Genomic DNA, 121,896 nt, shown 5'->3' with positions numbered 1-121,896 from the left:
AGCCATTCTGTCACTGTGGGAATCACTAAAAACGTAAATCATAAATGTATACCTGTTATCTACATACATTCATAACAATCAAATTAACATCCTGCTTCAGGAAGGTTCCAGGGGAGTGTCAGGCTCAAATGCCTTCCAAATCAATGCGCCATAGAAATCCATTTCAGAGGAGCAGAAACATAGCTCTATAGCCACAAAGTGTTGTAACAATGCAGATCTTTTTATGATACACAAAACAACTGGCAAGTGCACTAGGAACAGTCCTGGTTCGCCAGATTTCACCACAAACAGCCACAAATTAATTGACAACCCACTGGAATTGTTGCCCAACTCTATTCCTTTAGCTGTGAATGAGTGTCATAGTTGTCTGTAAGCAAATCGGGCCTGCCACCACCAAGCACCTTCAGCGATGCACCTGCAGGCTAATAAGCACATCCATAAAATGTGGATTATCTCCATTTTGTCTCATCCATTTGTAGCCACAAATGTTGGTTTCTATTCTTGCTAATGGACCCTGTAATGCAATATTATTGGTTTGGGAGCATTTTTGACCTGACAAGACTCCCTTTAAAGCATACCTCCAATTATAAAACCACTTTTCTTGGTGAACATTACAAAATTTGTAACAAATCTTATTAAAAAAAAAAAATAGTTCTCCTTCTCCATTAGAAGGCATGCACAAGACTGTGTGTGTTGTTGGGCTGTGATTTGGCACATGGATAACATCCGTGTGCCACTTGCGCAGGAATAGGACCTGTCTGAAGTTTTCCTCATGGCCCCATATAAGCACTGTGAAAATACATGGTCATGTGTATGAAGCCATAGAAATGAATGGGTCAGGGTGCGAACCGTGAAAAACAGGGTCATGTGCATGAGGCCTTAGGCTGCTTTCCTCCTATTTCCTTCCACTCAGACTCTTATCTCTATTGCATATATACAGTCTTCATTCTCACACAAAGAAGTAGATGAATATGGGGTGTAAAATGATTTACTGTCTCTGTGCAGTGAAACAGTCTTATATTGAAGGATATAGCAGTGTCAAAATAGCTCTAACATTGTTGCAGAGTATGTCTTTTTACCAGCATCTTTTTAGCCCCCCATAGACTTCAACGTAAAAAGTAACTCAGCCTGATAAGTGCAGTAGAAAACAGTCACCTATATTTTTCATTTAGGCAAAAGTTGTTTTTTTTTTATAATGAAACACTCAATTGTTCCAGAAAATCCTGCTTGAACACAGTCAAGTCCCATAATGTTTTGGCAGCAAGTAATATCCTTGTTAAATTTGTTTAGGGTGAAAATTGAGGCACGCAAGAGAGTTTTTTTTCTCGGTGTTCTGAAAAAGGATTTAAAGAGTTAAAAAACCCATTATTTTTACTCCAGTCAGTTGTCCATTTCCTCCAGCACTTCTGTCCCAGAAGATGTGACCTGTCTGTCACTGTCGCAACTTCCATCTGCTAATTCAGAAAAGTCAATATCAGGTAATGGAGTCCTCCAAAAGTGAAACGAATTGTATTCACGGAATGCTTCATCTTTCTGCAAAAACAATGAAAATAAACAGTATAGTAAGTGATAGAAATACTGCCCTAGAAAACTATTAGAAATCAGCGAATATACTCGATCGAATACCTCAGCCGCATAGTTCTCGATGCACAAGCATTTCCACTTGACAGTTAAGGGTGGGGGCTGTTGGATTTCCCATTGCATATACCATCTGTGGTTGTCATGGGCAACGTGATTTAAAGGGGTGCATGCTAATGTTTCTTTAGCTTAAAATGTGTCTTTCTGTCCATACTAATGTAGAGGAAAGAAGGTTTCCAAGTATTTGTCCACTTTCATAGATGTTATATTGAGTGTGGAAAGTGTGTAGTTGATAGGCTGTGATGGTGGGGTAATCCTGGGACTTGGGCTTATTAGATGCCCCCAGACATGCTTCCCCTGCTGTCCCAGTTGCATTGCAGAGGTGTTGGCATCATATCCTGAGGTGTCATTGTGGACTTGGTGACCCTCCTGAGTCAAATAGTGGTTTCCCCTGAAACAAACATTTTTTCCCCATAGACTATAATGGGATACGATATTCTGTCGAATATTGAGGGGCTACTTGAAATGAATATCGAATATTTCACTGCTCGCTCATCTCTAGTGACCAGTCAATAAGACAAAAAAAATAAATAAATCAAGCACTAGAGTGGTTGGCTATATACTGGTAAGGGTGAATTCACACTGAGTAAACGCTAGCTTATTTTGTAGAGTAAAATTACACTTGTAAATTTTGCTATCCCATTGACTTCAATGACATTTTACAGGCGTATTTTTACAGGCGTATTTTTTACAGGCGTATTTTTTACAGGCGTATTTTTACACTTGTAAAAAAATATCATTGAAGTCAATGAGATAGCAAAATTTACAAGTGTAATTTTACTCTACAAAATAAGCTAGCGTTTACTCAGTGTGAATGCACCCTAACATTGCTAAAATGCTATGAATGACTGGATCCTTAACCCCAGTTCTACATTTTAAAGCATATTATTATTATTATATTATCTATATATCATATATCATATTACAGTATATTATATTATCCAATCATAAAACAACTTTTCAGAAATTAATAGTGGAGGTCAATATAAGAAACCTTGTACTACATATTATTAAGGAAATCTGTTTCAAGATGGCAGCTATCTTGTGATCTATCCTCATGATTGCTTTTCCAGCTGCCATCTCGATTCCTAGGGAAGTGAAGATCACCACTGCTGCCTGTACTTCTATGGGTAGCAGGTTGCCTTGAAATAAGAAGCTAGATTAAAGGAGTTGTTCAGGCAAAAACGAACAACCCTTTTAAAAAGTTTAACCACATGAGGACCGCCGTACGTAAATTTACGGCCTCATGTGCTGGTACCTAAAGACCGGACTATTGTCAAAATACGTCCGGCCTTTAGGTACCTTTCTGGCGGGGGGAGGGGTGCGGGGGGGACAGGGGTTAGGTGTTACTAACACCTAACCCCTTCCTCCATAACGTCCAGTCGGAACTCAGTCCGACTGGACGTGTTAACCCTTTCGATCGCGCCGTGAAACATCACGGCGCGATCGAAAGGGATCCGCCGATAATTTAAAGTGATCGGCACCCCCCGCGGCGAGATCGAGGGGTGCCGATGTCAGTAACAGGTAGTCTGGGGTCTGGCCAGTGACCCCAGACTACCGGAGCCCCCACATACCTGGTGATCCTGCCAGGCGGTGGAGGAAGTGAGCGATGCAGCTCACTTCCTCTGCAGCTTACAGGACACGAGCAGGTTCATGTCCTGCTCGTGTCCTGTCTGCTACTGTGTAGAATCAGTTGATGCTTTCATCAAAGCATCAACTGATTCAAGTGTCCTAAAGGGACACATGAAAAAGTAAAAAAAAAGTTAAAAAAAAAATAATAAAGTGTATGAAAAAAGTAATAAAGTTCTAAAGTCCAAAAATCCCTTTTTTTCTATACAAAATGAATTATATAAAAAAAAAGCACTAAAAATTAAAAAAAGCAATGCATATTTGGTATCGCCGCGTCCGTAACAACCTGTACAATAAAACTGAAATAATATTTAATGTACACGGTGAACGTCGGAAAAAAAAAACGGAAAAAACTCGCCGGAAATAATGATTTTTTGCCATCTCATCCTACAAAATATGCTATAAAAAGTGATCAAAAAGTCATATTCACCCCACAACAGTGCCAATAAAAAGCGCACATTTTCCCGCAAAAAATAAGCCCTCAACCAACACTGTCAACCGAAAAATAAAAATGTTACGTCTCAGAAGATGGCGATGCAAAAAACATTGATTTATGTCCCCATATGTGTTTTTGTTCTGCAGACTTAGTATCGCATAAAAAAATAACATAAATGAGGTATCGCCGTAACCGTACCGACCCGCAGAATAAAGGACACATGTTACTTATGCTGTACGCTGCATGGCGAAAAATTTAAAATGTAAAACTCAATGCAGGATTGATTTTTTTTTTTTTTAATCCAGCAAGAAAGAGTTAATAAAATGTAATCAGTAAGTTGTAGGCACCCAAAGATGGTGTCATTACAAAATGCATCTCATCCTGCAAACAACAAGCCCTTATATGGCCACGTCACCAGAAAAATAAAGAAAATATAGCATCTAGCAATGTCAAGGCAAAACCCCCCAAAAATCGCCAAATTATTAGAACACAACTGGCTGCGGCAGATAGGGAATATATAAGCTGTGCGAGCGAATATCAGGGGACACCCCAGATTTACAGCTTATGAGCGAAAAAACACCAGAAGTGACCCCCAAAGTGACCCCCAGAGTGACTCCCCCAATCATAGGAGCTACTGGGACATAGTAGGGAATTTGGTGTCTGCAATGTTCTCCGCACAGCTTATACATTCCCTCTTCGCCATCCGCTGTGCAGTCACGTCTGGGATACTAATACTCACTACACCCCCTGATAAATTCTTTGAGGGGTGCAGTTTTCAAAATGGGGTCACTCCTTTGGGGAATCCACTTTTCTGGTACCTTACAGGCTCTACAAACATGACATGGCGTCCAGATACCAAACATCAAAATCTGTACTCCAAAAGCCGCATCGCGCTCCATCGCTTCTGCGCCCTGCTGTGCGCCCAAACTGCAGTTTATGACACATGTATGACACTGGTGTACCCAGGATAACGGACGTAATGTCATATGTGGGTATAAACTGATATTAGGGCACAGCTGGACGCAAAAGGGAAGAAGGGTTATTGGGTTTTTGGAGCACAGACGGTTTGGTTTTTGGATGCCATGACACTTTTGTAGATCTGAAACGCCAGTAAAGTGGAATCCCCTGATATGTGACCTTATTTTGGAAACTACACCCCTGAAGGATTTCTCCAGGGGTACAGAGAGCATTTTTAACCCCCAAGTGTTGCTATAACTTATTATCCATAAATGAATACGAAGCTGATTGTGAGAGGTGAAAATGACAATTTTTCCAGGAATACGTCATTTCAGTGCGTAATATGTTGTGCCCGCCTTGTATCAGAGATGAACGCTCTAAAAGCTGTTGTGCCCGGGATACCCGCTTACCAGTTTTTGGAGTGTCTCTGCTGACATAAGTTGGGCACAACATATCGGGCACTAAAATGGCGAATCTCTGGAAATTTTTCATTTTTAACTTCTCATTATCAGCTGTGATTTCATTTCTGGAAACTAAATAAATGCAACACTCAAGGGTTAAAAACGCTCGTTACAACACTTCATAAATCCCATCAGTGGGCTAGTGTCCAAAATGGGGTGACATGTCTGCGGATTCCACTTTATTGGCAATTCAGGGGCTTTGCAAAAGTGGCATGGTGTCCTAAAACCAAACTGTGCTCCAAAAACCAAAATAGCGCTCCTTCCCTTCTGTGCCCGGCTGTGCCCAAACAGCCATTTATACCCACATATGGCATTAAGTCCGTTATCCGGGGTACACCAGTGTCATACATGTGGGCATACACCGCTATTTGGGTACCCAGCAGGGCGCAGATGTGAAGGAGCGATATGTGCTTTTGGAGTGCAGATTTAGATTCTTTGTTTTTGGACACCACGTCACATTTGCAGAGGCCCTAAAATTGTCCCTACAAAATGGGGTCACTTCTTGGTGAATTCCAGTTTACTGTCACCTGTGTAGTTTCTAAAATGGGGTCACAATGGGGGGTTTCCATTGTATTGATACTTTAGGGGCTCAGCTAATGCGACATGACACCTGAGAACTATTCCAGCCACTTCTGCTTTCTAAAAGCCAAATAGCGCTCTTTCCATTCTGAGCCCCACCGTATACCCATACAGCAGATTATGGCCACATATGGGGTATTGCCGTGTTAAGAAGAAATTGTGTAACAAACTCTGGGGGGCTTTTAATTCTTCAGCTACTTGCAAAATTAAAAATATGGCGCTAAATGGACGATTAATTGGAAAAAAAAAGTAATTTTTCATTTTTACGTCCCATTGTTAATAAAATCTGTGAATCAGCTGTGAGGCCAAAATGCTCACCAAACCCCTAGATAAATTCTATGAGGGGTGTAGTTTCCAAAATGGGGTCACTTTTAGGGGGTTTCCACTTTATTGGTACACTAGGGGCTCTGCAAATTCGACATGGCACCTGAAAAATATTCCAGCAAAATCTGCCCTTCAAAAGCCAAATAGCGCTCTTTCCATTCTGAGCCCCACCATGTTCCCATACAGTAGATTATGACCACATATGGGGCATTTCTGTGTTCAGGAGAATTTGTGTAACGAACTTTAGGGAGCTTTTTTTCCTTTATCCTCTTGTGAAAATGAAAAATTTGGGGCTAAATTGACAGTTTGTTGGAAAAAAAGTAAATTTTCATTTTCATGTCCCAATGTTAATAAAATCTGTGAAACAGCTGTAGGGTCAAAATGCTCACTCTACCCTTTGATATGTTTTGTGGGGGGTGTAGTTTCCAAAATGGGGTCACTTTTAGGGGGTTTCCACTGTATTGGTTCTCTAGGGGCTCTGCAAATCAGACATGGCACCTAAAATTATTCCAGCAAAATCTGCCATCCAAAAGCCAAATAGCGCTCCTTCCATTCTGAGCCCCGCCATGTTCCCATACAGCAGAATATGGCCACATATGGGGTATTGCCGTGTTCAGGATAAATTGTTTAACAAACTTTGGGGGGCTTTTACTCCTTTAACCCCTTGTGAAAATGAAAACTTTGGGGATAAAGTGACATTTTAGTAATTTTTCTTTTACACATTCCAATGTTAGTAAAATCTGTGGAACAACTGTAGGGTCAAAATGCTGACTATACCCCTTGATGAATTCTGTGAGGGGTGTAGATTCTAAAATGGGGTCACTTTTGGGGGGGTTTCCATTGTTTTGGTACGCTAAGGGCTCTGCAAATGTGACATGGTGCCTGAAAATTATTCCAGCAAAATATGCTGTTCAAACACCCAGTGTCACTCCTTCCCTTTCGTGCACTGCCGTGTGCCCAAAAATCAGTTTACACCCACATGTGGGGTATTTCTGTGCACGGGAGAAATTGTATAACAAAATGTGAGATGCATTTTCTCCTTTAACCCTTTGTGAATGTGTTAATTTTAGGTCTAAATGAATGTATTAGTGAAAAAAAATGAAATGTCTAAATTTGACCTCCATATTATTTTTATTCTTATGAAATGCTTAAAGGGTTAACAAACATCCCAAATGCTGTTTTGAATAATTTGAGGGGTGTAGTTTTGAAAATGGGGTGATTTATGGGGGTTTCTATTATATAGGCCTTTATAATTCCTTTCAGAACTGAAGTGTTCCCTAAAAAATTAGTTTGAGGAATTTTCTTGTAAATCTGGAAAATCGCTGTTACACTTGTAAGCCTTGTAACGTCCAAAATGAATTAAAAGACGATCAAAAGATGATGCCGATATAAAGCAGAGATATGGGAGATAATATTTATTCATGTATTTGGATGGTATGACTATCTGCCTGAAAAGCAGAGAATTTCACATTTTGAAAATTGCAATTTTTTCCAAATTTCCATCAAATTTGCTAGTTTTTTTATAAATAAATACAAAAATATTGATTAGTGTTTACCACTAACGTGAAGTATAATGTGTTACGAAAAAACAATTTCAAAATCACTTGTGTAAGTTAAAGCGTCTCAAAGTTATTGCCATTTAAAGTGACACATGTCAGTTTTGAAAAAAGAGGCCCGGTCCTTAATGTACTTCTGGGCCTGGTCCTTAACCGGTTAAATAAACTGAGGACAGTGAGGGAAAAAAAAAAGCAGACTCACCTGTCCCTGTTGCTCTGGTGTCCTCCTGCTTCATCTGCTCCAGCAGTGTTTTCCGGCATTGTGGCTGAAGCTGCCGATTGGCTTCAGTGGTCACATGACTGCTGAAGCCACAACGCCAGAAGAAACCTGGGAGAGCAGAGGAAACGGGAGGAAACCAGAGCAACAGAGACAGGTGAGTTTGGTTTGTTTTCATTTTATTTTTAGCACTGCCCCCTGCAGATTAAAACTTTAAAAGGGTTGTCCATTTTTACCTGGACAACCCATGTAAGAAATATGGGGGATTGGTCAGAAGACAGATCTTATACAGAACATACTGTACCAACACCATGGGATGTCCTAAAGCAGTCCCAGAATTCCAACTGTGCTAGAATCAGTGGAGTAAAGCCTGTTAAGAGATGCTAAAAATTGGAGTTGGTGGTGAAGGGCCTTCTTGAAACCAGCCCCAGTATGTTACAGTGCTCAGAGCCATGAGTAAAGTGCTATCATTTGTGTGTAGAATGGCCACTTTGACAAAAATCTGTTTTTTTATTCTTATGCAAATAAGCCGAGTGCATCAGGGGAGTGTTCTGGAGCCACAGACAACTGCAGGAAGATCTTCCTCTTGCTGAGGAGGTGGTGGGGGAAATCTCAGATTACATCAGTGTTACTAGGAGGGGTATGGAGTGAGAGAAAAATCTTGCTGTGATGCTCAGCCACCCCAAAACATGCCCCAGATGTACCCTCAGTTCATTTGCATGGGAATAAAACTTTTTTTTTTTGTCAAAATCAAGCAGCAATTCTACAAACAAATCAGAACTATGCTCACGGCTCTGAACACTATAACGGCGGGTTCACATCTGCGCCCCGGTCTCCGTTTCCTGCCCGAAACTGGACAGGAGACAGAAACCTGCAGTCATTTTTCAAACCCATTCATTTGAATGGGTTTGGAAAGTGTCCAGCCATGAGTGCCGGTGAGCATTTTATGCTCTCCGCGGCGAAACCGTTTATTTTAACCGGACACAAAGTCGGACATGCAGAACTTTGTGTCCGTTTAAAAAAAAAACGGATTCGCTGCGGAGAGCACAAAATACTCACAGGCGCTCACAGCTGGACACTGTCTGCCAGGTTTCCATCTTCAATTGGCCGAAGAAGGAAACCTGAAAACGAGGACTGGGGCACAGGTGTGAACCTGCCCTAAGGTACTAGGAATGGTTTGACCCCTTAATGACCAAAAACATAATAGTATATCCTTGGTTGCATGGGGATGTATGAAGAGAGCTCAGAAACTGAGTTCTCTCCATACACAGTGGATGACATCTAAAGTGCACAGATATCATGGGCACTGCCATCTTTTACCAATCGCCACTCTCCAGAACATCAACAGAGGGTGACGTTCAGTTGCTATGACAGCTGGGAGCCTATTGAAGGCTCCCAGGGTTGTCATTGCCATAGCTCTACTACACACTAACATACGCAATGTGTGACAGAAGTGAAAGGATTTTACTATTATAGAGTAGCATTGCAGTGAATAATATAAGCGATCGAAACCCCTAGAGTTAAAAAAAAAAAAAAAAGTTTTCAAAAGTATTAAAGAAAAAAAAAAAGTTTTAAATCACCCCCTTTCTTTAGATCACATATAAAAGTCAATAACCGAAAATAGACATGTACACTATAGGTGTCCCTGTGCTCAAAATATTAAAATATTTCTCACATAAGCTGATCAGCATATTGCGGGTGTGTGTGGGGGGGGGGGCTTCTAAAAAAAAAAGAATTGAACATAAAGTGATCATACCATGAGATCATATACTTGGAAATATGAAAGTTACAGGTGTCAGAACACAAGAAGTTTTTTTCTATTTTGCAAAGTTTTGCACTTTTTAAAAGTTATCAAAATATTATGTAAATACTATATAAATTTGGTTTTACTATGGTCGTACTAACCCAAATACAGGTAACGTGACATTTTTACGGGTCAGAAAACGCAGTAAAATTTACTCCCATATCCAATCCACCTTACTCTGCTTTTTTTCCAGCTTCCCAGTACATTGTACAGGATATTGAATGGTGCCATTATGAGGTACAATTTGTCCCTCAAACAATAAACCATCATGTAACTGCGTGGCCCAAAAAAAAAAAATACATAATAAAATGACGGTTCTAGGAAGGCGGGGAAGAAAAAACAGATACACAAAAATTGTCTTGGTCTTTACAGGGTTAATTACATCTTTGGTGCTGACTGATTGTCTTCATCTTATATCCTGCAATTGGCCAAGTGGTTTTATATCTGTATTGGAGGTTTACCTGAAATAAGGATACATTGTATAGTATGACAGAACCCATAGTGCACTACTAGTCTATGGTCTTGTCATTAATAAAAGAAGCAGATAGGGGGCAGTACCAGCACCCACAGAGACCTCACCTGGCACTGGAAGTCCGGGGAAGCTTTGGTGCCCTGACTCTCTGCCAGCCTCAGCTTCTTACTCGGAGGGTGCACCTCAGTAGTGGCACATTCACTAGGTGCCTGCAGCCTCTCACACTCAGCGGCGGGAATGACTTCTGGCTCCAGTTTTCTCTTCTTCTTAGGAGACACCTGCACGGTGTGTGGCATACAACGCCTCGGGCAGACGGCCAGCTCGCTCAGCGGCCTCTTACACGGGGGTAGTAAAGCAATAAGCGGCTGCTCGCATTTCCTCTTGGCCATGACCAACGCGTCATCCGCTGTGTACAGCTGCCCGCACACACCTCACGTGGCTCTCGTGTAGTTGTTTACTCTCAGGCCCCTGCACTAGACTGTCCCTTCTTGTACGATAGAGCACAATGTAGTGTACTGTACCGAGCGGCCGTGTGCGCGCTCAGCGCCCTCTAGCGCCTCCGCCGAGCAGAACACGTACATTTGTTGTAAACGATACAGAAGTCTGTGCGCAGATTTGTCTGGCTATTGTTGGGAATCCCTCACAATCACAGGCTGCTCCAGATAGTAAAATAACAACCCCATGAATGTTACATGGCATATATAGAGGATGCTGGGTCCAACCCATTTGTGTCAATTCTATGGTCTTGAGTAGTAAATGATATCAAATACACCACATTTGCACATTATTTTTATGCTAGGATCACACCTGCATTCGGGTTTCTGTTCGGGGGATCTGCTTGGGGGGCCCCCTAGAATGGTAACCACTTAAAAAAAGCGGGTACCCGTGGAAACCCACAGACCCCATAAACTATAATGAGGACCACAAAGTTTCTGCATGAAAAATGTGGAGAATGCTGACTTCAGAACTTTTCTCTCCATTTTTTTTTTTTTTTTTTTTTTAAGCAGAATGGGGAATGGTGTGAACGTAGCCGTAGACTTTTTTTTTTTTTTTTTAGAACTCTGGTTGCGAGCAGAACTAGACCCGGCAGTTATGGCTCTGTGTGTAAGCAGGTGCCATACTGAAATACCCGCCAGAGGGAGTGGGCAGAAAGAGCAAACGCAATCTGATGATTCTGTTAAAAATCTCCTTAAGGCCGCACTAGGCGTCCTACGGCAAATAAAACACTGCCGGAAAATAAAAATGACGGCAACGCAACACGGTTTTTCACGCAGCACTTTAGACAATGTTCACAGAGGTTTCTTCTGCCGACCTTCAGTTTCAATTATACCTATGGAGAAACTGCAGGCATATCGTAGATATAATTGACATGATGCGATTTTCAAAACGCAATGTTTATGCCACTTGGGGGCCCCCAGCCTAAGCCCCATGTTGCAGAATCGCAATATTTTTTTTGCGCCAAAGCCAAGAATGTCTACAAAAGTAATGGGAATTATATAGGAAGCCCTTATACTTCTACCTTCTGATCAATCCACTCCTGGCTTTGGCTGGAAAAAATACAACAGAATCTGCAACAACAACAACAAAAAAGCTGCATTTCCGCAACGTGGGGCTTTAGCCTAAAGCGGTTATTCAGGCCAAAATGGACATCCCGTTTAACTTTTAAATCTGCCAAGGGCAGTGAAAAAAAGAAAAAAAAAAAAAAAATTATACTTGCCTGTCCCCGATGCTCCCGGGTTTCCCGATCCTTCTGCTCAACAGGTCTGTGCCAGAGTTCCACTGAAGCCAATCAGCAAAGGGCATGCAATTTTACTACCTATGACATCAGAAGTCTCTTCCTGAGGCCGATGATTAGCCTCAGCGACAATCAGCGGCCTCAACGGTAGGAATCTGTGAAGTCACATCCAGTGAGCAGTTTCACTTAGAAAAGACGCCGGAGCAGAAAGCCAGGACTGCATCGGGAGGACACAGGAGCATCGGGGACAGGAGAGTATGAATTTAAAAAAAAATTTTCACTACCCTTGGCAGATATAAAAGTTAAAGGGGGATGTCCAATTTTGCCTGGAAAATCCCTTTAAACCTTAAATATTATCATGGTGTCTATCATACACCAGAACCATACACATATCATTATGATAGTAGTTAAGGGCAAATTAATTACTCAGCACTAGACCTATACCTCTTTTGGATAGATCATCAATATGGGTGGTGGTCCGACACCCAGGCTCCACACTGATTTGCTGCTTCATCACAGTGTGGTCTGGCCATGCTCATAATAACTTTAAGCTCCAGCCATCTGCTCCCAGCTGTGTACATTGTACTGCAACAGCAGATCAGACCAATATCATTAATGAGCTATCTTAAATATAGATCATTACTTGTCATTTTGAGGCACCCCTTTAAATTTCCCCCATAGCCTCATTCAAATGGTATACGTTTTTTTTTTGTGGTGTTCCACTACATGCAAACATATATTGCCCAGTGTTTTTCATTGAGTTTTTTCTTCCCCTACTAAATGTATAGGGAAAACAAAATTCCAGCTAAAATTAGCATGCTATGTTTCTGAAAAACGCAGCTTTTTTCGCCCAGTGTATGCATGAGTAACAATGTCATTCAATTTGCTGATACTGTAAAAATACAGCATTTTCTCTGCTATCTACTACATGGGGCCTTAAAGAGGACCTTTCATGTCCTCGGGCATATGTGGTTTTATATACCATAGACTAGTAATGGGGGAAGGGGGAGCGTTACTCACTGTTCAGCGTCATGGCTTGGTGTTAAGGAATGCCCCCTCTGACAGTACATGGCTACAGCCAGTACTGTCAAGAGGGGCGTTCCTCACAGCCCGACTAGACTGTCAGGAACGCTCTTCAGGCGGTGAAGAACTATCGGTAAGGGCACCGATATCTGTTGCCCTGGGGCAAATAACGGGAAAGCCGACAGTGTGCTGAATTCAGTGCACTGTTGGCTTTCTAGCGGTATATAAAACTGCGTGTGCTCAAGGACATGAAAGGTCCTCTTTAAGCTTTAGGCTTTTTCAGGCCACTGCTCACTGCTGTGTGAAATGGCCCTCACATTCACAGGCTACAAGGAAGTACTTAGCTAATCCTACTCTCAAAGAGAAGTGGATTTAATTGTTCATATGCTGTGGGAAAAGAAGCTCAGCCAGAGTCTTAACTTGAAGCTCTAGGGCCCCAGTGTAGAATCTGTAATGAGTAATGCATTTAGGGTGCATTCACATGGAGGAAAATGGCGCTGAATTTGTTGTGGAATCCGCATCAGATTCAGTGCTGAAAAAAAGCCTCCCATTGACTTCAATGAGTTCCTTTTTCTGAATGCACCCTTAGGGTGCATTCACACTGAGTAAACGCTAGCTTATTCTGAACGTAAAACACGTTCAGAATAAGTGGCGTCTAAAGCAGCTCCATTCATTTCTATGGGAGCGGGGATACGAGCGCTCCCCATAGAAATGAATGGGCTGCTTCTTTCACTCCATGCAGTCCCATTGAAGTGAATGGGGAGTGCCGGCGTATACGGCAAGCTCTGCTCATGCTGAGCCGTACACGCCGGCACTCCCCATTCACTTCAATGGGACTGCACGGAGTGAAAGAAGCAGCCCATTCATTTCTATGGGGAGCGCTCGTATCCCCGCTCCCATAGAAATGAATGGAGCTGCTTTAGACGCCACTTATTCTGAACGTGTTTTACGTTCAGAATAAGCTAGCGTTTACTCAGTGTGAATGCACCCTTAAGAGCATTTGTGTTGCATATTTTACTGTGTTTTTTTTGAGCCAAATTCAGGAGTGGATTTAACAGAAGGGAAGTGGCTGATAATGGACATTTGCCTCAGTCTAGCGTTCAGACAGTTTAGCTCACAGAGCATTGCCTAAAATTCATACTAGTTTATAATGAAACTGTTACAGTCACTGAGCTCAAAACAAACATGTGTAAGCATTTTAGAGCATTCACACAGCCAGTCTATGCAGCAGCTGTAAATAATACACAGCAGGTATGGTATTCTTTAAGGCTCGTTCACATTAGGGGCAGTGGGGCAGATTTTGGCACCGAAAGTGACGCAGGGAGCCGTGTCACTCTCGGGTCAAAATCTGCCTGCCACGACCGCCGAGAGGGGGAAGCCACGGTCGCAGCTTTCCCCTCTCGGCTCAAATGAATGGGCCAATTCCAGAGGTTGCTGCCACCAGGCGGAAGCCACGGCTCAGCTCGCTTCTTTTGTATGGAGATGGATTTTAGCGCTGAATCTACGTCATAATCCGCCCACTCACAATAGCGGTCTATGTAGACTGCTAGCTTACTTTTTTCCGTGAGCGTCATGTTGCCGCTCATGGAAAAAAAGAAGCGAGCTGCCCTTTCTTCAGGCGGATTCCACAGCTGATTCAGCCCCAGCGTCCGCCTCGCGGCAGCACCCTCCAGACTAGGCTCATTCATTTGGGCCTACTCTGGAGCGGCCCGCGTCAGAATCAGGACCAAAATCAGCCATTCCGCGCCCCGTGTGAACAGGACCTTAGGGTAACAGTTCAGGAGAACTTGATCATCTACACACCAGAGCTTGTCTGGCACGGCAGCACACAAAATCCTTACAAATGCACAGATCTTATTCTATGCTCTGTATAGATGGTCATGTATGTTAATGTATGCAGTGTGTAAAAATACAAAAAAAAATAAAATAAAAATAAAAGAACCTTATCAATAGGAGAATACATGCCACAGTTCAATTTACAACAGCTTTTGTTTTTTTTGTTTTTTATTATTACAACATAATGGATAGATACTATAGGCTGTGCAACCCTTCTAAAACCACAATAGAAATACAACATATGTATTGTGACCTGTGGCACTGTAAAACTGCCAGACTAAATTCAAAATAAAAGATTTACTAAATCAATATGAAATCTTAAAAAAAACAAAAAAAACAAAGACGACAATATGACATATTGAGGGGACATTTCACACTTACGCCCTATGTCATTTTGCCGGGTTTCCATCCTAAAGCCCAGAGAAACTGAACAGGGGACGACTTCTCGGCGGTCAGCTTTAAAACCCATTCATTTGAATGGGTTTTTAAAGTAAACTGCCAGCGTCCACCTGCAGCCTTTCTGCGGGGAAACCGTTTTTTTTTTTTGTTTGTTTTTTTTTAGGCCTGACAAAAAGTTCTGAATGTCTGACTTTGTGTCCAGCCAAAAAAAAAAAAAAACCTGCAGCAAGGCTGCAGGTGGTCACCGGCGGTTTGCTTTAAAAACCCATTCATTCAAATGAATGGGTTTAAAGCGGACCGCCGGGAAGCCGTCCCCTGTTCAGTTTCTCTGAGGCATAGGACGGAAATCCGGTGGAATGACACAGGGCACAAGTGTGAACGCCCTCTTATAGAGCTAGGGCATCAAGTTGCCACAGTGCAGCAGCTATACTGACTTATAATATGGCTGTGGCATTAGCTGTGCCAGCCCTACCAAATATAAGTTATGGGAACGGCTCAATAAGGGCAGTACCAAATAGCCATTTAAAGGAGAAATTAAAAATAATAAAATATATTGCATCTCTTGTAATTTCCCTTAATCTGTATGGTAACTGAAACAAATAAAATAATCATGACAGGCACTGACATATTCCATTATCCTTCTCATGAATAAGCACACACTAAATCACTAACATGCCATTAGTATGTAAGGGATGTGGTGAAGTGAGATAAAGAAAATACATAATCACAGTATAATAATGAAAAGTTCAGGCGACAAGTGTGTACACATGATATATAACAAACTCATTTAAAAAGTATAATCTGATATATACAAGGAAAGGTGTATTTCTATACTAGCGCTGGCATGACTGGATCGCATTTCGTGGAGGGAGAAAAAAAACAAAAGAAAAACCCATCATCCGTTCTACTCAACTCCTCCTGGTAAAAGGCACCTGTGTGTCAAAAAGTTAATGACCATGAGCTAAGCCCGTTTCAAACCATCAGAATCTTTGAAGGTTGAGGTATTATTCTGGTTTGCGCACAACAAAAAATATACAGTCATAGAAGTATTTCATCATCGATAAATGATTCACAGTATATGTTGTCCTGACAGATTCTTTCTCGGTCTGTAAAGATAAAAGACATTAGTTAGTTATTTGTAGTGAACACTAGGCAAGTGTGTAAAGGATCTGCTTTCTAGATAATGGCAACTATTGGTTTAAGTACCGTATATACTCAAGTATAAGCCAACTTTTTCAGCTCATTTTTCATGCTGAAAAAGCCCCCTCGGCTTTTGATGTGCGGGACACGATGGGGTTAACTGCTATTACTATGAGGCATATGGAGTTACTAAGCTGTAATGCACACGACCAGACTTTTTATCTGCAATAGTGGATTCCCCCCCCCCACACACAGTTTTTTTGTGGTAAAATTAGGGGCCTCAGCTTATATTCGAGTATATACGGTAGTTTTATTTATTTCATCTTTATTTTTTGTTGAATAAGTCCTCTTATTATTCAACAGGGCTAAGAAAAAAAAACTCGGAGTCTGAATCCGACCAAAGTCAACATCTGAAAGGCGTTTACATGGGTTCCCTCTGGTTTTTTCCCCCATACTCCAAAGACATACTGATAGGGGAATGTAGAGTGTGAGACTTATTTGGGACAGATTATGGGGATATTGTCAGTCCTTAGGGAGAGACCACCTTGTAGGTGTTTGGAGTCTTACAAAGCCCTTTTCGCTCCACTGTGGGGGATTATGGGAAGAATATGCAAATATGTTTCCCAAGATGTACATAGGGAAACACTGCCCTCTATGGAAAGCTCCCTTGAACATCATGACCGACTTTCCAACAAGCCTTTATTGCAATGATGCAGGATTTTACCAAGTCAGTATCATACCAGCTGTTGACAGCGCCGTTTCGATCCCTAGGCTGTGCTGATGAGATCCAATCAGATCAAACCGGTGCTGTCCACAGCTGGTATGATACTGACTTGGCAAAAACCAGCATCATTGCAATAAAGGCTTGTTGGAAAGTCAGGCATGCTGTTCAAGGGAGCTTCCCATAGAGGGCAGCATACAGAGGCAGTGTTTACCTATTTACATCTTGGGAAACATATTTGCATATTCTTCTTATATGGGACAGTGATTGAATAAGTCTGTAAAGCGCTGCAAATTATGAGTGCGCTATATAAGAAAGCAAAACATTACATTTTTGTCCATTTTTATGAATTCCTCCATACACTGAACTGTATATGGAGGTTCTGTGAAAACGGATGCCCCATAGGTAAAATATGGCCGTAAAAAATTGATGCTTTATATGGCTGGTTTGAACTTCAGTCATGTGAATTTTAGCTTTAGCAGAAATAAAAGTGGAGCACTGTTTAGTTAGGCTGAGTTCACACAGGGTATTTTGGTCAGGATTTTGAGGCCGTATTTGCGTCAAAATCCTGACCAAAAAGACGGCTCCCATTGAAATCAATGGGAGCCGGTCAGTTCTTTTTTCTGGGAGTTGGTTTGTTCTGGTTCCAGGAAAAACAAAAACAAAACAGAGAGATGCTGATTCTTCAGGCTGTTTCGCCTTGCGATTCGGCCTGAAAACACTCCCTTCTCCCGACTAAGCCTATTCATTGGGCCTAATCTGGAGCGGAGTGCGCGACTGGATGCCGATGCAGTGCACCAGCATTCAGTCGCAGCTACCCGTATTTTGGTCCAGAACCTGAGGCGGCCCGGACCAAAAAGCCCCATGTGAACTTACCCTGCTATGGGTAAAAAGACAGTTTTGATACACTAGGCCCTGTCTTTTCTGACAGTGCAACTGGTGGTAGATCTTGATAAGAATTTTGGAAACATCCTGCAGAATACCTCAATGAGAAATCCATGCTGTATGATAACATTCTTGAGATCCTCATAGCTTACTTCTATAGAAAGTTCATTTGCTAAATTTTCAAAATGATACAACAGTGGTCCTGGAATAAAGAAAAAACAAAAAAAAAAAAACACACCAATTTTAGGATTATAAGTAATTAAATCACCCGGCAAGTCACAACCACTTCTGAGGTTTCACAGATCACACATCTGTTTATACCTTGAGCTTTTAGCCGCTCAGCAGATATCTAGCTTCAGAATCATGTAAAACACCAACAGCCTACTAATATTATAAATGTGACAGTATGTATGTTTGATTGAGCAAGCTAGGAATCAAGAGGTTCTTCGAGCAGCTGAAACACCAGAGCAGGATCATCGACACCAACAACACGCTCATTCTATGGCATCCCAGTGAGCTGCTGAGATGCTGGAACAATCATAGGCACGGCCCGAGGAACAAGTTCAGCGGCAGACCAGCTTGAGAGCTGGCAAAACATCGACGGCGGCAATTTGCTGAATATAGGCGGATGATTGACGCCAACAACATGCAGACGAAGTCACAGGCAGAAGCTAGTTTTCTGTAAATTCTACCCCCAGCTACTGTTAATAATCCACATTTCTACTAAACTGCAGATTCACTGGCTAGTAAGTATGTGCGTAAGAAAATGATGAGACAATGCATAAACAGAATTAAAAGTGCAACCAACTAACCAGAATGGAACATCACTGATGAAATTCAGACAACTGACATCCTGTGGCAGTAGAGATACACAGCACCATATGATCGGCTCCCAAAAAACTGTATCAAGTTTTAGAAGTATGTAGTTCCGAAAGGTATTCCTGAACAAACCCTTGCTCCCGGACCCCCTGGATGCCATGATCGCAATTGATCACAGCATCCAGGGGGTTAATCCACTGGAGTCAGAGTATATGATCCCAGCCCTTGACTGTGTAACCCAGCCGAGAACAGGATGTAATGCCACAGATACAGATTATGTGCCCACAGCATTACAGCGCCGTATTATTACACCTCTGAGCATTAACTTTATATGAAGTAGTATGGCACAGAGTAGGAACGAGATTTTGTTGTGGTTCCTGAGTCAAACACGAAAGGAATGGGGAAATATAAATTAAGCTGCCCAATCCACTCTTGGCTTTGGCTAAAAAAAAAATAAAATGCAGCAAAAAAAAAACAAAAAAACCCCCCAGCTTTTCCACAGTGTGGTGCCTTAGTCTGAAGCCCCACGTTGCGAAAATGCAGTACAGTACCTGAAAAATGAATGAGATTCTGGCTAATCCTATTCACACATTGCGAGAAAAAAAAAAATAAAAAAATATGCATTTGCATTTTTGAAAACCGCAGCATGTCAATTATACCTGTGGAAAAATAGCATTTTCCATATAGGTATAATGGGAGCAGAAAATCCACAGATCACACCATACGCTTATTCTTTGACCTGCAGACTAAAATTCCCATGTCACTTTCTCATTCCTTCATTATGTAAAAGCATAGTTATGCATAGGAGGTGGTGTCAAACAATTTCGCCAACAGAACAGTTATCCCCATTTAAGACTTTAACCTCAGAATCTACGCAGATTGCCCACACGAATTTCTCACTTTCCCTATAGATTACGATACCACATCAGTTAACATAATAAAATTAGCATGGATGACTCATCCTTGACCGCCTCTACTGTTCTAAAATCCACTATTGACTTAAATTTTTGTCTGTGACACGGTATGTGGCTTAAAAAGGACCTTTTATCACTTGGGGCACATGCGGTGTTATATACTGCTAGAAAACTGTCAGTGCGCTGAATTCAGCACACTGTCGGCTTTCACAATCTATGCCCCGGGTGAAGAGCTATCGGCTCCGGTACCGTGGCACTTCACGTCAGAAGGGCGTCTTTTTTTATTATAAATTCTTTATTTATAAACAGACCAGAAACAGGCCAAACAAAACAGATATACAGCAAGGCCGAGGCACACCAGCCCATAACAGCAAAATAGAGTCCATAAGGGCAGACATCACGGACAAAGACAGGGAGAAGTACAAAACCAGTGGAGAGGGAAAAAGGAAATGTGGAGAAGAGGGATTGGCGAACAGCTCCGAGCACCGGCCAGGCAACCAGCAATCACATAAGACACAACCACCAACCAGGTGACTGTAACTAGGGGTACCTTGAAAGGGAATCCCAGGGGTCCAGGCCTCCACGCAGGCCTCTCGTGCAGTTGTCCAGCTATTCTAGGGGAACTCGGGAAGTAGATGAGGGAGTGCGACATTAACAAAGAGGAGCTAACACGAAGCAGCAATGAAAGCCGCATTAAGCCACCAGGTGACAGAGCGATCAGATCAGTACACCGACCCCCTTGAATGTAGAGTCAGGGCAACAGCTATGACACGAATCAAGAGATCTAGAGGACGATAGGACAGGGGCCGAACCTTCCCTAAGATGCGGGTCATTAGAAGGGCGTTTCTGTCAGTCAGGAACGCCCTTCCTCATAGCAGTGTCTATAGCGCTGTACTGTGAGAGCGAGGAGGAACACCCCTTCCCCTCCTGAGAATACTAGTCCATAGACTCGTCCCCAATCTCACAGTACAACGCCATAGGCGCTGCTGTGAGGAAGGGCTCTCCTGACTGACAGTCAGAAACGCCCTTCTGACGGTGAAGAGCTACGGTACCGGCACCGATAACACTTCACCTGGGGCACAGATCGTGAAAGCCGACAGTGCACTGAATTCAGCGCACTGTCGGCTTTCTAGCGGTGTATAAAATATAAAACTGCATGTGCTCCAAGTGATAAAAGGTTCCCTTTAAGCTTATACTCTGGGCATAATTGACTCCTCTGCCCCTTTGAGGCCACAAGATGGAACATTACCCAAGTGCCGATTGCTTCTTTGCAGAAAACCTGAGGCAAACTTGTATTACTGTTTCTGGTTACGTTCACAGACCGAGCAGTTCTGGCGTAGGGTGGAAAACTTTGTGACCACTCATATAATGGAGTCGTTCCCCTTTACCCCCTCATGGCCTCTCCAGGGTTTTATAGATGGTGATGTATACAAGATTGAGAAACACAATATTCACCTTTTACATTTAGTGGCAGCAGCTGGTAGAAAGGAGATTTTACAGATCTGAAGTCAACCTCCAAAGCCCTCACTTTAATTTTGGAAAAAATGTAATATATATTGAAAGTGGACTGGGCAGAAGCGACACATCAGACGGAATTTTTTTTTCTTCCCCAGTCTAACAGGGTTATAGCTCTATATTCCCCCAGCATGTTACAGAAAAACCCAAAAAAATTTGCAAACATGCTTTCAATTTACAACCTGGCATCAAGAGTGGATTCTGGTGGAGGATCCTCCCATGGGATGATGAGGGATGTAATCAGTGTTTTAAAGAAGCTAGGTGGGACTCCTTTCCTTGGTGTTTATGCCTTTAAATAGTTATGAGGGGGGAATGCGGGCGCTGTGATAGGTGGGAGAGGCGTATGCTTTTGTTTTGCATTGGCTCAGTCTACATATGGACTCTTTGGGACTTGTCTTTTAAAACCATCCTTAAGCTTATTATCCCTGTTGCTCTCGACACTGTGCTTGGTATACACGATGGTTAAATTTGATGCATCATGGTTCTTCCTGCAGCACTTTAACCCCTTCCCGCCGATGGCATTTTTTGATTTTCGTTTTTGACTCCCCTCCTGCTAAACCCCATAATTTTTTTAATTCTCCGCTCCAAGAGCCATAGGAGGTCTTAATCTTTGCGGGACAAATTGTTCTTCATGATGCCACCATTAATTATTCTGTATAATGTACTCGGAAGCTGGAAAAAAATTCAGAATGGGGTGGATATGAAGAAAAAATGCATTTCTGCGACTTTCTTACGGGCTTCGGTTTTATGGCGTTCACTGTGCAGCTAAAATGACATGTCCCCTGTATTCTGTGTTTCGGTACAATTCCAGGGATACCAAATTTATATGGTTTTATTTACATTTTAACCCCTTTAAAAAAAAAATCCAAAATTGTGTTAAAAAATGTTTTTTCTAAAAGTCGCCATATTCTGACAGCCGTAACGTTTATCCCTCCGTGTACGGGGATGCATAGGGCGTCTTTTTTTGCAGGGCCGGGTGTACTTTTTAGTTCTACATTTTGGGGAAATGCTTTTGCCTTGATCACTTTTTATTCTAATTTTTATCAGAATCAAAACAGTGAAAAAACGGCGGTCTTGCACTTTTGACTATTTTTTCCCGCTACGGCGTACCTACTGTGTATGTGTTTCACAGTATTTAACTAATTTTATATATGCCCTAGGGAAAGGGGGGTGGGGGGGGGGGAAATGGGTGATTTGAATTTTTAATACTTTAAAAATTTAACTTATTTATTTTACTTTTTTAATTTTTTTTTTTGCATTTATTAGACCCCCTCGGGGTCTTGAACCCCAGGGGGTCTGATCACTAATGCAATGCATTACAATGCTAATGCATTGCAAAAAATCATCATTTCTTTTGCAGGCTGCATAGACCAGCCTGCAAAAGAAAAAGGCTGCAGACCGGCCAGGAGCCTTTACAAAGCTCCGGGCTGTCATGGAAACGTGACGTCAGTCCTGGAGCTTGCTCCAGGCGCTGGTGATCACCGGCAAAATGGTGGCGCCCATGCACCGCCGGGAAAATGGCGCCTACTGCGCATTTGACCGATGCGCCGGAGGGGTTAATGCCGATCGGAGGCATTAGCGCTGGCTGTCTACTGTGTAACATAGTAGACACCCGGCGGCTATGGCGGCCGCCCGACTCCCGGACGGCCTCCATAGTTAAACACCCAACATGCGCCGTACTAGTACGGCGGATGTCGGGAAAGGGTTAAACAAAGTTTTCCTCCGCTGACTTTCTATTACAATTATATCTGTGGGGAAACTGCAATGTTTGGGTAGATATAATTAACATGCTGCGATTTCCAAAATCGCGCCAGTTTTGGAAGTCACACCGTGTCCACACCATTGTTTTTACAGTAAAGTGGGCATGGGATTCGCTCGAATGGATGGGATTCCGTTTAGCGCACGTATGCATTGAAATCAATGGGAAGCTTTTTAACCCATTGATTTCAATGTGTTACGCGCGCTAAACGGAACCCATTGAAGTCAACGGGATTCTGTTTTGCAGCGCTGATTCTGACACGAGTTTACGTGTCAGAATCAACACCACGTTACATCGTGTGAATGCCCCCTAAACCCTGCAAAGGAAAACTTTTTGGACTTTCTGTGAAAAGTGCTTTAGGTTAACCCCCAATGTGCCCAGCATTTTTGAAATTGAAGCATTTCTGCTGCACATTTTTTTCTGCAATGTGTATATGGGATTAGCCAGAATTCCTTCTACTTTACAGGTAATGTAAAATGCAGGGTATTCACGTTCTTAATTGAGAACTTCCATAATCAATCAAAAATAAACTGCTTTCCCAAGTCACTTTAAAGACTTTTATTCAATAGTACTGGTTAGCCTCTTGTGGATTATAATGGGAAAATAAAGTTTGACTCGGGTAGTTTAGGAAAATGATTTTTAAGCCACAGCTAGAACTGAATTCAGCAAGAATTGTGAAATCGGCCACGCTGAATGCCTTCTAGCTATCTAGATCTACTTAAAGAATCATTTCTAGGGCAATTAAAAATTGACAAAGCAAGCTGTAGAAAAAATGTTCTTTGAAGTGTTTAGTAGCTGCCTGTAGGACTGTATATCATTTAAGGGTATGCAATCAGGCTACATTATAATATTAAATACTAGGGATACTGTCAGCCTATGCTTTTATACAGTACTTTGATGAATTTGTTGTTCCTTCTTTTGTAAATCCATGTCCTTAGTGACAATTTGTATTGTGTTTGTTCACAAACCTCTATGAGTGCACTATAACAACCTTAATAAGTAGGTAGATCGGTCTCTCCATCGATGTTACATACTATATGCAAGACACCATGTATAAGGCAATTTTATTCATCAGGATTTGTTTCCATTTATTAATAAACTGCTGGATATCTTACCTAAATTAATCCAAATGCCTCCTGGTTTAAGGATTTTCCAGATTGTCTCAATATAGTCAAGAATATTATGTGCAGTGTCTATAAAGAAGCAGGTGGCTACACAGTCCCAAGCGCCTGTTAAAACGGAAAAGAAAAGATTAACCTGAAGACTCAGGACACACACTAACATGTTCCTGACAACAATTATTTAAATAGGGTTGGTTCACCAGGACAACCCCTGTCCATACGACCTATGAAGACTACCCAGTATTAGCCAGAACTAAAGGCACACTTTAAGATCTCTGTAAAAAAAATATATATATATTGTATCCATGCACTACATGAACATCCATTTATTTGATGGCACAGAATGCTAATGTGACTAAAATAAAATATTCCCCCTACGCCCAAACAGCAGCACAAGATGGGGTATTCCTGCCCCTGTGTACTGTTAGGACAGGTGGAACTTTTAATAAACTAACAAGTTACCCTCCCATAAAAGGTCCAGGAGACCTCCCCCTCCCTGTGTTTTTTTCTGTCCTGTTACCAGGACAGGTGGAGGGAGAGGTTTCCTCCTCTCCCACATATATTTTCTTGGGAGTCTTTTTCTTTTAGCCCTCCCCCCCCCCTTTTCTGGTCTTACCTGGGGGTGTGGGGCTTCTTTCCTGACCTCTGGCGGCGCCCCCCCACCCCCACTCCCCAGCCTGGGTGTACATGCTCCTGCGTCCGGGTGGGGGAGAGTGAGTGCGAGGTGGCAGCTTTCGGTTGTCTTCGGCGCTGCTGCGTCGCGCGCTCCCGGCTCTCCCCCGCCGCCTGGGGGGGAGATGCTCCGGCGGCCGGGGGAGGAACTTGTGCCGCAGGTCTTTGTTTCCGCCGCGGACACTGCTAGGGTGCTCCGCGGACTTCCGCTCTCCCCGCGCATGCGCGGGAATCCTTTTCGCGCATGCGCGGTCCGGCGTCCCCGCGCGGCCAGGTATTGGGAGCGCTTTTCAGCGTTTTGGGGAAATTTTAAGGGGGCAGTGTCCCCCCTCTTCTCCAGCCTTCTTAGCCAGGTTAGGCTAAAGGAAATATGTGCCCCTCAGCCTTGGCTCAGGCAGAGGAGGTGGAAGGGGCGGAGCTAGCATGTCTCCGCCCCCACTTTCGCCCTATTTAGTCCTGGTCTGCCCAGAGTAGGTTGCCTGTCTGCTTAGCTTGCAGGTTCCTACTGTTCCCTGGGCAACCAGAAAGTAGAAAATTCCTAGACACTTCAAGTGCTCTGAATCCTGTTTAAAGGTGATGTATGCCCCCTGGTGGGCGCTGAGGGTAGAAGCTGTAAGGTAAGGAAAATAATGAGTAACATGTTTTTCCTTAGATGTCATCCTCCTCCTCTGTGGCTGATAACCCTAAAAGAAAGGCTTCCAGCAAACGTCGCCACCTAGCCTGTGTTAAGTGCGAGGTGCCCTTACCTGATGGCTACGCCTATCAATGTTGTCGCGGGTGTCGAGGTCCCCCCTCAGAAGACACTTCGGTCCGTGACGTAGTCGGTTGGGTGAGAGAATTTGTCGAGGAGTCGATGAGAGAGATGAAGGTCTCGATCTCTCAGTTATCTAAGAGACCGCGTTTGGATTCGCCTCCTTCTCTTCCACCGATGGAGGGTCTCCAAATCTTGGACGAGGTTTCCTCAGAGGAGGACAACCTGGACCCAACTAAGCCGGTCTTCTCGGTGGATAAGATGCCCAAGCTACTAAAAGTGGTTCGGGCTAAAGAGATAGGGGAGGCTACTGAGGAGACTCCGTCTACCTCTCTCAGAGCCTTCAGAGCCGATCCAGACCTGGTCAAGAGGCTCGAGTCTGAATGGAGGTTCCCTGAACGCCCATTCATTGCTTCTAGACGCTTTAGGTCTCTCTTTCCCCTATCTGAGGCACAATCTAGCTCCTGGGGCCCTCCGCCCAAAGTTGACATTGCCGTCTCCAAATTGTCAAAGCGTACGGTAGTACCAGCGGAGGATGGCTCTAACCTCCAGGATGTGATGGATCGGAGGGCGGAGGGGTCCCTGAGGCGTATTTATGCCTCTTCCTCAGCACAAGCCTCAGTGGGCATCGTGGCTAGCGAGGTAGTCGCTAAACTGCGGTCAGACATCTCAAAACTGGAGAGAGATATTGACTCCGGGGTCCATCGGGACGACTTGCTGTCGGCCATGACAAATATCAGCCTCATGTCTGACTATCTCTCGGAGGCGGCTTTCTACCAGGTCAAGCTGGCAGCAAGATCCATGGCATTGTCCACCGCCGCAAGGCGCCCGCTTTGGCTTAAGCCCTGGAGGGCAGATAACACCTCCAAATTCAATCTATGCGCCTTGCCCTTTGAGCCAGGCAGACTATTTGGGAGTGAACTCGACCGGATAATGGAGGGTCTGGCCGATTCAAAAGGTAAGAACCTTCCCCAGTCTACAGGATCCAGGCAACGATCCTTTCGGGGCTATGCCCCCTCCAGAGGCATGTCTAGAGGCCAATTTCGTAGGCGCCCCTCGGGCCCAAGAGGCGGTCGAGGTTCCTCCCGTGGTGGTGAAAAGAGAGCCACCTTCTGACTGTCACGATCCCCTTGCCTGCAGGGCCAAGGTGGGGGGTCGTCTTTCCTTACATTTAGCCGCCTGGCACCATCATATCCAGGATCCTTGGGTTCTCCAGCTTATACGGGAAGGCTACAAGATAAGCTTCCTTTCCCTTCCTCCAGACAGATGCAGGAGGACCCGCCCTCTTCAGGGCACCAAACAACTTCATCTGCAAAGATCTGTGCTGGAGTATATCGACAAGGCTGCATTGGAACCCGTTCCTCTAGACGAACAAGGGCAAGGCGTCTACTCACCCGTGTTTCTAGTGCCAAAGTCGACCGGAGGGTGGCGCATGATTATCGACCTAAGGTATGTAAATCAATTTATCCGCAAGGTCCGGTTCCGTATGGAGACCATAAGGTCGGTTCTCCCCTTTCTGCAGCCGGGAGATCTATTCGTCACCTTGGATCTGAGGGACGCATACCTCCATATCCCCATCTATCCTCCACACAGAAAGTATTTAAGGATTGCCACAGATCTAAACGGAAGATTACATCACTTCCAGTTTACAGCTCTCCCGTTCGGTATAACTTCAGCCCCCCACACCTTTAAAAAGGTAGTGGCCCCGGTCATAGCCGCCCTGCGCCTCCAGGGGATATTTATTGTTCCATATTTAGACGATTGGCTGATAAAAGCTCAGTCAAGAGAGCTCCTCGCCACACAGTTGAGCATCACAGTGGCATTTATAAGCGAGCTGGGCTGGCTAGTAAACTGGCAAAAGTCAGTAGTGGTTCCATCTACCCGGATTCAATTCCTAGGGTTCAACTTGGATTCTCTCAGTATGATGATCTCCCTGCCCTCTCCTCGAAAGGAGAAGATTGGTCGAGCGGTTCACTACCTATCCCGAACCAGGAAGGTTACAATCAGGACAGCGATGAAGGTCCTAGGTCTCATGTCCGCGACCATCGAGGCAGTTCCCTGGGCTCTATGGCATATGCGCCCTTTACAGCTCGAGATCCTGAGAGTATGGAACCACAGTCCCTTGGGACTTCAGAAGCCTATCCAGCTTTCCATCAGTGCCCGTCGATCACTACAATGGTGGTCCCAACTCAAAGACTGGAGGTCCACGGTCCAGACCTCCTGGACCCTGTTGACCACAGATGCCTCCCTTACAGGCTGGGGAGCGCATCTGGGGGAGACCCTAATACGGGGAACATGGAACCAGCAGGAGAGAACTCGCTCCTCCAATTGGCGAGAGCTTACGGCAGTTTTTCTGGCACTACGGACTCTGACTCCCCATCTCCAAGGGAAGGCTGTCAGAGTAAGGACAGACAATTCTACAGCCGTCCAATATATCAACAAACAAGGAGGCACCAGGTCCCCCTCCTTGATGCGGGTGACCGACCTGATATTTTCATGGGCGGAGAAGAATTTGTCCCAGCTGTCAGCGGTACATATCAAAGGCCACCTCAACGTCCTGGCAGATCAACTAAGCAGGGGACTAGTAACAACAGCCGAATGGTCTCTGTCCCCGGAAATTTTCCAACAGCTCACCAGGATATGGGGTCTCCCCGAGGTGGATCTGATGGCCACCCAACACAACGCCAAGGTGGGACGATTTTGCTCCCTGTACCGGGACGGCAATCCCTTGGCGATCGATGCCCTGTCAATACCCTGGAGCTTCAAACTAGCATATGTTTTCCCTCCGATTCCAATGATTCCCAGGGTGTTGGCGAAACTCAGGCAGGACCAGACATCGGCCATTGTCATCATGCCGTTCTGGCCGAAAAGGGCATGGTTTACCCACCTCATGTTAATGAGTCGAGGGACCTACTGGAGGCTTCCGTGTGTCCAAAACCTGGTAACTCTAAACAGTCAGCTCTGCCAGGATCTGGACAGGTTCAACCTCACTGCCTGGAGGTTGACCGCACCGTACGTGGAGACAGAGGATTGTCCCTGGCCGTCTTAAGAACATTGGCCCACTCTAGAGCGGACTCAACCAATTGTAGTTACCAGAGGATCGCTCAAGTATTTAAGGATTGGGGAGCCAGGAGACAGTGTGATACATCTTCCGTTGAATCAGTCCTGGAGTTCTTACAAGAAGGGTTGGACAAAGGATTGTCCCCAGCCACCTTGAGAGTACATGTCTCGGCTTTGTCCGCTCTATTGGGGACTAGATTGTCTCAGAATCCTCTTATAAGGCAATTCCAGAAAGGGGCCTCCAGGCTCCGACCCCCGGTACGGCCTCCAGCCCCCCAATGGGACTTAGCTGCGGTCCTGCAAGGGCTATGTGGCCCTCCATTTGAACCCCTAACAGAGGTGGACTTCAAGTACCTCTCTTGGAAAGTGACCTTTTTGCTGGCAATCACATCTGCCAAGCGAGTAGGTGAGCTCCAGGCCTTGGCGGCGTCAGAGCCATACACAATCTTTTTTCCAGACAGAGTCCAGCTCAGGTTTGTTCAAGGCTTTCTGCCCAAGGTTCCGTCAGTGGAGAATATAAACCAGACTATAACCTTGCCCACCTTCTTCCCCTCTCTTTCCTCGGAGTGGGAGGAGAAGATGCACAGTTTGGATCTTGTACGAACACTGCAGATATACCTGGACCGGACGGGCCCATTCCGCAAGTCAGAAAACCTACTTATCAATTTTTTTGGTCACAACAGAGGTGTTAAGGCGTCCAAACCTACCCTGTCAAGGTGGATCAGAGAAGCCATCTCAGTGGCCTTGCAGACACAGGGGCTGCAGGTTCCAGAGTTTTTGCGAGCCCACGCTACCAGGTCGGTGGCTGCGTCCTGGGCAGAGAGGCAGTCCCTCTCAGTAGACCAGATCTGTGCAGCTGCATCTTGGTCTTCCCACTTGACTTTCGCCAGGCACTATAGATTGGACTGGCATACCTCCAAGGCGAAGTCCTTTGGTTACTCTATCCTGACCTCTGCTTGTCAGGATCGCCCTCCCTAGAAGGGGTATTACTTGTTAAATCCCCATCTTGTGCTGCTGTTTGGGCGTAGGGGGAATGGAAGATTATATAGATAATCTGTTTTCCCTTAGCCCAAACAGCAGCACAAAGCTCCCTCCCTTTTTTCTTAGTAAAGGATAAGTTAATTATAGTCTGTATGGTACTTGGAGACTAACACAGGGGGGGAGGTCTCCTGGACCTTTTATGGGAGGGTAACTTGTTAGTTTATTAAAAGTTCCACCTGTCTTAACAGTACACAGGGGCAGGAATACCCCATCTTGTGCTGCTGTTTGGGCTAAGGGAAAACAGATTATCTACATAATCTTCCAGTACTAACAAAACAAAAAACCCACAGCCGGGACTCTCCACTTCTGCAGCTGCTTAAAGCCGCAATGGCATACGAGTACGTTCTTGCAGAACAAGAGCGGGACTGCTCGGATGTAAATACTACGTATATTGGCAATCCGGAACTGGTTTTAAAGTAGGACCGATTAGTCATGGGTTGTGTACCAGAAAATTTGGCATATGCAAGCCACACAAGAGTTGCAAAAATTTTACACAAGTGAGTATTGCACAAAAATTGCTAATTTTTTTTTTTTTCGTTTTGAGCTCGGCATGCCACTTTGTTCAAAGGTCAATGACCCATCAAATGCATCCACTACTCACAATAGAGGATGTCATGTCACAGCTTATCTATTCACTGTATCTACACACAGCATGTCTAGAAAACTGTCCCACAGACCTGAATGAATCAACTCCAGGCTATTGCTGCTAATGGCCAACCGTCTACTATAAAGCATATCACAAAATGCTGTAAGGCTGAGGCCCCATGTTGCGGAAATGCTGCATTTTTTATTGCAGATTTTGCTGTTTTATTTGAGCCAAAGCCAGGAGTGGATTGAGCAGGAGGTAGATTTGGTTCCTATGCGTTTCCCATTCCTTCTCTAGCCATTCTTGGCTTTAAAAAAAAAAAAAAAAAAAAAAATGCATTATACTCGCCTGCCTCTGTTCTTGTGTCAAAGACAGTTCTTCACTGAAGTCAGAGGTGTACACCTTGGCTTCAGTATGGCGGTGGTATGGGGCATGCACTTACACAATAAGGGAGCGTTCACACTACCGTCAGTGTCCGACAGGTAGTGTCCGCTCCTAGTGTCCGTTCAAAATCTCTCACGGACATTAGGAGCGGACACTAGCTGTTTCCGTGACACTTGTCATTTATTTAAATGGTGATCGGGTGCGTTCTTTTGCACTCCGTGCCTGTCCTTCACTCTCCGCATGTAAAGATGTCCGACTTTTCAACCGGACAGAAAAACCAGACATGTAGGTTTTTTCTGAACGCACCCGATCGCCATTTAAATAAATGACAAGTGTCACGGACACAGCTAGTGTCCGCTCCTAATGTCCGTGAGAGATTTTGAACGGACACTAGGAGCGGACACTGATGGTAGTGTGAACGCCCCCTAAAGCTGGGGTGTACATCCTTAACTTCACTAAAGAACTGCGCAACAGCTGGGAGCACTAAAGATGAAACAAATGAGGCTCCTCAGACTCATCTGTACGCAAGTATTAAAAGTTATTTATTTTAATTGAGGGAAGAAATGATTGTAAAGCAGGGCTACTTGGAACACCAACCCCCCCCAGTCTATAAGGGTGTTTTAGTCTCCCAAATTGACCTTGACAGGTTTCTTTTAATCAAGCAGAGGAGGAGCTTAGGCAAGATGGCAACCACTTAATCATATACAGAAGGGAAAATCTAGAATTTATTTATTTTTTAATAAAATCAGAAAATAACAGTTTAGAAAAAAAACTTGATATTTCAAAATCTGGTTTTAATAAAAAAAAATAATAATAATAATTGGTGAAATATTCCCTATAAATCCTGTCAGAAATGATTGGGAGTTTTGTTTTTTAGGTGTGGAATAGATGGAGTTTATATTTGGGCGTGTTAGTTGTATGTTGTGATTGGTCACAAATTTGATGCCATTATTCGTCCATGTTTGTTCCTTCTTGCATTGTTCTGCACTGTATTGGTGCTTCCATGTTTTGCACCCGTTTGTATTCACCAGAAAACAATGAAGGTTTCTGTTGAGCATTAGTGAGCAAAGATCAAGTAATGGACATAGACAACATACTGGAACTGTTCAGAATACAATGTGTAACCTGAAATTATTATTTATTTTTGTTTTAATTGTTGCTTGTGATGGAGTAAAATAAGCTATGTAGGACGGAGGTCACTTATTGAAAAGCTATTTACTCACTGTTATCTGTATAAATTTCCTGGAAGTCTCCGGCAGTCATGGAAAAGTTTGGATTGCATGGAAGATCGTGAGGATTGACATCGGGAAAATATACGGGTCTTACTTGATCTACTGATCTCACGTTGTTGCTAAACTGATGGATCCAAGGATAAAGTTTAAAAGCATTAATCTGGGAACATCTGTAACATATCAAAAAGGAAACAATTCATAGAAAACCATTAACGATATAAGACCGATGACAAAAATGGTCATGGGACGTTTCACTGAGGTCACAACTACGATTGGGAAGTCTCTCCTGTCGCAAGAAAAGGTTTCTTTTAAATTTTTCTTTTAACTTTAAACCAGGGCATCTCAAGCCTTTTCTGCTTGTAGCAAATTGAAGTAGTCTCAGCACGCCGGATGATACTTTTTTTTAAAATTTTTTCCAAATTTTATTGTGGAGACATGCTCCAAGTTAAAAATATATATATATTGTTCTTAAAGCTGCAATGGCATACAATCTATATATAGCAACCGGTGGATATGTCCTTGTGCAGACGGGACAGAAGGACGAGTAAGCCTACGCGTTTAGGGGATATGACCCCTTAGTCATGGCTTGACTAAGGCCATGACTAAGGGGTCATATCCCCGAAACGCGTAGGCTTACTCGTCCTTCTGTCCCGTCTGCACAAGGACATATCCACCGGTTGCTTTTCCAAGAACAATATATATATATATTTTTTTTTTTTTAACTTGGAGCATGTCTCCACAATAAAATTTGGAAAAAATTTTTAAAAAACGTATCATCCGGCGTGCTGAGACTACTTCAATTTGCTGCTTCTATTGTGTCTGTGCCGGACATGACGTCCCGGGCATCCGGATGACTACAAGCACCTACTACTCCTGCATTAACAGTAAGAGACATTTATCATTTTTGTAATACGGGCTGAGACAATTTTTTCTTCTTTGCTTTTCTGCTTGTGCTTAGTATAGGTATGATGGGATCTCTACGCTCACCATCCACTGCATCAACAATGTGAGTAATGTTGTTAAATCAGAGACTGGTAAAACCAGAAAGGTCTGTCCAGCCTATATGCAAAACTGAATCCCAAGCTAAATCTCACTAACAACTGGAGGGGGGGAGGATGTCACCTCACAAGTCCCCTGGTTTCAGAAAAACCGCGTTCAGTTGCTAACAGAAGGTTTAGCCACAACAAATTTGCTGCATCTATTTGTGAATAGATCTCAAAGGAAACCTGAGGTACTTCGTTGGGGGTCTATTAAAGTTCCTGTATTTTTGAGAGTAACAATAATGAACACTACACTAATCTCTCCATCAGAAATAATGGAACTTCTGATGAAAAAATAAGAAAAAAATAAAAAATAAAAAAAAGGCAACAACGAAGAGCTAAACAACTAGCTATTCCCTCATATAATGATATAAGTCTAAAAACACTCCTTTAAATGCAGGAGCAGTAAAATATTACACTGCAAGGCTATGGCCAACAATTTCCGGAACTATTGATTATGGAATTATTATTATCTAGTAAATGCAGCTCAAAATTGAATTAAAAGGGACCTGAGATGGAACACCTGCCATGTTTTTTTAGATTTGTATACCATTTTCAAGTGCTAGACAAGACAAAATAAAAATGTACTTGTGATGCTAGTCTTAAAAACAGAATTACTTGCATGTTTATCCAAACATACAATCCGATTAAAGACATGTCTCATGGCTGCAGCAAGTGAATGTAGGGATTATATCCTAAAGAAAGAAATTAAAATATCAACAAGTATAAGACTAATAACTCAAACTGCCACAAGATCAGCAGTGTTACCCCTATCAGATTACTTTATAATACACCGTTGATCTTGTGGCAGTGCAAGTTATTAGTTTTTTTTACTTATTATTGATGTTTTAGTCTTAAAAACAACTTGCGACTATGAAAATGCAGTTCAGTTTGCAAACAGCATGTTACAGAGCAAGAGGAATTGAGCAAATTGATATATGGTTTTACAAATAAAATAAAATAAAATTTATTTAAAGAGGACTTTTCACGTCCTCAGAGCACATGTGGTGTAATACACCACTAGAAAGCCGACAGTGCTTTCCCTTTCTGAGTCCCTGCTGAAGTGCTATCGGTGCAGATACCGTAGCTCTTCAGTATCAGAGTCTATAGCGCTGTATTGTGAGAGGGGACATTCCTTACTGCCTAGCCACAACACTGAGCAGTGTGGAACACCTCCCCTCCTGATAGTACTCGTCCATAGATGAGTACTGGGGGGGGCCTTCCTCACCGCTCAGCATCATCACTGGGCAGTAAGGAATGCCCCCTCTCATAGTACAAAGCTATAGACGCTACTGTGAGGAGGGGCGTTCCTGACCGACTGTCAGAAACGCCCTTCTGACAGTGAAGAGCTACGGTATCGTCACCGATAGCTCTTCAGCGAGGGCACAGAACAGGAAAGCTGATAGTGCACTGAATTCAGTGCACTGTTGGCTTTCTAGTGGTGTATTAGACCGTATGTGCCCTGAGGACGTGAAAGGTTCTCTTTAAGTATGACCCATGTTTTATACATTTAAATCTTTGCTCTATCTGGCTTTAGGAATCCATTTAGCAATCCCACTCCATTTTCAGTATACCTACTCATACATGGAGGGCATTGTATCACTGACTAGTGCCTCCTATTAGCCTCTGAAGGCCAGAAAGAGCAGTGATTAAAATTTAATTTATTTCTTTTACAAAACAATAACACTCTGCTCAACTCTTCCTACTCTATAATATGCTGCCTGCAAATTGAACTGCATTTTGAGTAGGACAGATCTTTATATTCCAAGTGGAAGCAGCATGATCATATAATGGGTACTTTGATCTTATTGACTATAGGGCTGGGCAATTTAGCCTAAAAATGAAATCTCGCTTTTATTCAAACTTATGGCTAATTCTAGATTTATTTTGTTTTTGCTTGCATGCGTTTTATCACGAAACAAGTTATCTGCAGGAGAGGGGATAACTTGTACATCAGTAGGGTTCCAACCACTCAGACCCCAACTGACCTGGAGAATGTCAGACTTTTATCCCCAGTTCTGAATGCAACGGTGGTCGGGCACGATCCACACTACTCCATTCATTTCAGAGGGAGAGTCGGAGATAGCTGAAGTACATTACTCAGCTATCTCCATTGCTTTCATTGAAATGAATGGGTTGCGTGCTGCCTGACAACAGCCTCATTCTCCTAGAGCCTAATCGATCGGACCCCTTATGATCTGCAAGTTATTCACTACCATAAACAGTGCTTCTTTGAAATGACATATTAATCGATTTCATTTGGTTAATAACTGCCCAATCCTATTTCCACCAGCTCTAAACAGCTGAAGGTTAACAATGAATAATTCTAACACTGGCAAGCAACTAGTGATAGGGGTGTATTCACACGGAGTAACGCGGTGCTGATTCTGGCACAATAACTCGCGTAAAAATCAGCGCTGAAAAAAAAGGACTCCCATTGACTTTAATGGGTTCCATTTTACACGCGTAAAATGGAACCCATTGAAGTCAATGGGAGTCCTTTTTTTTTTCAGCGCTGATTTTTACGCGAGTTATTGCACATTACACCGTGTGAATGCCCCCTTTGTTGCACATCTTATGAAGAAGCATCCTCAGCAGTTTCCCCAATGGCCAGCTGTGTATGATAGATAGGTAAACTATTCCTTGATCACAGATTAAGTTGGCTTGAATGGAAAATACAAGGTCATGGATTGTCATGTATTTGCAGTTTTGACTAATCCCCAAGCACAAAAACTGTTGGAACAGACTATACTAAATTTATGCAGAACAAAAAACAAAGTAACCAATACTAACAGTCAACATACCTATTAAGTACAAAATTAGAAGAGAAAAGCATGAAAAAGCTCCATTCATTGCCTTGGCACGAATACCCATGCATTGCGATTTCCCAAGCCAGTCTTCCAAGTCCAGCACCAGGTACAAGAATATTAATTTCGGAAGGATCACTGCAAAAATTATAGAAATGAGAAAGCCAAAATATGTGGTTATATTTAGCAATATTTTTGATCATTAAATAGCCCAACATCTCATCTATATACAGAAAGTCTAATATACACAAGTAGGGAAAGTACTCAGACTTTTAATAGAAAATTGCAGTGCGTTGGTGATGAGCATAATTCTTTGTCAACGTTCAACTAACAAAGGGTTACATATATAATAAGAGTCACAAAGCTAAATTTAGGGTTAATGTGAACTAAACACACCAAACAAATAAACCATTTGCCTAGATGCTTTGCACCTTATTTATTATGTGCCATTGACACTTTATTTGCCGTGTATGACTAAGGGACGCAGATAGATGAGATGTGGATTACTAGAGAGAAAGCATAATTTTGTGAAAAGGGGACGGGACCTATGATAAACGAGTGAACCAGAACTGTTGCAAATTTTTGTCATACAGTCAGTCAACTAATAGGTAGTTGAAACGTAGACTAAACAGGCTAAATATACACCAGATTTATTATCTCACATCAGGTGCATGTTTACACAGCAGGAACTAGCCAGCAGCAAGCAGTGTTTGCAGCCAGAAACAACCAATCTTGTACTATTAAAGGGTTTGGCCACTTTCAGGCCAATATTGAGAGACCAATGATTTTGTCTGTATTATAAAAAGTTGTGAAACTTTCCAACATGCTTTCTGTATCAATTTCTCATAGTTTTCTAGATCTCTGCCTTCTCTCAATCCTTCTGCTTACTCACAGCGGATTAAAAAATAAAATCGGTCAATGGTCATGTGATGAACACACAGGCGCACAGCTCATTACTAGGCAGATGTCTGTGTACCGATCACATGACCATGGACTTGATTTTCATTCACTGGAAGTAAGCTCAATGATTCTCAAGACAGGCCATCAATTTGGCAGATCAGCTGTTTTGCAGAGTGTGTAGCTCCCACCATTGTTTACATGCCATACTCTTTGTAGCAGTGGTATTTGGTACTGCAGCAGTGTCCCATAGATGTAATTGGGTCACTTCTACAGTAACAATAACGCTTCCATTTGTATCAGTCAATCATGGAAACTTTACTGTTCATGGTACTGATTAAAGTAACAAACAGTGGGATGAAATATGAACTTAACCTTAATTGCCATTGCCAAATACCAACCATTATAAAGAGAAAACAGGTAGAAATATTGAATAATGAATAGAAATGGTTTACCATTTATCTTTAGAGAATTGCTTCAGAATTTCATTAATGATAGGTTGATAACACGTTTCTCTCTCAGTTTTGCCTTCTTCACTCCAGTCCCGTACAAACTGCTTTATTGTGGACTTCAACTTGTCCATGTCAAATGTGGATGCAGGGATGGCTTTTTTGTGACCCTAAAGGAATATGACATTGCATTTTAAGATTTAACCATGCACTGTGTTACATTAGACTCCAGTTGAGAACAATGGCAAGGTGCCATAATACACATATTCATACATCTTTATCCTACACAAGTTACTGAGTTATTTGTATAGCCTGATGACTGCACAAATCTACACTCACCGGCCACTTTATTAGGTACACCTGTCCAACTGCTCGTTAACACTTAATTTCTAATCAGCCAATCACATGGCGGCAACTCAGTGCATTTAGGCATGTAGACATGGTCCAGACAATCTCCTGCAGTTCAAACCGAGCATCAGTATGGGGAAGAAAGGTGATTTGAGTGCCTTTGAACGTGGCATGGTTGTTGGTGCCAGAAGGGCTGGTCTGAGTATTTCAGAAACTGCTGATCTACTGGGATTTTCACGCACAACCATCTCTAGGGTTTACAGAGAATGGTCCGAAAAAGAAAAAACATCCAGTGAGCGTCAGTTCTGTGGGCGGAAATGCGTTGTTGATGCCAGAGGTCAGAGGAGAATGGCCAGACTGGTTCGAGCTGATAGAAAGGCAACAGTGACTCAAATAGCCACCCGTTACAACCAAGGTAGCCAGAAGAGCATCTCTGAACGAACAGTACGTCGAACTTTGAGGCAGATGGGCTACAGCAGCAGAAGACCACACCAGGTGCCACTCCTTTCAGCTAAGAACAGGAAACTGAGGCTACAATTTGCACAAGCTCATCGAAATTGGACAACTGAAGATTGGAAAAACGTTGCCTGGTCTGATGAGTCTCGATTTCTGCTGCGACATTCGGATGGTAGGGTCAGAATTTGGCGTCAACAACATGAAAGCATGGATCCATCCTGCCTTGTATCAACGGTTCAGGCTGGTGGTGGTGGTGTCATGGTGTGGGGAATATTTTCTTGGCACTCTTTGGGCCCCTTGGTACCAATTGAGCATCGTTGCAATGCCAAAGCCTACCTGAGTATTGTTGCTGACCATGTCCATCCCTTTATGACCACAATGTACCCAACATCTGATGGCTACTTTCAGCAGGATAATGCGCCATGTCATAAAGCTGGAATCATCTCAGACTGGTTTCTTGAACATGACAATAAGTTCACTGTACTCCAATGGCCTCCACAGTCACCAGATCTCAATCCAATAGAGCATCTTTGGGATGTGGTGGAACGGGAGATTCGCATCATGGATGTGCAGCCGACAAATCTGCGGCAACTGTGTGATGCCATCATGTCAATATGGACCAAAATCTCTGAGGAATGCTTCCAGAACCTTGTTGAATCTATGCCACGAAGAATTGAGGCAGTTCTGAAGGCAAAAGGGGGTCCAACCCGTTACTAGCACGGTGTACCTAATAAAGTGGCCGGTGAGTGTACAGCTGCTGTTTACAGGCATCACAACCATGAGGTCTAGAAAACAATGAATGGACTCCATATAAACAAGCAATGAAGTCTCTGTATCCATGCTCCTGAATGAAATGGCTCAGAGGCATTAAAACTTTGTATCATATACTAGGTCTTTAACTCCAATCTCAACTACCTAACGTTTGCAAACATGGAGCATGCCCCACAGATGCAAACATAACCAGTCCTACATATTGTATATAAGCCGCATATACACAGTAAAAATGCAACTAGAGCCTTATTTACTTAAAGTATTCTAACTACAGACATTCATGGTAAATAAGAACCCACTGGTAAAGCTGTGTGTGATTCACTCCATTGTCGTCCATAACCTTTTGTGAATTGCTGAACAATTCCACCCATCAGACATTGACAACTGACCTTCACAATTGTTGCAACTGTCTAAGGCTACATTCACACATGGTAAAAACTGGCCATACGATGTCCGTTCTTTTTACAGACAGTGCACAGCAGCATTAATATAAATGTCAGTGAGTGCCTGAGTGCACTCATAGTCCTCAGCCTCCTCAAAATATAGGTCATGTCCTATTTTCTGCCATTTTCACGGATCTCTCCACAAACAAATGTATAAGGGGTCTGAAAACAGAGGACACTGGTGCAAAACTGTCATTTTACATCTAATCTGAAGGATTCCACACTACTATTGGACTACACTTGTTTCAGATTGGAAAATATCAAAGCATGTTACAGCAGGTTGCCAGGAACCAGCTAGCCAATGCAGCTAGAAGTTGTCATTTTGGCAGTATGCACACGACACTGTTCTCTCTGGAAAACATAGTCCAGGTATCGATCGTAATTCCAAGATTCATCTGGGCCATGTGAAATGGAACTAAGTACACAGTAGTGAGTTATGATGCAGAGATCTTCTGAGCAGTTGGGAAGTTATAGTACAGAAATGACAGCTGTGTGTGTTCACTACAGTATCGCTATGGCCATTCCAGCCAGTCTCTATAACTCATGAAGAATGGATTATGGGGATAACGTCTATCCTTAGGGAGAGACCACCTTCTCAGGTGTGTGGAGACTTATACAGCCATAGTTGCTCCACTGAAGGAAGTCGGGCATGATGTTCAGGGTGCTTGCTATAGAGGGCAGCATAACAGAGGCACTGTCTCCCTGTTTACATCTTGGGAGACAGATTTGCATATTCTTCCCTTGAAGAATGATCATTCATTTTCTGGAGCAGAACTTACATTGCTGCCATACTCCTTGTTCTCAAACATACACGTGCAGTCATTGACAATGAGCTGCAGGATCTCCTGATTGTGATCAGCACATTTACGGATTCTCTCCAGGTTGGAATGGAAATTCGGCAGCATATTTTGTTGACTTTTCGGTAAAGACATGAATTGTCTTTCTGCACGATTCACACGTTCATGGATATGAGACCTAAGGGGAGAGAAAAGAAAGGAATTATATAATAGGGATAGCAATGGACACATTTTTACTGATCAAAACAAACAGGTCATGTACCCGCCACACTACTGTACAGGCAGCAATATCAGCGTCTTCCATTATGCAAAAGCAGCCATAAACAACCCTGCTTGGTGGGCACAGTGGCGGACTGTTATAGTCTTACAGAGGGTCTGGTGACGGCTGATACAGCTTTGTTCTATGTAATGACAGTAACCTCTATCGCAAAAAACGTCCGGACCACTGTGTAAGCAATGCCGCCCCTGCTACCTCCTATGTCACCCCTGCTACCTCATAGATTGTAAGCTCTTGTGAGCAAGGCCCTCAGCCCCATTGTGTGAATTGACCATTTCTCTGTAATGGATCTTTTTGTCTGAACTTGAACCCTACAAAATTGTACAGCGCTGCGGAACAGGTTGGCGCTATAGGAATAACATGCATTACTATTATTAGAGGGTCACATGACCAAAACAACCATTTCCCTTTAATGTCACTAGTCACCTTCCATCTCCAGCCCTTTCAGACTTGCAGATTTATACAACATACACCTGCCTACAATTGCCATAGAAGATTCTGGCTATGTTTTGTGTAATCACTGTTACAGGCGGAAGGACTGCTCATATAGTAATCACCCATAGCACGTGAATGTGTTGATGATCTTCCAGAAGTGCTCCCTTTCCAGCTTCTCCTCTTCCTCGGGGCTTTTCCGCTGCCTCCTTGCAGTGTACGACCCAAATTCCACAGCGCCCTCTGCCTCCTCATTCCCCGCCTCTGCCTGAGTGCACTCATAGTCCTCAGCCTCCTCCAAATCTCTTCTCCGTCGTCGCCCTCGGTTGTGTGTGAACATATTCCTAGCTTTCTCCGCTGCTGGGTACAGGAGGAGGGCTGCTAGACCCCGGACAATAGCAATGAGGCTGGTGCCAATCACATCCACGTGACACTGTCTGCTAGCGTGCCCTGATAAACCTGCGCCCTGAAAAGAACCGCTCTGAGAAAATGACGTCACTAGTGAGCGCTGCTGAGTTACAAAGAAGCTTCAGCGTCCATATTAAGTGATGGCAGATGTCACACAAAACAAGATTACACATAGGAGTGTTGTCATGTAACAACAGAATTCTAGTTTAATGCTTTGACAGGCGGTCCTAGATGTAACAAATATGTAATGATATGTTTTTCCAGCTCACCCTCTCATCCAGCCAAATGCACGGAAACGCAGGTGGACTTCAACCAGCAGGAATGCAATTTTTTACAGGAGATGAATCCAGCATAAAGATAGGTTGGATGAATAAAATTTAACTTTTATTTAATCTTCATAAAAAATAGTAATGTGCTTTACAGCAAGATCCAAAATTGCATGGCTACGCGTTTCGGAGCTGCATTGCGTGCTCCTTCTTCAAGGCATGCTACTTGAAGAAGGAGCACGCAATGCAGCTCCGAAACGCGTAGCCATGCAATTTTGGATCTTGCTGTAAAGCACATTACTATTTTTTATGAAGATTAAATAAAAGTTAAATTTTATTCATCCAACTGGATCCATCTCCTGTAAAAAATTGTCCTAGATGTAGCTTCACTACAATGTCTCTTAAATCATCCTGGACTATGTCATACTTGGCTTTCAGTTAGCCCAGATGATCCTTGGAATGTTGCACTTGTTAAAACCTTGCTGGAGTACAAGACATTCTACTCATAACTGACTCCACTGGTCTATTAAAGGGAGTATATCATTTGAAAAGGCTATTCTACTCCTACCTTTACTTTAATTCTCCCAACTCTGTGTCTTCCGGTATGCTAATAAGGATCACGGAGCACCAGAAGCGCCCCCCACCCAGCGCTCCGAGCACCCCGCGTCATATCTGTCCACCGCCCCTTTAATGCTTGTGCTCCCTCCTCTTCCCTTCTCTTGAACTTGTGCCTTGCTCAGGCCTCTGACCCCGTGCTTTACCTATCTAAAATCTCGGGCATGCGCAATCGGCTTGCCACTGTGGGTTTGGGCAGAGCTGACTGTGCATGTCCAAGCAGCCATTTTGTAGTTGTCTGCTACGCATGCATACTGCGGTCATATGCTCAGTGAGTTTTTCAAATGACGCATGGGGTGCTCAGAGCGCTAGGGGGTCGCTTCTGATGCTCTGTGATCCTCATTAGCATACCCGAAGAAACCAAATTTTCAAGAAACGGCGGGGTGAATCAAAGGAGTAAAGGTAGTAGTAGAATATACTTTTTAAAGGCTACTCCAACATGCCTTTAGTTGAAAATGAGTTTTTCAAATGATAGACTCCCTTTAAGGCTTAGCCTTTTTGGTGTTAAATAATCCTCGGGGGTGGGGGGTCCTGCAGCAAAAAACAAACTTTAAACTTTCAATAAACTAGAATTGTCTCTCCTTCAAAAAAGTTAGGAGAAAAAAATGTGACCTATTCACAGCGGAGGTGCTGACTGTGGCTCACCCGATGTTATATGCCAGTGTAGTGGATGGCTGAAAAACCTACAGCAGGTCAATTTCTTGCTAAGGCCAGGTTCACACGGAGTCTTTTGGTTCGTAATGTGGAACGTAGATGCCGCGGGAGCTTTTACGGGCCGTATGCGCTCCCATTGTTTTCAATGGCAGCGGTACCGTATACGCGGCGCTATTTTGCTGCCGTGATTTTGCGGCGGACGCAAAATAGCGCTGTGTATACGGTCCCGGCTGCCATTGAAAACAATGGGAGCGTATACGTCCCGCAAAAGCTCTACGTTCCACATTACGAACCAGAATACTCTGTGTGAACCCGGCCTAAGTGTTTGAAACAGTTTTCAGACTAAACTAGTCCAGCCACAGGGATAAAACCTGCAGATAAAAACGGACAATTTTTGTTGCTACCCACAGTGGACCCACTACACATGGCCTTAGCCTACATGTAAAATTTATTTGCTCGTCAAACCCTTTATTTAGGTCACGGCGGTCATGGTTAGTGTCATATTAGTTCAACTGAAGTATATGAGGCTGAGCTTCAATACAGCTCACAACCAGAATAGTTATCTCACCAGTAATGGCAAGGACAGCTCTGTGTATTACAGATACGCTCTCACCACCTTCTTATGGTTTTATTAGGTAGTGCCTACCAAATCATAACGACTGATATATGTATATGGGGGCCGGTGTCTGCCTGTGATGAATATATCTATCAACATTCTAAGAATCTTCTATACAGATCAATAACACAACATCATGTTAGATTTCACAACAGAAATCAAAGAGAACACACAAAAACAGAAAACATTAAAGCAGTGCCAGAACTATCTGGTGCTGTTTATAAGACCGCATATTGCCACTGCTGAAGTGGTACAATCTACTGGCATAGTGATGGTATGAGATGAACAAAAATCACATTGCTAAAAACTTCTGTGAAATACATTTTACTGGATTTCCTCTTTAAGGCTGAGGCCCTACATTGCAAATGCAGCTTTTTTTGTTGAAGATTTTGCTTTGTTTTTTTTTTTAGCCAAAACCAGGAGTATATTGAGCAAAAGTTAGAAGTATAAGAACTTCCTATATATTTTACATTCCTTTTGTAACCATTCTTGGCTTTGGCTCAAAAAAAAAAAACTGCTGCATTTCCACAACATGAGTCCTTAGCCTAAAGGGGTTGCCTCAAAAAGACAACCATTGTCTGTGTGCTGTATGATAACACAAATGGATGTCAATTTGTAAGTTGTATCAACCTCTCTTTACCTGAATGAAAGCTTACCTGAAACAAACAAAGTTGTGATCTGCTATAGTGATCAAAGTGGGGTGCTATCCACACACCACCCTATTCATAGCTCTGCCAATGCATCCAGTAATTGTAAGGAAGCAGTAGGCTATCTTGCCTGCACTAGTTGCACTACTGATTTGCTTTTTTTTTTTTTTTTTTTTTTTTTAGTAAAACGAAATAATCACATTATCAAATATACAATATTGTATTTTACAGTTTTATTCTTATTAACAACTGTACAGGAGGTCTTGTAAACCTGTCAAAAACAACATTGTGCACATAGCAGCCATTGGATAAAGAAACACTATACTGGCTCCCTTCTCTTTGTACCACCCTGTTTATCCAAGAAGGTATATTTACTTTGTATCCACCCTGTTTTATATGTGTTGTGCTTTTAAACTTACAAGGAGCTCATTGTGAGCTGCAAATACTTTTTTTTATGTGCACAAAGAAATAAAAGTATATTTGCCTAAACCCTGAGATCTATCTGGCTATGTGAATGGCACCGATCTAATGGAGCTTTTTCTAATGCTGAACATTATACTGACTGTGTAATTTCTGGCCCACTGGCTACTTGTTATTGGAAATCATCAGTATACTCAACAGTCCCTAAAGTCAGGAGTCTATGGAAGCTGTCTCCAGTAAAGGTTATAATCCAGTAAATCTTCTTATTTGGATGGATGAATGTTTACATATCTTTTTATGATCCAAACAACATGTGTAATATACAAACAACATATTATCCATGATAGAATTACTTTTTCTGCATATGGATTTGATGTTATTGCGGGAAGTATTGCATTTTTGTCCCACATGTAATTTTCATGGGCCTCAGCAAACACAAAGATCATACTGTTACCCACTGGTAAGTGGCTTACCTTTTCATTTCCTTTATTAGCTCAAAAGGAATAACCATTTTTACTAAAACGGATTTCCCACAAATAACGTTTATCCCCTGTCCACAGAACAAGTGTCTGATTCCTGGAGTTCTTACCAATGGAGTCCCCAGTGATATCAAGAGAATGGGAATCCCCGATTTCCCTTTGTGAAACAATAGTATGCATGAGGGACCACTGCTGCATTCACTTCTCTAGATCTGATGAAGATAGTTCAGTATATCATGTGTATTACAAAGAAAAAAATAAATCTTATTCACTTTACTGAGACTGTAGAATGCAGTTTTTTTTTCCTTGCTGCATGCCTACAATGGCCAAATCTGCATTTTCATAATGTGTGGCTTTAGCCTTAAAGGGGCTCTATCAGCAAAATCATGCTGATAGAGCCCCACATATGCGTGAATAGCCTTTAAAAAGGCTATTCAGGCACCGTAAATGTTACATTAAACTCCCCCGCCCCCCCGTTTTAAAATAATACCCTAAAAAAGAATGTGATAAACTTACCCATCGTGCACAGTAGGCGGGCATTCAGTGTCCGCCGTCTTCTTCATCCACGCCTCCTCTTCCTGCGATGTCCTCGGGTCCCGACTTCCTACGGCTCTCGAGAACTGACATTGCTAAAAAAAAATGGCCTGGGCGCATGCGCAGTAGCATGCTGCTTCTACTACGGCTACTGCGCATGGACCCAGGCCATTTTTTTTTAGCAATGTCAGTTCGCGAGCGCTGGAGGAAGACGGGACCCGAGGACATCGCAGGAAGAGGCAGCGCGGATGAAGAAGACGGCGGACCCGGAATGCCCGCCCACCGTGCATGATGGGTAAGTTTATCACATTCTTTTTTAGGGTATTATTTTAAAACGGGGAAGGGGGGGTAGTTTAATATAGCATTTACGGTGCCTGAATAGCCTTTTTAAAGGCTATTCACGCATATGTGGGGCTCTATCAGCATGATTTTGCTGATAGATCTCCTTTAACTATAGTCAGCAAGCTCAGTATTACTGAGCAGGGCTGCAGAGGCTAGATGCCTTGTCTCCTACACACTCACCTTTTAGATTCAATTACCTCTTCAACAATGCCGGTTTGTGGTTTTCCGTCAGTTTGTCCTTACATTGCTTGAGGAGTGTTGTCTCATTATGGACAGGATAGGGAATAAGTGACCAATTGCTGGGGCCCGATAGCGGAGTCCCCCAATGATCAGAAGCAGGGGGGACTGAAGGTTCCTCCAAGACCTCCTTAAAAATGGCGCTTACGCATAAGTGTCCATAGCGGGATAACCCCTTTCAACAGTGATGTGCTGTATGTGACAGTTTAACATGTCTGTACATACTATACCCGACCACGGCAGTCAATGGTTGTCTGAAGCAGGTACCTGCCAGCACAGAACAGGAAGAGACCATAGACTGGGGCAAGGAAATTAAAGAAGAAAGATGTATCATACTTTTTTTTTACCAGTATTTTATTCCACATGCAGCAGCCAGTTTATTTTATTAAAGCCAATGCTTGGCTGTACCACTGTTGCACTGTTGTATTGGATTGATTTGGTACCACAATGGCAAACATTTGTAATGTGCTTGTCTCGTAGGGACTCAAATCATAGGGAGCGTTGTGGTGTAGGATTATAGTTAGTGGCTTCCATACAGGGGTCAGTTGTTTTACAGGAAACCATTTTACCAATAAGTATATTTTTGGCATGTGGGAGGAAACCGGAGTCCCTGGAAAAATCCCATGCAAACACAGGGAGATCGTACAAACTCTAAGATCAATGTGTGCAACTTTTCTTTTCCTTAAGTTCTAAATGAAAATATATTTTGAGGAGTACACATAAACAAGACATGACAGAGTTTTATGTGCAACCTTCATGTAACTGAAAAACCATACAACAAAGGTTTCTTTGTAGAAGTAAATAAACCATTGTGCTTCTTCCTTATCTGTATACTCGCTTCTTTGTGTCTTTTGGTCCATACTTTCTGTTCATCTTCAGTTTCTCAGAAACTCCTTAGGATGGTGAGTTTAGAGCTTAAAACAAAATAAAGCATTGTCAACATCTTATAATCGCAGTATCTGAAAGGCTTGAGGTCAGTGAACAGGAACATCCTTATTACATCCAACAGCTAAAAAGCTGAGCAGAGCTGACTATTTCCTACTGTACATATGCATCCAGTCTGTGCAATGCTTTGTTCTTCCCACAAGCAAAAAAACAAACCATAGAAGAATAAAATAGATAAAAAAGTTGCAGAATTGTACATTGTACGAAGAGTAATGCTACACTACACAGCCATGCCAAGGCCTGGAAACACAGTTTGTGTGACAGCTGCATTTCCTGCCCCAGCCATGGCTTCTGCAATCTGAAATTATGACCCACATATAGCTATATGAATGGAGACATCTTTTAACACAGCAATGCATTGTAGTAAGGTATGAGAAGGAGTGTGGAAAGTATGATCAGTCCAATGGCCTCATCCTGCCCCACCTACAGCCCTTACTTACTCTTTTCCATCTCTGACGTTTACACACACTGCTCAATAAACATGGAGCTCAATAAACACATGGAGCAGTTTATGTATGAAAGTTACACTGGGTTCACACCAGCGTTCGGGGCTCCGTTCTCAGGTTTCCGTCTTCTGTCATGCCGAGTCCGGCCATGAACACCGGTGAGCATTTTATGCTCTCCGTGGCAAAACCGTTTTTTTTTTAAACCGGACACAGAGGTACTGCATGTCCGTCTCTGTGTCCGGTTTAAAAAAAAAACGGTTTTGCCGCAGAGAGAATAAAATGCTCATTGGCGCTCACGGACGGACACTGTTCAAACCCATTCAAATGAATGGGTTGAAAAGATGCCGGCAGGTTTCTGTCTCCTGCCCAGTTTTGTGCAGGAAACGGACACCTGCATGAACGGAGACCGGGGCGCAGATGTGAATGAGCCCTTAGAGAGGTGTGTATGGAACTGTACAGTGCTTTTTAGTAATATCTTCAGGTCCCATGTTCAGAACTGTTTATTTTCCTCTTAGCTTCTATTCACATTACTGATGTACAGCATACTCTGTTTCATGGATTGTGAAAAAAAAAAAAGTATGCCACAATGGTGCTGATGGTGCTATGAAAAAATACAGCTGATGATCACCATAGTTGTGTTAATATACTGTGTTATTAGCCTATACACATTTAAGGCACATTGATCAGATCTGCCATAATGATTGATAGGTACGGCCCTTTTAAGACTCCTCAAAACCTAATAGTCCAATGCCCAAGATCCTGTATCACCATCTGCAGCAGGTGGTGATCATGCATGCTTTTCACCCTTTATTTTAGTGAATGGGAGCTATGGAAAATCAGCCAGGCACTTGTTGCTGTAGCTCGCATACACTGTAATAGAGACTAAAAGCACATATGGTGACTCTCTCTTTTGAAATAGCATTTGCAACGAAATGCAATGTGCTGCCCAAATGCCACATTCAAAAACTCCAATATGCAATAGTATATTTAGCTCTAGATCTATATCGAACACATCACATTATCAAAATGTCAGGTTAAAGTTTACTGCCATTGTGGTATGTAAAGTGTTAAATGTAAGGTTCAAAGGGTTGTCCATGAATTACAGTAAAGTCAGGGGCTGCTGAACAAAACAAAAAGCATGCTCAACTGCCCCCACAGCTCTGTTATTAGGCCCTGGTCCCCTTTCCCCTCATATGTAAGGGTTTGTTGAGTCTGAAGGGAGTTGGTTCACATGGCCACTTAGACCAATACGTGTTCTCTGGTCAGGAACTAGTGAAGAATTTGAGTGACATCACCAGTTCCTTACCAGAGACCACTGATTGATCGCTTCCAGCACAACCAGTCCCAGCAAGTGAGAGGACTGGGGGGACTGAGACCGCATAAGGAAGCACTGGGGAAAGGTGAGTATACATTTTGTTTTTGTTTTACAGCCACCTTTTCTGTAAATAATGGTGCACGCCTTTAAACGTTGCTGCATTTGTATAGTAATGTAGTTATGGGTCTTATAATAAAACATGAAATCGGCACCCCTCTGCCAAACCTGACTGCTGTGAATTATAAGCTAGGTCAGATGGGCACCGACTTCAAAAGATTTGAACATTTTGGTACCAAACATTGAAATTAAATGACATGTAAAGTGAAGTTCTACATTACATTATCAATGGCTGTAAACAAAGGGGGGAAAATCATCCTAGTAAGATGTCTTCATGTGAAAATGATGCACATTTTCTGCAAGACTGCAACATGTGAATGGTTGTAGGACTTACGTTAACATTACAATAAATACTAAAATATAACTTACCAATTCTTTTAATTTCAGAATACACATGGCAGAAAATGTCCTCTATGGGTTTTGTGCCATCTAAGAAAACTAAGAAAGGTAAGAAGAAAACTTATCACACAAGCTGGTGGTATGATTCATACTACCATGCATTATTAAGGTAACCCGTAATGTACAGGGTGGGCCATAAGTATGGATACACTCAGATATGGATACAACCAAGGTCTCCAGATCTCACTCCCTTGGACTTCTACCTCTGGAGCCATTGATGCGTTGACAATTCAACACAATGGACAGTACTTTGAGCACATCCTTAAGTGGGTTACTGTCTTTGCTCCATGTCACAAACGTGTCAATAACTCGATAATGAATAAAGCTACGTTAAAAATGAGCACACCATTGTTTTTCTTGTGCAGTTCTCCATGTGTTTGATGTTGTCACATGGAGAATTGTCACGGGGGAATATAGCATTTTGTTTTGTAAACCCAGGCACCAACAACTATAGTATAGAAATATCTGGGGCAATAAACTGAGTCTCTAAAGTACCTGCTGATGTGACAAGTTTCTGCTTTTTGGCATATATTCAAAATTAGAAAAAATATAGGCTGCTTCACTATTCCAGAGTTTGTAATGGAAAGCAATAACTGGTGCAGTGTATGGATGCAGGTTTTCATACATTTAAAGCACTTATATGGGAGCTATCTAAAGTGTATGGCCAACTTAGAACAGGAAAATAGATTTTCTGTTTACCACAAGCTTTTCAAGGTTGTTCTTCAGCTCCCCAAATCTCTGTTTTCTTGATCCCTGTAATTCTTATATTGCAGAGTAGGAGGATATTTTAACTTTAGATATACCTGAATTTTTAGTTTTTTGAGAGTTTGGAGCTATGGTTGTAAACATGTAATCCTATATGAACACACATAGCGGAGAAATCAGTAGAGATAACACAATATAACTGTGCCACTATTTTAGCCTAAGAACTATATGATTTAATAAACAGTGAACCAGGAATTCTACATTGTGCATATCTTCATGCTGCAGGCAGTGTCAACATTGAGTTCCTGTCACTAGGGTTAGTAAATTGTGGTAACTGTTCACTACTTATGTTAAATACTGTCAGAAGGTGACAGGCAGGGTGCTGGAATCTCACTATATCTCCCCCAGGTTTTTAACTTATGTGTAGTCCAAGGTTGATCTGGAGTAGGCCTCAGCTCCAGGCGTGGGTCCTTAGTTCATTACTGGACCAGAAAAAGGCTGCAGATTCTGCATTCCAATGCAGATCCATGGAGTGAAAGGAGGTGTATGGTTCTGTCCTTTAACACTGAGTCTGGTGAGACAAAGTTGTGCTTATTTGTTTGATGTGGCTGGTAGTAAGCCACACATATAGTTAACATTGCTGTTTAGTTAGTTGCTCAGACAAGCAGGTTTTTTATTTTGTTTTTGCCTGAAGGTAAGGCTGTATTTTGTTTTGCTCATTTTGTGCCTGAAATCAAGGTTTATTTTATTTTTTTAAATAAATCAGTTTGCGGCACATTTTGTGTCTCTGTCTTGACTGTTTGGGTCCGCACCACTACTTCTACCGAACTAACTTCCCCACAATACCCAGAGTCCTTACATAGAATACTGTTCTTATGGATAAATTAATCCAAAGTTTTCCCAACCTTTATAGTACAATAACATATAAACATATAATGCTTGGAAAAGTGTAATAATTAGAATTCAAGCTACAGGTTACTGAAAATGATCTTATAGTCCAAACAACATACATGCATATACACATCTAGTACCTATTTGCTTTTGAAGATTGTCCATTTCTTCTTTGTGCTTTATATACATGGGCCACACATGTCCATCAAAATATCCTGGAGGATCTGGGGGGTCATAAACCCGTGTGCTGTTTTAAACCACACATTTATTACTTTCCAATAAGGTTTAGCAATGGCACATATTATTCTGTCGCAGATTTTTTTTATTTTACCAATACTAAACCAGTCAAGAGAGCAAGAAGAGTACTACCTCCTATAATTCCCTTTTGGCTCCAGTTTCATTGTTTTAAATCTTAGATATGCTGGTTACATTAGTAAAGTTTTCAAAAATGCTTACAGTGGTACATAACAAATTTAGTAATACTCAGTAATACTGATCCCACACTGCTCCTATGCAACCACTTCCCAGATCCCTCATTGGACTCTGTATGCTGGCCTCCATGCATTTCAACACAGACTTGTGACTAATACTGGCAATCACTGGCTGCCACAGTGACCTGGTCATTGTTGCTGGAGACCAAAATATAGAGACTGTTGGTGAACCCTGAAACAGCAGCACGGGAGCAGGGGGTCATCAGTAAGTTGAGTATTGCTTGCTTTGTTATTTTATACTATTGTAAAACTTTGCAGAAAAAAATCAAGGGTCCTAGCGATCAGACAACCACAGATAAGCAAGTTATTCCCTGTCCAACTGCACCAAAATCAGAGGAGCATCACCTAACGCGTTCTTCACCACTTTCACAGTACAGCACTATAGGCGCTGCTGTGAGGAAGGGCGTTCCTGACTGACTGTCAGGAACACCCTTCTGACAGTGAAGAGCTACGGTAACGGCACCAATAGCTCTTCACCTGGGGCACAGATTGTGAAAGCCGACAGTGCGCTGAATTCAGCGCACTATTGGCTTTCTAGCGGGTATAAAACCGCATGTGCCCCAAGTGATGAAGAGTCCTCTTTAATACCACTCACAACCTGTGAACACATGCGATGTTTTTCTCATCTCGGAAACCCCTTTAAACAATGCTTAGGCCCAGAAGGAGGAGGGAGGGCCTCATCTTTCTGATGAGCGAATTATTATGTTTACCATTTGATGTTTTACTATCAAAGGTTTTATAAAAATTGGGAAACGTTCTTTATATTTTCACTTTTAAAAGACAACCATGAATGGTGGATTTAGAAGGAACTACTGATGTCTCAGATGGAATTTATTTTCAGCATTTGCTATTACTACTCCATAAAATGAGATGACTGCCCTTGTCCACAGAAACAGACATGCATGTTTGAGAGACTGGAGCATGGGATATTGATAAGGAATTTTCAGAACAGCTAATGTGTACCGCGATCTGTGGCATGTAATTACTATAATATCAGTGAGTTCTCAGTCGTGAGATAATAGAAAACACTTCCTGATGCGGTTAATACAGCTTTTCATTTCTCATGAGAAATAAGTCGTTGTTGATGTTTATATAGATGTCCATACACAGACTTAAGCTGCTAAAAATGGACAATTTAACCATACTAAGCGTTCATCGGGATAATGTTAATAATAAATGATCATTTGAGCTGATCAATGACACACCATCATTGTATGGGAAGAAGTCATTTGTGTGTGAAATTTTCATCCGCTAAATGAAAGATCTTATGCAAGATCATTCTTTCCTTCAAAGAATGTTTCCAGAAAAATTATTTGTCCTTTGTCTGGTGTCAATGGAAATGACCATTCTAAAAGACTTTGATTGGCAAGATGAACTAAAATGCGTATGCCTATATCATTCAATGGTTGCCACCTACAGAAATTCTGTCTAATGTGTTTGGCTACCATAACACATATCAGAACATTATTGTGTGGAGGTTCAGATATAGCAAACTTTAACTTGACAGTAAATATGACGATGGTCATCTACTCATGTGCATACCTTCTCCTCTTTTTACATTCTTCATATGGAACAGTTAGAAAATACCTGTAGTCAAACACTTCATCCAAAGGCCTAAAACAATAAGCCATAGTTTATTTACATGTATAAAACCATTACCGTATATACTTGAGTATAAGCCGACCCGAATATAAGCCAAGGCCCCTAATTTTACCACAAAAAACTGGGAAAACTTATTGACTCGAGTATAAGCTGAAGGGGGGAAATGCAGCAGCTACTGGAAAATGTCAAAAATTAAAAAGTTTTTGGGTGCAGTAGTTGCTGGGTGCTGGGAAAGGGGAGGGGGTCTTTTGGTTGTCTGTCTGCCCCTTCCATGAGCCTGAGGACTAGGTTTTTTTTTCCCCACTTGGAATTCAGCCTGGCTTAATATAGGGTATTCTTTTTTTGTTTTCACTATTTTATGGGAGATTCTACTACTATTGTGGCTGGCTGCAAACCCCCCCCCCCCCATTTTTTTTTTTTTTTTTGCTTGACTCGAGTATAAGCCGAGGGGGGCTTTTTCAGCACAAAAACTGTGCTGAAAAACTAGGCTTATACTCGAGTATATACGGTAACATCCTTGCCATACATCACAAACATTATTTTTCTATTTATTTATAGTAATCTGTGGCCTAAAAGGATATTGAAAACAATTATGACATATTATGCCAGTATTAAACAAACATCCCATATTTCAGTGTGTATGGACTCAAAGCAGTCTCCTTACTTAATCACGCATTCCAAAAAATATTAGTTCAGTACACACAATTTTGTAGACTTGCTTAGGTCCTTATCAGAGATTGGCCTGCATAACTGTTCTGTATATTGACTTGTTCTATGTGCATATTTTTGTGTAATTCATGAGGTTTATTTCACTGAATATTCTCATTGTCTTACTGTCTGATGTTACACTGTCACTTGAATTGTATATTTGCTATATTTTGTGTGTTTGATTAATTAAATCTACTTCAGTCTGGTATTTTCTGAAAAGGGGGCAGCACAATGGCTCTCCAAAAGGTGGTTGCACTCACTGTATGTGGAGCAGGCATTGTCCCTTTGGCAATGCTCAGTGTACAGTCTTTGAATGCCTTGTAGTCATGTTGGGTGGGAATCTGGTCTGGTGATCTATCTGTGCAGAGTAGTTCCAGAGTCAAGTCTGTTGCTTCTGAAGGATAGTGTTGAACCTGTTGGAAGCCTGAGAACCAGTTACCATGAGAGTTGACCACAAACCCTTGTGAGAACTGGGCAATTGGTATGTGGTGCACAACAGGAACTTCATTTTCACACTAATAATGAGATGGATCTGCCTATGTTATAACAGTCTACACAGCGATACTGTAAAGTGAGCTTTAGAAAAAAAGGAAATACCAATGTATTGTGTCTGCTATAATATTCAGTGTGAAAACCGAAAAGTTTACATTTTTAGTTTAAAGCATACTTGCTGTTTCATTTTACTTTTTAGAATAAGATGATATATAGGTATAACATGAAAAATAACATTTTCTGGTCATTGTATGATTTTTATTCTGCAGCTTTAGCTGTTTGCCCTTCTGTGTGATGTATCTGAAATTGTAGTTATAAACTGCTGGCTGGAGACTAGCTGCCATACACTGCTCTGCCGTGCTCATTTCCAAAAATAGACATGCTATAAAAACAATTCTTTATGTATGTAATTTCTCATTAAATACTCCCATTAAAAATATCACAAAATAAAAATAATGTGTCATGTATTTAGGATTACTATCGAGTAAAACTTACTTGTAGTGGTAAAGGAGAAAGCCTTCAATTATCAAAAAGTGTACAGATGTTTCACATTTTTCTTGCAATGTTTTTGGTTGTTTAGTTCCTTTATGCTGTTTTATCCATGAAAGTACATCTGACATCATTGCTTCCATTTCTAAGGCTTCAAGCACTGCAAAGATAGAGAAATATGATACATTAGCATTACTCATGCTATTTACAAAAAATCTCATGTAAATCATTACCCTCTGGACGACTACAATACATATATTTATTGTTCTAGCTACTGATATCCTATACAGCTAAAAGGAAACTATACATTACAAGGCTGTCTTTTGCTTCATTTGGGTCAGAGAAGCATGTGGGGAGGACATGGTCTGTGTTATTCCAGTATTCCCCTGCAGTGCCACGTAAAAAGACGACAAAAACAGAGGCACAAATAATATCATCATATCATGATGGCAACCATTACTACATTATCTGACTTAACAATATCACTATACTGTTATTGAAAAAAAACACTGTGTAAATAATATTACCACCATTTAGTACAGTTTGCTTCGGAAATAATAAGTCTTTAAACAATTGTCTATATTGCATTTATATTGCCATTTTGACTTTAAAATAACAGCTGTTGGCATTGCAGAAAAAAGTTAAAATGACATAAATTGCAAAAAAACTGAGTAGTATGTAGTCCAACATATTTAATAACATTTAGACTGGGTTTGCCTTGATCGATAATAGCTTAAATGATGGATGCATGGATAATTTCATTTGCTAGGATAGCTGTAACATCTCTGCCTGTTCAGGTCTCTGCACTGCCCTCTGCTCGCGTGCTGCGGCGCAGGAGGCGTGTGCAGTTTGGTTCATGGCTTAAAGTTTTTGGTCGCACTGTGTGAACATGGCTCTACTGCTGTGATTGTATTTGCACCACACCCGTCTTCTGCCCTTGTTTGTCTCTGCTCCTCTAATGGTTAATCTGGCCTTGCCCTGTGATTGACAGCTGCCTTCCTGTTAACTCCATGGGCGGGTTCTTCCTCCCTATTTAACCTTGGTTCTCATTCACACCTATGCTTGCTATTTCCTTGTGCATACTCGCTCCGTACTGTCACTATTTTGCTTGCTTTCTTATCCTTGACCTTTGGCTTGCCTCACTGACTATTCTTTGGACTCCGATTCGGTACTGCATCGCTCGACTATTACTGACCCTTGGCTAGCTGACCTCTCTTTGTTGTTGTCCGTCTTGTCTGTGTTTTGTGTCTCATCTATACAGGGAGGGACTGTCTTCGTGGTTGCCGCCTATTACGTAGGATAGGGCCTGGCAATAGGAAGGGAAAGTTGGGGGCTTCAGCTTAGCGCTCACTGTCTGTTGTGTCCCCTCCCAGGGTTCAAACAGTTACTGGGGAATTGCGGTCCTAGCAATTCCCTTACAATAGCATTCCTGCCATTTATTGGGGTCCACTTAGAGACTCACGATACATAGGTCAAATAATGATCGGATCAATTGGATCTGTTCACTAGTGAATGTCACACAGTATTCTTGCTTAGATCATAGCAATAACGAATAAACATAAAGCCATTTTATATATGATATATAGGTATAGGTATAGAATACGTACATAGTAAGAACATAAGTGCTTACCATCAAACTGTTTAAATCCTCTTTCATCTGTTGCAACGTCTGCCTCTGCCTGAATTCAAAGTTATAAAAAGATCAACACATTTATTCTTAAGGCAGTTTTTTTTAAAAAAAAACTATAGTAAATTTAAGATGAAACAATCTGGTCCCCAGCAATAGGGAACTTCTGCACGCAGGAAGGATGAAAATCGCTTCCCACACATTTATTATATAGGTTCTTAGGAGGAGATAAACACACTGTTATCTATACAATCTGGACTGAAGTAGAATGAAGTAGAATAGCTTTAGTAGATTTAGAGGTACATCAACAGTTGTAACCAGATCCATACCCCAGAGAAGGGATCCACAGCCCCTATTTTAAAGGGGATGTCTGTAGAGTAGGCCATCATATCTGCGGGGGGCTGATTTTTAGCACCCCTGATGATCTACTGACTGAAATCTGCTGCTGAGATCTCCTTCATTGTTTACCTGGCACACAGCCATATTTTCGCCCAGTTGACAACAAAATCCCAGGACAGTTTAGTTCACCCGAGAATACACCTTTTCTAGCTGGAAGCGCCCAAAAGCCATCCACTTTGTAGGTTAATGTTACCTGAACTCACCAGTTGTTCCTTCCCATCTATTTTCCAGGACAGTTGGCAACTATCTTTTGGTAGTGGCTGTGCTTGGCTGGTATTGCAACTCCGTTCCATTCAAGTAATGGGGAAGTATTTTTATGGGTTTCCTGTCAATAACCCAAATGTGGAATACTACAGCCCTCATCTCCCCAGTTTACAATAGGAATGTTCACATTTTGGTATCTTCATAGATATTATAGGGACAAGAAGGTAGTAGGGCCTGTGGAGGGTTATCTTTGCCCCTTCAGTTCACAGCTTCGAGATATCAGTTTCTCCAAGTTACTTTGTTTGACTTGAATGAAGATCTACAATGAACTCAGCTTGAGTCACAGATTGTTTCTCTTTTTTTCTTTGGTAATGCTCTCACTTGGTAATTTTTAAAGTTAGATCAATTTATTATATTTGTACCAGAGTGCTGGTAAACTTGACAGTCGTGGTTTAGGTATTTTGGTGATATGAAATGCATTGTTTATTTTTCGCAACAACAATATTTTGTACTTTAATAAGCGTGTCAATACTGCTTAACTGACAGGATCTGAGTTATATATAAAATGGTTGTGCTTTTGACGGGTGTTCGTCTGGGGATTTGAACCGTTGTCCTGTGGTTCTTTGGGCGATTCTTTTTGACACTGAGCTGTTGGGATAGCGGTTGGGTCTCTGCCACAGTGTCTACTTGAGCTTGCTTTGTGTCCCGGTGGATGTGAGCTCAGGTGTGTGTAATTGTCATCAACCTATCAGTTCTTTCCAGGGTCTGTATTAGGCTGACTGCTGGCTTCAGTCCTCACCGGTTTTCGTGAATACCGATTGAGATTCTTGGCCCAGTCTAGAAGGAGAGTTTAGTTGGAGTTGTATGGCTTCTGGAGCTGAATTGGAAGTGGTGTGAATTTTGTTCTGTGTGAGAGTCTGCTTTCCCCTCATACATTCCTACTGAACCCATGTCCTGCATTTCTTGCTGTCTGTCACTGTTTGGTATTGGTGAGTTTCTGTTTTGGGTTTCAGGTTTGTTTTGCCCTTGTCCTGTGATACCCTTTCCTCACTACTCCTCTCTTCCTCTCCTCATTTCCTGTTGTGTGTTTTGTGGTTGTGCTGCACCTATTAGTTCTCCAGCCAGCACGTTCCATCCTAGCTTGTGCTGTTTGCTGCTGCACTTATCCTTTCGCTAGGGGTGACCGCCTCTAGTTTCCCAGTCCGTAGCTTCTTTCAGCTCTCATCCTACCTGTCTGCTAGATCTTTGCGTTTAGAGAGCTAGTGGTTGTTGGGACCAAGCTTAGCTCAGGTACAGCTGACCAACACCCTCAGGAAGGGCCTAGTTAGCCGTCGTAGCACTGGGGACAGCTCACCTAACCCGTTTCCGTAGTAGTGCTAGCACCATTCAGTACCACGGTTGTCGGGCATCTACATAACCATGACATTAACCCTCTAAACAACAAAGTTTCAAGTGTGCAAGAAGCATCTGTGTTTTGCCACATAATAATAAATTGATCTGAACCCAAAAAGTGCAAACGAGTTAAAAATAAATATGCCCCAATGTCCACAGTGGTTCATAGTTTTAGTCTTCTAAAAATAATCATTGTCATTGATACCTTGAAATAGCAATCCTGGCTGATGAGACTGCAGTTGGGAAGTATTTTCAGAAGACGGTTGGCAAGGGTTGTTTTTCCACCATTTGTCACACTACCAAAATAAATATGAAATACGTTAAATCCAGATAGATAAAATTCTTACTGTCTAAAACAGTGGATATCTGATGGCTATGGCACATGCTCAACTTCTGAGCAGGCACCGTGCATAAAGTCCCAACATCATAAAAATAAGATATGTACACCTCCTTTGATTCCCCAGACGTACTGGAATAGTCCTCCATTACAATAATAATAATAATTACTTCTGTGCTCCACATATAGCAAAATGATATCAAAACTTTATTAGAATATCTTGTAAGAATGAGATTTGTGCAAGTTAGACATCAAAAACTTTACAACGAGATCTGTTGTAAAGTATTTGATGTGTAACTTGCACCAATCTACTAACACACTGCCAAAAAATCTTGTTCTTACAAAACGTTAGAATCAAATTTTTATATCATTTTGCTATATGTGGAGCACCAAAGTAATTATTATCATTGCCATACTACTGAAGCAGATACAGTCCTATGAAAAAGTTTGGGCACCCCTATTAATCTTAATCATTTTTAGTTCTAAATATTTTGGTATTTGCAACAGCCATTTCAGTTTGATATATCTAATAACTGATGGACACAGTAATATTTCAGGATTGAAATGAGGTTTATTGTACTAACAGAAAATGCGCAATATGCATTAAACCAAAATTTGACCGGTGCAAAAGTATGGGCACCTCAACAGAAAAGTGACATTAATATTTAGTACATCCTCCTTTTGCAAAGATAACAGCCTCTAGTCGCTTCCTGTAGCTTTTAATCAGTTCCTGGATCCTGGATAAAGGTATTTTGGACAAACAATTCAAGTTCAGTTAAGTTAGATGGTTGCCGAGCATGGACAGCCCGCTTCAAATCATCCCACAGATGTTCAATGATATTCAGGTCTGGGGACTGGGATGGCCATTCCAGAACATTGTAATTGTTCCTCTGCATGAATGCCTGAGGATTTGGAGCGGTGTTTTGGATCATTGTCTTGCTGAAATATCCATCCCCGGCGTAACTTCAACTTCGTCACTGATTCTTGAACATTATTCTCAAGAATCTGCTGATACTGAGTGGAATCCATGCGACTCTCAACTTTAACAAGATTCCCGGTGCCGGCATTGGCCACACAGCCCCAAAGCATGATGGAACCTCCACCAAATTTTACAGTGGGTAGCAAGTGTTTTTCTTGGAATACTGTTTCTTTTTGGACGCCATGCATAACGCCTTTTTTTTTATAACCAAACAACTCAATTTTTGTTTCCAAAATGAAGCTGCCTTGTCCAAATGTGCTTTTTCATACCTCAGGCAACTCTATTTGTGGCGTACGTGCAGAAACGGCTTCTTTCTCATCACTCTCCCATACAGCTTCTATTTGTGCAAAGTGCGCTGTATAGTTGACGATGCACAGTGACACCATCTGCAGCAAGATGATGCTGCAGCTCTTTGGAGGTGGTCTGTGGATTGTCCTTGACTGTTCTCACCATTCTTCTTCTCTGCCTTTCTGATATTTTTCTTGGCCCGCCACTTCTGGGCTTAACAAGAACTGTCCCTGTGGTCTTCCATTTCCTTACTATGTTCCTCACAGTGGAAACTGACAGGTTAAATCTCTGAGACAACGTTTTGTATCCTTCCCCTGAACAACTATGTTGAACAATCTTTGTTTTCAGATCATTTGAGAGCGGGCTGTCCATGTTCGGCGACCATCAAACTTAACTGAACTTGAATTGTTTTGTAGAAAGAAATGGTCCAAAATACCTTCATCCAGGATCCAGGAACTGATTAAAAGCTACAGGAAGCGACTAGAGGCTGTTATCTTTGCAAAAGGAGGATGTACTAAATATTAATGTCACTTTTCTGTTGAGGTGCCCATATTTTTGCACCGGTCAAATTTTGGTTTAATGCATATTGCGCATTTTCTGTTAGTACAATAAACCTCATTTCAATCCTGAAATATTACTGTGTCCATCAGTTATTAGATATATCAAACTGAAATGGCTGCTGCAAACACTAAAATATTTAGAACTAAAAATGATTAAGATTAATAGGGGTGCCCAAACTTTTTCATAGGACTGTATGTGAAGGGAGTTAATAAAGATTATTATTGATATAAAATGCTCAGAGAGGTTCACCAAATGTCTCAGATTTTTGGTTGAAATTGAGCTAAACAAGTGATGTATATTGCGTTCACAAAATGTAGAATTTTTTTCAGGGACGGCAAATTAAATTAAATTGGTGCAGTTGTGTTCCCTAAGATATGATCCAACATAAGTGCTTAATGATGACTACTCTGTCAAACCTTAAGAACAGAAGACTTAGGCTCAGTTTTACTATTGTGGTTACAAATGGACACTGGCATAACTGTGGCGTATCTTTGGCACTTCTCAGCACAGCTAGCTTTGGTTAAAATTTTCAATTAGCTAGATGTGGTTGTGGCTTCTCAACCAAGGTGGCATGCCTTAAATGCACCAGGACGCGCAATGTGTTAAAAAAGTTCTCAATCAACGTGAACCAACTGAAAAGTGGTATAAACTTAGACTAGACATTTTAACCCTTTCCTGCCACAACCATTCTTCATCAAAATACAATGGCAAATATACAGTATAGTTGACTTTTAGACTATAGCATGTGTACAAATGTAGCATTTGCCAAACAAACTTTCAAATCACACTATTTGGATAGTGTGACTGGCCATTCCTTTTGTATGAAAGTAGCCATGCTACTCAATTTGTGTAGTGGGCCATGGTGCAAAAGGTATGTTTGTGTGAAGGGGTTAAACATTTGTTTGGTGAAAGCTACATCTGTATAGTGTAATAACCATGAGCACATGATCTGCTATGTTCTAGAAAAACACTTACCCACCAATTCCAACAATGAACGTTGTCATGATCTGCCTTTCTTTGTACTTCTGTGTTGACAAATAAAAGAATTTATCATTTTAGAAATATCCTAAAGACATCTTAAAAATAAGAAAATAATATAATTGTAAAGTGCAATTGTATATTTAGTAAAGACCATAATATAAACAATCTGAAATTCCAACTCTGCTTTGGTTCAGGTAAAGATTTATTCAGATCACATTTTTTATATTCGTTTAAAGGGGTTGTCCAGGCAAAAAATGGCCAACCTTTTCAACTTTTAAATCAGCCAGGGGCAGTGAAAAATATTTTTTTAAAAAAGCATACTCACCTGTTCCCAATGCTCCAGTGTCCTCCCGCATGTCCCTGTCCTTCTGCTCCGGGTCTCTTCCGGAGTTCCGTTGAAGCTGCTGATTGATCTCAGCGGTCACGTGACTGCTGAGGCCTTTCAGTGGCCTCAGAAAGAGGACTCGTTATATTACAGTTAGTGATATTGCTGGCCCTTCGATGATTGGCCTCAGTGGTCACGTGAAACAACAGGAGAGGAGTGCACGATGTATCATGCAACAGTCTAATTAGCATATGTATAAAAACTGACTTATTCAGAAACCACTGAGGCAATCTACATACTAAAGGTAAGTGTGAAATAGCATTTCTAAAGCCTATGCAAGGATGTGATTAGTTAAAAATGACTTTTCCCAGTGATAGAGCCCCTTTAACCCTTTCGCTGCCAGGCACGTACACTGTACGTGCTCCCAAGGTGGCACTTCAGTAGCGGAGGACGTACTTAGTATGTCCTCCCTACTAATGCCGATATCTCTGGACTGCATCAACATATCTTGATGCTTTAAAATGCATTTTAAAGAAGAGACTCTCATCTTTAAAATGATATCAAGATCTCGATGATTGGATGTACAGTTTTGTAGTGATTCACTGTTGAAAACACTATTTGGCATTGAGATCCGACTGCAGATCTCAATTCCCGACAGTGTTTCAACAGTGAATCGCTCCAAAACTGTACATCCAATCATCGCGTTCTTGATATCATTTTAAAGAAGAGATTCTTCTCTTTAAAATGCAATTGAAAGCATCAAGATATGTTGATGAAATCCAAAGATATAGAGCTCCAAAGTGTCCCCCCCTCCTGTCTAAGCAAGCAATTTGCGATCTCTGTGAAAGAAAGGAAGAGGGACACAAAAGCAGCCCAGCAGAGAGAGACAGACAGAGAAACGATCTCACTCTCTGCATAACTTGTATGTGACAGCAGGAGGGGGGTGGCAGGGACTCTATTTTCCCTATTAACCCTTCTCCTGCCAATCAGAGCGTATACTATACATTTGTCTCTGATTGTCACATACAGTTATAATGTAATTCCCCCCTGAGTTTTACTAGTGGGGTATTCTTATGTAAAACCCCCTGAACATAACCAGGAAGTTTGTTGGCACTGTGACCCAGACGTTTACCATTGTCCAGGTCGCAGAGCCAAAAAAAAAAAAAGTTGCACCAAACACTTACACAACATATACATAAAGTCGCAAATAAAGTTTACATTTCACCCAATCCCTGTCCTGTCTATACCTGAGCTTTCTACAGTAAAATACGTCTCTAGTGATGTCCGTTACACGCTAAAATAATAGTAATAACGATTATCACTAGAGATGAACAGATAGATTGCTAAAATTGTTATAGGGGGATGGAAAATAACATTTTTATGTAAAGTCCTATTTAATTTGCATGCACAAAATGGGATGGCGCATTTCTGCGATTTTGGCGATTCTTTAACACCTGCCCCTGTAAATATATACATGTGTGGTATGTATGAACTCCTAACATATTGCAGTTTTATGGACAGTACATTATGTTTGCAGAAAGGGATTTCTTGAGCCGCACTTTAGTGGCAAATTTGAATTTTTGCGCAATTTTTGCTAGCAATCTCTGTTTGCTGCAAAAATTGTGGTGGTTGTATATATAAACTATTAAATTGTGTTTTTATATACGGTATGCTGTGTACTCTGAAAAAAGTTAGATTTTGGTATCACAGTCACAGTTTGGTAGGTGCAGTATAGCTTTTTAACATATTAGTGAACAACAGCAAAATCCTGCTTGTCTTCTGTATTCGTGTTTTTGGGAGTCCGAGCTCTTGTTGTAGTTGATGTTTGCGGTAGATATAGTATATTTACACATTGTATACACCATAAGCTATTATTTTAAAAGTATTTTTTATATGAATGTGAGATTGAACATGAGTTTTAGGTGCAAATATGTGTTTTAGCGATTTTCTGAAGACACATGCATGCGGGTTCAGGCCATAGTGATATGTATGAACTCTGCACATGTTGAACTCTTATTTTTAGGAGGTTTGGTGCATTTAATTTTTTTGTTTGGTTTCCGCTTTTAACAGCTAATATACATTTATTTGCATTTTTTCATAAAACATTCACTTTAAATCAAAATTGCATGAAGGTGCCTGTTCGTATACAGTACCAAGTGGCATTCTGACAATGCTGCAGGTGTCTACTTTAAGAAAATATATAGGTATGGGGGGGGGGGGTTTGGATGCTTTTTTAATGTTGCAATTTAGGTTTGATTTGTCCATCACAAAACTGTGAAAATTGCTCTGGCTACTGGAGGTGCAAAATTTCCAGAGACCCTTGGCAGCGAAAAGGTTAATACTGTGGGGCAGTTGGAAGGGAACATTATACTGTGGGGACATATAATGTACGGGTGACTGTAGGAGGATTATATTTTGTGGGGGCACATGGAAAGATGATTGAGAATGGGCGGAGTCAACGTAGAAGTTGGTGGGGCTAAATTTTCAGCAGCGAGGCCCTCTAGCATAGTTTCAATTTCTTTTGCGGCCCCCATGGGAAAATTAATTGCTCAACCCTGCGCTAGCGGTTTGTTCCCGCTGGCGGAAAAAAGAAGCGAGTTGCCCTTTCTTCAGGCAGATACCACGGTTGATTCAGCCGCGGCGTCTGCCTCGTGACAGCATTTGGTCCCTAGCAGAAAGCTGCAATGGGATGCTGGTGCACTGCAACGGCATCTGGTTGCGGAATGTGTTCATGCGGATCCCAGTGTGAACTAGCCCTAATAAACAACATACCTTAATTATGTATATCACATTTGTACATTTGGAGAAAAAAAAACAACTTAAAGGGATTCTACCATTAAAAAACTTTTTTTCCTAGGTAACACGTCGGAATAGCCTTTAGAAAGGCTATTCGTCTCCTACCTTTGGAAGTGATCTCCGCCGCGCCATTCGTTCGAAATACCGGTTTGTACCGGTATGCTAATTAGTTCTCTCGCAGCGATGGGGGCGTCCCCCAGAGCAGGAGATGCAATGGGGGCGTCCCCACTGCTGCTCGAAAACCGACTCCAGCGCCGCCTCTGTCTTCTTCTGCATCCTCTCTTCCTTCTTCGGCTGGACGTCGGACGCCTGACGTCTGAAGTTCGCCGAACAGAGCCCTACTGCGCAGGCTTTTATAAGAAGTGCAAGGACCAGTTGTCCCTCCCTTTACGTAGAATGTTCAATAGTTTGGGTGCGGATGCCCCTTTTACACGTCAATCCCTCTCAGCTCTTGTCACGGTTATTCCTAAGCCAGGCAGAGACCTCACTTCCTGCTCAAACTTTCGCCCGATCTCCCTTCTTAACGTGGACATCAAATTGTATGCTAAAATGCTCGCAAACCGTCTCTCCCCTCTGATGCCCCGCCTTATCCACACCGATCAAGTCGGCTTTATCCCTGGTCGCGAGGCCCGTGATAACCTGAATAAGACGCTTCTCATATTAAACACGGCCCGCTCTCGCGCCCTTCCACTTTGTCTATTGTCAGTTGATGCGGAAAAGGCGTTCGACCGGGTTCACTGGGGCTTTTTGAGAGCTTCCCTGGAACAGATTGGAGTTGGCCCGATCTTCCTTCACAAAGTATTGGCGCTGTAGGGGAACACCTCCGCCAGAGTATGTGAGAATGGTATCATCTCAGCCCCCTTTTTGGTCCGCAACGGCACTCGACAGGGGTGCCCCCTCTCCCCTCTTCTCTTTGCTATTGTGATGGAACATCTCGCAGTGGAGATCCGTGCTTGTTCGGACATAACCTCGGTAGACCCCACAGGGAATCCCATTAAGACCGCCCTCTACGCGGACGACTTATTGCTCTATGTTACCCAGCCCTCCCGGCAATCCTCGACGAGTTCCGTCGGTTCGGCGAGGTCTCTAACGTCCAGGTCAATCTCTCTAAGAGCGAAGCCCTTAATGTCTCTCTCCCTCCCTCTGAAGTCTCCCTCTTTTCTTCTAAGTCTCCTTTCCGGTGGCAGTCCCATGCCATTAAATACCTGGGGGTCCAGGTCCCTTCCAACCCCAAGGACCTGGTGGACCTGAATTACTCCCCTCTCCTCGAGAAAACCGCCTCCGACTTGAGATCTTATGGCTCCCTAGGACTGTCCTGCTTCGGTCGTATAAACGTGCTGAAAATGGATGTCCTTCCCCGTTTCCTCTATCTCTTTCAAGTGCTCCCGATCCCTGGACGTTTCTTCTCTGCTCTTAGATCCCTTTTCCTCTATTACCGTGCAGCCTTATAGACTGGTGCTACAGACGTGGCGATAAACAATGGGTTTACCTCGAAGTGAAACTAACCTCCTCCTATCTCCCTTCCGTCCCCTGGATTCCTTCTCATTTTCGTCCTGTCTCCATTCGCTCCTCCCAGTTGGCTACTCATTTCCTGTCGGTGTGGGATAGCCTTTGCAGGTCATCCGCCATTGCTAGGGTCGCCGGCCCACTTAGTCCGCTGTTCAACAATCCCATGTTCCCACCAGCTGTCTCCGCTCCCCGCTTCCTGAGTTGGGCTGCATCGGATGATATCCGTCTGGGATCCATCTGCGGTCCCTCCCCCCTTTTGCCCAACTTCAACTAGCTTGTCCGGATTCGACCCTCTCTTGGTTTGAATATCTCCAGCTTTCTGATTTCTGGCGCCGCTACTCGTTGTCGTCCCTCCTCCCCCCCCCCCCTCGTCTTTGGAAAGTCTGCTGTCTGGGGTGCTCCCCCCCCCTCTTGTATGACGCCTAGCTGAATGCTGCCTTTTCCGCCCCCCCCTCCCCTTATGTTAGGTCTTGGGAGTCCGATTTGGGCGCCGCTCTGTCTGCCGCTGATGGGACCGTTGCTTTCTCCTCTCTCACAAACTGCCTTTACCTTGTAGTGCCCAGGAGAAAAACTACAAATTAGTGACCCGATGGTATTGCTGTCCCACCCTTCTTCACAAAATTTATCCCTTGGTCTCTGACCGTTGTTGGCGCTGTGGTATTGCGGAGGGTTCCCTCCTCCACATTTGGTGGGATTGTAGGGAGATCCAGCCTTTCTGGTCTTCCGTGTTTTCCCTGTATGGGAAAGTGTCTGGTCGCATCCTGACCCCTACCCCGCAGATTGCTCTTCTCTCCCTCCTCCCTGGTAGGTTTTCCAGTGTTAAGGGCGATCTCTTGCGCCACTTCCTCACGGCCACCAGAACGGTTATCCCCTGCTATTGGCGCAGCCCCATCCCTCCGTCCCTGTTAGAATGGTTGAAGGAACTCCTGCTTATACGTAGAATGGAGTACCTCGTGGCAATGGATTTGCCTGACTCCTCTAAGTTCGAGACCCTCTGGCAGCCGTAGTTGGTGTTTCAAGAATCTTCAAAGTTTTCAGCCCTGTTCTCCTGACTCCCTTGGTGTGTCCACTCCCTGCCTTTTGTAATCCGCCCCTTTGCGTTTGTGCCCTCTGCCTTACGTTGTCTTGCCCTTTGCTTTTGTCTACCCCTTGTTTCTGGCTCTGCCTTGGTCCTCACCTTTTTGTCTTTTTTGATTTGCAGTCTCTTATGAGGCTTTGATTCCCTGTTGGGGTTTTCTCCTTACTTCTCGTTTTGCGTTACGGCCCTACGTGGCGAACTTGTTGTTATTTGGGATATGATGTCCCCCTCTATATTTGTTTGCTTTTCATGTTTGTGTTTATTATACTGTTGTATTCAAAATCTTTAATAAAAATTGATTACACCTAAGTGGTGTCATGGAGGATGATTTGAGAAAACCCCTTAGCAATCTGTTGTTTAGATACAAGGTCATTCCTACTGTAGATATCCAGACTTCTAATGACAACATATATAGGGTTCAGTTTACTTTCATCCATGTATGTGGTAATGAGCTTCTCAAGGACTATGCACAATTTCTATAAGGGAAGGACATAGGATAGTCCCTGAAACTTTTACAGATACACTTTCATCCCAGGTCAGCAGGTCCCAGTTTATGTTCTCTGACTCACTAAAATTATCTCTGTCTTTTGTTCCAAATGAAATAAGAGTTCGATAAGCAAAAATATATATTCTAGATTTAGACTGAAATATATAATATCAGCAGCAATATATATTTATTTGAGTAGAATTCAGCCTAGCGTTCCCTGAAGCTGAGTAAGAGTGAACTGCAATCTGACTTGGTATGTGACATGGACGTCCACTCTCCACCAATATTCACTAGACAGTTGAATTTTCAGAGCCTAATGCACATTGTTTGCAGACAACCTTCTATTAATCATCTACTTATTCTTGTTATTGTTGCTCAGTGCCTCATTGGCAGGCCCTCGGGGCCAGGGATCAGTTTTGCAGAATATCCTGCATCGTCCCTGGTTCGCGTCCCAAACGCTTAAACAGATGTGGCCCTGAAAGTGAAATATACCATGTTTGGTGTACTTGCAATAAAATAAAAATGGATTCTTTTTTTGTCTCTACTGTGATGCATATGTTGCACCGTGTTCTCTATGGAAAGCCCCCCGAAAGAAACCATTTCCAAATGTACCTACACTCAGAGGAATTGATATCTATGTGTCTAAAAGCTAGTGTTTAGCTCTGGTTTTCCACTTCTTGATTATTGGCTTACATCAGATAAGATATCCTGGACAACGGCCAATGAATGCCTATATCAGATAGGATCAATGTTTCTGACAAACTATTTTCTCCAATCCTGATATGTCCAGTCCATGCATACTCTGTATCTGGCGCCTGAGATTTTGGTTCAATGTAGTTCAATACTTTATGTAGATCAGTGGCTCGAAAACTGCTGCAACAGTCCTATTGCTAGCATACTCTGACCATTGATAATGGATAGATAGATAGATAGATAGATAGATAGATAGATAGATAGATAGATAAAAAACAAACTCAAGCTTAGTCCATAATTTAGCTGAAAGTATACAAGGCACAGTAACTGGTAACACACTATATTATGCACGGCATGCAGCTGGAAAGGTCTGAAGAACATACTATAGTAAGTGACAACATGCTATTTACCTTGTGTGTGTGTCTTCTCTGTCAGCTGAATGCCAGTGGGAAGGACAAGTACACATGGCTTTACAGATCGTGTGATATATATATCACGTGCTGGTAGGAAGGCTGATGGGTGGAGATACACTACAATGAACAAGGAGAATGAATAAGGAGATGGCTGTCACAGTCTCTCACTGAAGTCTATAGAGGAGAATGCATGCGACATTCCATCTATATGAAAATGTATCAGAATACATTACTGAAGGCAAATGAGCAAGTAACAATTCCTTAACAATGTTAGAATTCTGTTTAACAGCAGCAATGCTCCAATAATAATAACCTACAGGGTAGATTATTTATATTCAAGGTATGTGGTAAATAAAGGGTTACTATACTGATTGTGAATGCTACAGCAGTGCAATATTTCCTATAAAGACAGATCACCATATTGATTTCATATACCACCTGTAGGCGATCTATCACGATCTACTACAATTGGACAGTATAACAATTACCTTATATAATATTATTGTGGAACTGCCTGGACCTAATAAGTTACTTTAAGAAATTGCTATTGAAGTGATAACATCAGGGTGTGGAGCGGTGTTTACTTTGTGCATTTTTATGTGGGGGATATAGTTGAAAATGGGAAGAGTCAAAGAAAGAATGGACAAGGTGTAGTGGTAACTTACGGGGCTGACTCCAGGTTTGTATGAACCCTTGGGCGACAGAATATCAGTGGGCCCCTTTTGGAGCAACTCAAGTCGTCTCCACATATTATATTGTCCCATACATCCCCCATACAGTGTAATGTTCCATAGCGGACCCTACACAAAGTAAAATGTTCTATAGTGGCCCCTGCACACAGGATAATGTCTTACAGTGGCCCTTTCACACAGTTTTATATCCAATAGGGGCCCTTAAGGTGTTCCTTGCAAATATTGGAAAAATTTGGAGTTCGGCATACTTGGTATAATGATCGGAGACCCAGGTGAGGTGATCAAACATAAAATACAATGTCATTTACCACTCCGACACGACTCCCTGCTGTCTTCAGCCCTCTTCAAAGACATAATTGAAGAGGCCCAAAGACAGCAGTAAGTTGCACCAAAGCCCAGGAGAGGTGAGTAACACTGTTTCTTTATGTTTGTCACCTCCTCTAGGCTTCCGATCATTATACTACAGGGTCTAAAGAGACCCCAGGGCATAATAATAACAGTTTCGGTTCAGAACTATCCAGCCCAAATGAGACTGGCAGGTGATCCTCACAAGACAAATGTTGCAAGGTTCACCTAACAAATACAGCTTCCGCTGGCCCTTGGCCCTGCTTACTTATCCCCACCTCTGCCCACGGCTGCCTTCACTTCCACTTCATCCCTCCAGGTGGCCCCATGCATTGCATATGAGATGCACATGTCCCCCTGGAGGGGTGAAGGGAAAGAGGAGGCGGCGCTGCGGTCAGTACCCTTCAGCCAAGTGTGCCCTGTTACAATCATATCTTCTATCTCGTATTTGTCATCCATTTTTCTTTAGCAAAGATATGTAGTCTTGTCTCAAAAGGAAGTGGTTAGACTAATTAACATGGAGATGCTATGGGGATCAAAGAAGGAAAACCCTTTTCTTCTCTAGGTAATAAGGAAATGGAATGCTAATGAATCCTCATGAATCTGATCAGCTTTAGGGCTGCACCTCTGTCTTGTCAATATAGAGTGTGTAACACAGGATGTCTATAGAAACACTGGAAGTTAGATCCAAGAAGTGACACAAAAGTCTTTGATGTGTAATTATCTTCTGAGCCTTGAGATACACATACTGTATACAGTGACTGTAGGGGGTTAGCTTCCTGGTGGAATGTAATGCTTTAGCCAATGGATAGAGGCTACCATTCCACATCCAATCCTGGTATGTTATGTTATGTCATAAGTCCAACCTGCTTTTGTCTGTATAAATATTGACTCTCTGTAACAATAAATCAGAACTCACTTGATACACTATCAGCTGCTTGTGTGTGTGTGTGTGTGTGGCTTCTCCAGGCCCAATGGGTGGTAGCCCATCTAGGCCTGTTAATTAATTATTTAATTTGGAACCCTGCAACATACTCTTATGAGGACAATTTGATGTCCCCAACAGCCCCATCAAGAACTTAGGGCTCTGGCACTTGCCCAGGTTTGCCAGGTTGTGACGCGGGCCCTGGTAGCTGACAATACCAAAATGTAATCCTTTGAAAGTTGGGAGACATATGGAGGCATGACACTCTTCATAAATGAGGCACTTCCTTCAGAGACATCCAGAGGGAATATAGATGGCATACCACGCCAGTTTTGATAAGTACCCCCAACTATTCTGAAAAGTGGATCCTTAGTGGAGTTTACAGATGGCGAAAAAAGAAGTCTGCTCGGCCAAAGTATGCAATGACTGAAATCTTTTCTTATTTTAACCTAGGTTTAGGAAACCATAGATTTCAGTTATGTTTTTCTGCGTAAGAAATAGAAGTCAGCAAAAAAAAAAAGATGAAGCATTCAAAGGGTGGGGTTATATGATATTCGTGTAGGTCAAACTATCTCCCTCTAACTCCTTTCCTTACTTAAGAGAGTCCTAGCAAAAGTCAGATGAGGCCAAAGGTATTTGTCATTGCAAAGGTTGAAAACCATGGCCAAACCCGAAGCAATAAATTGACATACTCCACAAGGCACTTTGAGCTGTATTTTTTTTTTTCTAGTGTATGGGTAGGGAATTTGTACAAATGGCATCCACAACACTTGTACTTTACTTCACAGTGGTTTAGCCACCAGTGATATCAACACAGCTAACCCAGCTACAAACTCGTTCTGTATATCCCCAGCCTAAAGCAGGTTTATGGGGTTGCAGGTCAGACTGATGCTTTACTCACAATAGCATTCGTCACATTGGTCAGTGTAGTGAGTAGATCTTTGGACTCACCAATTGATGCACCACTCGTCAGATTGTATGTTCTCACTGTCCGGACCCCTTGGATGGCACAAAGTTGTGAACCACCGACACAAAATTGGTCATTACAACATGTTGTTTTAATACTACTGGTTTGGAGAATAGCTGATCCTTGGTATCTACAGGTCTTTTTCCTGCAAGATACGCACTTGAGAAAGGGCGTCCAGCCTGAAACGCGGTGATTATTTGTGTTGTGCAATTCTTCTTATTAATAAAATCTATTGGATCTGTGAGCGCCGTCCTGCCCTATTCCTCTAAAAAAGAATGTGATCTACTTACGCATCGTGCACGGTGGGCGGGCATTCAGGGTGCGCCGTCTTCTTCAACCACGCCCCCTCTTCCTCCGATGTCCTCGGGTCCCGTCCTCCTCCGGCGCTCGCGAACTGACATTGCTAAAAAAAATGGCCTGGGCGCATGCGCAGTAGCATGCGGCTTCTACTACGGCTACTGCGCATGCGCCCAGGCCATTTTTTTAAATCAATGTCAGTTAGCAAGCGCCGGAGGAGGACGGGACCCGAGGACATCGGAGGAAGAGGAGGCGTGGATGAAGAAGACACACCCTGAATGCCCGCCCAGCATGCACAATGTGTAAGTAGATCATTCTTTTTTAGGTTTTGCTGATAGAGACCCTTTAAAAAAGCATCCAGAAATGGATGTAAACAAAGCAGTGGAGAGTTCTGAAGTGGCAGCAAGGAGTCCGGATCTAAATCCCATTGAACACGTGGAGAGATTAAAATTGCTGTTGGGAGAAGGAAACCTTCAAATATGAGACCTGGAGGAGCCTGCAAAAGAAGAGTGGTCCAAAATTCCAGTTGAGAGGTGTAAGAAGCTTGTTGATGGTGATAGGAAGTGATTGATTTCAGTTAATTTTTCTAAAGGGTGGAGTTTTGCATGTAATTATATCATTTTTGGATTTTTTTTTAATTTTTTTTGTGTTGTTCCAATACACACAGAGGAAATAAATGTGAGTAATGGCAATAATTTCATAATTTCCTGGGAGAAGTATTTGATTTTCTTCAAAGATTTTAGGGGTGCTAACACTTACGGACATGACTGTATAATGTAGATGTGTACAGCTGTGTGCAGTGTATATAAGGTGTAGGTGTATATGTGTGTACAGTATATATAAGGTGTGGCTGTGTGTATATGCTGTAGGTGTGTGCAGTGTATATAAGGTGCATGTGTATAGATGTGTGCAGCGTATATATGGTGTAGGGGTGCACATGTGTGCAGTGTATATATGGTGTAGGTGTGTACATGTGAATATATGGTGTAGGTGTGTACATGTGTGCAGTGTATATATGGTGTAGGTGTGTACATGTGTGCAGTGTATATATGGTGTAGGTGTGTACATGTGTGCAGTGTATATATGGTGTAAGTGTGTACATTTGTGCAGTGTATATGTAATGTAGGTGTGTACACGTGTGTAGTGCACATAACCTGTAGGTGTGCAGTGTATATATGGAGTAGCGGTGCGCATGTGTGCAGTGTATATGTAATGTAGGTGTGTACATGTGTGCAGTGTATATATCATGTAGGTGTGTACATGTGTGCAGTGTATATATGGTGTAGCGGTGCACATGTGTGCAGTGTATATGTAATGTAGGTGTGTACATGTGTGTAGTGCACATAACCTGTAGGTGTGCAGTGTATACATGGAGTAGCGGTGCACATGTGTGCAGTGTATATGTAATGTAGGTGTGTACATGTGTGTAGTGCACATAACCTGTAGGTGTGCAGTGTATACATGGAGTAGCAGTGCACATGTGTGCAGTAGATGTGCACATGTGAGCAGTGTATATATGGAGTAGTGGTGCACATGTGTGCAGTTTATATATAGTGTAGGTGTGTGCAGTGTATACAGTATATGCTGTAGGTGTGTACATGTGTGTAGTGCACATAACCTGTAGGTGTGCAGTGTATATATGAAGTACATGTACATGTGTGTAGTGTATATATGGTGTAGGTGTGTACATGTGTGCAGTATATATATGGTGTAGATGTGTGTAGTGTAGTGTAGTGTACATGTGTGTAGTGTATATATGGTGTAGGTGTGTATATGTGTGCAGAGTATATATGGTGTAGATGTGTGTAGTGTATATATGGTGTAGGTGTGTACATGTGTGCAGTGTATACAGTATATGGTGTAGATGTGTGTAGTGTAAAGTGTACATGTGTGTAGTGCACATAACCTGTAGGTGTGCAGTGTATATATGAAGTATATGTACATGTGTGGTGTATATATGGTGTAGGTGTGTACATGTGTGCAGTGTATACAGTATATGGTGTAGATGTGTGTAGTGTAGTGTACATGTGTGTAGTGCACATAACCTGTAGGTGTGCAGTGTATACAGTATATGGTGTAGGTGTGTACATGTGTGCAGTGTATACAGTATATGGTGTAGATGTGTGTAGTGTAGTGTACATGTGTGTAGTGCACATAACCTGTAGGTGTGCAGTGTATACAGTATATGGTGTAGGTGTGTACATGTGTGCAGTGTATACAGTATATGGTGTACATGTGTGTAGTGCACATAACCTGTATGTGTGCAGTGTGTGGTTGCTTGCGTGGATGAGGGCGGTGACATCAGGGCGGACCCTTCCCCAGCCGCACAGCGGTCACTTCCTCATTCTCAGCCCTGACGTGACTCCCTCATCTACGGTCCTTTAGCAGTCTGCAGTCCCCGGGGTATCCGCTCCGCCCGCCGCTCACACCATGTCCAAGCCGCCACCTAAGCCCGTGAAGCCAGGTGAGAGAGGCCAGCTGCGCCCCCTCCCTCTCTCCCATCCGCACACACACAAGCCTCCATACCTGAGGGACAGTATGTGCACGGGCCGCTGTCTGTAGGCTTGTGCTGAGGGCGCAGTGTCAGCACTTCCTTTATGTCATGTATGACTAGGGCTGTGGTGCCGAGCTGCACTATATGATGCCTGGCAGCCATAGCCGGGGTGTACGGGGAGCTGGAGGGGTCGGATGTCGCGGGACTTCCTGTCACTGAGTCCACTGGAGAACATCACAGTCACCCCCCAGTTAGAAGTGACAGCCAGGGACAATGGTGCCCACAGTGTGCCACACTAGACATGGGTAGTGATTAATGTAAGGAAGGGTGGCATGGAACAGTAAGGGTAAGTTCACACACAGGAAGTTTTGTAGTGAAGAAATCCAACTCCCATTCATTTCAGTAGGAGGCAGAAGGTTTTTTCTAGCTAGTGTCAGAAATAAGCGTCCTGCCAAACCCTCCTATACAAGTGAGTGCAAGGAGGACATGTTTCTGAGGAGAGAATTCAGTGTTACAGCTTCTGCAGTGATGTCAGAAACATGGTGGAAAATGAAGAGGAATTTCTCTCCATTTTCTGCAGTTTTTTGTCTGTTAGCTACCCATGGCTGAGCATCGTATTCAGTCACAGTATTCTGCTGCTGGGTTGGCCCAGATGAATGAGCCTATGCAGCAGGGAGTCTCAAGCCGCCGAATCTGAGGCTGAATCAGCCCCGGCATCCACAACAAGATCGAGCAGGACACTTATTTTTTAGCGTCCTGCTGCCATCTCTGCATCCCAACACAATGGGAGATGGAATCTGCCCCAAAGCCATGGTAAATTCCCCCGTGTGAACTTACCATACGGCTATATTCAATACGCAAAGAACAGAGCTGTCTGCTTCCTGCTCCATTTTCTGTGTATAAGCAGCTGAGGTAGGGGTGTCAGGTGTTGGACCCCCACCAATCTAAAATTGTAACATGTACATACTCTTTAACTTGTGTATTGATTCAGCCAGGTTGATGTGACATGACACATGAGTGAGAGAGGTCATGAAACCAGTGACTTATAGCCTAGGGTGAAACAGGCTGCCATCAATGCAAAAAAGCAAACTGTTCATTGATTTGTTGTGACTGCAACACTATAGTCTCCAAACTGGAAACCGCGTGCAATCTTTCATCGTGTGATGTGTTGCTGCCAAAGTCACAATGTAGCCTATCCTAAAAGTCACTGGTCCAGATTTAATCTTGTAGTTGGACAGTGGTGCATCTAGTTTGGTCTAAATTTTTTTTGACTTAGGCCAGGTTCACATATGCGTTAGGTATTCCGTTTGGGGAGTCCGCTTGGGTTAGGGCAAGATGGAGGAGGAACCTTTTTTGGCTGCTTGTGTGTCATAATGATGTGGCGGGTGCCGATTAGTTATTATGAGAGGCCCATCCTGGTTCCAGACAGTAATTTATGGCCATCCATCAGTGCTAACATACAAAACAAAGGGATAAAAACAAGGGGAGAAATCAGTGTGGAACTGGGTACAATAGCTGACCCCTGGTCCACTGAGAGCTCCTCTGATATAAAAAAGGGGAAATAAGTTAGTTGTGAAATAGCCTTAGGTGGACAAATAGCACAACAGGCAGTAGGAGCCAGTATCTGTGTCTAATATATATATACAGCGGGGGAAATATGTTTTTAACCCGTGTTTCATCTTCATCATCCTGGTAGTTGGCAGAAGATTTTTATCAAGAATGTCTCAGGACATTTGTCTATTCATCTTTCCTTCAATTATCACTAACCATCACCAGACGGACTGTCTAAAACATTGTGGTACCTATGTATGAAAATAGGAAAGGTGTGGAAAAAGATCTGATTTCCTTTGCCCAGAAGGCTAAAATTATCAAAGGCCAAGCAGAGAGTTGCTGTGGCACCAACTGGCATTGTACCAGGGTGTGACTAGGAAGTGGTTAAATCCTAATGGGTGGTATGGCAGTATGAGTGTTATAAACAAGTTAAAACTTGGCCAAGATGGAAGTTATACGCTATTATGTTTTCCAGTTTTAGTTCTGAAATTTGATAAAAATTGATTGAAGTTGGGTTCTGTTCACACTATGACATTAGTCATAGCTAGCTCCTACATAAGGGCTAGTTCACACGGGGGCAATGAGGCAGATTTTGACAGCAGATTTCACCTCAAAATCTGCCTCCATACAATGGTGGTCTATGGAGACTGCTAGCTTTTTTTTTTTTTCTGCTAGCAGAAAAAAGAAGCGACATGATCTTTCTTCAGGCGGATTCTGCCTGAGGAAAGCAATAGAAGTGAATGGGAGGCGAAAAACGCCTAGCGTTTTTTTTTTTTTGCAAAAAAAACCCTAGTGTTTTTTTTTTTTTTGCAAAAAAAAAAAAAGCGCCTAGCTTTTTTTTTTTGCAAAAAACAGCAACTGAACGCCTAGCGTTTTTTTTTATTTTTTTTAATACAGTCCAATGACTTTAGGGTAGGGGAAAACCGCCTGGTGTCCAGAAAAAGCTCTAAAAAACGCCTCCAGGTCAAAAAACAGCTTGCTAATTAGGAAGCGTTTTTTTTCAGGGCCAAAATAAGCCAGGTGGTTTTTACATGGTGCTTGACAGACTCCTATAGTCACATCAGTATGGAAAAATGGCTTTGAAATACAGGAGAATGATCCATTTATTTATTTGCCTGTCGCAAATAAGTCAAGGAGTGACCTGATTCATGTCTCCGTTATTCACATACATGTGCTGTCAGTGTTACCAAGATGTTTTGACTTTATGTTCATGTTATGTCCATCTGCTTCGCTTCTTTTTTAGTTTTGTCATTGAGAAATGGATCAATCATTTTTAGCATAAAGAATACTATACTTTGTTTTGAATTTGATTTGTGAAAAGCAGCGCACAGATGAGATATATATATATACATACACTGTTCTTTTTTTTTTTTCCACAGATTTGTAGAATTTAAATGAGTTTTCCAGTTTAGGCTAGGTTCACATCAACGTTTAGGGAGTCCACTTGGGGACCACCTGAAAGCTACTCTGCTTAAAAACGCAGTTTATACCTATGGGGTCCATAAACTATCTAGTCTAAGTTCATGGCACAAGTGTGGTGCGCACTGTTTCATATCTCAGTTCTACTTCATGGACTCTTTACTTAGTAAGTAGCCAGTCAATGACCAGGAAAGTCCTATATTCCCCCTCTACCAGTCTTCTTGGTGCCGCTTCATATACTATAAGTTTGCTGTTCATTAAAACCCAGTCCCAGGGAAGGGGCATTTAGACAACTTGTTTTTCCAGCTACGGCGTTTACCGTACATATTTTTATAGATAGGTTGAGCGGGTCTTTTCGGACACAGGGATACCTAACGTGTATGTGTTTCACAGTATTAGTTTTATATGTGTTCTAGGGAAAGGGGGGCAGGGGGATTTGAATTTTTTATACTTTATTTTCTTTTACTTTAAAAAAAAAAATTTTTTTTTGCATTTATTAGACCCCCTAGGGGGTCTGATTGGTAATGCAATGCATTACAATGCTAATGCATTGCAAAAATCGTAATTTCTTTTGTAGGTTTCATAGAGCAGCCTGCAAAAGAAAAGCGCTGCAGCCAGGGAGTCTTTACAGAGGCGCTGAGGGGAATCCCCGGCAGGAGCACTGAGGGGTGGACCTGAAGGAAGACCTCGGCCACCGGACCTGAAGGGTAACTGTGGCCCGCTGCCGGCAAAAGCGCTGAGGGGAATCCCCAGCAGACTCGGCTGCCTGGATTTCTCCTCAGCGCTTCTGCGGTGGCCGGCTGCAGTTCCCCCTTCAGGTCCGGCGGCCGAGGTCTTCCTTCAGGTCCACGCTCCTGCCGGCAGCTGGGGATCTCCCCTTCAGCTCCGGCGGCCAGGGATCTCCCTCAGCTCTTCAGGGCCGCATTGTTCCCTACTCTCTCCAGGGGCATGGTGGCACCTGCCACTTCCCCGCAGCGGAGGGCATCTCCACTGTAACTCCAGTGCTCTGGAACTCCGGCATTACCATTGTAAGAGTTACAGTGGAGATGCCGATTGCAGAGCGGCGCCATTATATCTACAGACCACTACAGACTGCAGCTACCGTAGTTACATACCCGGCATACAGACATCGGGGCGGGTGCCATGCCACAGCATTGCCATGGCGATGCTGTTCATTTCAAACTACAGAAGTACTTGCGGTACTTCTGCTAGAAGGCCCCAGTACTTCTGCCAGGAGCGTGGCCATGCTGCGGCCAATCTCAAGACTCAATGAACATTGCAACGCTTTTTTTCTGCAGTGTTTTTTTAGCTTTGTTCTGCAACGTGGGGCCTTAATCTTAATGTGAAATCGAATGGTGCAAATAAATGTTCCTGCAATCAGAACATGTTATTAGAAAAGTGTGATCTTGTATGTATTCTTTCTATAGACCTGACTATTCCAATGCTAATATGATAGACTTCCTACTGTCAGATAGTCCTGGGTTTGAGCAGATAGCAGAGGATAACCTTAGTATAGGTCATCAATGTTTTTAGCCCAACAAAGCCAAAGTCAGTTTCCGGAATTAGCAAACAGTATGTTGACGCAGCTTTTGGCATGACACTGTTTTTGACGCAGTTCTCATTGCATTTTTTTTTTTTTTTTTTTTTAAATCCATTACACTATATGGGCCTGGAAACTTCTCTTTAAAAAAACAAACAAAAAACCAGTCATGGTTTTTGCTAAAACTGCATCAAAAACTGCTCCAAAAAACAGTGAAAAAGCAAAACACGATCCAGCATCCACAGGAAGTCAATTATGACTAAGAGGTAACTAACACCTCGAAAACGCGTCAGCGGCTTTTGGATGTTATGTAATGTAGGTCTTGTTTTTTTTTTCTTTTTGTTACATGTTCCGTGTCATGGATATAGCCATATGTAAATTTTTCTATTGAATCAAATATTTTTCCATATGCACTAAGGTGATCACGCTATGTTTTTAATATAGCAATAAAAGCTACGTTTTAATTAATTGACTTTCTGTGGATGCTGGATCGTGTTTTGCTTTTTCTTGGTCTATGGTGCCTTTGTCCGGCGGGCGGATCCGTGCACCATCCAGGAGTCATTCATATATATATTTCTACTGGCTGTGGAGCAATTGCATCTAGTGTCCAAAAAACAGTGTCACGTTTTTTTCCTCCTCCCAATTACTTCAATGGGTTTTTCTAGCCGTGGGTTTTTCTAGTGTGTTACTGTTCTATTTTTCTGACCAGTAGAATACTTTATCTCTTACACGGTTTTTTTGCAGGCGGATTTTGACGCAGAATTCGCCTCAAAATGTGTCTGAAAAACTGCCTCTCATTCATTTCAATGGAGTCACTAGCAGTTTTTCCCACTAGCTGAAAAAAAACGCTAGAGGAAAAAGCTGCTAGTGACTCCCATAGAAATGAATGAGAGGCAGTTTTTCAGGCACATTTTGAGGTGACTTCCGTGTCAAAATCTGCCTGCAAAAACCTCTATGTAAAGGCTCGTTCACATCTGCGTTGTGCACTCCGTTCTGCAGGTTTCCGTTTCCTGCATAAAACAGAGCAAGATACGGAAACCTGCAGGAGTCTCTCTCACCTATTCATTTGAATGGGTGAGAAAGCTGTCCGGCCGTGAGCGGCGGTAGGTGTTTTATGCTCTCCGCCGCGAAACCGGGTTTTTAAATCTGGACACAGTCAGACATGCAGTACTCTGTGTCCGGATTAAAAAAAAACAGTTTCGCGGCGGAGAGCATAAAACGCTCACCGCCGCTCACGGCCGGACCCGGTCTGTGCTTTCCGTCTTCTTGCATGCAGAAGACGGAAAGCACAGAACGGAAAGAAGAACGCAGGTGTGAACCTAGTGTAAGAGATAAAGACGTTTTCCTGGTTAGAAAAATAGAAGAGTAACACACAACTGATAGACAAAAGTGGAGATTCTCTGAGAAGTACAGAAGCTTTTTCTAAGCCTAGAAGTCCCTGTTCTTAGCAATCATATAAGCATGGCTCACCATAGCGATGAGTAGGCTAGTTCACACAGGGACAAGGAGGCAGATTTTGACAGCGGATTTCACCTCAAAATCCGCTTCCATACAATGGTTGTCCATGTAGAGGGCTAACGTTTTTTTTTTTTTTTACTTTAGTATTTTTTTTCCGCTAGGTGAAAAAAGAAGCGACATGACCTTTCTTCAGGCGTTTTCCACCTGAAGAAAGCAATAGAAGTGAATGGGAAGCAAAAAACGCACATTTTTTTTCCGCACGTTTTTTTGCGGCCCATTCTCTTTACGGGAGGGGAAAACCGCCTGGCATTTTTGGAAGCAGTTTTTCCAAAAAAAAACGCTCCACAAAAAGCGCGGCAAGGTGCAAAAAATGCTTCCTAATTAGGAAGCATTTTTTCCCGGGACCAAAATAAGCCACACGTAATTTACGTGTGAACTAGCCCTCGGACAGCAGAAGGAGCGAGCTGCGCTTCCCCACTCTCTGTTTCCTTATCTTGATTCTACAATATGGCACATCATGACACTGCTCCATACAGGTTGCCGTGATCCATAGAGGGTAGACCTCTGATATAGGATTCCATGTAATTAAGATGGTGGGATGGGGTCATGTGGCACATAGAAATGAGTATGATAGCTGCTCTGTTCATTTTTATTGCTTAACGTTTGTTGGGTGAAACTGGCTTGAAGAACAGGAAAGATGTCTCAACTTGTTTTCTTCACTTCCTGTCATGGTGTTACAGCACAAGTGATTCATTGTAGGTCAGCAGGGTTGCCTGTCTTACATAGTGAGTAGATTACTGCATTTGCAGACATGCTTTGTGTAATTGACAACATTTTTGTCAAGTATCTCTAAATATAGGGAAAATGGTGAAGTACCGTATTAACCAGAAAAATCATGCAATATTTCATACTTTTGTGTCAAAAAGGCTAAAGTATTGTAGGTATGATACCTATGTTGGCTAACCAGGAAATATTCAATTTGTGAGATTTCAAAGCACAGAGGCTCCTTCTTCAGGCCTTCCCAAATGATTGACTGAGAACACAGAACAACACTGGCAAGTTGTTAGACAAAGGCATTTCCATGTATATCCTCCAATGTGGTGTACATGATACTGTGTACACGGTTCCCCAATGAAGGAGTTTACATTGGAGAAACAAAACAAAAACTGTAGACCAGGATGAATTGACACAGACGCACAATAAAATACAAGCTGTAGACCCACGTGGGAAAATGCCACTCTAGGCCAGACCTCAGCTTGTCGAACTTAAATGTCCTGATCCTAAAAGGTCTCTTTGAGAATGACAGGGAGAAACCATTGAGAATTCAAGTTGAAGATAACATTCAGATAATTGACAAAGGGACTCAATTTGACACCTGGATTTATGATCCCTAACGTGGACACAATTCACCCCTCCATCAATTGCCTCCAGATAACTCCAACCCCCTCAGTCCTCGCCCCCATAGCCCCAGTTTTATTACCCTACCTTATCATACTATCATATCAAGAACTAATTTCCTTTGTGTAACATCTTGCCAGTGTTGTGTTGTCAGCCAATCATTTGGGTATGCCTGAAGAAGGAGCCTATGTGCTAGGAAAGCTTGCAAATCTAATTCTTCTGGTAAGCTAATAAAACTATCATACCTACAGCACTTTTGTCTTTTAGACACACAAGTATCAAATATTCCAACTATCTCCGTATAAATGCTGCATGGACTATGTACTGCTTCAGGAGTGCAAAAATAGGAGCGCCTGCGCGTAAGTTCTATTTAATATTCTACGTGTAGCTTTCAGACTTGCAGATCCTCTGTGGCTGGGTCTGAGTTCAGCTTCTCTTGTTATCAGATTTAGGGATGTTGTGATCCTTCTTATATGCTGTAGGGCTAGGTGTAGACCTCAAGATAAGTGATTTATCTATAGTACTAGAATAGTCGGTTCTTGCCAATGAAAGTTTGTTGTTCTGAATTGTATAGTGTATCTTTTTGGGCAAAGCTTGACTCAGCTGAACATTTTATACAAACAGGGTGGTCGTACCATCTATGATCCAAAGTCTTCATGATTCCAAGAAAAGCAAAAGGATCACTGCATCTATTGTCTTGTTTAATTGGTTTCCACTACTGATGTACAAGGTTTCATCTATACACAAGCCTGTATGTACACCATTAAGCCATAACATTAAAATCTCTAGCAGATAAAGTGAATAATAATAATAATAAGAAATATAGGCATGTAAAGATCTGAGCAACTTTGACAAAGGCCAAATTGTAATTGCTACAATTATGAACGTGTGAATGCGAAGAGGGATAAAAGGTCACTGGTTGGGTTAAAATGCACATAAGGCACCAGAGTTCTGTAGGAGTAGTATGTATTTGAGCCATACATTCAAAATATAACACAAAAAAAGGTGACCGTTTCAGGAGGGTTTTTGCAAATTTTATGTGACTTTTAGGGGGTTACATTCCAGAATTGTCATTCAGAAGCTTAAAGAAGCAAAATCAATCATATGTCATGGGTGGTTAAATTGCTGGCGCTGCAGTACCTACTACTGCAAGTTTCTATGGCAAGTGATCAGCATGGAGAGAGCCCTGCAGATCTAATATTGATGGCCTATCCTAAGGATAGGCCATCAACTGTATAAAGTGGGTAACCCTTTTCTTCTAGTATTGTATTTACTCATAGGTATATGTATGAAAGAATTTACACAACGGTTAAAGGGGTATTCCCATCTACATAATTCTACATAATTATTTTTAAATTTGTAGATAATTAAAAGTTAAACATTTTTGCAAATATAAGTAATTAAACATTTTGCAGAATTTTAAAGATTTTCTCTAAATATCTTGTGGTCACAGTCTGCTGTCTTGATCGGTTACCATGGATATGACCACGAATGCAGAAACTTTCTAAGGTCAGAAAATCAGCCATGATTTCCTTATTGTGGCCGGGATATCTTCTGATACATGTAATGTCCCTGCCTGATAACCCGGCTACAATAAGAAAATCATAGCTGGGTTCTTGACAAGTCCCAGACCATAGAAAGTTTCTGCATTAGTGGTTGTATCCATTGGCAATCGAGCAAGATAACAGTCTGTCACTACTAAGATGGTTAGAGAAAATATTTAAAATGCTGCAGAATTTTTAATTACTTATATTTGCAAAAATATTTAACTTTTAATTATCAACATTAGAGATGAGCGAACAGTGTTCTATCGAACTCATGTTCGATCGGATATTAGGCTGTTCGGCATGTTCGAATCGAATCGAACACCGCGTGGTAAAGTGCGCCATTACTCGATTCCCCTCCCACCTTCCCTGGCGCCTTTTTTGCTCCAATAACAGCGCAGGGTAGGTGGGACAGGAACTACGACACCGGTGACGTTGAAAAAAGTAGGAAAAACCCATTGGCTGCCGAAAACATATGACCTCTAATTTAAAAGAACAGCGACGCCCAGCTTCGCGTCATTCTGAGCTTGCAATTCACCGGGGACGGAGGTTTCCGTCCAGTTAGCTAGGGCTTAGATTCTGGGTAGGCAGGGACAGGCTAGGATAGGAAGGAGAAGACAACCAACAGCTCTTGTAAGAGCTAAATTCCAGGGAGAAGCTTGTCAGTGTAACGTGGCACTGACGGGCTCAATCGCCGCAACCCAGCTTTCCCAGGATCCTGAATAGAATACACTGACAGTGTATTCCCGTATACCCTATATATACCCCCGATCCCCGTTCCAACGGTGTGCCCCCCCACCTTCACCCCAGAAATACCCTGCAAGTCCCCTAGCAATAGAATTGGGGCTATATACACCCACTATTTTTGCTACTGCCATATAGTGCCATTGTCTCACTGGGAATTCAAAGAATATATTGGGCTTACATATAACTTCAATTCCAGGGAGAAGCTTGTCAGTGTAACGTGGCACTGACGGGCTCAATCGCCGCAACCCAGCTTTCCCAGGATCCTGAATGGAACACACTGACAGTGTATTCCCGTATACCCCATATATACACCCCAAATCCCTGTTCCAACGGTGTGCCCCCCCACCTTCACCTCAGAAATACCCTGCAAGTCCCCTAGCAATAGAATTGGGGCTATATACACCCACAATTTTTGCTACTGGTATATAGTGCCATTGTCTGACTGGGAATTCAAAGAATATATTGGGGTTACGTGCACCCACAATTTTTGCTACTGGTATATAGTGCCATTGTCTCACTGGGAATTCAAAGAATATATTGGGGTTACGTGCACCCACAATTTTTGCTACTGGTATATAGTGCCATTGTCTGACTGGGAATTCAAAGAATATATGGGGGTTACGTGCACCCACAATTTTTGCTACTGGTATATAGTGCCGTTGTCTCACTGGGAATTCAAAGAATATATGGGGGTTATGTGCACCCACAATTTTTGCTACTGCTATATAGTTCCAGTTTCTGACTGGTAATTCAAAGAATATATTGGGGTTACGTGCACCCACAATTTTTGCTACTGGTATATAGTGCCATTGCCTGACTGGGAATTCAAAGAATATATGGGGGTTACGTGCACCCACAATTTTTGCTACTGGTATATAGTGCCATTGTCTCACTGGGAATTCAAAGAATATATTGGGCTTACGTGCACCCACAATTTTTGCTACTGGTATATAGTGCCATTGTCTCACTGGGAATTCAAAGAATATATTGGGGTTACGTGCACCCACAATTTTTGCTACTGGTATATAGTGCCATTGTCTGACTGGGAATTCAAAGAATATATGGGGGTTACGTGCACCCACAATTTTTGCTACTGGTATATAGTGCCATTGTCTCACTGGGAATTCAAAGAATATATTGGGGTTATGTGCACCCACAATTTTTGCTACTGGTATATAGTGCCATTGTCTCACTGCGAATTCAAAGAATATATGGGGGTTACGTGCACCCACAATTTTTGCTACTGGTATATAGTGCCATTGTCTGACTGGGAATTCAAAGAATATATTGGGGTTATGTGCACCCACAATTTTTGCTACTGGTATATAGTGCCATTGTCTCACTGGGAATTCCACAAATAATTTGGGGATTCATTCACCCTACATCTCAGGCTCTTGCCATATTCACCCAGGTTGTCAGTGCTGCACCAGCTCGTTCCCAGACAGCTCGGCCCGAAAAACACGTTACCTATATAGAGGATTTGGACAATGAAGACAACATGTTCTAAATCTAATGTCTGCACCTTCTCCAGAATTAAAATAAAGGCAGCGTTTAACTTTCAAATAGCACTGCACAAAGGAAGAGCTTATCAGCTTGTCTCATGACATGCTACTGAAAAGTGTGATTTGTGTATCTTAATGTAAATATAGTTGTATAAGCTTTTTGGGTTTTAGGCACTGCCAAGTTATTTATTACCACCCGCTCCCTTATAATGATGATGACGCCAAAGTCACAGTGGGTGTTCAGAGCTCACAGCTTTGGTTGACATTTGTCTTGCTCTCTGTCGGTACCAGCTGTCTTTTTGGATACCGTAAAGTTATGTTGACTTTATTAACAGCTATAGAAGCTTTAGCCAGGTTGTGACGGTGTGTAACCCTAACAACACTAAGTGGGATACACATTAATAGTCAGTCTATGTACGCTAAACGTATCACTGAAGTAATTTTTTTTTCCCTCTCCCCTAATATAAGAAAGGAACAGACATTAGACCTAGACCGGGGTTCGAGGCTTGTAAAAATCCAGTATTATTTGTTCTTCATGATGTGAAATATGTGTTGAAAAGCAACCCAAGATGAAGTCAGCCATGTGTGCCAGTGTGTTACTTGGCATGCCTTTGCTGGCCCCAACTGTAAGGGTCACTCTCCATTTCCTCCATTTTCCACTCCCCTTCACACCATTTGTGGTGAAGCAATGGGATGCACTGAAGTGCACCCTCTAGCCTCGTGTGGGACAGGGACATCAGATGCCACTCCAACCCCCTCGTCTTCCTCCGCCAGCCAACGGTGCGAAGATGAGAGGAGTGTGCTCTGAATGTTTTCTGCCTAGCAGAGGCTAGTTCTCACTTACGAAAATGGCCCCACTTTGACCTGTATATCAGGCACAATGGTGTAGGTTTCAAAGAAACATGGCACCAACAAGTTGGAAAACGTGGGCCATGCGTGGACCGTGTTTGAGTCTGGCAAGCTCCAGATCTGCTACCAGGTTCCAGCCATTATCACAGGCGCAAAAATGCCAGGCCCCAGGTGTAGCAGGGAAAAAAAAATGCCATCTCAGCCAGGATGGCATCCCTGACCTCGGAGGCACTGTGCTGTCTGTCCCCCAAGCTGATCAGTTTCAGCACGGCCTGCTGACATCTCCCCACGCCAGTGTTACAGTGTTTTCCGCTAGTAGCTGGGGTGGAGGTTGCAGCATCGTAGGGTTTCAGTCTACTCCTGCCATGAATTTTGGCCTGGGAGAGGAGATGGGCCACCCCAGTTTGCACCCGGGGACCAGACTCCACCACATTCACCCTGCCTGTCATTAAAGATAAGCACTGCAGCATCCCTGACCACAGGCGCTTGTCCATGTGTCGGTGGTCAAGTGGACCTTGCAGCAAAGCGCAGAGCTCTGGGCCCGACTGATGTTATGGGACACATGCAGGCGCAAGGCAAGGACTGCACACCAAGAGAAGTAGTAACGGCTAGGCCCAGCATAGGGAAGTGCCCCAGCTGCCATCTGCTGACGGAAGGCCTGGGTCTCCAGAAGCATAAACAAACACCAACATCTCCAGGGCCAGCAGTTTATCGATGAGGCTGTTAAAGGCTCGGGCATGGGGGTGGGTTGTGTTGTACTTCTGCCTGCAATGAAAAGCTTGGGAAATGTGGAGTGGCTGGGAAGAGGTGCATGATGGTGCAGGCCAAAAGGGCGCATGAGGGTGAACTCCCCAATGTGTCAGAGATAGGTGTGTAGGTGTCCTTGCATCATATACTTGCACCATATTTGGCTTTGGAAGTTAATTTTGTGCCAAAAAGTGGTTAAGACAGCGATCCCTCAGCTACTCCCGTTACACTGTCTAGTGAAATTACCATCTTTGGAAGTGGACCACCACTTGTAAGATCCCAAAGGAAGCAGGCAAGAGATGTGCAGTGCAGAAAAAAAGATGAGAAAATAAGTGTAGGCTGTAGAGCACAGAGGGATCGGAGAGGACAGAGCTGGTGTCGGCCAGGTATTCCCACAACATGCGCCTATACTTGTCCCTCCTGGTGACACTAGGCCCCTGAGTGGCAGTAATTTGTCCAGGGGGGCCATTAACGTGTTCCAGACCTAGGAATAAGTCTTCCAACAGGGTAGAGTTTTGCATGCCTTTGCTTCTACCCACTGTTTTTGCTGCTTAGCTTCCCTCCACATCTACACTGCTTTCACCCCTAAACATCACCCCAGTTTATGCCTTTGTTTCTACCCTGTTTTTTTTGTTGAATTAGCTTCCCTCCACATCTACACTGCTTTAGCCCCTAAACATCACCCCAGTTTATGCCTTTGCTTCTACCCTTTTTTTTTTTGTTGAATTAGCTTCCCTCCACATCTACACTGTTTTAGCCCCTAAACATCACCCCAGTTTATGCCTTTGCTTCTACCCAGGTTTTTTGTTGATTTAGCTTCCCTCTACATCTACACTGCTTTAGCCCCTAGACATCACCCCTGTCCATGTGGGGTCGGTGGCCTCGTCATCCACCAACTCCTCTTCCAATTGCGCACTGCCCCCTTACTGCAAACCGCACATGACCACAGCTTGCCTTGATGGCAACTGTGTCTCATGATCCCCACTTAGGTCCAGACAAGTCGGTGGCGGGTCCAAAACCCCAAAATTGGAAGGAAATGGCAGATGCTGCAGTATTTCTAACACCTGTTCCTGGTGCTCGGGCCTGGTCTGTGTTGTACCCTGCACCCTGCTTAACGCAGCTGCCATATCCGAAGCTGTGCTGAGCGCATGCTAATGTTTCGTGTCCAGTGCAATGGATGGGATGGGATTTCACATAAGTCTGCCACCCATGGCCACTCATGGTTGAGCAACTGAGGGAGTTGACTTTGACGAACCCGAGGGTTTTGGAGTTGGAACTACATCAAAGGTCTGTGCTGCTCACACACTCTGCTCAACACATGATATGTTTAGTGCCAGCAGTGTGGAGACGTCGCACAACAGCCGTTGTTCCAGCAGGTACAGGCGTTGTAGGAGTGCATAGAGGCTAGCAGCGGCAACTATAGACTTTAAAAACTATCCGCACAAGCGCCACACTTTCACCAGTAGCTCAGGAACATTGGGGTACCTTTTTCAAAAGATTAGCAGCAATGAGTTAAAAACGTGGCCCAGGCATGGAATATGTTGCAGGCTGCCAAGCTACAGAGCCGATCCCAGGTTACGGCCATTATCACACATGACAACATGCCTGGGCCCAGGTGCAGTGGCAAAAATCACATTGCCGTCTCATCGAGGATGGCATGACTTACTTTGTAGGCAGTGTGCTGTCTGGCCCCCAAGCTGATGAGCTTCAGCACGGCCCGCTGACGTCTCCCCACAATTTAACAGCGGAGGAGGGTGGTGTTTCAGCCCTCCTCCCAGGAATGTTGTGTGGGGAGACAAGTCAGGCCACCACATTTTGCGACCCGGTCCACGCCTCAACTACATTCAACCACTGTGCCAAAATTGAAAGGTAGCGTCCCTGTCCGCATGCACTTGTCCATTCGTAACTGGTCACGTGGAACTTTAGGGCTAAGCGCTGAATTTAGGGACCGCCTCATGTTTGGGGGAAAGTGCTGGTGTGGACGGCACAGTGCGGTGGCGCAGTAGACACTCTGCCCAAAAAGGGCAGAGTGTCCCCCAGCCGGGATTCCAACATCTCCTGGGCCAGATTTCTTGAGATGAGGCCGTTGAAGCCTTGGGCATGTGGGTGGGTTGCGCTGTACTTTAGCATGAAATGAAAGGCTTGGGAGATGGGGAGTTGCTGGGAAGAGGCGCATGATGGCGCGGGCAAAAGGAGAAATGGCAGGAAAAGGTGAGGATGAGGGTGAACTCCCCAAAGTGTCAGAGGCAGATGTGGAGGTGTCCTGGCTGCTGGTCTGGACTGCAGCGCCAGCCCTGTCAACAGTGGAAGAGGCAGTGGCCGCCAGGCCAAACGACGATTATCCTGCGCTTGCTCTCACCCACTGAGCCCAGGGCTTGCCTTCCAAATGATGGCACCCGCAAGAGGTGGTGAGATTCCTCTCTGCAGATCTCCAACCCATCTTGGACTTGCAAATTGCACTAAATTTGTCATGTAACTGACATGTATATGATGAGTCTATCCATTGTCTGTTCATTTTGGTGAAAGTCAGCCTGTCAGCTGACAGACAGGTGTGCTTGTCAGTGATGATGCCACCGGCTGCTTGTACCCCCAATTTTTGCTGCTTAGCTTGCCTCCACATCCACACTGCTTTTGCCCCTACACATCACCCCTATCCATGCCTGTGCCTCTAGCCATAAGTCTGCCACCCATGGAAACTCATGGTGCAGAAAGTGAGGGAGCTGACTCTGAGGAACCCTTGGGTTTTGTAGCTGGTACTCCATCACACACCCTGCTCAACATACGGTATCTAGGGTTAGATCGTGTGGTGACCTCGCACAACAGTAGGTGCTTCAGGCAGATGTAGGCCTTGCTGGAGTGTATTGCGGCTAGCTCCAGGTACTGTAGACTTGGGAAAGTGGGTGTCTAAGTGCCGCACTTTCACCCTTAGCTCAGCTAATTTGGGGTATGTTTTTAAAAATCATTGCACCACTACATTGAACACGTGGGCCAGGCATGGAACGTGTTGGAGGCTGGCAAGCTCCAGAGCCCTCCAACAAGACAAAAAAGCCTGGCCCCAGGGGCAGTGGGGATAAACAAATTGCCATCTCATCCAGGATGGCATCCCTGACCTCAGAGGCAGTGTGCTGTCCGTCTCCCAAGCTGATGAGCTTCAGCCCAGCCTGCTGACGTCTCCCCACACCAGTGTTGCAGCGTTTTCAGCTCGTAGCTGGGGTCAATCTAACAGCGGAGGAGGAGGAGGGTGGTGTTTCAGCCCTCCTCCCAGGAATGTTTTGTGGGGAGACAAGTCAGGAAAATTCTTGAAACAGGGGAGAGTTTTGCATCTTTGCCCTTGCTGCCTATGGACATCCCTTTGCCTCTAGCCACCATTTTCCCTGCTTTGCTTGCCTCCACATCCACACTGCTTTTGCCCCTAGACATCACCCCAGTCCATGCCTTAGCTTGTACCCCCAGTTTTTCCTGCTTAGCTTGCCTCCACATCCACACTGCTTTTGCCCCTAGACATCACCCCAGTCCATGCCTTAGCTTGTACCCCCAGTTTTTCCTGCTTAGCTTGCCTCCACATCCACACTGCTTTTGCCCCTAGACATCACCCCAGTCCATGCCTTAGCTTGTACCCCCAGTTTTTCCTGCTTAGCTTGCCTCCACATCCACACTGATTTTGCCCCTAGACATCACCCCAGTCCATGCCTTAGCTTGTACCCCCAGTTTTTCCTGCTTAGCTTGCCTCCACATCCACACTGCTTTTGCCCCTAGACATCATCCCTATCCATGCCTCTGCCCCTAGCCATAACTCTGCCACCCCTGGAAACTCATGGTGCAGAAACTTTGGGAGCTGACTTTGAGGAACCCTTGGGTTTTGTAGATGGAACTCCATCAAAGGTCTGTGCAGCTCACACACCCTGCTCAAGATATGGTATTGTAGGGTTTCAGCGTGTGTGAATGACGGACAACAGCCTGTGTTTGGACAGATGTAGGCCTTGCTAGAGTGTTTTTAGGCTAGCAGCGACTCCTGTGCACTTGCAACAGTGGGCGCACAAGCGCCGCATTTTCAACAGTAGCTTCGGTACATTTGGGTATGTTTTCAAAAAACTTTGCACCACTAGGTTAGACGTGGGCCAAACATGGAACGTGTTGGAGGCTGGCAAGCTCCAGAGCCGCTACCAGGTTCCAGCCATTATCACAGGCGTAAAAATGCCAGGCCCCAGGTGTAGCAGGGAAAAAAAATGCCATCTCAGCCAGGATGGCATCCCTGACCTCGGAGGCACTGTGCTGTCTGTCCCCCAAGCTGATGAGCTTCAGCACCGCCTGCTGACGTCTCCCCACACCAGTGTTTTAGCGTTTGCCGCTAGTAGCTGGGGTGGAGGTTGCAGCGTCGTAGGGTTTCAGTCTACTCCTGCCATGAATTTTGGCCTGGGAGAGGAGATAGGGTACCTCAGTTTGCACCCCGGGACCAGACTCCACCACATTCACCCTGCCTGTCCTTAAAGATAAGCAGCATCCCTGACCACAGGCGCTTGTCCAAGTGTCGGTGGTCAAGTGGACCTTGCAGCAAAGCGCGGAACTAAGGGCCCACCTGATGTTGAGTGACACGTGCTGGTGCAAGGCGGGGACGCCACACCGGGAGAAGTTGTGATGGCTAGGGACGGCATAGTGAGGTGCCACAGTTGCCATCAGGTCCGGGAAGGCGGGAGTTTCAACAAGCGGGAACGCCAATCTCTCCTGGGCCAGCAGTTTAGCGATGTTGGCGTTCTAGGCTTGCGTGGGTGGGTGGTTATCGGTGTATTTCTGCCGGCGCTCCAATGTCTGAGAGATGGTGGGTTGTTATAAAGAAGCGCCTGATGGTGCCTTTGATGGTGCAGGAGAAGGAGATAAGACAGAAACAGGGGAGGATGAGGGAGAAGTCAACAAAGTGGCGGAGGCAGATGAAGTGATGTCCTGGCTCGTCCTCTGGAGTGCATTGCCAGCACTGTGAGCAGAGGCAGTGGCATGAACGGCGGGCGACGTTTGTCCTGCCGTTGCTGCCTGCCACTGATTCCATTGCTTGGATTCCAAATGACGGTGCATTGAAGTGGTGGACAGGTTGCTCTTCTCAGGGCCCCTACTTGATTTCGAGAGGCAAATTGTGTAGACGACACTATATCTGTCCTCGGCGCATTCCTTGAAAAACTCTACACCTTCAAGAAACGTGCCCTCGATGGGGGAGTTTTTCTGGGCTGGGTACAAAAGGGAACATCTTCGGACATTCCGGGTCTGGCCTGGCTTCGGCAAAGCAGCTGACCTCTGCCTCTGGACATGTCTCTGCCTCTAGCTACCCTTTTTGGTGCTGCACCTGCCTCAACATCCACACTACTTTCCCAGCTTGACATCCGCCTTGTCCAGGTGGGGTCGGTGTCCTCGTCGTCCACCACCTCCTCTTCCAACTCCTGTCTCGCCTCCTCCTCCTGCACAATGCGCATGTCAACTGGCTGCCCTGACAGCAACTGCGTCTCATCGTCGTCGATGAGGGTGGGTTGATGGTCATCCGCCACCAAATCGACCGGAGATGGAATGGAGGAGACTCTAGTGTTTGAGCATCTGGACACAGATACTCGTCTGTTAGGTCCGTGGAATCGCGAAATGGAGGGGCAGGTTGCGGTACAGTCAAAGAAAGGGAGAACAGCTCTGGGGAGCAGGGACAGTTGGGGTTATTGTTCTGGGAAGATTGGGAATTTTGGGTGGAAGGAGGACAAGACTGTTGGGTAAGAGGAGGTAGAGGCTGACTGGCTGGTGGACAATGTGCTTTAAGCGATATCCGACAGCCATTGCAAGACCTGTTCCTGGTTCTCGGGCCTACTAATCTTTGTACCATTCAGCCTAGTTAATGTGGAACTTTTGTGCAAAGCGCAGAACTTAGGGCCCGCCTGATGTTAAGGGACACACGCTGGTACAAGGCTCAACTCACCCTAAGTGCCAAAAACACTGCTGGTGCAAGGCTCTACTCATGCCAAGGGCCTCAATCTCTGCTGGTAGCTCAGCTTAAGGTCCTGTAACTTTGTTTGGAAGGGCTCATGTTAAGGGCTAGAAAAGTGAATTTTGGAAGGTCTTACCACATCACACACACACACACACACACACACACTCAAAATGACAGTTAAGGGTGAGGGCTTTTGGAATTCCCATTGCCTATTCCATTTGTGGTTGTCATGGGGAACGTGATTTAAAGGGGTGGTTGTTACTGTTTGTTGAGCTTAAATTGGGGTTTGTGTCCATCCATTTGGGGAGTAAAGAAGGTTTCCAGGTATTTTCCCACTTTGATAGAGGTTTTTTTGAATGTGGAAAGTGTGTAGTTGTTAGGCTGTGATGTTGGGGTAATAGAGGGTCTTTGGTGTGTTAGATGCCCCCAGACATGCTTCCCCTGCTGTCCCAGTGTCATTCCAGAGGTGTTGGCATCATTTCCTGGGGTGTCATAGTGGACTTGGTGACCCTCCAGACACGGATTTGGGTTTCCCCCTTAACGAGTATCTGTTCCCCATAGACTATAATGGGGTTCGAAACCCGTTCGAACACACGAACAGTGAGCGGCTGTTCGAATCGCATTTCGAACCTCGAACATTTTAGTGTTCGCTCATCTCTAATCAACATATATAGATATGATTATGTACATGGGAATGACCCTTTAAAATGATTTCAACGACTAAATGAATGATGTATACTCTTCATAATTTTATTTATTTTTTTCTCTGCAGGACAAGTGAAAGTTTTTCGGGCCTTGTATACATTTGAGCCTAGAACGGTATGTATTTATTTAATTTCTGAAAACTTTGTGTTTTTTTTTTTTTTTTTTTAGTTTCTAATTGCAGCATGATTGAATTTTGTTAAATATATTTATTGTGCTTTGTTCTCAGCCTGATGAACTATACTTCGATGAAGGGGATATTCTTTACATTTCAGACATGGTAGGTTTGTCTTTTCACTTAAATTCTAACATTAAAATAGCACAATCTTCACGTGTTTCACTTCCTCTTTTGCCTTTGATAATAGTATTGCAAAATGCTGGAGCCATGACCAGGATAGAATGATGAAGGAAGCATTGCCTTCCTCATTTGTGAACGGTCTTCCATTTATAACATTTGTAGTATACATTGTGGAACATTTACTAATACTATCTAAAAATAAAGCCCCACATAGTGGTCTGCAGCAAAAAAGCACTGTGGGAAAAACCATGGTTGCAACACAGTTTTTCTGTCTCACTTATACCTATAGGGACACCACTGGTATTTTGTAGATATAATTGACATACTGCAATTTCCAAATCTGCGCATATTTTTTTGCAAGTTGATGGGAATCCGATCCACCTTACACTGACTGTAGAATGCCACCTTTTATAGTGATTGTAAAACCGCTGTATTTATGCCATGTGGGGCCCCAGCCTATGGCTACAGCACAATGACAGCGGTGTATTGCTTGTGCCTTCACAGCTCCATTCACTACTGTCTGTGAGCACACGCCACAAAACATACAGGAATAGGACTTGTCCTGGGCTTTGCCCCAAGCTCACGGCATCATATACAGGTGTTGTGGGGCCAAAAAACTTGGCTAGTATGCTGACCATGCACATGGTGATGTGCATGTGACCTAGAATATAGATACTGTAGTTCATAGGTAGACTAGACAGTCTTAATGTGCACCGGATTAATCATAGTATGTGGTGCTAAATGATAAATCGGTCACAATATTAAACTATTTAGTCTAACTTTACACCTCCTTAGTTTACTTCAGAAAAATGCACCAACATTTTGACCCATGTTTAGTTCAGTGTCCAACATAGTCTGTGCCCCTCTATTGTGAAGCCGTGTCTTTTGTTTTGTATACGTTCGTCCTATTCTGCTCCAATTTATTAAGTGTTCCTATTAAATTGGAACACTGAAACAATTAGTTTATACTTAATTTTAATGGAATACTGTGGTCGCGTCATTGCCAGCCAGTTTTCAACTGCACCATGACCATGTCACAGCTCCATAATGACTGTATTGTGTGATTGTACTGAGGCAGCACACAGAGTACCGACAGGTGCATTGTACAGGCATAATATCATCTTGTAGGTTTGTGTACATAGTATCGCAGTGTGCATGAAACCCAGCAAAATTTTGTACTGTTCTGTCTTATAACTTCAAAATATGTTTAATGCGTGTTTTATGTGTGTGTGTATATAGAGTGATACGAATTGGTGGAAGGGTACCTGTAAAGGAAAAACTGGACTCATACCAAGTAATTATGGTAAGATTATACTCTAGTTTTCACTGTGGGCATATGATGTCTCCATGGCCACCTTTATCAGACTGAGACTGGGCGAAGACATAGAAATCATTCTCTGCAAATGTTGCTATAAGCTAATGTGTGTTGGTACAGTACTTGATGTTTTTTGTGAGTTGAGGTTCATGGAGCGAGTATTTGTCTGCCAGCTTAAAAGCTTACTGTCAGCTTCATAGCTGTGTACAACTTTGCATTACCGTATATACTCGAGTATAAGCCAAGTTTTTCAGCACAGTTTTTGTGCTGAAAAAGTGCTCCTCGGCTTATATTCGGGTTATTACGGTAATTTTCTGGTAGCAGGCCAGGATAGCAGACCCCGCACTGCCCCCCCACCCCCCCCCCCCCCCCCCCCCCCCCCCCCGGCGTGTGTCTGCTTCCTGCTACCGTAAGTACTTCTGCAGATTTTAATGTACAGCATCACCGCGCTCCCGGTGTCCGGATGCCCGATCTGTAAATGTAATGGCGCCGCTTTGCAGAGCGGTCGCCATAGAAAGCAGCACCTCCGCTGTGATGCTTACAGCAGAGATGCTGAAGCTTATGCCTGCGATCTCTGATAAGCGTTACAGCGGAGGTGCCCTCCGGAAATGTCCTCGCCCCTCCGGAGATGTTCTCCCCCTCTTCGGCCTGCCCCATACCTTTAAAGCTGCAGGCCAGCTCCTGCGCAGCGAGCTCGCAGGAGCCGACCTGTTCCGATGACAGCCGGGAGCCTAATGAAGGCTCCCAGCCTGTCATCACTATATTACTATTGCGACTGGTCTATGACCAGCCGTAATAGTAATGTAGAGAATCTCCCATAGACGGCAATACACTTATATTGCTGTCTATGGGACTTGCAATCAAATGACTGCAGGTTCAAGTCCCCCGGTGGGGGGCTAAAAAAATAGTAAAAAAAAAAAAAAGTTTTAAAAAAATATAATAATAAAATAAAAGTTCTAAATCACTCCTTTCCCTAGAATACATATAAAGGCGGGTCCACACCAGCACCTGATCTCAGTTATGCAGGTTTCCGTTTTCTGTCAGCAGAAGACAGAAATCGACATTCAGTGTCTGTGGGCGAGCCATCTTCTGCTGTCCATGGCGAAACCGTTTTTTTTTTACTGGACACAAAGTCCTGCATGCCCGACTAAAAAAATAAATAAATAAAACGGTTTCAATGCGGAGAGCAGAAGATGCTCACCGGCAGACACTTTTCAAACCCATGAATGTTTCTCGGGCAGGAAACTGAAACCTGCATAACGGAGATTGGGCGCTGGTGTGAACCTGCCCTCAAAGTAGAAAATGACTGTGAAACACATACACATTATGTATCTCTGTGTCTGAAAGTGCCCGGTCTACTGAATATAGGATACCTGCAATGCTTCTATTCTGTCGGGAAGGGGTTAATAGGAGCACTGCAGATCCCCTATAGTCAGCCAGGCTGAATTCCAAGTGGGGGTAAAAAACCCAGTCCACAAGCTCAGGGGAGGGGCAGACAGACAACCAAAACACCCCCTCCCCTTCCCCAGCACTTACTGCACCCAAGAACTCGGCCATTTTAATTTTTGAAATTTTCCAGTAGCTGCTGCATTTCCCCCCTCGGCTTATACTCGAGTCAATAAGTTTTCCCAGTTTTTTGTGGTAAAATTAGGGAGGTCGGCTTATACTCGAGTATATACGGTACTTTTTTTATTGCATTTTTTTTGTATTTTTGGCTAAAAATAATGTTATTGGGTTAAATCCAAAATTTGGTTTCTACAGCTTGCATGTATAGACATTACAATACAAGCTGTAGAATGCCGAATGTCATTCATTAGCTAATCCATCAGACTTGACTGACTGTTTCATTCTTTAGCTCTTTTAAGGATATTTATGACTAGATCATAGTTGGACACTGAGCTGATCATAAATTAGCCTAAAAGTTTGTTCAAAAGAGTAGAGAGAGGGTGTGGAAAAGGAGCCACCCTGAATGGCATTCTACAGTTTGTAATGTAATGCTTATGCATGCAGGCTATAGAAGCAAATTGAAGCAGAATTTTTAATTAAACCCAATTACAAAAAGTAATTTTCTGAACAAAATGCATGTCATTCTGTAGTTAAAAAATGCTGTAAAGGTATTCGTACTCTTCCAGGCTGGATTAAAACCAAGGCAAAAATGTAATTAAATTTAGGTTCGATTTACTCTGGGTTCACACCAGCATCCGGTCTCCGTTCTCAGGTTTCTGTCTTCTACAGGCAGAAGATGGAAACCTGTGAGCGCCGGAGAGCGTTTTGTGCTTTCTGCGGTGAAACTGTTTTTTTAAACCGGACACAGAGTACTGTATGTCCGACTTTGTGTCCGGTTAAGAAAAATAAAGGTTTTGCCGTGGAGAGCACAAAACGCTCACCAGCGCTCACGGCCGGACACTTTTCAAACCCATTCATTTGAATGAGTTTGAAAAATGCCTGCAGGTTTCCGTATCCTGCCCAGTTTCAGGCAGGAAACGGAAACCTGAAAGTGGAGACCCTTGGCGCAGATGTGAACCCGCCCTCACTGCAACTCCCACCAATGTTTAGGAGTAATGGGCACTCTACGGTGCAGTACTTCCCTTTTGGCTCCTTTTTTTGGAGAAGAAAACATTTGATTTAGACAATTACAGTATTTGATGCATCCTGTTTTTTCCCAAAGCTAACAAAAGTCAGTGTCACTCTAGTCTTCTATTGTGTGGTTTTGTTTTTTGATTTGTTTTTAATCAGAAAGTTTTTATTCAACAAAATCATAAGCCATTTTCCAGAACACGGAAACAATAGCATCATACCAATGCAGTGGCGCATGCGAAGCAAAAAGCATACAGTAAGAAGTGTCTGCTATAAGTGTGTCTGGCACCAACATAGAGAGACAGATAAACAAAGACTGTAAATGCTCCATATCCTCTCTCCCATTAGATATCTCTGTCCGAAAACAGACCATCTTACAGACTTAAAAAATATTTTTCCTAAACAGTTAACTCTGTAGTGGGAAAAAAAATCAAAAGTGCCAAACTGCCATTCATCCTCTGCTAAAATTTTAATAAAAAGTGATCAAAGCAATAGACATTTTCCAAAATGGTATAACTAAAACGTACATCTGGCCCTGCAAAAAAGACACCCTATGCATACCCATACGCAGAAATATTTTTTTTAAAAAAGTTACGTCTGATTATGGCAACTGAAAAAATTTTGTTTAACAAAGTTTTGTATTTTTGATAAGGGGTTAAAATGTAAATAAAGCCATAGAAATTTGGTATCCCCAGAATTGTACCAAAACTTAGAATATAGGTGACATGACATTTTGGCTGCACAGTGAATGCCATAAAAACGAAGCCCATAATAAAGTCACACAAATGCACTTTTTTTTCCCAATTCCACCCCATTCTGATTTTTTTTTTTCAATTTCTCATCGCATTACATGCATTGTACAAAATAATAAATGGTATCCTTTTCGAAAACAGTTTGTCCTGCAAATATTAAGCCCTCAAATGGTTCTGTGAATGGAAAAATAAAAAAAAAAGTTGTAGAGTTTGGAAGGAGAGAGTGAAAAACAAAAATTGAAAAATGCCACCAGCAGGAAAGGGTTGAAATGAAAAGAACTGCATGTATGTACAGCTTGTGCCATGACACAAAAAACTTCAGTAAATGGTATGCAAATGAGTACAGCAGTGTGTACATGTATAGCTGCTCTGTAATCTATTAGCATACATGTTTCCAGATATGATTTTATATAATTTTTGAATGTGTACACTGAATGTGAGCATATGTAACAGAATGCCAAAATAGACTCATTGCTACATTTATTTTGCAGTTGCAGAACAGGCTGAATCCATTGATAATCCACTGCATGAAGCGGCTAAAAGAGGTGAGTGTCGTTGACCACATTGTTAGCATTCACCTTTTCTTATTACCATTTTCAAAACTCCACTAAGAGTTATTTCAGGCAAGAAAACAAGTCTGGGTATTGGCCAGATTTATAAGCCCCAACTTAGCTAGACTGAGCTATACTCAGCAGTCCAGTTCAGTTCAGTTCTGCTGCATGGACTGTCCTTCCCATAAACTATACAGCCATTTGTCATGAAATGGATAGTGTCAATTCCAGGATTGGCAATCCTCCGTAAACTAAATTCATCATAAGCAAAGCTTTCTCTCCTGACCTTCTAATTTGTTAGAGTAGGTAAAGCCTAACATTCTGGAATACACATGTGGATATCCACCTCTCAGTTGTGAACAGGACTAGAGTCTAGCAGGATTTCAGCATTTACTGACAGCAAGTAGAGATCTTGGAAATGGTGAAAAATTAAAACAAAGAGGGGCAGATTTACTAACCCTAATTTTTAGACTGTATAAATTTGGATCAGGCAGGCTGAAAATATGCCAATTTGACCAAAGTGGCTGGTGTATGATAGATCTGGCATATCTTCAGACATTTTTATATCACGCTTTATACAACCTATAACCTTTATATAACATTGTGCCTAATTGTTGCAACCAAAACCTTGGCAAAATGTAGTGCATATTTGTGCCTTTATTTCACGCCCATTTGTCTTTATACATTTGAAAAGTGTTGTGTCAGAAATCATACATTGGCACGGTGATTTTAATAATATCTAAAACAACATTTTGTGCCACATATTTTGGCATACAGTAAACCAGAATTCAGACACAGCCACAGTAGTTGTGTGCCAAAATGTGTTTGAAGTGTCAGGTTGCAGCCCTGGACGTGACTTTTCACCAGTCCTTTCCTAAAGCACTGGACTAGCAGTATCTAATGGTTTAGGCTGTGTCAGACTATAAAGACGCTGACATTTATTGTTTGTTTTCCTATAAACATTCCAGGTAACCTTAGCTGGTTAAGAGAGTGTTTAGAAAATCGAGTTGGAGTCAACGGTTTGGATAAAGCTGGAAGTACTGCTTTATATTGGGCATGTCATGGAGGACATAGAGGTAAGCCTTAATGGTTTGCTTTTCTATATTATCATCTATTTTGCATTTATTTGGAGCTATAGTACCATTCTACCATGTTCTTTTAGGCTCCTTTCAGTATAGTTAATGGGTAAACAGTGTTACAGTTTCAGTTGTTGGTACTCTGTGAGATATGAATTTATTTTGTATTGTTAATTCATGTTCCATCTAATTGTACATTAGATATTTTACAAAAGAGTATTAAAGTAGTAAAACATTTAGCTCAATACATTTTAGATGAAAACACTGACGTTAATGTTTGTGATTTCACCTCGTGTATGCTGAGAAATCTCCCAGGGTACGTGTTGAACATATTTCTTTTGCTTCCAATACTGTGTCCTTTTGGGGGTCTGTCAATAAAGTATATATCAGTACACCACAAACAAAAAGGTATGGAACACCTATGGTATCCATAAAAATTACATTTATTGTGTAGTAATACCTGTTATTAATATAAGAACCTTTGGCATCAATCACAGGCATTTATATTGGAAGCTGTTTACAGTGTATGTCATTGTCAGGGCTCGTTCACCTCTGCGCCCGGTCTCCGTTCTGCAGGTTTCCGTTTCCTGCAAAAAACAGGGGCAGGAGACGGAAACCTAGCTGCATCTTTTCAAACCCATTCATTTGAATGGGATTGAAAAGTGTCCGGCCGTGAGCGCCAGTGAGCGTTTTATGCTCTCCGCGGCAAAACAGTTTTTTGTTTTTTTTAAACCGGACACAGAGTCGGACATGCAGTACTCTGTGTCCGGTTTTAAAAAAACGGTTTTGCCGTGGAGAGCATAAAACGCCGCTCACGGCCGGACTCGACATGACAGGTTTCCGTCTTCTGCATGCAGAAGACGGAAACCTGAGAACGGAGACCCAAACGCTGGTGTGAACCCAGCGTCAGGTATTAATGTGAACAAATTCAATAAGAAAGGCCTCCAAAGAATAGTGTTAGGCAAACTGTCATGGTTGTCAGCTCCCTGAAAATTACAGTACTCTGGTATGATCTGCAGAAGAATAGTAGGGTGAAGAAGCTGGTTGGAACTGTAGCTTCACAAGTGATAGTGGCTGCTATTTATACAGACCGGAACATTACCGTCCGCAAGCATTAGGTCTTTGAACTCCTAGCTTATAACTTGTGTTTGTATTTGTGTTTTGTATATCTGACCATTCTTCCACCTATATATTTTCCATCTATTATATTTTCAATCCATTAGATGTGGTGGAAGTTTTGCTGTGTCAGCCAAACATTGAACTCAACCAACAGGTAGGTATAATGGATGTTGTGCACTTGTTTTTTTTCCTATATACTTCCTCTTTATGATCCACTCTTGGGTATGGCTTCCAAACCTGAATAAACTGCACTTATGGAGACCCAACTGTTTACACTTCATGAGCTGAGTAGTTCTCCCTGAATCTTCAACCTTTTTCTTCATCAATTTTTAGAAATATACCCATTCTCATGTAAAAAGAAATTTTACTGTGCTATACACTGAGCAGATATCGAGAATGTCTTGCATAAAATAGGAAGCTGTATAGAATCTAGAACTAGTTTTTGTCTCTATAGAACATCAGCCATTGAACTGGTCTTACTTGCACAGGTGCACCCACATTGATCATTAAGGGCTAGTTCACATGGCGGAAATCTTTTCTGCCGTGTGAATTCTCCACGCGGCTAGCCGCTAAGGGATGCCGATGCAGTGCACTCTGCTCATGAATTGGCCTAATCAGGAGAGAGTCTCGAGCCGCGGACTCTGGGGCAAGATAGGGCATGTTGATCCTTTTTTCATTCATTGAAATGAATGGCAGGTGGCAAAATTCGCCTGCAAAAAAACTTTGTGAACTGACTCTATAGGGTTGTTCCTATCTTGGACTTCTATTTGTTTTTTATTTTGCTCAGCTATAATATACAATGCAAAATAAGCCATTTCACCATCTAAGGCTAATTTCACATGTGAATTACGTGTGGCGCCATTTGGACCGTGATGCGTTTTTTTTGAGCAGTTTTTGGTAAAAACCGCTTCAGAAAACGCCAGGCGGTTTTCCCCTCCCGGACAGTGAATGGGGCAAAAAAAGTGACACGGTTTTCGCCTCCCATTCACTTCTATTGACCTTCTGAGGCAGAATCCACCTGAAGAAAGGTCATGTTGATTCTTTTTTCATGTTGCCGCTAGCGTAAAAAAGAACGCTAGCGGTCTCCATAGACCACCATTGTGAGCGGGCAGATTATGATGTGGATTCCACACCATAATCTGCCCCCTCTGTGCCCGTGTGAACGGGCCCTAAGGGTCAGTTCAATTTCACAGATCATCCAAGGCTGAAGCTCAGATGGGGAGACCAATGAACCATTCCATTATGATATTTATAGAGCTAGTCCTATCCTGCTGCAATGGAATCTGCCATTAAAATCAGCGGGGGGGGGGGGGGGGACAGAAGACACTCTATCAGCCGAGTATCACCTGAGTGGATTCCGCAAAAAAAATCTGAACTAACTCAGCCTAAGGCTTTAGGGATTTCTTTGCAGCAAGACGTTACAGAAAATGTAACAAAATAGTGACGTAGAAAATGTAAAAAAAGAAAAGTTATGAAAAATTATTTAAAAATATATTTAACATAAAAAACATGATTTAAAAAGTAGGTATTTTGGTGACACACATTCCCTTTAAGTATGATTGCCAGCATGGAACCATCTAACTGGACCATTGTCCTGGTGATCAGGGTCAGTAGCAATAGAGTACTTTCAAATTGAAATATTGAGAGAAGTGTGAGCCTTTTTCATATTTGGGAAAATTATAGTTATATGGTTTTGCCTTTATCTCCTAGAACAAACTTGGTGACACCGCTCTGCATGCTGCTGCATGGAAAGGATATGGCGACATTGTAGAATTATTGCTCCTGAAAGGTGAGTTTGTTTTTTATGCTATGACCAAATCGCATTTGGAGCCTGCATTTGGCATATAAGTAAAACTCCTGGTTTATAAATCTATAGAGCTCCAATCAAGCAATGGGGAGCAAAAGAATACCCTTTAGGCTTCTGCTGGGTGGGTATGGGGGTTTTGCAATCTATGCAGTAGTACATTCCTGCTGTAGGCCTATAATGCCTATATTGTGATGTATGTTGCAGATCCTGCCAGTGGATACCATAGACAATACCGTGTGAACAGAGCCTTGTCGTTCACAGAAAAGTGCTCCAAAAAAGTAAAAAAAAAAAAAAAAACCTGCTGTTTAAGATATTATTTAGGATAAGGAGACAAATTCAGGTTTTGTTGATGCAAATTTTAAAACCAAAACCAGGAATGGATTGAAAAAAAGAGAACCCCCATCTATTCCTTTACGGGTTCTCGCCCTTTATGAGCCACACCTGACTTCATCAACATAACCTGACCATGTGTCCTTATGCTACCATTGACAACAGCCATGGTCACTTCATCATAAGCAATTGTCGTCTGACTGCATCTTCCAGTGCCTCTAGCACATGTGCGCAGGTGTAACGCTAAGGCTACGTGTTGTTCTCGTACTCTGATTGATGTGTTAGGCTCTGCAGTACTTTCTGATATATCACTGCACTTACAAAAAGAGGAAAGACCTTGTAGTATAGCTAATCCACCAATTTTACTCCATTCATTTGAACCTTGCTACATTTACAGTAGTGTCAAAAAAATAAACTCTTCAACCACAGAAATTCAGATTTGATTACTATGTGGTTATTTTAGAAGGGTACAATAAGGGGCAAGATAAGAAGGCTGAGCGCACCCCCTCACTTCCACTCCAGGGTACTATAAAAGAAAGCTAAGCCCTTCTGCTTATGTCTTTTTAAGATGACACCACAGGACTGACAAAAAAAAATTGTGACTAGAGCCTTAGGGCCCCTTCACATGGCGTAAGCACACCGCTCATTTAGACACGTATACACGTGTCCGAGTGTGGCGCTTTAAAACAGAGCCCATTGATTTCAATGGGAAGCGCGCGTATATCGGCATAAACGTGCGCTTCCCATTGAAATTCATAGGCTCTTACGCCGCGTGAAGGGGCCCTTAGAGTTTACAGCTGGGGATGTGTAATGCCTGCTTTAATTGGCATCTAAAACTTGGTTGGTATTCTTGGGGTTTGACGTTTTTTTTTTTTTAACAACACACGTGGTATGTATGAAACAAAGTATATGATGTGATGAGTATAGAGTACATTTCAATTGCATTAGGGTTCTGCTTCTTGCAAGTTTCGCTTATGATCAATGATAATATTTATAAAGTTGGTTTGGTGCATAAATTTTATTTTTAATTATTTAAAAAAAAATTATTTTTAATTTTTTTATAATTGTATTTTTATACATGGCATGCAGTGTGCAGTCTCAAAAAAAACGTGGATTTTGGCTGCATTGTAGCTCTTTGCAGCATATAGTGTGTGTGTGTGTGTGTGTGTGTATGATAGCCAAATATTGAATGGCCTCTGTTTAGGGCTCATTCATACGGCAGGATTACATGGCTGTGTGCCATTAATCTTAAAAGACAACCTTAAAGACTTTAATAGATCTAACAAGGTGCTAGGTGTCCACTTTTAGAAAATGTGTTGGTTTGTGTAGTTAGTATGTGTATATCTAATGCAGCAGAACTTGAGCTACATTAAGCTCTGCATTCTTTAAGGTGTGGTGTTTTTTGTTTGTTTTTTTTACAGGTGCAAGAACAGATTTACGGAATAATGAGAAAAAGTTGGCTTTAGATATGGCTACTAATGCACAATGTGCCTCACTGCTTAAAAAGAGACAGGGACAAGGTAATATCTGTCTTATTCAGTATAGTTTGTGTTTCTTAAAATTTGATTATCTGTTGTTCTAAAATCTCTTGTTCATTTAACCTTTGGGGTTGTATTGTGGTGAAGTTTCCTCTAATCCTAATTTTTCACAATAAAGATCCACTGTAGTGTTGCAAAATATCACCTATTCATCTTTCCTTAAAGGGATATAACAGGACTTTTATATTGATGACTTATTCTTATGATAGTTCATCAATATCAGATCGTTGGGCGTCCATCACACAGCATCCCCACAGCATCAACTAGTTAAAAATGCTACAGGTTTTGAGCAAGCACTGTGGTTTCTTCACTGCACATAAGTAACAGTGCAATAAGTAGTGTATTAGCAAGGCCTGATGATTTAGCTTGCTCAGATTCACTTTAATATGACCAAGCTTCAGAAGAATCATGTGATGTGGCACGCAGCACGCATCACTCACATTTTTGAAGCATGAAGCACATACATTAGTCAATGTGCCTATTTTATTATCTTGCTCACTAGATATATATACCTACCTCTTGGCCATGTGTTTGCCCACCTACACCCGCCTCTTCTTCACTGGCCTCAGCCAGTGTCTGCTTAGTGATCTCTAAACTTCTTTGTAACGCTCCTGAGTGTTGCCAGCTGAATATCCAGATCCAGAACCTGGGCTTCCCTATAAGCTAAATTCTTGCATCTAGTACAGATATGTTTACCCTCAAATGGCTGTTCAAGGTATGTATACATTGCAGAAGACGCACACTGTCCAAGGAGCTTGTACTTCAATTGGGGTGAACCGTAAAAATACAAAAATAAATATTCCAATATATTCCAATTTAAATAAACATTTTTATGGTAGCCTAAAAGAATTATGCACAAGAAAGCCAAACCAAACTAAACTGTCATTTTTGATGAACTATGACTTTGTGTTAAACTGTGAACTTATCTGGAACTTCACTTCGTACTTATAAACCTTGCTTCATTCAGTACATTTCACTTGTATTCTCTGTAGCTCCGCTCAGCCATGTGTAGATTATTACAAGATAGACCTACAGTAAAGTAGACAAAGCAATGTAGATCTTATGGACCAAACTGCTCTGGATGTGTCGGTGTTTGGTTATATAGAGCTTCATCCTCCATCTTTGTCTCCATAGACCTTGTACGAACGTCCAGCAATGCAGAAGAATACCTTGATGATGAAGATTCTGATTAGCTGTCAGCTCAATGGATCCTCTACAAACTTGGCATTCCAGTGCGAATTTTCATTAGAAGACACCCTAAACTATGCAAAGCATCAACAGGGGAAATTTATCAAAACTGTCTGCTAGTAAATCTGCCCGTGTCTTCCATAGAAAACAATATGAGTGCAGCTTTATTAAAAAAAAAAAAAAAACTATTGGCAACAAGGCCAAATTTTCAATTAAGACAATTTTGATAAATAAGGCCCAATGATCATGATATTATGCAAAATGCTTTGTTATACTGTATCTTAAATAAAATTAAACCCATTCCATGTTTTTGTTGTTACCTGCGTCCACCTGATAGGATGCCATTTGGTTGTCCTATGCCTGCACTTGACTTTTTTTTACTACTTGTATTTTTGTTCTGTCTGACAACAAGTAATTTTGATCATTGTCTTCATGTTCATCAGCTTTTCACTGAATAAATACTTATAATCCTAATATTTTAAGAAAAAAGTTTAACATTTAATGACATGTTTTTACTTATTTGACAATCAGACCTTGGTTGTATTTAACTTTTTGCATATAATAAATGGTCTTTAAAGTCTTTTGATGTGTTTTTCCTATGCAACGATCTTACAATATAAGCACAGACATTACCATTAAAGTGTATTGCCTTGAAAATAATGGCTTCTTTTAACACTATGCTGATATGATGTCTTAATATAACATTTAAAAAAACATATATATATATATATATATATATATATATATTATATATATATATATATATATATATATATATATATATATATATATATATATACACACACACTCACACAGTTCCTAAAACTCTGCCTAAATGTTTAGTAGTAAAAAATATGCAAATCTATTCTCCTGGATGGAATTAGGAGAACAGATTGCACTCTGTACACCACCCTATAGAGGGCGGCATCCTTAACATCATGAACGATTCGGTTATAAAGTCTTTTAATCATGATGTGCATTTAATTGCCAAATCAGTGTGTCATCCCTAGCGGAGCAGGAATGACTTGTAAGTCTCCGTACTGCCTATGTAGGCACACGCTCTCCCTAATGTGGATGAGTGTCCCCTGACCCTGGTCTATAGTCTCTCACTCTGCTAAATCAGTATCCCTACGCTATGCTGAGGATGGCCCAATAGGCTGAAACAGCGCTGTCCATAGCTGGGAATCTGTTCCTTTTGGGACAGAAATACTGATTTGGCAATTAAATCCACATCATGATTAAAAGACTTTATAACCGAATCGTTCATGATGTTAAGGATGCTGCCCTCTATAGGGTGGTGTACAGAGTGCACTCTGTTCTCCTAATTCCATCCAGGAGAATAGATTTGCATATTTTTTACCCAGAATCCCTAGCGGAGCAGGAATGACTTGTAAGTCTCTTGTAAGTACTGCCTTTGTAGGCACACACTCTCCCTGATGTGGACGAGTGTCCCCTGACCCTAAATGTTTAGTTGAAAGGTTTGTTCTGGCTGCACATTAAAGGGTTTCTATCATTAGAATCCCATTTTGAACTAAGCCCACGTTGGAATAGCCTTAAGAAAAGCTATTCTTCTCCTACCTTTATTATTCTGATCCGCGCCGCAGTTCCAGTGTTTTCTTGTTTTTTCACTGTGTGCAAATGAGTCTTCAGAAAGTACAGGGGGCATCCCCTGTCTGAATACTTTCCAGCGATGCCTACATCATCATCTCCCGACTGCATCTTCATCCGAAAGAGGCAACTGCGCATGACCTTCGGCCATTTTCCTGTGGCCTCTTACATGAGCGTCCATTTGGTCACAGGAAAATAGCCACCGGACATGCGCAGTCGGCTCTTTCGGCTGAAGACATGGCCGATGATGAAGCGTTCGGGAGAAGAAGATGGAGGCATCACTGGAGAGTCTTCGGACAATACAGGTGATGCCCTTTGTGCTTTTTGATCAAAGGGGAATGCCCCCTGTCCTTTCTGAAGACTCATTTGAATAAGGCAAAAAAAAAAAAAAAACGGAATTGTGGCATATATCAGAATAATAAAGGTAGGTAGGAGAAGAATAGCCTTTAAGGGTATTCCAACGTGGGGTTCTTTCAAAAAGGAAGCAGGGCATATTATTAATGCATTGAGCTGAAGAATAACAGCATGTCCTCACATAGACCATCTCTTAACTTTGTGTACATGCTTTGGAGTGCTGCATCTACATGCATTTTAAAAGCATTTTCCAAGACTACTATATTGATGGCCTACCTTTAGGAAAAAAGTCATACATGTCATGAAGAGCATGAATAGTTTTACCTCTTGGCTGTGTGTATCTGTAAGGAGAGAATGGAAGTTCTAACATCTCTCCTCATGTACTGTCTACAATGATCATAGTGGGTGATTTGATTTTTGATGTAAAATCAGACTAGCTCTAGCCACAAAAACGTAGATTAGTGTGGTATACTACTATGTGTATATTTAATCCTTTAGTGACTGGCCTGTTTTGGGCTTTGACCAAACCATTTTTTTTATTCTCTCCATAGTCATATACTAGCTATAGCTTTTCATTTTTTGGAAAATTGTAGAACTTTTCAAACAAGAAGGTTTATCTCTCAATATTGGTCTGAAACTGGATAACCACTTTAATGTGACAATCGGCATGACTGGTCAGATTGTAAGATCAGTAAATTTCTTTCATGGCAAAGACTCTCCTGTTCTTTCATGAGAGACTCCCACTTTAGCACTATCAGCTCTTGTCTTTGGCATGAAATATTTAAAATAAGCATTCAGTCAGGAACATAAGTGTTGGTCCCCGGAATTTGTTTTTCCAGAAAATGAATTATTTCTCCCAGAAAATTATTGCGATTACACATTGTATGTTTGTTTCCTTTGTGTGTATTGGAACAACACAAAAAAAGCAAAGACAAAAAGACAAGTTGGACATAATTCCACACAAAACTCAAAAAATGGACAGGTTAAAATTGTTGGCACTTTTTAAAAATTTTGGGGTAAATAACTTTAAGTATGTGATGTTCGATCAAACTCACCTGTGGCAAGTAACAGGTGTAGGCAATATAAAAATCACACTTGAAACCAGATAAAAAGGAGTTGACTCAATGCTTGCAGTGTGTGTCTTTTTTTTTTTTTTTTTTTTTTTTTTTTTTTTTCTTAAATGTAGATTGTGAGCCCCACATAGAGCTCACAATGTACATTTTCCCCTATCAGTATGTCTTTTTTGGAATATGGGATGGAAATCCATGCAAACACGGGGAGAACATACAAACTCCTTGCAGATGGTTTTCTGCCCTTGGCAGGATTTGAACACCACGACTCCAGCGCTGCAAGGCTGCAGTGCTAACCACTGAGCCACCGTGTGGCCCCTTGCAGTGTGTGTCTAAGCATGGAAAACAGAAATGAGAGAAGAGAACTGGCTGAGGTCTTCAACAATCTCAAGATTCCAAGTCCATCTCGAGTGATCTTGATGTTCCTTTGTCCATGGTGAACAACATAATAAAGAGGTTTACAACCCATGGCCCTGTAGCTAATCTCCCTGTGCATGGACTGAAGAGAAAAATTGATGAAAGGTTGTAATGCAGGATATTCCGGATGGGGGATAAGCCGCCCCAAACTAGTTCCAAATAAATTCAGCTGTCCTGCAGTCTTAGGATGCATCAGTGTCAGTGCAAACTATCCATCGACATTTGAATGAAATGAAAAGCTATGGCAGGAGGACCACATTGCTGGCACAATGACGCAAAAAAGCAGTTTGCCAAATGTATGTGAGCCAAAATCCTTCTGGGAAAATGTCTTGTAGACAGATGAGACCAAGATAGACCTTTTTGGTAAAGCACATCATTCTACTGTTTACCGGAAACAGAATAAGACCTACAAAGAAAAGAACACAGTACCAACAGTCAAATATGGTGGATGTTCAAAGATGTTTTGGAGTTGTTCTGTTGCCTTTGGCAAAGGGTGCCCTGTCTGTGCGCAAGGCATCATGAAATCTGAAAGGATTTGGGGTTGCAATGTAGGGACCAATGTCAGAAAGTTGGGTTTGCGTCTTAGGTCATGGGTCTTCCAGCAGGATAATGACCTCAAACATACTTCAAAATGCACCCAGAAATGGATGGAAACAAATGTGTACGGATCTAAATCCCATTGAACACTTGTGGAAAGATCTTCATATTGATGTTGGGAGAAGGAAACCTTCAAATATGAGAAACAAACTTAGAAATACCAAGGACAGAACTCAAACAAGGATTGTTCACAAAAGTAGGACATGTGAATAAGCACTTAGTCTTATGGTTTATTATAACATTGTAGCCGTTTCGTGAACACAGTGTTTGAACCATTTTCTATTGCATTACTAGATTGTTGATATAATACAGGTAAACTACAGCACATGATTCACTTATGATTTTTTTCAGTAGATGGCGCTCTATGATAAGTTTTAAACATTATCTAACATATAGCAATACTGTATCCAAATTTGATTATCATTATTATTATTTAACCACTTCAGTACTTGGCTATTTTCCCTGCTTCAGAACCTGACACATTTTTTAGTTATTTCGTACATAAGGTTTTGTGGACTAAAACATTTTTGTTTACCCAGCCGATTCAAATAATATTTGTGTCTTATTTTGATGAGATATAGGACTATAATTTTGTTATTTTTATTTTTGCATGCTCTTCACTAACTAACTAACTAAATATATATATATATATATACAGTCCTATGAAAAAGTTTGGGCACCCCTATTAATCTTAATCATTTTTTGTTCTAAATATTTTGGTGTTTGCAACAGCCATTTCAGTTTGATATATCTAATAACTGATGGACACAGTAATATTTCAGGATTGAAATGAGGTTTATTGTACTAACAGAAAATGTGCAATATGCATTAAACCAAAATTTGACCGGTGCAAAAGTATGGGCACCCTTATCATTTTATTGATTTGAATTCCCCTAACTACTTTTTACTGACTTACTGAAGCACAAAATTGGTTTTGTAACCTCAGTGAGCTTTGAACTTCATAGCCAGATGTATCCAATCATAAGAAAAGGTATTTAAGGTGGCCAATTGCAAGTTGATCTCCTATTTGAATCTCCTCTGAAGAGTGGCATCATGGGCTACTCAAAACAACTCTCAAATGATCTGAAAACAAAGATTGTTCAACATAGTTGTTCAGGGGAAGGATACAAAAAGTTGTCTCAGAGATTTAACCTGTCAGTTTCCACTGTGAGGAACATAGTAAGGAAATGGAAGACCACAGGGACAGTTCTTGTTAAGCCCAGAAGTGGCAGGCCAAGAAAAATATCAGAAAGGCAGAGAAGAAGAATGGTGAGAACAGTCAAGGACAATCCACAGACCACCTCCAAAGAGCTGCAGCATCATCTTGCTGCAGATGGTGTCACTGTGCATCGGTCAACTATACAGCGCACTTTGCACAAGGAGAAGCTGTATGGGAGAGTGATGAGAAAGAAGCCGTTTCTGCACGTACGCCACAAATAGAGTTGCCTGAGGTATGAAAAAGCACATTTGGACAAGGCAGCTTCATTTTGGAAACAAAAATTGAGTTGTTTGGTTATAAAAAAAGGCGTTATGCATGGCGTCCAAAAAGAAACAGCATTCCAAGAAAAACACATGCTACCCACTGTAAAATTTGGTGGAGGTTCCATCATGCTTTGGGGCTGTGTGACCAATGCCGGCATCGGGAATCTTGTTAAAGTTGAGAGTCGCATGGATTCCACTCAGTATCAGCAGATTCTTGAGAATAATGTTCAAGAATCAGTGACGAAGTTGAAGTTACGCCGGGGATGGATATTTCAGCAAGACAATGATCCAAAACACTGCTCCAAATCAACTCAGGCATTCATGCAGAGGAACAATTACAATGTTCTGGAATGGCCATCCCAGTCCCCAGACCTGAATATCATTGAACATCTGTGGGATGATTTGAAGCGGGCTGTCCATGCTCGGCGACCATCTAACTTAACTGAACTTGAATTGTTTGTCCAAAATCCCTTCATCCAGGATCCAGGAACTGATTAAAAGCTACAGGAAGCGACTAGAGGCTGTTATCTTTGCAAAAGGAGGATCTACTAAATATTAATGTCACTTTTCTGTTGAGGTGCCCATACTTTTGCACCGGTCAAATTTTGGTTTAATGCATATTGCACATTTTCTGTTAGTACAATAAACCTCATTTCAATCCTGAAATATTACTGTGTCCATCAGTTATTAGATATATCAAAGTGAAATGGCTGTTGCAAATACCAAAATATTTAGAACTAAAAATGATTAAGATTAATAGGGGTGCCCAAACTTTTTCATAGGACTGTATATATAAATATATATATATATATATATATATATATATATATATATATATATATATATATAATAATGTGAAGTACAGACCAAAAGTTTGGACACACCTTCTCATTCAAAGAGTTTTCTATATTTCCATGACTATGAAAATTGTAGATTCACACTGAAAGCATCAAAACTATGAATTAACACATGTGGAATTATATACTTAACAAAAAAGTGTGAAACAACTGAAAATATGTTTAATATTCTAGGTTCTTCAAAGTAGCCACCTTTTGCTTTGATTACTGCTTTGCACACTCTTGGTCTTCCAACAGTCTTGAAGGAGTTCCCAGAGATGCTTAGCACTTGTTGGCCCTTTTGCTTTCACTCTGCGGTCCAGCTCACCACAAACCATCTCGATTGGGTTCAGGTCTGGTGACTGTGGAGACCAGGTCATCTGGCGTAGCACCCCATCACTCTCCTTCTTGGTCAAATAGCCCTTACACAGCCTGCAGGTGTGTTTGGGGTCATTGTCCTGTTGAAAAATAAATGATGGTCCAACTAACCCAAACCGGATGGAATAGCATGCCGCTGCAAGCTGCTGTGGTAGCCATGCTGGTTCAATATGCCTTCAATTTTGAATAAATCTCCAATAGTGTCACCAGCAAAGCACCCCCACACCATCACACCTCCTCCTCCATGCTTCATGGTGGGAACCAGGCATGTGGAGTCCATCCGTTCACCTTTTCTGCGTCGCACAAAGACACCGTGGTTGGAACCAAAGAATCAAATTTGGACTCATCAGACCAAAGCACAGATTTCCACTGGTTTAATATCCATTCCTTGTGTTCTTTAGCCCAAACAAGTCTCTTCTGCTTGTTGCCTGTCCCCTTAGCAGTGGTTTTCTAGCAGCTATTTTACCATGAAGGCTGCACAAAGTCTCCTCTTAGTTGTTGTAGAGATGTGTCTGCTGCTAGAACTCTATGTGGCATTGACCTGGTCTCTAATCTGAGCTGCTGTTAACCTGGGATTTCTGAGGCTGGTGACTTGGATGACCTTATCCTCCGCAGCAGAGGTGACTCTTGGTCTTCCTTTCCTCGGGCGGTTCTCATGTGAGCCATTTTCTTTGTAGCGCTTGATGGTTTTTGCAACTGCACTTGGGGACACTTTCAAAGTTTTCCCAATTTTTCAGACTAATTGACCTTCATTTCTTAAAGTAATGATGGCCACTCGTTTTTCTTTACTTAGCTGCTTTTTTCTTGCCATAATACAAATTCTAACAGTTTATTCAGTAAGACTGACAGCTGTGTATCCACCTGACTTCTGCACAACACAACTGATGGTCCCAACCGCATTTATAAGGCAAGAAATCCCACTTATTAAACCTGACAGGGCACACCTGTGAAGTGAAAACCATATCAGGTGACAACCTCTTGAAGCTCATCCAAGTCACCAGCCTCAGAAATCGCAGGTTAACAGCAGCTCAGATTAGAGACCAGGTCAATGCCACACAGAGTTCTAGCAGCAGATACATCTCTACAACAGCTAAGAGGAGACTTTGTGCAGCCTTCATGGTAAAATAACTGCTAGAAAACCACTGCTAAGGACAGGCAACAAGCAGAAGAGACTTGTTTGGGCTAAAGAAAAAAAGGAATAGACATTAAACCAGTGAAAATCTGTGCTTTGGTCTAATGAGTCCAGATTTGATTCTTTGGTTCCAACCACGGTGTCTTTATGTGACGCAGAAAAGGTGAACGGATGGACTCCACATGCCTGGTTCCCACTGTGAAGCATGGAGGAGGAGGTGTGATGGTGTGGAGGTGCTTTGCTGGTGACACTATTGGGGATTTATTCAAAATTGAAGGCATACTGAACCAGCATGGCTACCACAGCATCTTGCAGCAGCATGCTATTCCATCCGGTTTGGGTTTAGTTGGACCATCATTTATATTTCAACAGGACAATGACCCCAAACACACCTCCAGACTGTGTAAGCGCTATTTGACCAAGAAGAAGAGTGATGGGGTGCTACATCAGATGACCTGGCCTCCACAGTCACCAGACCTGAACCCAATCGAGATGGTTTGGGGTGAGCTGGACCGCAGAGTGAAGGCAAAAAGGCAAACAAGTGCCAAGCATCTCTGGGAACTCCTTCAAGACTGTTGGAAGACCAAGAGTGTGCAAACAGTAATAAAAGCAAAAGGTGGATTCCTTGAAGAACCTAGAATATAAGACATATTTTCAGTTGTTTCACACTTTTTTGTTAAGTATCTAATTCCACATATGATAATTCATAGTTTTGATGCCTTCAGTGTGAATCTATAATTTTCATAGCCATGAAAATACAGAAAACTCTTTGAATGAGAACGTGTCCAAACTTTTGGACTGTACTGTATATATATATAGTTAATCAGTCATTTGTGTGAGGGCTAGCTGTGGACTGCTCTTGTTAGGGTGGGAGTTCTGTTTGGGAACAGTGGGCAGCAGGGTCTTTTTAGGGTGAGTGTAACATCGGACACCTGGCATCCTGACTGGCTGACCCCTGTATGAATATGGTAAGACCGTTTCATACTATTCTGAGTACACAGGAATTTTTCCTGTTCTCTTGTAAGTTGAATTGTAAATTTAGCTTCATTAATGTGGTTTTTGGCAGCTCTGGAGTGCACACTCCATGTGTACACACATCATGTTTTCATCAGGTATATTCATTTGATATCACTATGTAACAGAGTTTTTGTCCTTGTTCATCAAATGATATTTCCTAACAGTACATAGGTTGGCATTACAGAAAATACTAATTATTATTAATCAACTTTGTTTTTATGACCAGGGCATCAAAAACAATAAAAATGTCTGATATTAGTAAAAATAACTAATATATTCAGCTGTCTAGCTTCATATACAATAACAAAATGTCATAGAAAAATAATGTCATTATACAGTACTGGAAGAGTCGAGATATTAAGCTCAAAAGTGTGTTTACTTTCTAGATTTATGATTATACTGTAAGTCACTTTTCTCAAACAAGTCCCCAAATGTAACCTCCTGTCATGTTTTCGTTGTACTGTCCTTGGTAGCGACGTTTCCACTGGTCCGAAACTTGAACACTTTTGTCCAGAAGGTTCCACTGCTTCAGTCTAGATGTCAGTAGCTCAGCATTGGACTTTGTGAGTCTCTTTATCTCATATCAAGTAGTTGAGATCCTTTTGATTGGGGTAGTATCTCTCCGTTTCTCCCCTACTGACTCTATAGACTGGATCAGTTACATCTTCTTCTTCAAAATCTGATGTGCCACTTTCTTCTGGTGATGGTTGATTTCTTTCAGGAGGTGCAGGTATGGGGAGCTCAGTGCAGTTTGGTACTGGGGCAATTGATGATGGGATATAAGGATAGGCTACTGGAGGAGCATTCTTGCCACTTCAACTTTTGGAAGGATCGACCATGCAAAAGTAGCAGTTGGTTAAGTGGTTGATAGGCTCTTGACAAACTCTTGGAATAGCAAACTTCATGGCTCTTCTTTCAAGAATACTCCTCCAGTGGCGTATCCCGATATCCCATCATCAATTGCTCCAGTAGCAAACTTCACTGAGCTCCCCATACCTGCACCTCCTGAAAGAAATCAGCCATCACCAGAAGAAAGTGGCACATCAGATTTTGAACAAGAATATGTAACTGATCCAGTCTATAGAGTCAGTAGGGGAGAAATGGAGAGATACTACCCAAATCAAAAGGATCTCAACCACTTGATACGAGATATGGGAATCACAGCCTCTTGATGCCATCTCTGCATCTAACTACACACTATATTTCTCAGTCCTATACAGTTGCTGCACTTGCTCTCACACTATATTGCTATCCACTATCACACTATAACTGCAACTACAATAAGTACTACTGTCCAGCAGACGTGCTTATTTAGTAAACAGCCAGACTTCTAGAATATTCTAACGACGTCTAGACATGGCTAGAATAGTGTAGATTAGAGATGAGCGAACACTAAAATGTTCGAGGTTCGAAATTCGATTCGAACAGCCGCTCACTGTTCGAGTGTTCGAATGGGTTTCGAACCCCATTATAGTCTATGGGGAACATAAACTCGTTAAGGGGGAAACCCAAATTCGTGTCTGGAGGGTCACCAAGTCCACTATGACACCCCAGGAAATGATACCAACACCCTGGAATGACACTGGGACAGCAGGGGAAGCATGTCTGGGGGCATAAAAGTCACTTTATTTCATGGAAATCCCTGTCAGTTTGCGATTTTCGCAAGCTAACTTTTCCCCATAGAAATGCATTGGCCAGTGCTGATTGGCCAGAGTACGGAACTCGACCAATCAGCGCTGGCTCTGCTGGAGGAGGCGGAGTCTAAGATCGCTCCACACCAGTCTCCATTCAGGTCCGACCTTAGACTCCGCCTCCTCCCGCAGAGCCAGCGCTGATTGGCCGAAGGCTGGCCTATGCATTCCTATGCGAATGCAGAGACTTAGCAGTGCTGAGTCAGTTTTGCTCAACTACACATCTGATGCATACTCGGCACTGCTACATCAGATGTAGCAATCTGATGTAGCAGAGCCGAGGGTGCACTAGAACCCCTGTGCAATCTCAGTTCACGCTAATAGAATGCATTGGCCAGCGCTGATTGGCCAATGCATTCTATTAGCCCGATGAAGTAGAGCTGAATGTGTGTGCTAAGCACACACATTCAGCACTGCTTCATCATGCCAATACAATGCATTAGCCAGTGCTGATTGGCCAGAGTACGGAATTCGGCCAATCAGCGCTGGCTCTGCTGGAGGAGGTGGAGTCTAAGGTCGGACCTGAATGGAGACTGGTGTGGAGCGATCTTAGACTCCGCCTCCTCCAGCAGAGCCAGCGCTGATTGGCCGAATTCCGTACTCTGGCCAATCAGCGCTGGCCAATGCATTCTATTAGCCCGATGAAGTAGAGCTGAATGTGTGTGCTAAGCACACACATTCAGCACTGCTTCATCACGCCAATACAATGCATTAGCCAGTGCTGATTGGCCAGAGTACGGAATTCGGCCAATCAGCGCTGGCTCTGCTGGAGGAGGCGGAGTCTAAGGTCGGACCTGAATGGAGACTGGTGTGGAGCGATCTTAGACTCCGCCTCCTCCAGCAGAGCCAGCGCTGATTGGCCGAATTCCGTACTCTGGCCAATCAGCGCTGGCCAATGCATTCTATTAGCCCGATGAAGTAGAGCTGAATGTGTGTGCTTAGCACACACATTCAGCTCTACTTCATCAGGCTAATAGAATGCATTGGCCAATCAGCGCTGGCCAATGCATTCTATTAGCTTGATGAAGCAGAGTGTGCACAAGGGTTCAAGCGCACCCTCGGCTCTGATGTAGCAGAGCCGAGGGTGCACAAGGGTTCAAGTGCACCCTCGGCTCTCCTACATCAGAGCCGAGGGTGCGCTTGAACCCTTGTGCAGCCTCGGCTCTGCTACATCAGAGCCGAGGGTGCGCTTGAACCCTTGTGCACACTCTGCTTCATCAAGCTAATAGAGTGCATTGGCCAGCGCTGATTGGCCAGAGTACGGAATTCGGCCAATCAGCGCTGGCCAATGCATCCCTATGGGAAAAAGTTTATCTCACAAAAATCATAATTACACACCCGATAGAGCCCCAAAAAGTTATTTTTAATAACATTCCCCCCTAAATAAAGGTTATCCCTAGCTATCCCTGCCTGTACAGCTATCCCTGTCTCATAGTCACAAAGTTCACATTCTCATATGACCCGGATTTGAAATCCACTATTCGTCTAAAATGGAGGTCACCTGATTTCGGCAGCCAATGACTTTTTCCAATTTTTTTCAATGCCCCCGGTGTCGTAGTTCCTGTCCCACCTCCCCTGCGCTGTTATTGGTGCAAAAAAGGCGCCAGGGAAGGTGGGAGGGAAATCGAATTTTGGCGCACTTTACCACGCGGTGTTCGATTCGATTCGAACATGGCGAACACCCTGATATCCGATCGAACATGTGTTCGATAGAACACTGTTCGCTCATCTCTAGTGTAGATGTTAGAAGTTTTCAGAACAGTCTAGAATATTTCACCAACATCTAGACATATGATAGGCTTGTTAATTAAAATATATTGTGGGGAATCGCTCAGGTAGATGCTTGTAACAGTGCAGGAAACAGGGACACAGACACTGGATTGCACACAAATTCAGGCTTTATTCACATGTAACGCATACACTGCCTTTGCAGAGGCACAGAATAAACAAAACAGAACCCTTCTCGGCTGAGAAACTACCTTAAACGTAAGGAAACTTTGCCCTGACTATACAGGAGACTGGCTACCAGTCTCCCACCTTGGCAACAACAACGGGTGGCACAGTACCTGCTTTGGAGGTCTGGTCTGGACAGGTCAGCTCCGTCAGTGTGGTGCCACCCTGCTAGTCTTCACACTCAGACTGTTATTAGGGCCTGATTAATCAGCTGACCCCCCTGGTGTGGGTCTCACCACACACCCCTTAGGTGCCTGGCTGGGACATACCTGTCTTCCCAGACCACACCCTTCATTCTCTCACAATATGATTTTAAAATATCAATGTCCTGGTACCAAAAGCAAAGTTTCTGAGTAGAAATTAGCGTTTAATATTCTTTTCAGATCTAAATAATCAGAAAATAACATTATTGAAACAAAGACAAAACAAAAATAAAAATTTATTACATAGTGTATTAGAATATGTGCAGTATTTTGTTATAAATACTCATTGTGGGTATTTGCCACCTAATGATTATTATACAGTCACACACTGTGGAAACCATTATAGTGGTGCCTATTCAGCATTAAGGTGTGAGTAACATAATATCTGAGTTTTGAGCATGTGCACGTTTATATGACATCAGAGTATGCACCTTTTTGCTTGATTATTGACCACAGAATATGTATTTGGTTTTGTGTCTACTGTCTCATCTTGGCATGCATAATAGCATGTATAACCAGTATATGTTATATTTTAGGTATTCCAGCCATTTATAATATATATATTTCTCTTGTGCTCTCCGCTGTTTCTGTAAAAAAGTGTTTCCTCTGATATGCAACTTATGCTCAGGGAGCACAGGGGACATTCCCCTATGCTCTGAGCACACCAGCGTCATCAACTGTTTGCCACCCCTTAGTGCCTCCTGTTCATTCTCCCTTTATCTTCTCCTTGTCTTCAGTCTTGCGTAGGCATTAGATACTTCAATATACACAGTTGAAATTGTGTACCAGACTGCTGCAGAATGACCGACGGAACATGTGCAGTCGGCTCTGCCCGAACCCGAAGTGGCAGAGCCGACTGTTTAATAGTATAATGTCCCCCTCCAGCTGCTTCTTAGTTTAAACTGGGGGCAACTAGACGGGGACATTAAACTGGGGCAGCTGGAGAGGGATATTAAACCATGGGGGTAGCTGGAGGGGAACATTAAACTGGGGGAAACTAAAGGGGACATTAAACTGGGGCAGCTGGAGAGGGAAATTAAACTGTGGAGTTAGCTGGTGGGGGACATTAAACTGGGGCAACTAAAGGGGGACATTAAACTGGGGCAGCTGGAGAGGGAAATTAAACTGTGGAGTTAGCTGGTGGGGGACATTAAACTGGGGCAACTAAAGGGGGACATTAAACCGTGGAGGCAACTGGAGAGGACATTAAATGGTTTAATGCCCTCCTCTAGTTGTCCCCAGTTTAATGTTCCCCTCCAGTTGCCCCCAGTATAATGTCCTCCTCCAGTTGCCCCCATTTTAATGTTCCCAAGTGACCCCACAGGTTTAATGTTCCCCTCCAGTTGTGCCCAGTTTAATGCCCCCTCCAACTGCCCCCAATTAAATGTCCTTCTTCATCTGCCCCCACAGTTTAATGCCCCCTTTATCTGTACCTGAAGTTTAATGTCTTCCTCTATCTGTCCCCAAAGTTTAATGTCCATCTCTCCGCAGTTTATTGTCCCTCTTTATATGCCTCCGCAGTTTAATGTCCCCCTCATATTTCTCCCCAGTATATTTTTGCTCTTCATCTACTAACGTTTAACATAAAAAAAACACTGATACTTACTTCTCCTCGCTCCCCTGCTGCTCTGTCGCAGGTCTCTTGTCCCACATAGAAGTTGAATCCGGGACATACCTCCCACCGACTGGGACTGTTGGACACAACCCAAGAACCCATGGCTGTCCTGCATAATCCGGGACGGTTGGGAGGTATGTATTTGCCCCCGGTAAAGAAATTCCCCCTGCCTGCAGGTTCCTGGGGCTTATTGTAAATCAGAAAGAGACCATTACTATAGAGCAGAATTTTCTGTACTTACTCAGAGAGAACTCCAATCACCAGATATAAAACATAGTGTGGGAAACTGCTAAAAATGCAGAATATAAGTCATAGAATGACTAGAAATAGTGTTCTTCCTCATTTACATACACATAACAGCTTATCCTGGAAAGTCACCTGAAATGTCACCTGAAGATGGGCATTTCATATGACAGTCTTAATAAGAAATGTGAATGCTTTTTAATAAACTTTGGGAATGTTCTAGCAGTCTGTGTGCCAAAAATTGAAAGCGACTGTGGGGTGATGTAGATTTCAGCTACAAATTACACCAGTTTCCTTGTTAAAATATAAGAAATCTGGCAGTCTTGGTAGTCCATCGATGTTTTATACAAGCTGCCAGTGTGGCGTAAAATAGCCCAGGAATCACTATTTTCTTGCAGATGAAATACAGTCTACTGCTCTATCAATCCACAACAGATTTTTTTTTTTTTTGCTACAATGTTAAATAATAACCTTAGCAATAAATGCTCTTCTGTAAATAATTGCAATCAAAATAATGTGACATTAAAGACATAAAAAGATATCAGAATATCTGAACCTGAAAAGAAAAACAATAAAAGTAATTAAAGGTCACCGCAATTAACACAAATGAGAAACTGGGAATATATTCATTATAAAAGTAGCTCTTAGTAACGCTTTTTCATTAACCTCATGGTGAGCTAAAATAAATTAATTCACAACATTTTCTATTATAAGTCTGTGGATTTCATCTTTCTTGTAGGATTTAGATGTTTTAACTCACTAAATTACTTTTTAGCTTTGGTAGACGAAAATACAACAAAAAGCTGCTGTTAAAACATGTAATAAAGTGGTAGAGTGATAGAAAATTATTACTTCCTGACAATATAATCTAGATATATAGGTGGATGAAATTCACAAGATTTGTTTTGACGAATATTTGTAAGGTTTGTTTGCCTCCGCAGACCCTAGAATATAATATGTGGAAGTCCAGGGGATGAGTAAAATTAACAAACACTTATGCTCACCTTGCTTCACCTCTCGTGGGCATCCACGTTGTATCTGGTGTTCCAGTATAAACATCATGATGTTGGTGCACCCTATGTGGTGACACTGGGGATGTGATGGCAACCAGAGTTCAGATGAGGCTTATAGAGGACACTTGTGGGACTGTGGGATGCCCAGGATATGTGAGGCAAAGTGAGTATAAATGTTTGTTATTTTTACTCACCTCTCCTGGGTCTCCTCTTATTATGCTCTTGGTTTGAGGGGAGCTCAGAGTATAAAATCGTTTTGTGACTGACGCACCGCAAAAGTGTAATTTTGTGCCCCCACTACTTTAGTGAAACAGTTCAACTTCTGATGGTTAA

The 121,896-nt window shown here is 42.6% G+C and overlaps 4 protein-coding genes across 5 annotated transcripts; 1 reads left to right on the top strand and 3 right to left on the bottom strand.

Annotated features, from left to right (window-relative positions):
• Window positions 1–247: 247 nt before the first annotated feature.
• Window positions 248–10,551, bottom strand: C1H9orf40 (chromosome 1 C9orf40 homolog). Its single transcript, XM_075263525.1, has 2 exons — window positions 10,181–10,551; window positions 248–1,533 (listed from the first exon to the last, which is right to left on the bottom strand). The coding sequence occupies exons 1-2, from the start codon at window positions 10,460–10,462 to the stop codon at window positions 1,381–1,383; spliced, it is 435 nt and encodes a 144-aa protein (XP_075119626.1). The 5' UTR covers window positions 10,463–10,551; the 3' UTR covers window positions 248–1,380.
• A 4,834-nt stretch (window positions 10,552–15,385) lies between these two features.
• On the bottom strand, window positions 15,386–40,868 carry CARNMT1 (carnosine N-methyltransferase 1). Of its 2 annotated transcripts, XM_075263507.1 has the most exons (8): window positions 40,509–40,868; window positions 39,657–39,852; window positions 36,866–37,029; window positions 35,511–35,651; window positions 31,658–31,836; window positions 23,935–24,048; window positions 17,911–18,014; window positions 15,386–16,172 (listed from the first exon to the last, which is right to left on the bottom strand). In XM_075263507.1, exons 1-8 carry the CDS (start codon window positions 40,721–40,723, stop codon window positions 16,071–16,073), a joined length of 1,215 nt encoding a protein of 404 aa, XP_075119608.1. In that variant the 5' UTR covers window positions 40,724–40,868; the 3' UTR covers window positions 15,386–16,070. The 2 variants fall into 2 exon arrangements, with proteins under 2 accessions (XP_075119608.1, XP_075119615.1); XM_075263514.1 differs by lacking the exon at window positions 17,911–18,014.
• Window positions 40,869–45,568: 4,700 nt separating this feature from the next.
• On the bottom strand, window positions 45,569–68,321 carry NMRK1 (nicotinamide riboside kinase 1). The gene is made up of 9 exons (XM_075263495.1): window positions 68,268–68,321; window positions 60,964–61,013; window positions 58,029–58,119; window positions 55,832–55,880; window positions 54,208–54,361; window positions 52,453–52,524; window positions 50,560–50,666; window positions 48,794–48,862; window positions 45,569–46,515 (listed from the first exon to the last, which is right to left on the bottom strand). The coding sequence occupies exons 2-9, from the start codon at window positions 60,990–60,992 to the stop codon at window positions 46,496–46,498; spliced, it is 591 nt and encodes a 196-aa protein (XP_075119596.1). The 5' UTR covers window positions 60,993–61,013; window positions 68,268–68,321; the 3' UTR covers window positions 45,569–46,495.
• Window positions 68,322–73,813: 5,492 nt separating this feature from the next.
• Window positions 73,814–106,477, top strand: OSTF1 (osteoclast stimulating factor 1). The gene is made up of 10 exons (XM_075278230.1): window positions 73,814–73,960; window positions 93,474–93,520; window positions 93,633–93,683; window positions 94,941–95,004; window positions 98,837–98,890; window positions 99,865–99,972; window positions 101,196–101,245; window positions 102,802–102,880; window positions 104,650–104,748; window positions 105,901–106,477. Exons 1-10 carry the CDS (start codon window positions 73,927–73,929, stop codon window positions 105,957–105,959), a joined length of 645 nt encoding a protein of 214 aa, XP_075134331.1. The 5' UTR covers window positions 73,814–73,926; the 3' UTR covers window positions 105,960–106,477.
• Window positions 106,478–121,896: the final 15,419 nt, after the last annotated feature.

The sequence above is a fragment of the Leptodactylus fuscus genome, chromosome 1 (genome assembly GCF_031893055.1).
Source record: "Leptodactylus fuscus isolate aLepFus1 chromosome 1, aLepFus1.hap2, whole genome shotgun sequence".
Classification (NCBI taxonomy): Eukaryota; Metazoa; Chordata; class Amphibia; order Anura; family Leptodactylidae; genus Leptodactylus; species Leptodactylus fuscus.
Note: the sequence above shows the minus strand (reverse complement) of the source record. Positions and strands in the feature narration are given on the sequence as shown.

Bases quoted from the DNA above. Each gene is read 5' to 3' on its own strand.
- C1H9orf40 (XM_075263525.1), bottom strand. From the start codon at position 10,462: ATGGCCAAGAGGAAATGCGAGCAGCCGCTTATTGCTTTACTACCCCCG. The intron at 1,534-10,180 runs GTGAGGTCTCTG...TTGTTTTTGCAG, and splicing joins CCCCGGACTTCCAGTGCCAG to AAAGATGAAGCATTCCGTGA.
- CARNMT1 (XM_075263507.1), bottom strand. From the start codon at position 40,723: ATGTTCACACACAACCGAGGGCGACGACGGAGAAGAGATTTGGAGGAG. The intron at 31,837-35,510 runs GTATGTTGACTG...GATATGTTACAG, and splicing joins TCTAATTTTGTACTTAATAG to ATGTTCCCAGATTAATGCTT. The intron at 18,015-23,934 runs GTAAGATATCCA...TCTTTATTCCAG, and splicing joins AGGCATTTGGATTAATTTAG to GACCACTGTTGTATCATTTT.
- NMRK1 (XM_075263495.1), bottom strand. From the start codon at position 60,992: ATGACAACGTTCATTGTTGGAATTGGTGG. The intron at 55,881-58,028 runs GTATCAATGACA...CTTTGAATTCAG, and splicing joins GCCAGGATTGCTATTTCAAG to GCAGAGGCAGACGTTGCAAC. The intron at 46,516-48,793 runs GTAAGTTATATT...TTTTGTTTTAAG, and splicing joins TTCTGAAATTAAAAGAATTG to CTCTAAACTCACCATCCTAA.
- OSTF1 (XM_075278230.1), top strand. From the start codon at position 73,927: ATGTCCAAGCCGCCACCTAAGCCCGTGAAGCCAG. The intron at 98,891-99,864 runs GTGAGTGTCGTT...TAAACATTCCAG, and splicing joins GCATGAAGCGGCTAAAAGAG to GTAACCTTAGCTGGTTAAGA. The intron at 99,973-101,195 runs GTAAGCCTTAAT...TCAATCCATTAG, and splicing joins ATGTCATGGAGGACATAGAG to ATGTGGTGGAAGTTTTGCTG.